The 131,602-nt window shown below is 38.0% G+C and overlaps 4 protein-coding genes across 5 annotated transcripts; 3 read left to right on the top strand and 1 right to left on the bottom strand.

The window, feature by feature from the left end:
- Window positions 1-40,728: 40,728 nt before the first annotated feature.
- LOC136668757 (V-set and immunoglobulin domain-containing protein 10-like 2) lies at window positions 40,729-50,973 on the top strand. Its single transcript, XM_066646443.1, has 12 exons — window positions 40,729-40,817; window positions 40,981-41,081; window positions 41,816-42,169; window positions 42,529-42,804; window positions 42,940-43,215; window positions 44,649-44,909; window positions 45,022-45,321; window positions 47,516-47,803; window positions 48,482-48,604; window positions 48,711-48,735; window positions 49,735-49,844; window positions 50,625-50,973. The coding sequence occupies exons 1-12, from the start codon at window positions 40,729-40,731 to the stop codon at window positions 50,723-50,725; spliced, it is 2,304 nt and encodes a 767-aa protein (XP_066502540.1). The 3' UTR covers window positions 50,726-50,973.
- A 188-nt stretch (window positions 50,974-51,161) lies between these two features.
- chek1 (checkpoint kinase 1) lies at window positions 51,162-56,057 on the bottom strand. Its single transcript, XM_066646051.1, has 13 exons — window positions 55,918-56,057; window positions 55,107-55,174; window positions 54,791-55,014; window positions 54,602-54,666; window positions 54,448-54,517; window positions 54,179-54,367; window positions 53,970-54,074; window positions 53,759-53,854; window positions 52,674-52,755; window positions 52,368-52,536; window positions 51,841-51,972; window positions 51,639-51,740; window positions 51,162-51,512 (listed from the first exon to the last, which is right to left on the bottom strand). The coding sequence occupies exons 2-13, from the start codon at window positions 55,169-55,171 to the stop codon at window positions 51,417-51,419; spliced, it is 1,395 nt and encodes a 464-aa protein (XP_066502148.1). The 5' UTR covers window positions 55,172-55,174; window positions 55,918-56,057; the 3' UTR covers window positions 51,162-51,416.
- A 633-nt stretch (window positions 56,058-56,690) lies between these two features.
- On the top strand, window positions 56,691-63,490 carry cfap53 (cilia and flagella associated protein 53). Its single transcript, XM_066646573.1, has 8 exons — window positions 56,691-56,961; window positions 57,934-58,163; window positions 58,358-58,531; window positions 59,466-59,769; window positions 60,357-60,575; window positions 60,909-61,125; window positions 62,907-63,009; window positions 63,196-63,490. Exons 1-8 carry the CDS (start codon window positions 56,890-56,892, stop codon window positions 63,419-63,421), a joined length of 1,545 nt encoding a protein of 514 aa, XP_066502670.1. The 5' UTR covers window positions 56,691-56,889; the 3' UTR covers window positions 63,422-63,490.
- An 857-nt stretch (window positions 63,491-64,347) lies between these two features.
- On the top strand, window positions 64,348-126,740 carry myo5b (myosin VB). 2 transcript variants are annotated; one of them, XM_066645530.1, is made up of 40 exons: window positions 64,348-64,512; window positions 88,743-88,853; window positions 89,662-89,833; window positions 91,865-92,009; window positions 93,390-93,546; window positions 96,336-96,479; window positions 96,617-96,698; window positions 98,194-98,301; window positions 98,427-98,536; window positions 98,958-99,223; window positions 99,823-99,904; window positions 100,014-100,154; window positions 100,477-100,599; window positions 102,654-102,737; window positions 105,265-105,411; window positions 105,541-105,638; window positions 107,349-107,435; window positions 108,593-108,704; window positions 109,583-109,794; window positions 109,955-110,111; window positions 110,300-110,539; window positions 111,242-111,478; window positions 112,100-112,190; window positions 114,901-115,046; window positions 115,150-115,269; window positions 115,735-115,869; window positions 116,179-116,244; window positions 117,665-117,904; window positions 119,501-119,595; window positions 121,614-121,694; window positions 121,988-122,186; window positions 122,379-122,472; window positions 122,561-122,707; window positions 123,379-123,530; window positions 123,637-123,726; window positions 123,847-123,997; window positions 124,147-124,432; window positions 124,610-124,784; window positions 124,875-124,955; window positions 125,046-126,740. In XM_066645530.1, the coding sequence occupies exons 1-40, from the start codon at window positions 64,483-64,485 to the stop codon at window positions 125,196-125,198; spliced, it is 5,547 nt and encodes a 1,848-aa protein (XP_066501627.1). In that variant the 5' UTR covers window positions 64,348-64,482; the 3' UTR covers window positions 125,199-126,740. The 2 variants fall into 2 exon arrangements, with proteins under 2 accessions (XP_066501627.1, XP_066501626.1); XM_066645529.1 differs by lacking the exons at window positions 64,348-64,512; window positions 121,614-121,694 and adding an exon at window positions 66,615-67,151.
- Window positions 126,741-131,602: the final 4,862 nt, after the last annotated feature.

Here is a 131,602-nt window from a genome sequence, read left to right as displayed (position 1 = left end):
TTTTTTATGCATGTTTATTAATTGTGTGTTCATTTTTACTATATGCCTGTTTACACTATACTACATTTTTAGCAAAAAAACTTCATAGATTTCTCTTGTGTCCATTGATTAAAAATCAAGTACATTAGAGATCAAAAAATATATAAATGCCTCTAAAGTCATCTGTAATTTTTCAAATAATTTCTGAACTTTATTACAGTAACTTGGTTTTCTTAAATTACAATGTTATTGTATTATGCTATGATTTTTTTAACACTTTACATTACGTTCCTGTAAAAATGAACCATCCCAGAAAACCCTGCTATCTCTACTTAAGTAAAATGTGGAAATACTAAAAGCATTATTTCAAATTCCACAATATTAACATGTGATATGGAAGAGTTCACCAAAGGAAACTGTAATCAATGAGTCAAAGCTGGAGTAGGTTGTTTGTTTTATAAAGTCAGTAGCCAATTTCAACGCACCCCTATAAAACCCACCAACATGAGGTCTGTGTAATTTTTAACTTTTTACAAGTTTTAAAAGTTATAAAAGTTTTATATTTTAGATTATTTTTGCTTTTGTTATATCTCTCAAATTCTTATTTTTTATGATTATATATACATATACATACAGGGTGGGCCATTTATATGGATACACCGTAATAAAATGGGAATGGTTGGTGATATTAACTTCCTGTTTGTGGCACATTACTATATGGGAGGGGGGAAAACTTTTCAAGATGGGTGGTGACCATGGTGGCCATTTTGGATCCAACTTTTGTTTTTTCAATGGGAAGAGGGTCATGTAACACATCAGACTTATTGGGAATTTCACAAGAAAAACAATGATGTGCTTTAACGTATAATGGTGTGTTTTAACGTAACTTTATTGTTTCATGAGTTATTTACAAGTTTCTGACCACTTATAAAATGTGTTCAAAGTGCTGCCCATTGTGATGGATTGTCAATGCAACCCTCTTCTTCCACTCTTTACACACTGATAGCAACACTGCAGGAGAAATGCTAGCACAGGCTTCCAGTATCTGTAGTTTCAGGTGCTGCACATTTTGATGATATGGTGTGGTATATGGGGTACATGGGGATAGTGGGGCCGTTCTTCATCAATGGAAACCTCAAGGCCACTGGATATGCAAAATTGCTACATGACGATGTGTTTTCCCCTTTATTCACTGAAGCTGGCACTGAGTTTTTCCAGCAAGATGGTGTACCACCACATTATGGGTGTCAGGTCCGAGCATTCCTAGATGAACAGTTTCCTGGAAAGTGGATTGGTCGTCGTGGGCCAGTTGAATGGCCCCCAAGGTCTCCCGATCTGTCCCCCTTAGACTTTTATCTTTGGGGACATCTGAAGGCAATTGTCTATGCTGTGAAGATATGAGATGTGCAGCACCTGAAACTACGGATACTGGAAGCCTGTGCTAGCATTTCTCCTGTAGTGTTGCTATCAGTGTGTGAAGCGTGGGAGAAGAGGGTTGTATTGACAATCCAACACAATGGGCAGCACTTTGAACACATTTTATAAGTGGTTCTTTCCAAAGTTCTCTTGGGTGAACTCCTCCAGCTGTAGTCAGTGGTTTTATTTATGCGCTTGAGGAGTGTCTTTGAAAAGAGGGCTGAAGGATGTAGGATATTTATTTTTATTTTTTTCTTAAACTAGCTGAACTTGCAGGTTTCTACAAAATGACCTACTCCAGTTTATATTATAACTGCTTTAGAAATAATAGGAAATTGAGACTGTAAACATAAAGTGTATCTGTGTGACTGATGGTTGTGATTGGATCTGTATCTATAGAGTGAAGCTGAAGCTGGGTTAGTGTTACAGAGGTGAATTGGGTCTTAAGCTGTAAAAAGTCACTGCTTACGTTGTGATGTAAATGTAGAATTACTGTGATATGCTGTACTCTATATTAACAGAATTTTAGTGGTGGCTGAGTTGCAAGTAAGTTACTGTTTTCTACAGTGCATCCTCATATACTTTATTACCCTGGATATAGATATAATATTTTGTAATATATCAGACAATTGTAACATTTAAATGCCAGATTTCTCGCATCTTAAAAGAAGATATCATATATCAACTGTAACACCAAAAAGAAGTGTATTAGAAAAATGAGTACTGATCAGAAGCCCACAACTCTATTCTGTTGATGTAGCTGTGTAGAGTGGATATTATATACACACGGATTCTATTTCATTATAATGTTTGTGTTTACTGTAAATTAAAAGAAAACATTTTTTTAAATAAAAGAAAAAAATATTACATCAATCATCTGTCTTTGAGTATCATATCAATCATATGTTATATTGTTGTTTAAGTTGGGACACTGCAAAATGCAATGTACAAATAATTTAAACCTTACACTTGATTGAATATACTACAACAGTCCAAAAGCACACATTGGTAGGTGGGTTGGCTATTTAAAAATGTGAATGTGTGAGTGTGTATAACCCAGTGTGTGTTCCAGCCTTGGGCCCAGTGATTCTGGGTGGGCTCCGGATTCACAAAGCCCACTAGTACACTAGTACAAAGGCCGCATTTCAAACAAATGTTTTGTGTTTTTCATTTTACAATGCAACAATTCTTTTCATGGGGTGAGAGGTCTGGATTAGTTTAGCACTTGGACACTTTTACTATGGAGACATGCTATTGTAATCCAGTGCAGAATGTGGTTTGGCCTTCTCTTAATAAAATAAGCAAGACCATCCCAGAAAGTTGTCTGGATGGAAACATGTATTATTATATTATTATATAATATTATTATATGGAAAATTGTATTATTATATTGTGAATAATGAAGTTCCAAAGTTATTTACTATTTTAAATTGAGATGCGTTATTCTTGAATTATTTCAATATTTGTCTACACAGTGTTTCACAAAATGGTGAAACCCTCTCTATCTTTATATCTTCTACAGCATTAATGCAATTTGAGTCGATGTGAGCTAAGAAGTGCGATTGTCTCTGTTACACAGTGATGTAAAATGAGAATGAATATAGAACTGTCTGGCTTTCCAGATTAATGTTACTTCAAAGTATCTCACATATCAAAGACCTCAATACTGGTTAAGGGTGACCACAGGTAAAACAAGGCCTGAGAGTGAATGGTGTTTACTGTACACTTATGACACACATATAGTTATTCTACACATTCTGTTCTAGAACAGTACAAACGGGACACAGTGTGAGATATGATGGCACAAAAGCCATCCATGCACACAACTTAAATAATGAATGAGAAAGAAGTATCATCATGTCATCCTAAACCCCGTCTCTGCTCTCTACTCAACTGCATTCCTACAGGTGGAGAGGGTGACTAGTGAATAATTCAAGCCAAATCAGTTTACAGAGACTTGATCCCTTCCCACTCAGTTTCTCATTGCCTGTGTTCACTACCTGGACTCGCTGCTTGGGCAGAACACTGAGGTTTTAGGATATTTTTCATTTATTTCTGATCATTTTTGCCTTTGAGGACACGTCAGACACTGAGCGTCATGGTAAAATGAAAAACAGACCTTTAGGATTGCTTGATATCTGTTTAACTGCATTAGTTCTCCCTGTCCTCCTGCAAGGTAAGAGGTAACCTGTGTCAAATGTATAACTTTGCTTTATGCTCTATTACATGGATAATTTTTTTCTTATCCTGAAATTAGAAATCCTTCATAGACAATCTTTCTATGAAGAAAATGAATACTTAAGTATTTTACAGCCTAATACCTATCTGCCACATCTGTAGATTATGGCTGATGGCTATATAGCACTTTCTCTTTTCTGATAATATATCAGTTTCCTTGGTTACTGATTTTATTAGGGTTGTTTTTTCTCGTCCCATATCTGATATATATTTCTGATATCAACCCAATACAGATACATACTTATTTATACAGGAATCCATACTTGAAATACATGTATCCAAATTATAATTTTATAGAAGAAGGCAAAATATTATTAATATTGCATGGAAGTTAATGTAAAAAGAGTTTATTCAAAGTGGTTTTGGTGCACTTCCATTGGTCCATTCATCTTGAACTATCCATAGAGTGTAATGAGCAGCTGAAATGTTAAAACAGTGCAGAAAACTAAAAAACACAAAAATGCAGATACATGCTCATTTATGAAGAGCAGCAATATTCATTAATAAAATAAAACGATGCTTTTCCATGTAAAAAAAATATTTTTTAATTATTTAGGAAAGGATTTTAAGCACACCTACAAATAATGTACTCTGGGCAGGTGATGAATTCCATCAATTAATGTTTAAAATATTATTTTTCTACACTTTTTAGAATTCTTCATATGCATTTACAGAGCTAATAAACTAGTCAGTGAGCTTTCAGTTCTACATTAATTACAGAATAATTGCGGTCAGTTATACAAAACTGTATGATACAGTCTTGTAGAAGAGATATTAGAGTGCTTCAGCAAGAACCCTCTATTAAGCCTATACTTTCCATTCAGGGCTTGAGATCTCAGACCCAGGGCAAGTGGTGTACAAGGAAAGCAGGACCAGTGGTGTGGTGGAACATGAAGTAACCCTGCAATGTGGAACCACCCTCCCTGATGTCTACATATGGAGCTTCACCAAACCAGGCACAGACAAGATTCAAGCTGTGGTGTATAACTTTGGCAAAGGTCCAAAACGACAGCAACTGGCAGAAGATTTGGGTGGTCTGGATGTCATTACCAACAGCTCTTCCCTGTTCGCTAAGAAACTTCTTGTAGCTACAGAGGGTTTGTACACCTGCCAGGCTCTGTACGACACAGCTGAGGGAGCTAAACTGTACTACTACTATGTGCATCTGAGGGTTCTAGGTAAGTGACAATAAGTACCAGAACAATTCTAGTGCTTTATTAGCTGGCTAATGCTGGTTAATGCTGGTTAATGCTGGTCTCTTACTGATTAGGCTGGACATCCAACAAGGTCATGCTGGCTGTGAGCATGCAATTTTCCTGGCTGCAGACCAGCACAGCAGCATCCGAAACACAATATACGCTGGTTTACATACAAGAGTCCATTCTTCATTAGGCAGTGTATTAACAAACTACAGGATTAAAATTTTCTTTTAGTCACTCATTTCAAATTGATCCTTAGTAAAACAAATCCTCTGTAAATAAAAACATTTTAATACGCTAATATTAATTTTTATATGCTTTGCTCTTCTAATTCTGTGTGAAGTTGCATGGTGATTCAAGCAAAATCAAGCCTGGTTTGTGAAACCTTGTTGTCATTCCTCAACATAATTTCTTATTAACTATGTCTTACAGTGCCAGTGACTAAGCCCTACATTCTACTGAGTAACTCTTCAGCAGTGGAGGGGTCATCATTCTGGATGCGCTGTGGTCTGAAGAATGGCACAGAACCCATTAACTACTCGTGGGAGCAGGAGAGCCTCAGTGGACAGGTCACCACACTGGCCGAGAGCAACAGCAGTCTGATCAACATCTGGGTCAGCCGCAACCACACCGGTTGGTACAGGTGCCTAGCCAAGAACGAGGTCAACCAGCAGCTCAGTGACCGTATCTGGTTAGACGTCTTATGTGAGTAATATAAGTGTTTATTTTCCACATGGACTTGAACAAATCCTTTCATACTGTAGAAAATTTTCTGACCATTTTGTTAATGAAAACTAGAATCTTTTAATCTATCGCAAACGAGATTTTTAAGATCATGCCTTCTATTTCTATCATTTTTAAAATAGAGGGGTATGTCAAAGTGTATTTGTAGGTTTTTTTTCCATTTCCATTTTGAACTAACAAATTAAATAACTGTGATTAAAAATAATCATGATAGAGGTGTCCAGTGCCTACTTGTGAGCATGATATAATCAAATACATGAGTAAAAAATGCTATTCCAAAAAGGTTGGATATGTAATGTAAATAAAAACAGAATGCAACGTTGTGCAAATAATTTAAATGAATTTTAATGCAATTGTAATGAAAATAGTACACAGACAATATCATGTAATATAATGTTTCATTTTTTGAAATGTGTTTCTGGCATGAAATTCAAAATGATCAAATATTTTTCAACAAACAATATTTTTTTGTTTCAAAATGTGATATGTTGTATTTGTACTAGTTTCAATTAAATATAGGGTTTATATTATTTGCAATTGATTGAATTCTGTTTTGAGGCACGGTGGCACAGCAGGTAGTGTCGCAGTCACACAGCTCCAGGGACCTGGAGGTTTTGGGTTCGAGTCCTGCTCCGGGTGACTGTCTGTGAGGACAGTGTCCGCGTGGGTTTCCTCCGGGTGCTGCGGTTTCCTCCCACGGTCTAAAAACACACGTTGGTTTGTGGATTGGTGACTCCAAAGTGTCCGTAGGTGTGAGTGTGTGAGTGAATATGTGTGTGTGTGTCTGGGTTGCCCTGTGAAGGACTGGCGCCCCCTCCAGGGTGTATTCCTGCCTTGCGTCCAATGATTCCAGGTAGGCTCTGGACCCACCGCGACCCTGAATTGGATAAGCGGTTACAGATAATGAATGATTTCTGTTTTTATTTACATTTGGCCCAGCAAATGTACTTTTTATGTTAAAATATGTTAATCTGCATATTCTCTGGGTAGACGGTCCAGACTTGCCCCAGGTGGATGTCACAGCGTACTCAGTAACAGAGCAAGGCTACGCAGCCCTCGAAAAAGGATCAGTTTCTTTCAAGTGTCAAGCCTCCTGTAATCCTCCTTGCCAGTATGCTTGGCTATACAACAACATAGAGATCTACAGTGGAGCCCAGCTCAACCTCACCAATGTCCTGCGTCTGCAAGCAGGGTACTATGCCTGTCTGGCCCAGAACACTTACATCGACGCCCAGTCCAAGAAAACCTTCACCCTCATCGTCTACTGTGAGTGCTCCTATCCACCAATGTCATGAGTCCACTTCACTAATACAGTCAGGGATGTAGCCAGGGGAGGACCAAACTGGACAATGGCCTACCCAGTCAGGCATAGCTAATTCCATACATGCTAATTCAAGAATGTGGACACACTCTCATTCCTGGCTGTTTTGTGCACATTTCTGAGAGTTGGTTCAGAGCTGGAGAGCAAGGGGAGGTGAGGGGAGTTGAGGCACACAAATGTGAACTGTATAAAGCCCCAGCAAACCCCCCACTCCACCCGACATCCCCTGGGTGAACTTCTCTGCACTCCTTAGAATGTTAGCATTTGACAAATAATGCTCACTCACCAAAATCTTCCTAAAGGTCAACTTCTGGCTATACACCTAAGTACAGTCATTTCTTTTTCTGTCACAAACCCAGAAGTATAACTTTTCATTGCAATACTGTGTGCAATACAGTGAAATCATTGAATGATATTAAAAAGTGATTAAATCCCATTGTCAAAAGAAATATTTAATGATCTTACTGTGAACAGATGTGTAAAGTAGCCTCTGCCCATAATCAAGGAAAAGTATTATTAATGTGATTAAATAATGACTGAATTATAAATTAAGGTACATTTTTAAAATATTCATAATATTAAATAAAATGTATTTTCTAAAAATAAAAGTGTGAATAAATCTATCATAATTTAAAACACTCAGAATAGTGCTCATTTAATTTGTTACTATCCTGACTTTATACCATTCTGATTCAGTATGAAATACAAAATTCTAGATAGCTTTACTGTGCTCACTATTGCTTAGCTAATTTAGAGCACCAATATGTACTAAGTCCTTTCCTTTTTCTTGTTCCCAAAGATCCACCAAATGGTGCTCCAAGTTGCTCAATTTTTCAAGCAAACAACTACACAGACCTGGCACTTTTATGTTCCTGGGAGGGTGGCTATCCTCCAGCTACCCTTAAGTGGGGTTCATATGTAACTGGAGAAAATCAAAGAGGATTCACAAACTTCACTCAGATCCAGCGAGGCCCTGATACAGCAAACAACTCTGTGTTCACTTGCTATGGTACTCATGTTGCACTAAATTCCACCCAGAGCTGTAGCACCAGGACATGTGAGTATAAGGCAGAAGTATTCAACAGATATCTAAAGCTACTAAAAAAAAAAAAAATTAGGGTGAAGCCTATTCCTGCACCAAACTGCACTGGCAGTAGAAATTCACCATTGCAACTAGTTTTATGTTAGTGTTTATGCTTAAAGACTAAGCAGATGATTTGTCTCAAACATTTAATGTTATGTTTCTTGAAATACTCTTTACATCCCCAATAGATTTCCATAAATAAAATGTTCAGATGATATAAAGAATAAGAATCCTTTTTGTAAGAACCTTACTGTTTCTACAAAATCACCTATTCCAGCTTTAATCTGTATCTTATTAATTGCTCAATATTCATTGTTCCAAGGGCTGCCCTATGGAGAACCCCAATGCTCTGCAAATGTCAGCACTAATAATGAGTACCTAATGCTGTCCTGCTCCTGGGAGGGTGGTTTCCCACGCGCCCTGCTATGGTGGGCTTCCAGTTCAGGGGACGTAGAAGGCAGATTTGAGGAAAACTCCAACACCTTGGTCCTGCGCTCCGGTGCCATCTACGATGGCAAAACATTTGTGTGTCACACCAAACATCCACTGACTAAAGAGAGCAAGACATGTGCTTTAAAACTGGGTAAGAATTATTCATTGTGAAAAAGAAGCAATACATTATAACAACAGCAATAACAATTAACAGTAATTTAAACTAGAAGGAGCAATGTTTTGCCATTTACAGTGCAAAGACTAAATGTTTATACTCATGAGAATAAAATGGCAATTGTTATAGTGCACAGCAAATTCTCCTGGGTTAAATCAACACTATTAGTGTTGACGAATATTACATTTCTACGCTCGGAACACTAATAGTGCTGATTTAAGACTGGTGAAATTGCTGTATGTAAATAATACTGCAAATAAAAAAAATTCTATATCCCATGTTGTTATATACTGCTTTTCCATATATCTCCTTTTTCTAGAGAGACCAGTGTTGATAACTGATAGCAGCGTGGTAATTGTATTTGACAGCAGTGATGCCCAACTCACCTGTGGTTTGAGCAAAACCTTCCCTCCAGCTACAGAGATCACCTGGTACAACAAGTTAAAGCAGAATGTGGCCAACACTCCCAATAAGTTCATAATTCAGCGAGCTGCAACCTGGTCCAACCTTACTGTGAAGGAAACAGACGGCAGGGTTGACGGTGGCTCTTACTGGTGTTCAGCTACCAATGCCATTGGAAGAACAGATTTGCCCATCATACTGGTGGTTATGAGTATGTTGAGTAAAAATAATTCCCAATTTTACAAATTTCCAAAAAAGCACAACAAGCCACATATGTAGGATGGCCCTCCATCATCACCCATCACTTACTACAATGCTAGACAAACATGAACATGTTTTAGTTAAAATAACAAATATGAGTAGTTTGTGTTCTCCTCAAAATGCATTGAACTGTCCAGTGTTAGCATTACTGCCACTTCAAACAGAAGCAATGTCTAGCCTTCACAATCCTAGACTGGTGTCATAGTATGATTGGGGGAGTTGAAGATAATACTATAACGCAACTATGTGTTTGATTCTATATCAAAATGGGATGCTGGAACATTTTATATAAAACTCATAATATGTTCCTTGGAACAATGCCTTTTTCATTCAGGGTCCCCATTGCCTCCAAATGTTACCATCAGCAAGATCGTATACAGCAGTCGTCAGCGGACAGATGTTAATCTGGAATGGATGATCTGGACTGATAACACCCTCACTGGCTTCTTCATTGAACGTCAAAGGCTCTCTGGTCCAGAGGGAAAGAGTGACAATGTCCTGTTCTGGGAGAAAGTGGCAGAGCTGGAGCCCAGCACTCGCAGCTACCAGATTAACAATCTGGATCCTACTATAAAATATGCTTTCCGCATAACAGCTGTGAATCGTCGTACAATTGGAAATCCCTCCGAGATCAAGAGCCCAGGTGAGATCGGAAGTGGTACTATGAATCACATAAAAGCCCCAATTCTAAAAAATGTGGGGCATTGGGTAAAATGCAAAAAAAAAAATGCATGCAGAACACTCTCAAAACGTTGGGACAAAGGCAGGTTTACCACAGTGTATTACATCAGATTTGCTTTTAATTACACTCTTTAATCAGGTATGAGTTTTGCAGTGGAAGTTTTGTCCATTCTGGCTAGATTCAAAGCTTTAGCTGCTCAACAGTTTGCCTGATGTCTGTTTTCGTTGCCTGATTGTCCTGTACATGATCTCTCAAACCTAATGTTCGCTTCCACATCAAAAGAAACTTCGCATATCATCACTGTCCAATTAAAAACATGTATCTCCCAATATAGTAACTTTACAGGAGAAGGACAAAAGATTTATAACTTTCAATGATAGTCATTCATTCACTCATGGTCTATAAGCACTTATCCAGTTCAGGGTCGCAGTGGGTCCAGAGCCTACATGGAATCTATACGGAATCACTGAGCGCAAGGCGGGAACACACCCTGGAGGGGGCACCAGTCCTTCTCAAGGTGACACACACTCACAAACTCACACCTATGGACATTTTGAGTCGCCAATCCACCTACCAACGTGTAGTCAATGTAAAACAATTGTTTCTTAGTTATTTTGGAGCAGTTCTATTGGTCCATTTATCATGAAGTTTTACCACAATGTGAAGGGCTGATGTGTTCAAATAACATAGTAAACCCACAATCCACAAAAATGGAGATACATGTTTTCAATTGGACAGCAATGATATGCAAGTCACCCATGCCATGGTCTCTGATGCAGTCTACATGTCCATTTCATCATTATCATGAAAAATACAAAAGGCTGAATTACTTGATGTAGCTATGGAATGCGTTGTTACAAGGGTTTTCAAAGTGCTCCCTAGCACATTTGGCTATATTTACCACAGTTTCTCAATCTTGCATTCAAATGTTTTCTCTCACTAAGTTTAGCACAAATATTGATACATAACTCATGTTTCCTTGCAAAGAAAGAGACAGTGGTGGAAGTTCCAGAGCTACTCATTTTTTTTTCATTATTTTATGATCATTTAAATTTTATAAACATTTCACTTTTTTTTTTTTTGCCTCTGTCCCGGTTTTTCCAGAGTGTGTTGCATTAAATTCTAAACTGGTTTATATTTACAAAATAAAACCAGTTGGTCAGTGAAAGCACTTGAAGGCTGTTCTTTTTCAGTTACAAAAAGCTTTAAGAGTATTAACACAGATAAAGGTATTTATTGCATTTTACAAAATGTTCTAACTTTTCTGGAAATGGGTTTTGAATATAGAAACCTATGTCAACTGTTATGTATCAGTTATTTTATCAGTATTCTTTATGATCTTACAGTGTCCATGCCAGTCTCCAAACCCTATATTGAGCTGAGTGACCATTTTCCCGTGGAAGGCTCATCAGTGTCAATGCGCTGTGGTCTAGAGACTGGCACAGAGCCCATTACCTTCTTTTGGGAGCAGGAGAGCCTCAATGGGTTGGTCACTACTTTGACTGAAAACAGCAATCTGATCAACATCATGTTGGTCACCTATAATCATACTGGCTGGTACAGGTGCCTGGCCAGAAACGAAGTCAGCCAGCAGCGCAGTGATCGTATCTCGTTAAACGTTACATGTGAGCGTGGGTTATACAGTCTTTGACATTCTTTAAAAGTAATATAAGTTTATGTAGATAAAAACAGTCAATGAAGGATGTGTAATGATAAAGTCCTAGCAAGCCATTCCTATTTTATAAAGCTGATGTATTACCATTCATTTTCATTTTAACTAAACTCTCTAATCCAATGTAATTTATAATGTACATAACTGATTGTTGGCTGTCTGTTTTAGTTGGACCAGAACCACCTCACATAGATGTCAGAGCATACTCAGTTACAGATCAAGGCTACACAGCCTTGGAGAAAGGAAACGTTTCTCTCATGTGTCAAGCCTCCTCTAATCCTCCCAGTCAGTATGTATGGTTCTACAATAACACAGAGATCTACACTGGGGCACAGCTCAGCATCACTAAGATTCTGCGAGGTAATGCAGGGTACTACTCTTGCCTGGCCCACAATACATATCTCAACGCCCGCTCCCAGAAAACCATCACTCTCACCGTCTACTGTGAGTGCTCCCATGCACCACTATCATATGGGTTCATTTATCTCGACATCAACCCGCTGAAAACATCTGATATTCTCTAATCATCTAACATTACATAACAATATAAGGTCATTGTATCTTGTTTGTACATGCTAACTGTACGTTATTTGAGTAAACCATAGGTTCATGATACCAAGTATATGTTACTATAAATCAAAACAGCAGTTTGCTAGTTAGCTAAAAGCTGTTTTAGATATGAAATCCAATTGCAAAGGAATGCACATGACATTGCGTTTAAAACACAGACACATAGTTAACAAGCCAAAATCCATTTACAACAATGGACCATGTCGGTAACACTTAATTACATCCCGCTAATTACTGGGTAAGTACAGAGTATGTACCTGTTAACTAAGCCGTAAGATAAAATAAATACTGAGTAAGTAAAGGATACTAGAAATTTGTGGTTTTTACTGGGTATCTTACAAACATTTTACAAATGAGGCACGTAAATGTGTTCCGAATCCATTGTACTTCTAAGCATAATTATAGATTAGAAGTATGACAGTTTATGCAAGTGACTATTACTGTAATTTTATATAAATAAGAAATGTAGCTACTATTTTGAATTCCCTTTAGTTCTGAATGTAATTATAGATCCTTTAAAATTATTTACAAAAGATGATGATTATGATGATGATAAAATTATTTACAATGCACCTACAGAAAGTCTACAGACATGTTAGCTACTTTCATTATAAGCACTAGCAGAGTTGTGCTTTGTACTCATTAGGTTCAGGACATGTAATTTACCACAATAATCATCATCACATCAGGAAATGATGAAATGAATTGTAAGATACCAGTAATAGCCACATATTTCTAGTATCATACCCTTTACTTACTCAGCATTTATTTTATCTTACGGCTTAGTTAACAGGTACATACTCTGTTCTTACCCAGTAATTAGTGCGCTGTAATTTAGGTGTGAATTCCTCACAGCTTCTTGATAAAATACAGTCATATTTTAGGTTTTGTTTTAGCAAGTTAAAATCGGCACAGTGGAATAGAAAGATGTTGTGCTGATTGCATTTAAACGTGATTCATCTGACACTAATGTGATTCATGTGATTCATCTGACACTAAAGCTGCATCTGAAATGGCTCCCTATTCTCTATTCCACACATTACTCACTATACAGAGCACTATTGCAGGGGACTGAATTCAGTAGGGTACTTTATGCAGGTTTTTATCAAACAGTGCAGTGCATTGTGGGCATCCACTATTCCGCTATTTACATGGGTTGTAAACCACCTTTTGCAGTGCATTGTAAGATTGTGTCTGTAGATGTAAGTGTGAAAATGAATGTGTAAATGTGTGGTGCCCTGTGAAGGACTGGTGGCCCCTCCAGGGTGTGTTCCCACCTTGTGCCTAGTGATTCTGGTTCCGAACCCACCTCAACCCTGAACTGGATAAGGGGTAACAGACAATGAATGTTACATGTCTAAAACACGGTGGAACCTTCAAATAGTGCACTATAAAGTGAATAGGGAACAGTTTTGGATGCATAAGTCATCATTTCTTTTTTTAAATGTAAATCCCCCCACACAACTTAAGATGTCTTGCTCCCTCAGATCCACCAGATGGGGTTCCGACTTGTTCTATCATGCCAGTGAACAACTACACTGACCTGGGTGTAACCTGTTCCTGGAAGGGAGGCTACCCTCCAGCTACACTGACATGGATTCCAAATGCAGATAACAAAACGGGAATTGCTAACATCACTTTGATAAAACCAGGCCCTGACACTGCTAACAACTCTGTCTTCACCTGCTCTGGATCACATATTGCATTAAATATTCCCCAAACCTGTAGCACCAGGACATGTGAGTATAAATTCACAATTATGATGCATTTCTATAGTTCTGGCATACTGATTATGATTTATATTTCATGCATGCATATATCTAGTTCAACCTAGAAACAAATACACAATAAATGAATGCATTTCAGTATACAGTATATTTCATGTTGTTTCTAGGGCTTCCCTATGGAGAGATACAGTGTTCTGCATATGCAACTCATAATAATGAGTACCTGATGTTGTCCTGCTCCTGGGAGGGTGGTTTCCCTCAGGCTATTCTGAGGTGGGCTACAGATTCAGGGGACATACAAGGCACATCTGAAGAGGCCTCCAACATCCTGATTTTGCATTCTAGTGCCAACTACAGTGGCAAAACATTTGTATGCCATGGCAGACATCCATTAGCAAAAGAAAGCAAACAGTGTGTGTTAAAAATGGGTAAGGACTGTTCATTAGCTCTTCATTATAAAAGTGAAAAGATACTTTTTGAAATGTAAGGAATACAAAATTAAACCATGGGCACAACACCTTTTAATTATGTTTATGGCTCTCGTTTGCAGAGACTCCAGTGCTGATGACTCTGCAACGTGAGGTTTCTGTCTTTGAGGGAAATGATGTCCAGCTCACCTGCAATTTTAGTAAGAACTATCCAGCCGCCACAGTGGTCACCTGGTACAACAACTTAAAGCAGAATGTGGATGACTCTCCAAAGAAGTACATTCTTCAGCAAACTGCAGCCTGGTCCAACCTCACAGTGCGAGAAACAGACAGCAGGGTGGACAGTGGTCAGTACTGGTGTTCTGCTATCAACGCTGTCGGAGGAACGGAGATCCCCGTCCAACTGCGGGTAATGAGTAAGTGCTCAGCAAACGTTGAACTGACATACATTTTCATCCTCAGAAATGTATTTCTAGGAGATAATGTGTTTACTATTTATCTGTTTGATCTTACACTGAACATATAATATGATTTTAACTTGATTCAGGGTACCCAATGCCTCCAAACGTCACTATCAGTAAAATCACGTACAGCAGCCAACAGAGGACAGGCGTTATTGTGGAGTGGGGGGTCCAGACGGATGGTGACATCACCGGGTTCTTCATAGAGCTCCAGAGACTCCCTGGTCGTGTTGGGAAAAGTGATACTGCAGCTCTCTGGCAGAAAGTGGCTTCAGATCTGGATCCCAGTGCACGTAGCTACCAGGTCAACAATCTGGACCCTACTGGTAAATACGCATTCCGTGTGACGGCTGTCAATCGCCGAACAACTGGACATCCTTCAGCGCTCAGAAGTCCAGGTGAGTTCAGTAGTAAAATCAAAAATGGCTACAAATCCATAGAAAATGTAAATTTGTAGATAACTGAGACACTACAAATACAGTAAGGCAGTGGTTCCCAATGTGCAAGGTGAGCCCTATTTCAGGGGTGGGGATCATGTTTAAGCATTACTAGCACTGTCTGTTGGAGTGGGGTGTCGGGTGGCTATGACCCTGACCCCCCACCACAACAGACAGTGCTAGCAGTGCTGAAACATGCCCCAACAGCTCATTTGCCCCAATTATTTTGTATAAATGAATCTTCTTCTGTGTATGTTTGTAGGTTGTTTTTATTCATGGATTTTGTTTATTTTTGTGGGTGGCTTTGTATTTAAGTTAACTAAGGCATCTTTTTACTTACTGTTAAATTATCTGGAATCTTTATAAATAACCCATAAAGAACAAAAAATTCTGCATGTAAAAATGTCCAAAATTAAAAATACCACAGTATAAAAGAGTCATTATATAGTTTTTGCATGAAAAATAGACAATGAAAATCATAACAGCAAAAAATAGAAATACCTCTGTTTTCCAGCTCTCCCTGGCTTTACTGCCTACCCTGCTGTTGTTGGAGCAGCCATTGGAGGAATGCTTGTGGCGACAATAGTTACTGTGCTGATCTTTATTTTTGTTGTGAGGAACCGGAACAACATCCCACGTAAGTGATACAGAAAAATGTGATACAGGAAAATTATGTATAAGTTTCATTTGGACAGTTCTTGTGTAATCATTCGAATCTGGAACATTTGTTTCCACAGACCTGCATGACATGATGTTTGGCAGGTAACTATTTTTTTTATATAAGTTTCCATTATAGATTTTTTAATATGCACAGTACAATAATAAAGTTTTCTGTTTGCTCTAAGTTTAAAAAGTGATATATCAATCACTATAGCATCACGTAAAAACGATAGATAGATAGATAGATAGATAGATAGATAGATAGATAGATAGATAGATAGATAGATAGATAGATATCAACCAGTCAAACCGTATTTGTGTAGTGCTTTTTACAAAAGTTTTAAGGTAGATTTACTGAAATCGAGGCAAATAATGAACCCCCTGGTGAACAATGGTAAGGAGAAAGAAGAACCAAGACTCACAAAGGGGAGCCATGCTCCTCTGGTTAAAACACATTTATAAATTATAGATAATGTACCAGAGTACCACAACATAAATTTGTTTATTTGCTCAGGTGTACTGATATATATATGAACAGTAAAAGTAATGAGGCTTAATGGCTATAATAATGAGGCTTAATAATAATAATAGAAGCAATAAGAGGCTTAATAATTAGAGTATGTGTAAACGTCAGTGTAGTTGGTAATGGGAGGTAGGCAACTTGTCCGAGGCGGAGGGAGCAATCTGGAATATTGTCCCAGAACTGTGAGGCTTTATAAGAAGCTCCTTCTGAAGCCTTCCCAATTCACAAACTAGTACAAAGCCAGCACATAAGGATCTAAGCAACTGTTGTGGTTTGTAATAAGAAGTTAAATCTCGCAGGTACTCAGGTTAGGGTCAATGTAAAGCTTTATACGTCAGTAGAAGAATTCTATTATCAATGTGTAATTTAACTGGAAGCCAGATTATAGGACAGGGCTGATATGATTCCTGGAACATTCTGACAAGTATAATAAAGATGTGTACAAAATGTCAAGCAAGGATTAGTCATTTTTTAGCTTGGCAATATTACAGAAATATAGAAAAATGTTCAAGTATTATTACCCATGTGTTCAGCAAATAATAGAGCTGCATCAATTACAACAGCAAATATATTTAGTTGATGAAACAGACAGAAGAGACAAATCAGTGAGATTTAACATTAAGGAGAACGTAAGATTTTGTTACTATTTGGAAGAATTAAGTTGAAGAATGAATCTCTTTCATCAAGTTTGGCAGGGATGTGCAACTGTGTGTGTTTATCTGTAGATATTAATGCTACAGTTGCCTAGAACTTGGCCCAGAATCAATATGTACAATGTGAATAACAGTGGACCTAAGATAGAACTTTGTGGGATTCCATATCTCATTTTCTAATATTAGAATATCACATCCTTTAATTTAACTAATAGCTTAATGTTAGGTAGGATTTTAACCACGATAGGACTATTCCTGAGATTCCAACTGTGTTTTATTTTTAGGAGAGTAGTGTGCCTCTTGTATCAAAAGATCGCGTAACACCCACATGTATGCACAGCCTTCATTAGGGGACAAAATAATTTATTTTATTAATTAGAGCTGTCTCCAGTGCATATCCAGATGGGAACGTTTCATATTTGATTCTTTGCAGTATATACCTCCTTATGCTTACTATTTCTGAAGCAAGTGTATTAATGGGCAGTTGTCCTTCCTTTTTTAGCAGTAACAGCTTCTAATCTTCCAAATAATCTTTCATTAAATTGATCATTTCTGTGAGGACTGGACTAAAGGCCAACCACAGATGTAATAGTGATGCCATAAGTTCACTTTGAATGTTTCATTTTGGATCACAAAAGCCACTCCAAAAGTGCTCCACTACTCTAGAGGGACATAAAGCTCAGTGCCCTGGGGGCATTATATCCCTCTGACCAGCACCTAACACTGAGCAACACCTGAGAGTTACGCTGTACATTTCATTCCATGAATTTCTTTGGAGATTACACAAGCTGTGCATGCACAACTGAAGGGGGTGTCTAGAAACATTTGGAAATATAGTGTAGTTATAAATGTTCTATATGTAGATATATTTGTCATAAAATGTCTATTGTCTCTAAGGCAGAACAGCCAGTCCAGAGAAAACATCAACTTCCCTGAGGATGAGGTTGATGGAAAATCAGAAGGAAATGGAGGTCGACAAGAAGCATGTTCAGGTACCACAGTTACCTTTTGTTTTGGCATTCACAGAAACACATAAATATATATATATATATATAAGTCACTCTTTACTACTCTATTATTAACACAATAATCATAATCTCACTCAGGAACATCTGGAGCACTGCCAGTGTCACCTTAAGTGCCCACAAACCATCCAGAGTCATAATAACATCAATTCCCACAAGCTGGATCTTCACAACACAAAGCAAATCATCATCAATCATCTACTACAGCTCAACGGACACTCAAAACATACAAATGTATTTTATGGCAGACATTTAAATAATGACTTTTCTTTTTATTTTCTGTGTTTAAAGGAGGTAAAAAACATACTCAATCTCCTCTAATAATAATCAGATTATTATCATTTTTGAATAAGTTAGATACAAAATATTGTTTGATTTAATTTAGCAACCCTCCAGCAAGCCACCTTCTGCTTTATTAATGATAGAATAGTTTAAGATTAGAAATGCATTTATGAATGGTACATATTACACATTAACAAGCATACAGTGTACACACACACATGTATATATATATAATTGATATATATATAAATGAATAATTAAATGGTTAAAAATATGTTTTTTGGAATTTTGTTTTTTACAATGTCTGAATATTTTAATATTGGTAAAATTGCACAAAATTAAAAAAACATGTAATCATACGCAAATACTAACCAATGGGATAAATGAATTGTAATTTAATGTTCCTCTTTTTTAGGATTTTTTTTTTAAATTGTACTTCTAATAGTTTGTAAACTTTTTCACATATTTATAATAAAACTATAGTAAGTTTTCTGAAATATATAACTTTGAAAGAATTGCAAAAATACCATCATGGAAATAAAACACAAAAATGGTACGTTATTGATGGAGCATATAGCATCTTTGCAGTGTTACTTAATAAATATTTGTTTAATTGTTATAATTTAAAACCTTGTGGTATATTGTTGTTCATAAGAATAATAAGCAGGACAACAAAACTATATTATCGCTGTCCACAGAAAAACACATGACTCCTTAACTTTAAATGGAAGCGAACCCGGCATCATTGGTCACAGTGCAGGAACAAACCCTGGAGGGGGCAACAGTCCTTTACAGGGCGACACACACACACACACATGCACAAATGGATACTCTTGAGTCACCAATACACCTACCAGCATGTGATTTTGGACCATGGGAGGAAACCGGAGCACCCGGTGGAGAACTCCTTACAGACAGTCACCTGGAGCGGGACTTGACCCCACAACTTCCAGGTCCCTGGAGCTGTGTGACTGCAACACTATCTGCTGCACCACCATGCTGCCCCCTGTACATAATGACTATTTTAAATGGAAATTAAATAAATTAAACTGCTGTTTTGGTCTTTTGCACTGTTCTGTATGCTTTATTGAAACAGATACAACTATCCTGCCCCACTGCACCTTTGCAGAAACACACAAATAATGTGCATATTTTTTCATCCATTCATTCATTCATTCATTCATTTGTTGTCTTAAACCGCTTATCCAATTCAGGGTCGCGGTGGATCCGGAGCCTACCCAGAATCACTGGGCACAAGGCGGGAACACACCCTGGAGGGGGCGCCAGTCACTCACACACTCACAACTACGGACACTTTTGAGTCGCCAATCCACCTACCGACGTGTGTTTTTGGACTGTGGGAGGAAACCGGAGCACCCGGAGGAAACCCATGCGGACACAGGGAGAACACACCAACTCCTCACAGACAGTCACTCGGAGCGGGACCTGAACCCACAACCTCCAGATCCCTGAAGCTGTGTGGTTTTGACACTACCTGCTGTGCCACCATGCTGTTCCCTGTATATTTTTCATTCTTCATTTAAATTAAAGAATGTCTGCAAAGGAAAATGCCTGTCAAGATTATTCCAGGGCACATTTTAAGCCCAGTGTTGGGATAGTGTAAGACATAGGGAATTTTGTACTTTTTGCATAAGATGGAATGATAGCATTGCCATCCAGCCTTCTCTCCTCAATAATTAATGAAGCATCATCATGTCATCCTAAACCCTGGCAGTATTCTAGTGTGCAGAAATGAGAATTAGTTAATAATTTATGCTAATTCACTTGCAAAACACTAGATCAGTTCCCACCTAGCACACACTAGCTGTATGCCTCACTTGGACACATGCTCGGAAAATTCACTTCTATTTGGTGACTTCTATCCATCTCAGACACAGTACTGGACACATAAGTGGTATATCACCATGGTAAACAGGTTGTTAAGGGAGTCTAATTTCTCACTGACTGTTGTTCTGTTACCTCTCCTGCAAGGTAAGCTGTCATAACAGGGGTCTCTGGTTCTTTGGCGTTCAGTTATGTTTTTACACAAATGTGTGATTTTGTTTTTTAAAATTCTTTGTTATTATTAAAAGCTATTCTTTGTTATTACTGTACTTAGCAGAAAAGCAATTAGACTTTAAATATTCCATTGTACACTTCCAGCCATTGTTAACACCCTGGCAATTTACACCATGCTGAAAATAATGCTTGCTGATTAGATGGTTTATTTGGCACACCTGCTTGGTTCGCCTGATCATCAGAGAAAACCAGCAGTCTTTAAGATTTTCATGTGTGTAGACAAGCATGGTGAATTTGGACAAGACTGTAGACCTGCCTATTCAAGTTGTTCATGCTGGTAATTATCTGGTAATAAAAAAACAGATAATTCAAGCTATTTATTCTGGTAGACGAACTTTGTCTAGTTGATAAGTCTGGTCCAAAGATGCAGTCACACCAGGCTGTCACCTGACAATTTTTTTTGTTTTGTTTCCCTAAGCAACAAGAGACAACATGCGGACTGAGCATGTCTCATTTGTGTTAATGAACATTGGTTTGCAAATTGAATGCTCATGCACATTCATGTACAATTGCCATACAATTATCATAACCCATGTCCATGAATGACAAATAACCACCATATATAGGAACCATTGGATTGAAGAACCACAGCCAAAATCCTTCAAAACATCTCATAAATAGTAAAGAAAAACATCTAATGCAAGAATGAACATGTTATTGAATGAAATCCAACCAATGTGACACCTTTTATTTCAAGTGCCCACAGTGGTGTGTCGGCTCTTTAAAAAAATAAATAAAAATTCCAGCTTGACCCCAAATTACACGTGCTATAGGATATAGGATATACACGTAGTCTGGATATCAAGAGGACATGGTTGGACAACGTTTGAATATAAAAATACATGGTCTAACATTATTCAAAGAAGACAATTTCTCAGACAGTAGGAGACCCTATTAGTTAAGCCTTAACAGTGAAATCTCTTGGTCAAGTGATTTGAATCTGGATGAACCTGCAGATTAATCTGAGGCTAAATTTAAACATAAAAGTTATGTTTCATTTTCACACTGCCTAGCAGAAATGATAATGCTGGCTAAGGGTTAGCTCACTACAAAGATATACATACATATGTGCTGTCAAGTGCACACTGAGAAAATAACTATTCCAAGACTATTTTTAGTAATAGTTTGTAAATTTGAAAAATCCCACTTTGCCTAAATTAATAGAACTACAAAATTAACTTGAACTTGAACTTCTTTGCTTGTCCAAACAATTTTATTGAACCAGTCATTCATACTTTTTTTTTTACTTAGCATTTATTACATCTATTTCTCCAACGAACCCACCACAAACAGCATCTTCTTTCCCACAATTACACAGTTCATGCTCTTGGACCAGTTCACCTGCCAAACCAAAGTTCCACTTGTGAATAAAATTGCAGAAACAAGAAAATGTATGAAATAGTGTTGTGCATAAATTATATATTTTTTAAATAAATACTATGCAGGGCGGTAGTGTCGCAGTCACACAGCTCCAGGGACCTGGAGGTTGTGGGTTCGATTCCCGCTCCGGGTGACTGTCTGTGAGGAGTTTGTGTGTTCTCCCCGTGTCCGCGTGGGTTTCCTCCGGGTGCTCCGGTTTCCTCCCACGGTCCAAAAACACACGTTGGTAGGTGGATTGGTGACTCCAAAAGTGTCCGTAGGTGTGAGTGTGTGAGTGAATGTGTGTGTGTATGTCTGTGTTGCCCTGTGGGGTCTGGCGCCCCCTCCAGGGTGTAGTCCCCGCCTTGCGCCCAATGATTCCAGGTAGACTCTGGACCCACTGCGAACCTGAATTGGATAAGCGCTTACAGATAATGAATGAATGAATAAATACTATGCTCATATATATATATATGTAATCCAAAAGTCCAACACAGCCAAATATAAATGTGTATTGCACTGGTTCAAACTGTCTAGGGTGTGTTTGTGTTTTGCTGGATTAGAGGACGCACCATTTCAGAAATGTCCACTTAATTCCAGATGTAACCTCTGCAGCTGGAATTCTCACACAGATGTTTGGCACATTGGGAGGCTGTATGCCATGCTCAGGTGTAAATAGGTAGATGCCCTTTTTCATGTCAATACTGTGCAGGACACAGAAGGTCAGCACTATTACAAATTTTCTTTTGTTTATAAAATAGTGTACCCCTGCTGCATCCAAAAACCTCCAGAAACCTTTTAGAAATCCAGGAGTGCTCTCAAAAACTGACAGGGTTTGGGCATGAGCTTGTAAGTCAGCTCCTGTGGACTTTGAGGACTCACTAGCAGGGTCATAAGTCACAATGTCGGGATAACTGTTGTCTCCTGAGGTGGAGAAAATAAGATAGCTTGATGTATATATGTATAAACCTACAATATTATAGCCCTTATGTTTGCTTCCCAGTGAGCCAGTCATCTTTTACATGTGCCAAACGAGCTACACCGCAGGATGAAACTTTCTGTTTTCTGGCCACCACAATCAGGAGATAACAATTTCACATCACTTATCAAAACTCACAGAATAAATGGTACTTCTTCCTTTTTATAAATACAAACAAATCAAAAGATGGTGACTTTATGTGAACAAGTGCACAGCCTATAGCCCCAATGATATTTGGGAAGTTTGCAAATTATTTGCTTTCCAGCTGAAATAAAGCTAAGCACACACAGCACTTGTACAGATACGGGAATAGCATGGGATCTGTTGGACTCCCTTCTCAAAACTGGCACTAAAATGTTCAAAATGTTCATAAATTCAAAACAATGGACTTCAGTAGATGAAAGTGAGTTAACAGCCAATCATTTCTCTAATAAATCTGTACAATGTCTAAAGACCTGTTCTGCAGAGCTCTGTCTGAAAAATCCAGCAGTGAAAGGTCAGACATTTCCACAGTTGACTGTTAAAGGCCTTACATTGTTTATAGTAAAATAGTCCACATTAATTAACTAATTTGCTACATGTGTAACAAAATTATTTAGTAAACAATTGTTCTGTATAGGGTTTTGTACAGGATTTCTGAATAATAGTCTGTATTTAGAAAAAAAGGTAATGTTTAATTCTTTGGTTAAATACTTGAATCATGTCAAATGACATTGTCAGTGTCTCTCACTTTACACATGGTCATGAGGCAGGTGTAAATTCGACTATTTTGAGACTATGAACAGCATTTTACAGTGTGATTTAGGCACAAAATTGGTCTGCTCACTTTTCATGATTTAGGCCCATCAAATCTAACCATGTCTTAAAAGCTTGAGCTTAGTTGGGCATTGAAAATTAATGTTGGTTGTTTCTGTTTTGTTGATCATTCTTGTGAAATCTCTGTCTGAACTGTGCCTTCAGGACTTGAGATCGCAGACCCAGGGCAAGTGGTGTACAGGGAAAGCAGGACCAGTGGCGTGGTGGAACATGAAGTAACCCTTCAATGTGGCACCTCCCTCCCTGATGTCTACATATGGAGCTTCACCAAACCAGGCACAGACAAGATTCAAGCTGTGGTGTATAACTTTGGAAAGGGTCCAAAGCTGCAGCAACTGGCAGAAGATTTGGGTGACTTGAATGTCATTAATAATGCCTCTTTGTTCATTCCGAAGCTTCCTATAGCTGCAGAGGGTCTGTACACCTGCCAGGCTCTGTATGACACTGCTGTGGGAGCCAGACTGTACTACTACTACGTGTATCTGCAAGTTCTAGGTTAGTGATTATCATTTTGGTCAAATCAACTGTGAGCTTGAATAGCCAACAGCAAGTGTGCCAGTAAAATGTTATGAAATAATACGAGAGTTCTTGTGCTTAATCATTTTCATTGTACACCCTACAGTGCCAGTGACTAAGCCCTACATTCTACTGAGTAACTCTTCAGCAGTGGAGGGGTCATCATTCTGGATGCGCTGTGGTCTGAAGAATGGCACAGAACCCATTAACTACTTGTGGGAGCAGGAGAGCCTCAGTGGACAGGTCACCACACTGGCTGAAAGCAACAGCAGTCTGATCAACATCTGGGTCAGCCGCAACCACACCGGTTGGTACAGGTGCCTAGCCAAGAACGAGGTCAACCAGCAGCTCAGTGACTGTATCTGGTTAGACGTCTTATGTGAGTAGGGGTTTTCATACCTAAAAAGGTTTGTTGCTATATTGGCAATGGGCAATTGAGCTGATAACCAAGTGGCTTTTTTTTCCCTAAACTGAAACTATAGAGGTAGCTTATCATTTAGCTAGAAAATAAAAGACTATTGGAAAATGTCCATTTTGTTTAGTACGCTCACAATTTGAGTTTTACTGAATGACAACCAACATTAGAAACAGATATTTCCTGTCCTAAAATCTAATACATACTTGAAACCACTGTAAAACTCTCAATACATGCACAGATATGACCATCATATAACAACTGAATTTAGTATTAAAGTGCCAAGTCACAATTGTTATGCTTTAAATGGGCTCCTATGTTGCTTGAATGGGCCACAAGGTCTAGTGACAGATGAAGTTAATTCATTCATTCATTCCTTGTCTGTAACTGCTTATCCAGCCTGGATATGACTGGCCGCAAGGCAGAGACACACCCTGGAGGGGGCACAGATGAAGTTGTTTCATATAAATTAGCTGATTTTCAGCTTAACAACTTCGAGGACAAATATCACAGGCAAAGAAATGTCCTTGAACAAAAAAATGACAAATTAACCACAAATTAACATCCATCCTTGTTCATGTTTTGACTCAAATTTAGCATCTCATTTTATATTTTTTCAAAGCTGAATAATGCAGTGGTTGGTGCTAGTTATTTTCATTCATCAACTCAGTAACATTCTTTGCCTGTCACCTTTTTGTTTTAACAGACCTTTGAAATCACATGCTTTTGCAGAATGCTGCAGCATTATACATGTGTTACATTTGTAATATGATTAAAGGGGACATATAAAAATTACTTGTTTCTCTGTATTTTCATATATATTTCTGTAATTCATATTTATTTGATTACCTGGCGCACCCACAAACTGTGAAACAAAACGACTCATTCAGTTGTTTAAGGACTGCCTATGGAAGCCTTTCTGACATCAATTGCTGAGACTTGGGATTTTTCCAACCCATCTTGCTTGTTCCTTGTTGTGTTTTGCCCAAAGTATGTTAAGGACATTTCAATAAGACCCCAAATAACTGTTTTAAATGGGAAAAAAGGGTATACTTGCCCAGTTAATCTGGTTTATAAATAAACTGGCAGAGGGAGACGTATGGCACTTATCCACTGCATGCCATCAACTCCACTTGGCTTTTTTTGCTGTTCCACTAGGTAAAACTGGTACCAGGTCCCTGAAAGCAGGTACTTTTTTGTTCCTGCTCACAACTGGTACCAAGTGAGCCAAGTAAGGAATAAATTTGACGTGTAAACATTGCAGAGCATTGGCAAGAGAGACTTGTTTATATGGCAAAATGCAGACCTAGCAGCACAAACTGTACAATTAAAATGTCCACATTACAGAAGCGATAATATTTTTTTTATCTGACTCTCAACAGCAGCTCGTAAAAATGTGCTGTGGTATTTTGAACACTCCTTACATTGCTGGCTGACTAAAGAAAGCAGCTAGAGCCAGATGCAGCAACAAGGAAAGACAAAAATTCTACTCATGTGTCTGAACTGATGAACAGAGCTGTGTTCAGTCTGAAACAACAGCAAGTGAACACACAATGAGTCAACAACGCTCAATGTTACCGCTGCCGTTGATGTAGTGTCCAAAGACTAGGGAGACAGTGTATTTCCATGTCATCTGCAGGGGTAGGTATTTATATTGGCAAATAAGCATGGACCAAGTGAGTAGAGCTGAGTAGAGTCAGCACCATGCAGTGGAAAAGTGCCACTATAAACACCAAGGTCAGGGGACACTAGCCTATTGTTTCATAAGTTGAAATTCCAAACATGTAAATATCATTCTCTATTTAGTTGGACCAGACCTGCCCAAGGTGGATGTCACAGCATACTCAGTAACAGATCAAGGCTACTCAGCCCTGGAGAAAGAAAATATTTCCCTTCTGTGTCAAGCCTCCTCTCATCCTCCCAGTCAGTATGTCTGGTTCTACAACAACTCTCAGATCTCCACTGGACCACAGCTCACCATCACAAATATCCTGCGAGTGAATGCAGGCAACTACACCTGTCTGGCCCAAAACACTTACCTTAACACTGGCTACAAGAAAACCATCACCCTCACTGTCTACTGTGAGTACTCACATAAATGATGGAGTCAAGGAGCCATTTTCTTTTCCAGGTAGAGCTTTCCCCTGCTCTTTATCCAGGACTACTTCTTGCTTTTGCTTTGGATTAGATTGATGTTGGTTTTTGGGAGGACTTGATAGTATTTAAGCCAAAGATGTTGGATGTTTGATGTTGGATGATTGGTTCAAGATCACAAAACAATACTACAGCTCCCGAAGGTAGTATATAGCACTCTAGCTCTCCAGGTAACATGAGGTTACAAACACTGTGCATGTACAATTCAATTCCTGTGTATGAAATGGGAGCATATTACCAGATAATTCTTTAATTATAAGGGAGTCTATAAACTTTTAAATGTATTTTGTATTTTAATAAGCTCATCATTACATCACTATATTGATTATACCAAGGTCTTTTTTTTCACAGACCCACCAGAGAGTGCTCCGACTTGTTCCATCTTTCCAGCAAACAACTACACTCACCTGGGCTTTATCTGTTCATGGATGGGTGGATATCCTCCTGCTACCCTGAAATGGAGTCCATATACAATTGGAGACAACAGAGAAGGAATCAGTAACTTCACTCTCATCCAGCAAGACCTTGATATTTCTAATAACTCTGTTTTCACATGCTATGGTTCACATGTCGCTCTAAATATCACTCGCAGCTGTAGCACGAGGACATGTGAGTATTTAAAGTTTACTTTAGTTTCATTTTGTTTTTTACTTTGAAATGTATTGCAACATGGGTGTGTTGTACTGAAGCACATACCTGATATAAGTGTTAGAAATTAAATCACATAAGTAGTTTACCAATTCACGGGTATAACAGCATTGACTAGGAAACCTTTGTTATTTTAGCTTAAAATCTTTGGTCATACATCCAAACAGTTTTAGGATGTGCATCCTTGTTTCTACACTCATTGTCCGTTTTATCAGTCCACCAACCAAAAATATCTAGCCAGCGGTGTCCTGTGGGCTCCATCCTGTGACCACTGCTGAAGCACTAGTGTGAGCAGTGAGTGGGCAAGTTGTTTAAAAACTCAGCCCTGAGCCCTGCCGTATCGATCCACTTGTATCTGTGCAACACACACACACACACAGTTCTGAGAATATTCCACTACCCAAATAAACAGGGTGATATTTGCTTGACCCAGTATGCAGAGCAACAGATGGACGACAGTCCGTAACAGCAGAACTACAAAGAGCAACTATAACTAATTTAAGCTAATAATCAGGACAAAGAAATGTCTGTAATGTTATGGCTGATGTATATACAGTACATTTATGGAGTAGTACTGTGTAGTATACAATACTGAAAAAACTAAGACCTGTCTTAATTGCTTAAAAAAAATCCAGTCTTCCATAGATTATATATTTCTTCTAGGGCTTCCCTATGGAGAACCCCAGTGTTCTGCAAACTCCACCATTAATAATGAGTACCTGATGTTGTCCTGCTCCTGGGAGGGTGGACTGCCTCGGGCTCTGCTGTGGTGGGCCTCTAGTTCAGGGGACAGGCAGGGCACACCTGAGGAGACCCTTAATACCCTGATCCTGCGTTCCAGTGCCAACTACAGTGGCCAAACCTTTGTGTGCCACGCCAAACATCCGCTAAAAAAAGAGAGCAAGACATGTGGGATAAAATTTGGTAAGAACTCTTCATTATGTTCAAAAGAATCAGGTTTGACGTTGTCATTGACTTATGCCATTATACTTCTCCTTTCCAGAGGCACCAGTCTTGACAACAGAGCGCAGTGTTGTTTCTGTCTATGAGGGTAATGATGTCCAGCTCACCTGCAATTTGAGTAGACACTACCCAGCAGCCACTGAGGTCACTTGGGACAATAACCTGAAAGAAAGTGTGAATAATAATCCCAAGAAGTACATCATTCAGCGAGCTGCAACCTGGTCCAACTTGACGGTGCGGGAAACAGACAGTATGGTGGATAGTGGTGAATACAGGTGTTCTGCCACCAATGCTGTTGGGAAAACAGTGCTGTCCTTACTTTTGTTAGTAAATAGTGAGTAAAATACAAGCCAATTTTATGTCGCAGTATATAAGTAACTTGAATCATGACATTTCATTTCTTCTAAAAAAAACACTAAACTAAATAAACATTTAGTACATTTCCCTGATCCACTGTTTGTGATTTGAAGCAGCCCTGAATTATTTCTTATTAACTGACAAAATATCTTTTTCAATGCCTGTTTGATGAAGGGTACCCAGTGCCTCCAAATATCACCATCAGTAACATCATATACAGCAGTCGCCAGCGGACAGATGTTACTGTAGAGTGGGTAAACAAGACAGATGGGGACCTCACTGGGTACTTTATAGAGTACCAAAGGCTCCCTGTCCCTGTAGGAAGTGACATTGTCCCAATCTGGCAGGAAGTGGCAGTAGATCTCAAGCCCAGCATCCACAGCTACCAGATCAGAAACCTGGATGCTTTATCACAATATGCTTTCCGCATCACAGCTGTGAATCATCGTACTATTGGAAGTCCCTCAGAGATCAAGAGCCCAGGTGAGAACTGATCCTCACCATTACATTTTACGGAACAGAGACATCCGCTGAGTGTCACTTACTTCATCTGTGTCCTTTACAATTGATCAGTGTCTATGCCAGTGTCCAAACCCTACATTGAGCTGAGCAACCACTCACCTGTGGAAGGCTCATCGGTGTGGATGCACTGTGGTCTGGAAAATGGTACAGAGCCCATTAATTATGTATGGGAGCAGGAGAGCCACAGTGGACTGGTCACCACCCTGGCTGAGAGCAATCGCAGTTTGATCAATGTAACCTTGGTTACTCGCAACCACACTGGCTGGTACAGGTGCCTGGCCAACAATGAGGTCAACCAGCAGAAGAGTGACCGTATCTGGTTGGATGTCATATGTGAGTGTTCTAAATATCGTATACATCACTAATGACAAACGTAATTTAGTAATTGTAGTAATACAAGCATGCTAGTATGTGTAATAATACAGTTCTTTTCTGTTTAGATGGTCCTGAAATCCCTCAGATTGATGTCACATCCTATTCAGTAACAGATGTTGGCTTCACAGCCTTAGAGAAACAGACTGTGTCCCTCACGTGTCAAGCCTACTCTAATCCTCCCAGTCAGTATATCTGGTTCTACAACAACAGCCAGGTTTACACTGGGCCTAAGCTCACCATCACCAGTATTCTGCAAATCCACCAAGGCAACTATTCCTGTCTCGCCCAAAACATGTTCCTCAAGACCCACTCCAAAAAAACAATCTCTCTCACAGTCTACTGTGAGTGCTTCAACACAACACTTGCCTAGATTTGTTTGGCTCAAGTAGCCATATTTCCTCCTTTCATTCGGGAATAGTCAGGCACTAAACTTCTGATTTCTAAACCAAAGTTTATTCTGCAGTAAAATGCACAAAGACTGCCTGTTTAAGCTCTGCCAGTAGCATTTTTGAAGTAAGGTTTCTAGCTATAAATGCAACTGTGGGTTCCATGGGTTTCAAACATGGAATGCAAAAACACTGCATAATCAATGTGTGGGTGCACACACTTCTGGGCAGGGGTTGCCATCACAACGATGTAAAATTCATGCTCAGTGAATGGACTGTTATTTTGCTAAATTCAATGGATAATTACCTCACATTGCAATCTAACATAGAGAGCTGTTACTTACGGCTGCCGCCACTGATTTTCCTGGTCTAGCACCTTTGCATATTGGACAAATCAGTGACCACTGCCCTGCAGGTCTAGTGTAAAAGCTGGCCAATAATTTTTGTACCAAACAGGCAGGTCACTTCCCTTCCACATTAACACAGTCTCATGGCCAGGGATGTTTGTGAAAATTAGGGGTTACTGGTTGGATTTCATTTCATGGTCTGGTATCATACATATAAATGCCAGTTGGTATAGTACTCTGTGTTTTATTTCCCCCAGATCCACCAGATGGTGCTCCATCATGTAACATGTTCCCAATAAACAACTACACCGATCTGGCCCTTGTCTGTTCCTGGTTGGGTGGATATCCCACAGCCACTCTGAAATGGAGTCCATACGTGAATGGTAGCGACAGAGAAGAAATCAGTAATATCACTCGCATTCAGCCAGGCCCAGATACTGCAAACAACTCTGTGTTCACCTGCTTTGGTGCCCATATTGCACTAAATATCAGTCGGAAATGTAGCACCAGAACTTGTGAGTATAAAAACATAATAACCTACAGTGATTGGGATTTTGCTATATAAATTATTAAAAATGCTGATATATATGTAAATATTCAACAAAACTAAATTATACAAATCACTAATAAGTTATGGGCGGCACGGTGGCACAGCAGGTAGTGTCGCAGTCACACAGCACCAGGGGCCTGGAGGTTGTGGGTTCGATACCCGCTCCGGGTGACTGACTGTGAGGAGTTGGTGTGTTCTCCCCGTGTCCGCGTGGGTTTCCTCCGGGTGCTCCGGTTTCCTCCCACGGTCCAAAAACACACGTTGGTAGATGGATTGGCGACTCAAAAGTGTCCGTAGGTGTGAGTGAATGTGTGTGTGTCTGTGTTGCCTTGCGCCCAATGATTCCAGGTAGGCTCTGGACTCACCGCGACCCTGAACTGGATAAGCGGTTACAGATAATGAATGAATGAATGAACTAATAAGTTATATCCTGTTTTCCTTAGGGCTTCCCTATGGAGATCCCCAGTGTTCTGCAAACTCCAGTTATAATAATGAATACCTGACACTGTCCTGCTCATGGGAGGGTGCTTTCCCTCGGGCTCTGCTGTGGTGGGTGTCCAGTTCATGGGACATAGGCAGATCTGAGGAAAACTCCAATATCCTTGTCCTGAGCTCCAGGGCCAACTACAGTGGCAAAACCTTTGCATGCCATGGCAAACATCCTCTGGTTAAAGAAAGTAGGCAGTGTTTGTTGAAGTTGGGTAAGGACTACTCCTTAAGTATAAATAGATGGAATTAATCTAGTATAAATCGTTAAATATAAATAGATGAAAAAATGAAGTAAAATCATTCAACTGACGTTACACACTGTATATGCAGTGGTTTACTAAACTCTCTACAAGTGTCTCTTAATATTCTCCATTTGAATGATATAATTGTACTAATTTGTAACACATGGGACAAGATGACACAGAGCTGAGCACACTTAAAAATAATAATTCTCTAAATAACAGAGAATAATGTCGATAATAATAGAGAATCCATTTTATTTGTGAGTAGATTTGACCTAAATTCTCTCCATATCCCTTTTCCTTTAAGAGGCACCAGTCTTGATGACCCAGCAGAGTTCTGTGTCAGTGTTTGAAGGCCAAAATGTTCAACTGACCTGCAGTCTAAGCAAAAGCTACCCTGCAGTCAAAGAGATTATCTGGTACAGCAACACTCAGCAAAAGGTGGCAGACAAGCCTAATAAATATCTTGTGCAGCAAGCAGCTGGTTGGTCCAACCTGACAGTGCTGGAGACAGATGGCATGATGGACAGTGGTCGATACTGGTGCTCTGCTTCCAATGCTGTTGGAACAGCAGAAATTCTGATCACGCTGCTTGTGATAGGTGAGTCCACTACAAAAATAATACAGATATAGATTAATGATATCTGGTTTAAGGAATACAATTCTGAACAACAATCAGATACAATGATTCGTGTATATAATTTACAGCCAAAACAGCAATTAGTTACACCAAATTACATGTTAGAATACATATAAGATCTTCCACTTGCGTAAGAAAATGGGAAGTCAAAGAAGAACAAGTGAAAAACAGAAGTTTCCTGTAGTAAAAGTACGTTAATAGGCACAGAAGACACATGCACTCCAAAAAACTATGTTAGACCTGTTCATCCACCAAAAATGTCACCATCAGATAAAGAATGCTTTGAAAGGTAGGAAAAAAGAAAGCTCCACTGTCAGAAGACAATTCTATGAGCCTGAATGTATGTGTAGCTGGTAATACGCTGTTGCTATGGAAAGGATACTGCAAGTCAGTCAAAGACATCAGATTAACAGTGCAGTGAATTGTTTAAATATGTTTTCTGCTTTTTTTAAATGAACGTACTTGTATTGAATCCTGGTTTTGACTGGAAATTTAAAAAATTAGTAGTTTCGTATATTAAGTACCTTATATTCCAAAATACATAAGCTGGCACTCACACTAAATACTTGGGGTGTTGATATATTCAGAATAATTTAGCAGTTACTAGTCAGTGTACTGCTGCAGCTTGGAGGATGGGAATATTTAATTTTATAATCCTTACTGTACAGAACAAAGCACAAACCAGCCTCAATCACAAGAAATGTTATGTTAATAGTTGGCTGGCATTATGCTGTAGTAACATTGACTTCCAATCTCATGTGTCTTACAGTGCCTGTTTCCAAACCTTATATTCGGCTGAGCAGCTCTTCTCCAGCAGAGGGCATGTCTGTGTGGATGTTCTGTATTGTGGATAAAGGCACCGGCCCCATCACCTATGTATGGGAGCAGGAGAGCCCGACAGGTTTTGTCACAACACATGCTAAGTGGAACGCCAGTCTTGTCAATGTCACATTAGTCACACGCAACCTGACTGGTTGGTATAGGTGCCTGGCCCGGAACCAAGTCAACCAGCAGCGCAGTGAACGTATCTGGTTAGATGTCTTATGTAAGTAGTAATCTAATGAGATTTTCTCTCCACATTTTTCTTTCAAATGATTTAAAAAATTCCTGATCACATTTCCTTCTTTATGAAGTAATCTACTGTCCAACTATCTATTGCCTATTACTATTACTTTTGACTTTTCTCTCATCTTCACATACATGCATTTCATCTGAACAATAAAAAATTATTTCAAGTATGTGTACATCCATGTATTATTGGTGTCCTCTGTCCAGTTGGTCCAGACTTGCCTCAGGTTGATGTCACAGCTTATTCAGTAACAAATCGAGGCTACGCAGCCCTGGAAAAAGCATCAATTTCTCTCATGTGTCAAGCCTCCTCTAATCCTCCCAGTCAGTATGTATGGTTCTACAATAACATAGAGATCTACACTGGGGCACAGCTCAGCATCACTAAGATTCTGCGAGGTAATGCAGGGTACTACTCTTGCCTGGCCCACAATACATATCTCAACGCCCGCTCCCAGAAAACCATCACTCTCACCGTCTACTGTGAGTGGTTACACAGTCCACTGCCCTCATTCTGCTGGGCTATTATATTTCACTTACACTCTGCCTTCTGTGGAACTCAAGTGCTTACGTCTTTCCAAAACAAGACAATAAACCATATAGGTACGCTTTGTAGTTTAACAGTTATATTGTAGTCCATCTGTTTCTCTGCATACTTTATTAGCCCCATTCACACTGTTCCTTTTAATGTTCCGGACCCTCACAGCACAACAACACAGAACAGGAATGATTTGGTTGGTAGGCCTTTTATGATAGCCATTATTTTTCGGTCAATATATCTTCCAAGAAATAATTGGAAGATAATAATAAAAATAAAAAGATTATTATTTAAGATTATTTTATTCCACTGATACTTAGCAATGAAAATTAATTATCAGACATTAGAATTGGAATATAAAAAATGTATTAACCTAAATAGATAAAATATAATTACATTTAAACCACGGTTTATTAAACAAATCAACATAACAGCTGGGGTTAACAAATTATGTAGAGCAACAGATAAGAGGAGCAGATAGAAAAATCAGCAAGTGTAGAAATATAGGAGAAAGCTTTATTGATGTAAGTGATCAGTGCGTCAACCAATAAAGCATTTGACACTTAGAGCTGTCTCAGTGTTCTATAAACATGCTTACCTAGAATGTGTGAAATCATCTTCCCTTATCATGTTCTTTCTTCCTAGAAAACGCGATCAGATCTGACCTTCTTAGGCTCAAATGAATAGTATCACATTTCTTCAACTAGCTTTACTCAGTCCTAATTGATCTTTTGTCACAGTAATCTTATTCCCACAGATCCACCAGATGGCGCTCCAACTTGTTCCATCTTTGCAATGAACAACTACACTGATCTGGGCCTCTTCTGTTCCTGGGAGGGGGGATATCCTCCAGCTATTCTCAAGTGGAGTCCATATGTGAATGGAGAGAGCCTTCAAGGGATCAGTAATGTGACTCAAATTCAGCCAGGCCCTGATACTGCCAACAACTCTGTGTTCACTTGCTATGGCTCACAAGTTGCATTAAATGCTACCTACAGATGTAGCACCAGGACATGTGAGTAAGGTATCACTGACCTTACACCCTACACTGACTGTTGATTAATTAAACAAGGAATCTTCTGTTATGAGTCTACAGCATCAGTTCTCTGACTTTTAGATCTAAGGCCAGTTTTGTGGATGGTAAATGCCACTGCAGTCTTCACCAAAGCAGTTTTCACTTAATGAAAGCAACGTCTTAGCCTCTTAGCACCACCGTCTTCATCACCAACACCTAACTAATGGTCTACAGTATTAACTTATATTGTAATAAATACATATCCAGTGCCTTTAACAATAAAATATGATTTCCAGGGTTGCCCTATGGAGAACCCCAGTGTTCCACCTATGTAACTCGTAATAACGAGTACCTGATGCTGTCCTGCTCCTGGGAAGGTGGTTTCCCTCAGGCTTTGCTGTGGTGGGCCTCCACATCAGGGGACATTCTTGGTACATCTGAAGAAACCTCCAATATCCTGGTCCTGCGTTCAAGTGCCAACTATAGTGGCAAAGCATTTGTGTGCTACGCAAAACATCCGCTAGTTAAAGGAAGGAAGAGTTGCTCATTAAAACTGGGTAAGACAGTTCATTATAACACACAAATTATAGTGAACACAAAAATGTATGTGTAAAAGTCATTTCACAATGACCTTCAGGGCTAGTACTAATAGACAATTTGACATATTTCTTCAATCCAGATTTACACGTTATCCTACATAAAAACACACATTAAATATAGTGGTTAATGTTTTAATTCGTCTGTCTACCATTTTTCTACAACAATAATAAACTACAAGTATGTAAAATAGTAATAAATCCTTATGTCAACTAAATGAAGTAATTCGTGTGGTAAGACTCCTGTGGCATGCATTGCATCATTTAGAGAATGTTTTTAAAAGTCATTTTTATTCCTCATATTACTGTATATAAATTAAGATTCTATATACTGCTTCCATATGGCTCTCGTTTGCAGAGACTCCAGTGCTGATGACTCTGCAACGTGAGGTTTCTGTCTTTGAGGGAAATGATGTCCAGCTCACCTGCAATTTTAGTAAGAACTATCCAGCTGCCACAGTGGTCACCTGGTACAACAACTTAAAGCAGAATGTGGATGACTCTCCAAAGAAGTACTTTCTTCAGCAAACTGCAGCCTGGTCCAACCTCACAGTACGAGAAACGGACAGCAGGGTGGACAGTGGTCAGTACTGGTGTTCTGCTATCAACGCTGTCGGAGGAACGGAGATCCCCGTCCAACTGCGGGTAATGAGTAAGTGCTCAGCAAACGTTGAACTGACATACATTTTCATCCTCAGAAAAGTATTTCTAGGAGATAATGTGTTTACTATTTATCTGTTTGATCTTACACTGAACATATAATATGATTTTAACTTGATTCAGGGTACCCAATGCCTCCAAACGTCACTATCAGTAAAATCACATACAGCAGCCAACAGAGGACAGGCGTTATTGTGGAGTGGGGGGTCCAGACGGATGGTGACATCACCGGGTTCTTCATAGAGCTCCTGAGACTCCCTGGTCGTGTTGGGAAAAGTGATACTGCACCTCTCTGGCAGAAAGTGGCTTCAGATCTGGATCCCAGTGCACGTAGCTACCAGGTCAACAATCTGGACCCTACTGGTAAATACGCATTCCGTGTGACGGCTGTCAATCGCCGAACAACTGGACATCCTTCAGCGCTCAGAAGTCCAGGTGAGGACTTAATAACAGTAATATAATAGTAAAATAAGAGATGAGTGATCTCAATTAATTTCTTTTAACAGCCTACCCTCAGGAGAACAACATGTCTGAAATTAAACAGTCCTCACTCTAATCCTTTTTTGTAGCTCTCCCACAGTTCAGAGCTTACTCTGCTGTAATTGGAGCAGCGATTGGTGGTATGCTTTTGGCGACAGCAGCTACTATACTGCTCTTCATTTATTTTGTGAGGAACCGCAACAAAATCCCACGTGAGTGTCTTACAGTGATACAACAAAAAAAAGGTCTCTGCATGATTCTATATCATTGAACATTAATCATGCATTAATAAGGCTTTTTCACATGTTTCAACAGGTCTTCATAACATTATATTTGGCAGGTAATTATGACGATTACAGGTATTCCAGGTTTACCTTTTTGAACAAACTTAAATAGATTCAGTTTGTTTTTATTATTAATTTAATTATTTAAGAATTCATCTTCACTGATAATATAAGGTAAATCTATGTGTCCAAATGTTTGAAAAAACCTGCTCATTCAAAGTTTATCCTGAAATCAAGGATGTTTATAAAAAGGCTCAAAACCTTTAGCCACTTAGCACACCACTGCATGCTACATAAAAATCCCATTGAGGAGTAATACATATCTTAATGATTCTTAACTCAGAATGTAGGAGAAGCGTCTGGATACCTTTGAACATAAAATGTTTAAGTGTAGCATACATTGATATATTGTGCCTGAACTATGCTCCCTTGACACAGAAGCCAGTCAAGAGAAAACATCAATTTTCCTGAGGATGAAAATAATGAAGCTGCAGAAGAATGAAGAGGAAGAAGAGCAATGAGCACTTCTATTCCAGGAGTAAGAAGCACATTCCTAAATCTTGATCTAAGAAGTATTGAGATGTCCATTTTCACTCATTGATGAGGTTTTCTTTTCCAGGTATTTCTGTGATAACACCAGGACCCTGAACAATGGCCCTATACTTGTCTTCTTCAGATACTTTCAGATACACACTTTAGTTTTTTTTTTCATTAAGTGATACAAATGATCACAAATGATTACAATGTGAGGATTGATTTATTATTTTAATGAGCAAGGCATTTATAGCTAGTACCTGTAGTTTACAATCTTTAAAACAGGATGTAGCATTACACTAAGTAACTAAGCAAAGAAGCATATCTGTGAATAAACTGCTCGCAATTTATTTAACCATTTTGTAGCCTGACTTAAGTTGCTTATTAAATATTAAATAAAATTATCTGTTGCTATAAAACAGTGTTTTTACAGCTTTCACAAGTGTTCCGAGAGATTTGAGAAGTCAAAAACATCAATTAAAACATGAAAAGAAACCAACTAATTTTAATTTATTTTTATCTGAATACTTGATATACACATATGTTTGATATGTTTGATATACATATATAAACGAATGCAATTTTATTTTCCTAGTATTTCTTCTTGTTGTTTCTGATCATTTTCATCTGGCAGTATGATATATTCTTTGTAAGTGATCTAATATACTTTTATAGTCGTTTGTTGTATCCTATGGTTTGCTAAATAAAAGCATTTAACCCTACAGTGCTGAAGTAATTCTGAAACCACACAATTATTTGTGGCTTGGCATCTGAGGTAGCAGGTCTGTTGTTCAGATAACACCAGTGACCTCTTTTGCTATCTGAAAAATTTGTTTGTATGTTCTTTTCTTCGTAACAACATAAATTTACATTTATGGTACAGTAGCATCTTATCCAGAGTGGCCCACATGTTACAGGGGTAGGCTAATGTCGTTTTAAGAGTCTTGCTCAAGGTTTCTTATTGGTATGGTGTGGTGTCCAATCAAGGAAATCAAAGCCTTGTCTGCAATCTAATGGTCAGGAGTTTCTGCATTTGCAGGTTTAGAAAAGATTTCCTGCTGTATCTGTCACCAGGTTCTTAGCAGCTGTTCCTATAATTCTTGTAAGTTGAGAGGTAGAGCCTCCATTGATCTGGCATTTTTGGCAGCACTTCCCACATATAATGCGGCACGGTGGCACAACAGGTAGCGTCACAGTCACACAGCTCCAGGACCCTGGGTTGTGGGTTCCAATCCCACTGCAGGTGACTCTCTGTGAGGAGTTTGGTGTGTTCTCCCCGTGTCTAATGGGGTTTCCTTCGGGGGCTCTGGTTTTCTCCCACCGTCTAAAACGTGTTGGTAGGTGGATTGGCGACTCAAAAGTGTCCATGTGTGTGAGTGAGTGTGTTTCACCCTACAATGGCGCCCCCTCGAGAGTGTGAGAGTGTGTGGCCCAGCGGATGCCCAACAGTGATTCCGAGTTGGCTCTGGACCCAGCATGACCCTGAACTGGATAAGTGGTTACAGACGATTCCCACATATACCCTATTTAATTGATATCTGGGGATACTGGGTGCCGAATCAGTACCTTGAACAGTTTCATGTGCCATTGCTGAACAAGTTTTGTAGTGTGGCAGGACACACTAACCTGCTGAAAAAGGCCAGTGCCATTAGAGAATACTGTTGTCATGAAGTGGTGTACTTGCTCATGAAGGTCAGGACACAGGTTTTCCTTTTGGTCAAAGGGTTATTTTCACTTTGATTCCCAATCTGTGAAGATAGGTGAGGTGGACTTATTAACTGTGTTCTGTAAACCTGCCCCCCAAAGCACCAGGTCCACATCATCAATGTTTACTCTTCCTCTTGTCATTGAAAATTGGCAACTTTCATTTAAAACAAAAAGGTACCAGCCCCTTTGTTGCATCACGTCACTTCCGCTTTGAAAGCAGAGTAAGAAATTTGAGAAATTTGGCCTTTCTGCCAAGGTCAGCGGCGTTCACACCCACGAGAAACTTCACTGTAATTTCACAAGGTCTCTTCCACCCCAATAGTAGCTCATGCACCACCTGGACCTGTCTCCTTTTCTCACATTCTCACTTCTGACACCAATGTGGTGTTTTTAATTACAAAAGAAGCATGTGTACATGGTTATTTACACCAAAATCCTCCTTTTAATTAACTGAAATTTTAATATATATTTTTGAGATGTAACCCCAAACTGCAACTACTCAACCCCCCTGGAACACAGTCCCCAGGTCAAGCTCTGTAAGGGAGAGGTTTGCCCATTGGCTGTGCTCTATAACTCCACCCCATGCAACCTACCAGCATTTGGAGCAGGTGCAACGCATGACAACTGAGGTGGGGTCCACACAGTGCATGTTACAATATACTAAGGCTAATCTAATTAGCATTTTCAGATATTATAATTTTTTTCAGCACCTCTGTGAAATCACTCTTTAAAATGGCGTGTCTATTTTTGCTTATGAGAGTGTTTCTACTAGTACGTTTGTGAACATCATGCGTAACATGAGAATCTCATCAATGGATATCAGTGGCTCTTAGTTTCCTTTGCCTCCCTGAACACTATAGTGCTGTGACTTGAAACATGACTCTGTTAAAGACATTAATGTAACACTGACTTCATACTGAAAGGAGGATGAGCCCACAAATGAGCAGACTTAGTTATCACCTGTGATTAAAGATCTTTCTTTCATGTGATGAGTGGCCCACACGAAGATCTATTAAAAGTGGAAACCACCCCTTACATTTCATTCATTTTAAGCACACAACTTATATAACCAGCATATAAACAACAAAATGATAATGTACTCACAAGCTTAAAATCATGATGCTCAGTGCAGAGTATTAGCTAAAAGGGTACAAAGTATTTGGCTGTTGAACAGTGGAACTGTGTTTTTTAGATGGAACAGCTTTTTTTAATTCAAAACAAATCATCCAACATAAGTGTGTGACATTACTGATGATCTCATGGTTAAATATCATCAGAGTTTGTAATGTAATTAGCGATTACTTTGAACAATTTTAAACTTGGGCAATTGTGCTAATCTTAAATTAGCATTTTTTTATTTAGTCACAGAATTCAGTTTCTTACTCTTTTCAGGTTTCTTAGTTGAGCTCTGCATTTTTCAACTTGGAATATATTGATGTAATATATTAAATATTGCTCACTAACAGCTAAACACAAAACAGCAATTATGTTCACTATATTTCAATAATTCACTAGGGACAAGATAAAATAGAGATCTGTCATATTTATTTACTTTGCACAGGATTTGTGTTAGGGATTTTCTGGCCTTCTGAGTGTAATGGAATGTTAGAATGGCCATCCATCCTTGCCTGTTAAATAATGCATAGGACAGGGATATCATCGCGTCATCCTAAACCCCGTCTATGCTCTCTACTCTCCTGCATACCTACAGGTGGAGAGGTGGATTGGTAAATAATTCAAGCCAAATCAGTTTACAGAGACTTGATCACCTCCCACTCAGTTTCTCATTGTCCGTGTCACTGCCTGGACTCGCTGCATCGGCATTACGCCGTATGTTTACTGGATATTTTCCCATTTCTTTGTGACTTTTATGGACTTTTTTCCATAAAGGATACGCCACTGGTCACCTGAGCGTCATGGAACCATGGTACACAGAGTGTTAGGTTTGCCTGGTTTCTCCATTATTTTGTCTCTGCTTCCTCTCCTGCATGGTAAGAGATCACACACATAACTGCATATATTTATGTTACAAATATCAATTTCTGCTTTATAGAAATTTGTTTTGTTTTATTTTTTTATATAATGTAGCTTTGTTACATTTGATCTAAATAATGCTTTATTTTACATATGCCAGGTAAATATTTTTTGGAAGTCAGCTAATATAGAAACTTATTTGATAATCAAATAAATCAAATCACACAGAAATATTTTATGCACATGCCGTTCAGATAAATAACTGCAGTTTTAGAAGAAATTCTTAGTTCTGATATTACCTTAGTTTACATGTTCATAAATGGTCAAAAGTAAAACTATAACATCTAAAGTGCAGTCCAGTAGTGGTGTTTTCATTGAACATTTAATACATTTAATTTCTGATATTCTTGAGTTATGTGTGTTTGCAGGCAGCTAAAAGTGTACCCAGGTTGGTAACCTGATAAACAGTAATAATATCCTAGTTCACTGCTACCCTGCGTCACTGAGCTTTGCACATGCATTTATTTGCTGACTGCAAACTGCATCAAAGCCTGTAAGAAAAGATATCTCCAATTAACTTTTTTGCACTTTGGTGAACAGACCAATGGAAATGCTTCAAAATTACTTGGAATAAAATGTTTTTACATTCATATAAACATTAAAATGCAAACTTTTTTGTTTGAAAGCCACACTTTAGTGTTTTGTGTTATAAAAGCAGTAATATATATTGTTTTTTTTTTTTTTTTCTTAGGGCTAGATATTTTGGATCCAGGGCAAGTGGTGTACTTAGAAACCAAGACCAATGGAGTTGTGGACAAAGGAGTGATTCTGGAATGTGGAACCACCCTCCCTGATGTCTACATATGGGGATTCACCAAATCAGGCACAAACACTATTCGAGCTGTGGTTTATAACTTTGGAAAGGGTCCAAAGCTGCAGCAACTGGCCAATGACTTGGGTGGCCTGAATGTCATCACAAACAGTGCATCTCTGTCCATAGAGAAGGTTCCTCTAGCTGCTGAGGGAGTGTACACCTGCCAGGCTCTGTACGACACTGCTGAGGGAGCCAGACTGTACTACTACTATGTGCATCTGAGGGTTCTAGGTCAGTGCTTGAAATTATATCAAGTATACTATTGCTGAATACGTTTCAGACAAAGTTTGCCTTTATGTAAGCTTTTCTTTTTGTGTGAACTACTTGACATGTATTTTATTCATTCATTTTAGACTTTACTCCCTGTGATAATTGCAAATCCAGACCTTGGAGCTAATGCCATACTGGCCAGCCATTTTAAAATCCCTGGATCCAAGGTCTGGATTTGAAGACCTCTCATCTACAGAAAATTCAGGAGCCAAAAATAAATAACATATCCAGTAGCATGATGAGCTTTCTTTGTAAATAATGACGTAAAATCCTTTATTATTTTAATTCAGGGTGAGTTTCAATTCAATTCATTTCTACAGTGCCTGTTTCCAAACCCTATATTGAACTGAGTAATTCATCACCTGTGGAAAGCACATCAGTGTCAATGCGCTGTGGTCTTGAGAATGGCACAGAGCCCATTAACTACATATGGGAGCAGGAGAGTCGCAGTGGGCTGGTAACCACACTGGCCGAGACGAATCACAGTTTGGTAAATGTTACCTTGGTCAACCGCAACCACACCGGCTCGTACACGTGCCTGGCCAGGAATGAAGTCAATCAGCAGAAAAGTGACAGTATCCGGTTAAATGTCATATGTGAGTGTTTTATCTTTTGTCTGGCAACTCGTTTTCCTGTGTACATACAATTCAATATATATGTACACACACACACACACACACACACATTCGTTTTTTATATATAAAGTGAATATCCTTTATTCCTTTATTTAGATGGTCCCGATATTCCTCAGATTGATGTGTCACCTTATTCAGTAATGGAGCGAGGCTACTCCGCCCTGGAGAAAGAGACGGTTTCCCTCATGTGTCAGGCCTCTTCTAATCCTCCCAGTCAGTATGTCTGGTTCTACAACAACTCCCAGGTCTCCACAGGACAACAGTTCACTATCACCAAGATCCTGCGAATGCACACTGGCAGTTATGGCTGCCTGGCTCAGAACACTTATCTCAACACCCGCTCCAAGAAAACCATCACTCTCACTGTCTACTGTGAGTTCTCCCATATGGTATAAGTTCTCCCATGGTATGTCAAGTCATGTCATGGTCCACTTCTCTGTCCATGCAAGCTCTTTGGGTAGACCTCTGGTGTGCTTTCATCTGAGCTCGCATTTGCTTTCTGTCATTCCCACCTTTGCTTCCTCTTATACCTTCTCCTATACACAGACACATGCACACACACAAAAACATTATCACGTCTGCTGCGGCTGACTGGGGATGTGCATCAATACGGCCTACAACAAGCATCTGGAGGAGGTGAAGGCAATTTTCTCACAGATCTGGAAGGCCATAGAAGGTATAAAACTGGTATAAGGTATAAATTGTTCTCTCCGTGTCATGGCGAGCAATGAAATATGTGTCTTGTCAAGACAGATATGCAATAAAGATTAAATAAATGCACTCTAATATCATTTCCTCTTTCCTCCTAAATGTAGCCTAATCCAAATGCACTATGAGAGCATAGGACAGCACTATGCAACAGCTTTTAAGTAGAATATTGAAACATTTAACATTTAAAAAACCATACTGTAATTATGACAATAAAATGCAGCAGCATAGTATGCATTATTGTATATTGCTTTGACACATTTCTCTCAATATTATAATGTTTATGATTATTTTAGTTATACAGTGAACAGCTGCTTGATCTGATCTATCCATGGATTGTCATTTTCCTTAAAGACTTTAATTGCACTTGCCCTTTGTAGGCCACATCCTTGCTATGTTATACAAATGGTTTCTTTCCACAGATCCACCAACTGGTGCTCCATATTGTTCCATCTTCCCAGCTAATAACTACAATGACTTGGCACTCTTCTGTTCATGGGAGGGTGGTTACCCTCCAGCTACCCTCAAATGGAGTCCACTTGTACATGAAGAAAACAACCAGGGAACAAATAATATCACTTGGATACAGCCAGGGCCCGAGACCATTAATAACTCTGTATTCACCTGCTATGGCTCTTATACTGCACTGAATATCACCCAAAGCTGTAACATCAAGACATGTGAGCACTGATTAAACTCATCTTTAACTAGGTTTATTAAACTGGAGTGATACTTTTCTTTTGGTATGAATTGAAAAAAATTGTAAACATTTATTTAGATTCTATGAGACACATGGGGTGGTTTCCCAAACCAGGTTTAAGCCTAGTCCTGGACTATATCCTCCTTCATCTCTATTATAATTCAAAATGCTATATAGTCCAGGACTAGTCTTACTCTTTGTCTGGGAAACCATCCCAGTGTCCAAAAGTATAGCTGTGTAATATATCAACAGAATACCTTTGTATATTTATTTAGTAATGTATTTCCACTCTTACCTTTGTTTAGATGTTTAAAGATCAGCTAGACTTTTAGATAAACCAAAGCAAGTTGTTCATGTTTATATCTAGCATTCTGTACCAATAACCTGTCCTTTCCAGGGCTGCCCTATGGAGAACCCCAGTGTTTTGCATATGCAACTCGTAATAACGAGTACCTGATGCTGTCCTGCTCCTGGGAAGGTGGTGTTCCGCGGGCTTTGCTCTGGTGGGCCTCCAGTTCAGGGGAGGTGCAGGGCACATCTGAGGAGAATGCTAACATCCTTGTTTTGCGCTCCAATGCCACATACAGTGGTAAAGCCTTTGTGTGCCATGCCAAACATCCATTGGTTAAAGAGAGAAAGCAGTGTGTGTTGAAGCTAGGTACACACGCTACACCATGACAAAGTTTGATTGCTGTTTAATGTCATTGATTGGGTGTAATAAATTATATAATGTAGCCATTTGTTTTTCTGTTCACTTTTTACTCTTCCAGAGGCTCCAGTGTTGATGACTCAGCGCAATCTGGTTTCAGTATTCGAGGGCAATGACGTTCAGCTCACCTGCACTCTGAGCAAAAACTACCCCAGAGTGACTGAGATCATGTGGTACAACAATATGAAGCAGAGGGTGGATGAAAGCGGCACAGCCAAGAAGTACATCCTTCAACAAGCAGAAGCATGGTCCAATTTGACAGTACGGGAGACAGATGGCATTTTGGACAGTGGTCAGTACTGGTGTTCAGCGACCAATGCTGTAGGAGGAGCAGAGATCCCTATCACGCTGCTTGTGAAGAGTGAGTACAGATTTTTAATCAGTTAACTGTCTCTCAGATACAATAGATAAGAAGAGCCACAAATGCAATCAAATTAGAATTACACACACGGTATTTATATAGATCCTGCTTATTTAGACACTGATATTCCCTTTGGCACAGTGACAGGACTTTCATGCTTCAGGGAACCTCAGAATTTTAAGATTTTAAATGAACAGATGTCATAGAACAAGGCCACATTAAAAAAGTAAGTTTATAGTTCTTGAACCCCAGGAAAGTTAGGAAAAACAGTAAGATCACACTCCCTGGAGAAAGTCACCCAACACTACCCATGGAAACATGCCTGTGGGTCATGTCTGTTGGCAAGATCCTGGCAACTGTTCCACTCATGTAACCCAGGCTCAGCTAGAAACGGCAATACGGGGTCATTGTATAGCTCATCTTCTTGAACAGTAAGTGGTGGGGATCAGGTGTTATGTCAAATGATAAGGCTTGGACAGTGTTAAACGCAATAGGTACTGACCTTGAGAACATGGAACATACCTTTATGGATTGCTATAAAGGGAACCATAACTACAACTGTTAACAGAGCATGTTCGGTTAAACATCAATAGACACTCGGGTGAAAGAGAGGCTGGGGTGCCATTACTTAAATACTTCTTAGTGACAAGTGGTTTTTGGTGTATGGGTCGAAGGGCAAATGCACAAACCCCATTTCCAAAAGTTGGGAAGCTGTGCAAAATGTAAATAACAAAATGTAATGATCTGCAAATCATTTAATTCCTGTATTTAATTGAAAATAGTACAAACAAAATTTTTTATGTTGAAACTTCATTCATTCATTGTCTGTAACCGCTTATAGAGTACAGGGTCACGGTGGGTCCGGAACCTACCTGGAATCACTTGGCACGATATGGGAGCACACTGTGGAGTGGACGCCATTCCTTCGCAGGGCAACACACACTTACACATTCCCTCACACATTCACATCTATGGACACTTTTGAGTCGCCAATCCACCTACAAACCTATGTTTATGGACCGTGGGAGGAAACCAGGCACTCTGAGGAAACCCACATGGAGACGGAGAGCAAACCAAACTCCTCACAGACATCCGGAGCAGGGCTCAAACCCACAACCCCAGAATCTTGGAACTGTATATGTTGAAACTGAGAAAGTTAATATTTTAAAAATTGTCCGTTTTGAATTCAGTACAAGCAACACGTTCCAAAAAATTTCAGAGAGGGGCATGTTTAGTTGTGTGTTGCATCACCACCCCTATAAACAACATTCTGTTAACATTTGGGAACTGAGGGTTACAACTGCTGTAGTTTTGAAAGTGAAAGGCTTAATCACTGTTGCATTGCAGCATTTTAGATGCTCACCATCTTTAGACCTCTATTATAATGTTTATCATTTCATAATGAACCAATAGTTTTCAAAATGTGACAGGTCTGGATTAGATTAGCACCTGGACTATTTTAAAAGAAGAAGAAGAAGAAGAACAAGGAGAAGAAGAAGAAGAAGAAGAACAAGAAGAACAAGAACAAGATTAAGAAGAAGAAGAAGAAGAAGGAGGAAAGCATTCTATTTTAATTTACATTTTTGCACAGACCACAAAAGTAAAGAAGGGAGAGCCTAATCTTTTTGTGGGGACCATACCACCAGAAGGCTACAGTTAAAGAAGTAAAAGTAAAAAGTTTTAATGAGAAAGCAGTAGAGACTGGCCTTGCAGACTTTAATGTAACCCAAAAATTACAAGGGGCTGTGTGACATATCATGAAATAGAGATAAGACCATGACCAATTTTTATTTGGTCAGGTACAGATTGCTGCAAAGTATACTTTGGATACTGTGGATTGGTGGAAATTTGAGAAACTCCTAAACCAGGTGGAGATGTTCTCCTCTCACTGATGGTGCTTAGAAACCTTCACAGTGATCGTAGGGTGAAAGACATGAGTAGTTGAAAGCATTGGGCAGGTTTGTCATGGATGTTTCACACTCCATTTTGAGCTGAACTAGTAAATTGTTGTTGTGACCATACATTTAAAAAAAAAAAGAAAAAAAAACATTATTTTTTGTTAATTTCTGTTGCTTCTTGTAAAATGTATGTTTTCATGGTTCTTCAGTGAGAAAATGCTTGTGAAACTGAAAAAATAATTTACACAAGTAATAATTAATCTTCCCTAGTGAATCTTGTTTTCTGTCCTATTCAGGCTACCCAATGCCTCCAAACGTGACCATCATTAAGATCATATACAGCAGCCATCGGCGCACAGATGTTACAGTGGAGTGGCTGATTCAGGCGTATGGTGACTTCACTGGGTTCCTAATAGAGCACCAAAGGCTCCCTGCCTCTCTCTGGCAGAAAGTGGCAGTGGATCTGGAGCCCAGCATCCGCAGTTATCAGATTAACAGACTGGATCCCATTAGCAAATACGCTTTCCGCATCACAGCTGTCAATCACCGAACCATCGGACATCCTTCAGAGGTCAAAAGTCCAGGTGGGAATGGATGTGACAGTGCATTCATTTCATAGTTTGCATTGTGTTCAGGAAGGCTTCATTATCTCTCAGAGGAATGGACAGCTGGTACTGTCTCCTCTGTTGCCAAAACAGCAATAGCAAGTCAATCATCGGCAGTGCTAAGCACTGTGCGTCCTCTTCTGAAGCAAACATGTTACCTACAGTCAATTCCAAAGTATTTAGTAGCAGACATGATAGTCAAGGTATCATCTTGTACAACCTTCTAAGTGATTTATTTAGGGCCAGTAAAGACCCCTGATCTTGGGGAGACTGTGGGCTTTAATGTATTATAATGTTAATTTTGCCAGTTAATGAGCAAGCTGTGTGAAACATCTGTTCTCTTTTTGTTTTTGTTGTCCACTCAGGTGAAATGCACAATCACAGTTCAACCACTGGATCACTGCAAAGCTCTATACACTATCTAACCACTGGACTTCAAATATCTATACCAATCAATTCCTTTACTTAACCTACCTATTACCTCCTCTTTGAACCTTTCCTCATATTACTACTGGACTGTTATTTTTACTGTTTTTAAACACTTAATGTGTCTTTGAGAAAAAAAAAAAAAAAACAGTGCCCCTGAAAACACTAGGATGTGTCCTGTAAAAAAAGGAGGCTGTATTCTGAGGCTGACATTTGTCTGCTGTTTTCCAGCTCTCCCTGGTTATAACGCCTATCCTGCTGTTATTGGAGCAGCCATTGGGGGCATGCTCGTGGCCACAATAGCAACAGTGCTGCTCTTCATGTACGTGGTGAGGAACCGTAACAACAACCCACGTGAGTGTCCTACTGTCACAGAGTAAAGCCAGTTTACGGCAGCTATAGGTTTGATAGACTTTATGTATGTCCACACTAATGAATTTCTAAAACGTATTTTTTACAGGACTTCATGATTTGATATTTGGCAGGTATGTATAACAAACAGGGCAACTATTCCTTCTAAATAATTCCATAAACACAACTTTTGTAATACTAGAAATGTATGGAGAGAGATTAGTCTCAAAATACTTTACAAATGCGTAAATGTTAATCCACCAATTAAACACAAGTCACAAATGAATACATCCCAATCTGTGTCTCACGGTCTGTAGTTTGTACAGAGTTAATTTCATAAATACATGTATTTGGACTAAAATACTTTAAAATCATCCCGTGTTTGGACACTAAAAGCCGTGTTGCCGAGGGAGGAGCAGATATCGCACGGCTCCTAAACAGAAAATGTACTGGTGGTCATCACATTTATTTAGCCAATCCGCTGCCAGAATTAGCTGTCATCATTTACTGCGGCAGCCAATGGAATCCCAGTCCCGCCTACAAGGGTTTGTTTTGCTGCGGCCCTGAGAGCAATAGGTCAGTCTTGAAACACTGGGGAAAAACAACAGTGCCACCTAGCGGTGGCTTGTTCGCCTGCTGGCCACATTTGTATTTGGATCGGGTGAAATGCGAAAGGAAATTCTCAAAATCCAAAAACCCTCGAGAAGGAAAAGAAAAAATACACTTCCCGGAAAACTCGTGAGTGACTTGATCCACAAACGCAGATTGAACAATTTACAAATACATTTTAAATTCGAGACTTATGCAATGTAAATTCAAAAAAATGTATTTATTTTCACATAAAAGTATGATATACCTATGAAAAACAAAAACATGTATTTATAAATGTAACTGTATTTGTACAAATTGCAGACTGTGAGACACAGATTGGGATGTATTCATTTGTGAACAGTGAAACATGTGACTTGTGTTTGATTTTTGGATTAACATTTACGCATTTGTAACGTATTTTGGGACTAATTCCATAGAAATTGACCACATGGCACCACAAATACATCCATTTCGAAGGTATAAATAAGGTGCTGTATACAAAAGTATGTAGAGACATAATATTTTTAAAAATATTATTTCAGGCAGATCAGCCAGTCCCGAGAAAATATCAACAACCCCGAGGATGAGGTTGTTGAAGGAGCAGAAGGAGAAGAAGGAGAAAGACCAGAGAGGGGTCCGTCCTCTAGTCCAGGTAGTGCAACACTACCTAATATTTTAAATATGATATTAAAAAAATAAAAGCTGTAGAACCTTTGTTCATTTTTAGAAAATGTACCAACTCTTCTGGAAATGGGGTTTGAGTTTTGAGTATTAGAAAGCTTATTTGCACCAGTGCCTCTGAAATTCTTAAGTACTAAAACTCAAAACAGCTTTTGAGACCTGCATTTTAAGAGGATTGAGGTTTGTTACCAATAATAATGTTCACTGTGAATTCTGTTGCATAATTTTCCTTATGGGCGGCACGGTGGCGCAGCAGGTAGTGTTGCAGTCCCACAGCTCCAGGGACCTGGAGGTTGTGGGTTCGATTCTCGCTCCGGGTGACTGTCTGTGAGGAGTTGGTGTGTTCTCCCTGTGTCTGTGTGGGTTTCCTCCAGGTGCTCCGGTTTCCTCCCACAGTCCAATAAAAAAAACACACATTTGTAGGTGGATTGGTGACTCAAAAGTGTCTGTAGGTGTGAGTGTGTGAGTGAATGTGTGTGTCTGTGTTGCCCTGTGAAAGACTGGCGCCCCCTCCAGGGTGTATTCCCACCTTGCACCCAATGATTCCAGGTAGGCTCTGGACCCACCGTGACCCTGAACTGGATAAGGGTTACAGATAATGAATTAATTAATTTTCCTTATCTTCTGGCCCACACATACCCTACATTAAAATCGTAATAATGTATTAGTCTGAACAGTTTATAGTGACTTTAAGTCACTATAACATGTCTGTGATAAGACACGTAAATGTAAGACAATGTTATTTTTCCAGGACCATCTATGGCACTGCCCCGACCGACAGCATCACCCACAAACCTGCCCCCGGGGGACGAACCAGTTAATGTCACCATCACTGTCATGGCCTCAAGCTAGATCTTCACCTGACTGACCGAGTATTTAATGTAGCAATGGTGTTTTAATGATTTCTGTTCCATTAATAATTGTTCTTCTGACAGAAATATTTGACATTAGCAAATGACCTCAAATAATGTTCATTTCTGAAACCAACATTTGCTACTAACAGTTTTGAAAATGGTTCAAGTCAAACATTACCTGTTTTATTACAATATAAAGAGCAAACACTGTCACTCAATCCGTTTTTCATATGATTGAATGAAATGAATAAGATTGTGATATTTTAGAAAGTTAAGCATTTATAAGCAATAAATATATTTTCTGATTTTCTCTGAGTTTCACCGTTTTTAATTGAGATATGAACCTACAATAGGTCACCTCTATAGTTTCAGTTCATTTTCAGAGTTCCAGTACAGATTTTTTAAAAATGCAGAGGACATTGTTTTTTGGAACTAGATGATTTATTCAGTTTTTCTAACATGACAATGTTTTTAAAAATGTGGGGAAGGAACAAGAGGTTGTCCACACTGTTAATTTTTTCACATTCCTCACTCTTGCTAATGAACACTACAAGTACTGATCATTCTACACATAGTGTAATATGATGCAGAAGCACATAACACATACATAGTACAAACATGTAAAATAAGAACATGAAACAACATAAAATGTGTTTGTGTGTTTCTCTAAACATGGGTGATTCATTATATTATGTAAAAGGAAAAGGAACCTTTTGGTTACTTATGATGTCAGACAGCTTCTGTTTGAGATTCAGGAAAATCTTTTTGAATTCAATGCCATCGCCCTGAAGATTGAAGACATTTTAGAGATTTCAGTATATTTATTGATCCAAGGTATGATATTGTTATAGCAGTCATATTTTATAGATGGTATTGCAACATGTTTATCAAAAAAAAAAAATGTTCCTTACCTTTGACAGTCTGAAGTCTACTAGAATGCGTTCTTCCATTTCCAAGAAATTAACTTTAAAGATCAGCTTGTTATTACGGCGATCCATTGTGGACACTGTTGCCTAAGATTAAGTCAAAAACACAGAACATTGCTAAACATCTTTGTACATTCAATCATTATGGCAGGTCCACAAGTTTATTTCTGAACTATCTCCATGATACCTGGTTAGTGCAACTCTGTTTCCATGTGTAGCCCATGGCAATGCAGGCATCACGAAGGCCAGTGCACGATTTCTCTCCATTCAGAGTTGTGAAGAACCTGGTCATCCTCTTCACCAATCTCTGCCATGGGTTCTATGAAATAAAATTTCTTTCTGAGAAATTCTTACAAAAATAACAGCAATTTTAAGTGTTTCAATAAAAGCCATGACATGAATATGTACAGCTGTATAATTATAAAAAATAACAATAATTTAAAAGAAACCTACAACAGAGATTCTTTACATTTAAAAAGACTCAAAGTGACTCTGTATAATGCGAATTATTGCACTTTTAAAAAAAAACTTTATGGGAACAAACCCAAGTAAAGTGTTTAGGATTTTAAAGTTTATACATTTCTATATTATTACACATACATGTGTAATATATAGACATTAATATATGACAAACATTAAAATCTAACTCAACGTAGGTATGTCTAAAATTTGTCTTAAATAACCTATCACAAATCTACTTGTGAGTACTGGTACCTGGCTGGCGCCTGGTGTGCCCAGCAGCTGACTGCCCAGTAGCATGTGGTCAGGGCATGTAGGCTGTGAAAAGCTGACTTGAACTACTTCAGTGTGTACCACATCCTCCCTGACCTCCCACAAGGACTGTGGCTCTGGTTGAGAGCTGGAGATTTGGACACGGTCATAACTGAAAAGACAGAATACCAATGAGGGAGTGGTCTTCAGGAATTCATCAGGAAGTTTTCTCTAGAATAACCTGTTTTGTTTCATGCCATCAGGTGTTAAAGTTATTCAGTTACGTTAATATTTTGAGAAGCTCCAGACCTGTTTGCCAAATGAAATTTCTCTGAATCAGACCGGAGCATCTTTGTCAATGGCCCATGTGCGTCATTCTGCCGTTTCACACCTGCATCAACAGAAGAGGAGGAAAGGGGGGAAGAATAGAATAATGGAGTCTATTATATTACTATGAAAGAAAAAAAAATCCCAGTGTATTGCAATACAGTGGAACCTCTACTAACGAACGCCTATACTAACGAACTTTCCAAGATACGAACCGGGCATTTGAATATTTTTTGCCTCCACCAACGAACCATGACTCTAGAAACTAACCCGAGCCTCCGCCGAGCCGGCGGCTGGAAATGACCACGGACCACAATAGACGAGTCTCCCAGCGCGCCCAGACTTGAGTGAGCTTTAAGATTAGCAAATTGTAGCTTTAGCAATTTAGCATTAGTGTAAATAGCAGACATCGAAATTCGTGCTAAGTTCCCCACGTCTCCCCACATTCACCCACCAACTCTCCGTTATTCCACCCACCCCCACCTTCCGTCATACAGCCAGTGCCAGTGTTACTCCTCCAGCCAGTCGTCACGTCTTCAAGGTAGCAATGTGTAACCACTTAAAACTTTATTTATTTCTGTTACCACTGCATTTCTCTTTCAGTAATTGCTTTTCCATTATTTTAAATGGGGAAAATTGACTCGAGAAACAAACTTTTCAAGTCCGCAGGTAGAGGTTCCACTGTACATGCAAAAGCCAGCAAAAATGTAAAAACAAATGAGGAATTCACACAGTTTTGTCAAATTCTATAGGTTTCTATAAAGGTTCAAAATTCAGGACTGTTGCTTATGGCTGTATAAATAACGACATAAAACAACTTGGTGATTTTGGTTTGACCTAAACAACTAGAGCTGAGGATATTTACCCAACTGTTATTACAGAATACTCTCTATAAATCTGCAGAAACTGATGTGAATTTTTAAGCAAATAATTTTTGTTTACTTACAAATGCTCAGGACAATGAAAATGAACACAAATGATAAAATAAATGATCACATAATATTCATTTTCTGTTTAAGAGCTTCGACCAAACAAAAGCATGCATTTTCTCAGATGAGACACAGCACCTGATTTGAAGCTCCGACTGAACCAGCGGTGTTTCTTAATGTCAGGAATTGTTATCCTGTCCTCTGGACTTTGTATCAGTATCTTTGTTAACAGACCTATGAATCAAACAAAACGGCAACACATTTACAAAGATCTGGGTAAGAAAACATTTAAAAGAGGTTAAACAAATGATCTATTCATAGAATCTCTCCAAAACATAAAGCAGATTACCCAGAGGCATTGAATCAATTTTCTTCCAAGGTGTGAGGTACATTTTCTGATTTAACCAATCAAAATATTCCTGACAGCTTTCACTTGGCTGGTCCCATGGTAACTCTGTAAAAGGAGATACAATGGTCAGTGACAATTTTTCGCCTTTGCTCCTCTTAAGCTAAATAAATAAATATTTATCTGTCAAAAGCAGCTTGAGTTCTTCTAACCTCCAGCCAGCATCGCAGTGAGCACAATGCCACAGGCCCAGACATCAGCAGGCTGGGCATGGAACTCAGGGCGGGTCATCAGCTCTGGAGCTACATATGGCAGGGTGCCACACAACCGGGTCAACAGTCGCTCACGCCCTCGATGGCGGAACATGGTCGCCAAACCAAAATCTGAGATCTTCAAATTATCTGTGGAAGATGTATGAACAAAAAGTAAATCTCAAATCAATTGTTAGATTTTTTTTGTTGCCCATTAAAACTACAGTCACCTTTGTCATCTAACAGGATATTTTCTGGCTTGATGTCACGATGTGTGATCCCAATACTGTGAAGATATTCCTGGAAGAAGAACACGGTTCAGGAAAAACCGTTCAGAGCAATACAGTTTCATATACTATTCAAAAAACATGACTAGTCACTGACCACTCCTCCTATAAGCTGTTGGAAAAACCTGTGAGCTTCTTTCTCTGGCATCCCAACATCTGGTTCTGTGAACAAAAGCATAATCTTAAATATCTAAAATTTAATTCCAGACTTTTTAGACATTCCACTTCCTTTTAAAGCATGCACACACTAAATACATACAAACAAATGAACGTTTCCTGCTCTCACCAATTCGATCAAAGAGCTCCCCACCGCTACAATACTCCAGGAAGATGTACTGGACCGGACCCTCACTCCTGTGCCCAAAGAATTTCACTATGTTGGAATGCGACAGCATCTTGTGTACACACACCTCTTTTTTCACATTATCCAGACAGTCTTTGGCTCTGGATGTATCAATAACTTTCACAGCCACTGCCTCTTCTGTCTTCCTGTTCACCAGCAGGCGAACCCTCAACAAATAAATACAGGTGTTAATAGACATCAGGGAAGGAGATGAAAGCAGAATACAAAAACAAAACAAACAAAAACACAGAATACTTACTCCCCGTAAGCACCCTCTCCAAGGGTCTGCACCAGATCCCAGTCCTGAACAAAAGGCACAGCCATGATCTGAACAGAGAGAAGCACACAGGGTCAGGGGCTTAGGAACACGATCCACAAAATTCTGGTTTGGAACACTCTTGATCAACAGGTGAATATTTAGGGTTTCAGGTAATCCATAAAAAGTGCATTTGACTTTCAGGTGTCATACAAATTAGATTTATGGCACATTTCTCAGGTTTTTAACTCTAAAAAGGTATTTAATTTGTTTATTCTCTTTCGCACTATTCTTCAGTCGTCAAAGCCTCCCCAGAGCAGGTTTAATTTCAGTGGTGGACCATCCTCAGCATGGACCGTGACATTATGACGGTGTGTTAGTAGGTGTTGTGCTTTTAGGAGCGGATCAGACAGCAGTGACAAACACTATTCACTCTATTAACTCTATAACTGCAAAGTGAGTTGTTAGGTCAGAGGAGCTGAGAGAATGGACAGTGAGTGTAGAAACAATGAGGTGGTCATAATGTTATGGCTGATCGGTGTATGTCTCTTGCATTTGTCTGATGTTCATCTTTATAAAGGAACAAAGACAATATCTTAATGTCGGCAATAAGTTCTTAATTTCGAAAACGTACAATAAGAATTTGCCTCATAATCAATATCATAAACTGAGAAGACCGTTGGCTTTACACAACAAGAGAAGTGGACGAGGCTGAAGTTTGCTGTTTTTCGTATTTTCAGTTCCACCGTAAATAGATCGATGGAATAGGAGTATAAACTTTCACTCTGAGATTTTACACTGAAGACTAACTTACCTTAAACTACTGTTGAATATAAATATGGTCAACTTTTTCGTCCCATCTGATTAAACGTACACACATCTACAGCAAAAACACAACAGACTCTCCACATCTGATCACAGCCATACAAACTTTGGCGCGTTTAGTAGCAACTATATCACATGAAACTAGAGACAAGAATAATACATTTCAAAATAAAAGTCTTCAGAATGAGGCGCACAATATTACTGGCTAAATCTCAAAAGTCCTTCAAATAGTAAATTATTTCTTACAGACATTACTACTGAAATATCAACAAACAAACAAACAAAACAGAAAACGTGTAGTCTGTAATTATAGAACTATATAGATATATAACTATAAAGAAAGTGGAATTGAATTTATTTATTATATAAAACTTGTTTTGCTGTTACTGCCTATGTAGTGCCTATGTATGATAATCATATTACAGATTCTGCATCCAAACAGTGCATAATAATATAATTGTATATATAATAATCATTTATTTATTTATTTATTTATTTATTTATTGTGCTATTTGTGTATAGACGGCGTATGCACTAAATTACATAAGGAGTATGTAGGCCCGAAATTGAATAAATACAAATCACAAACATTTATAACAGAAACAATGCCTTACAGTTAGTTTGACAAATTTCAGGGAATTAGATATTGAATTGCCTTAACCTTGGCTCTTATTTTGAAAAAAACTGCTTAAGAAGCACAGTTTAACCACCCAAACATATAGCGCTGGGAATACGGCGACTGTTAAACTGAATTAAACATTTTTATGGTTATGATTTTAAGCTTTAAGTTTTTTTTAAAGATATGTTTTTTTTAATTGTGTGGTCTGGTTAAAGCGACTGGAGCTCTGATTGGAGACGTCACGGGTCGTTACTATGGCTACAGTAGAAGAGTTCCGTAAACAGAAGTGGTGCAGAAAGTCTCAGATTGAGTTAAAGATACTGAAGTTGTTGAAACATTAAAATGTTGATGAATCACAGAAACAGGACTCAGTGCCGGGAGATTACTGGACCCACACCTCACTCTGTGGCAGTGGTGAGAGCATCTCCTTCTTGAGCTCATTTCAGAGTTTTAGTACCTCATTACTCAATACAGTACAGATATATAGCTATTAGATCAACCCAGAGTCGTAGAGAGAGATCTTCCTACCGCTCTGGGTCAACCAAAAGAATGAAAGCTGATATAATAATAATAATAATAATAATAATAATAATATTAATTATTATTATTATTATTATTATTATAAAGGTGCTATCTGACAGAGTATTGTATTTTACATAAGAAAATATTTCCAATGTTTTTGCTGTTCAAGTTGATTGTGTTTTGTAAAAATGAGCAAATTTAGGATTTGACACCTGTAACACACTCAGAAAATTGGGACAAGGGTCAAATAAATAGAACATATGGGATATTCAAGTTACAGAGTTCTCAAACATTCCACTGAAGCATGCAGGAAAAAGCTCATTTAAAGTGAAGATGTGTTGTAGCTCATAATTTTGTGCCAAGCTTCATGAGAGAACTGTCAAAATGTTCAAAAAGAACATTTAACCTACTTTTGTAGGCAAGGCTGGAAACCACTGCTGATTGTCCATGACTTTCAGGCCTTCAGACAGCTTTGCAGTAGAACCTATCATGCTACTCGAATAAATATAGCCACATGGACTGGGGAGTACCTCTGTCACCCAACATAGTCCACCGCTGTATCAGGAAATACAACCTGAAATTAATTTATGCAACAAGACAGATATATATCAGTTCTAAAGAGAAATGATACTGATAATCTCAGATGATCTGGCAGAAGAAACAACTGGTAGAAAACTAAATATTTAAAAATGATAGTATATTAACTTGTTGAAACTTTGTGTTAAATACAGGCTTCTTTCAATTCTTGTTTTTCTAACAATAAATTAAGGTTTAGCTTTCATTGAGGAGGTCAGTGTGGTATGCTATCATTGCTAATGCTATTTTAGCTGGTTTGGGGTCTTAACTGGTTATTCACATATTTAGAGGGCAAGGTATCCATTATCCAGACCCCCTGATTACCTTATTCTGGAGCGGAGGAAACAGGATAATGTTCGGAATGAAGTGCTGGAGTTTACTAAGGACCAAACTGCATGTGACCTGAGAATGCGCTGGGAACGAAACACAGAGAAGAGGATGGTGTCAGCCACTATTGACAGGCGTGTCCAGGAGGCCATGGGCCAGTATCAGATGACCATTGATGAAAGGAGAGAAAGGTTCACAACTCTTGATTTTAACAGGAATAAATAAATCACAGCCCTTCAGTTATAACATCTGGGCAGTTGCTTACTTACTTTTTCTATTAATTGCCTTATATACAGAATATTTTTTTATTCTAATGAAGAGTCTTATTATCTTCTGGTGATGATTGAGATGTTTTCACTTTTGTCACTTGTTCCTCGTTTTTCAGGCTGCGTGAGATGTTGGAGTCTGAGGAGAAAGAATTTTTGCAAGAGCTGGAGGAGAAGGAAGAGACAGTTCTTGAGAGGCAAACTAAAATGAGAGCGAGAGCAAAGTTTCTGCAGGAGAAAAGGGAGAGTGAGAGGCAAAAAATTGTTGCTGATAAACTTGATCAGCTCTTCAGGTAAAAACATTTTCATCTTTGCTAACATTACTACACAAACACACACAATTGGGCGCAAGGCAGGAATACACCCTGGAGGGGGCGCCAGTCCTTCACAGGGCAACACAGACACACACATTCACACCTATGGACACTTTTGAGTCGCCAATCCACCTACCAACGTGTGTTTTTGGACTGTGGGAGGAAACCGGAGCACCCGGAGGAAACCCACGCGGACACAGGGAGAACACACCAACTCCTCACAGACAGTCACCCGGAGCGGGAATCGAACCCACAACCTCCAGGCCCCTGGAGCTGTGTGACTGCGACACTACGTGCTGCACCACCGTGCCGCCCATAACTTATTAGTGATTTGTATAATTTAGTTTTGTAGAATATTTACATATATATCAGCATTATTAATAATTTATATAGCAAAATCCCAATTAACTTTAGGTTATTATGTTTTTATACTCACAAGTTCTGGTGCTACATTTCCGGCTGATATTTAGTGCAATATGGGAATGTGAATGTGTGTGTGTCTGTGTTGCCCTGTGAAGGACTGGCGCCACCTCCAGGGTGTATTCCCGCCTTGCGCCCAATGATTCCAGGTTGGCTCTGGACTCACCGTGACCCTGAACTGGATAAGCGCTTACAGATAATGAATGAATAAATGAATATCTTAGTTAGTTTCCATTCTGTTGTAATAGCCACTATGGAGCTTGAAGTAATAGACCTGAAATCTGTGAACTTACATATGACTAATATTTTAGAATAGTTTTATATATATTCATGTACAGCTAATTAGTTTCATATAATTGAAAACACTGATTCCATTTTTGCTGTATATTTTCAGTATATTAATTGTTTAAATGGAAAAGTCCCTTTAAGTAGAGAAGACATTATAATAGCTTGTTTTTCCTAGACTTTGTACATAAGAGCACTGCTGTTTCAGAGAGCAATGTGAGGAGCTGAGGGCTGCGCAGACACGCCACAGACAAGATGAGGTCTGCAGGGAGAGAGCTGCGCAGATCCGGACACGGGAGGAAACTCGTCGGCTGCGTCAGGAGGAAGAACTGCTGTTTGCTCAGATGTGGGAGAGTGACCGATTGGCCAAAGAGGAGCGGGAGAACCAGCAGACCCAGCGTCAGAAAGAGAGCAACTTCCAGACCCTGGCTTTTCTACGGGATCAGATGCAGGCTGCAGAGGAACAGAGACAACAGGACAAACAACTCAGAGCAGAAGAGGCCCAATTACTGGTGAAAAATATTTTATATCTTGAGAAAATCACATAAATCAAATAATATTCTCATAATGTACTTACAACGTATGAATTATGGGCATACATTATAGTATAATGCTAAGTCAAATGTAATGGGATGTATGCTTTTGATACCATTTCTTAAATTAAATGAAATTTGTTCCTAAGCCCATTATAGATCAAGAAGTGACATTCCTGAATGGGGTTCATTGTCCTTGGGCAAAACCCCTAATGCTAAATTAGCCTTCCTCTGTAATGTGATAAAAATCTATATTATTTTATTGTGATATATATTTAAAGCATTAGTTTGTATGTATTTCCAAAACAAAAACCTTATTAAGTAAAAATATTTGCTGCTCCCAAGTGGTGTTCAGTATTTAAAAAAGTGAATGGCATCCTTTTAAAAATTAAAAATGTTTTTAAATTGTTTAACGTTATTTTGGCATTAATTAATCATATATTTCTTATTTTGTAAATATTAATTATTCTAAACTGAAATAATAAATAACATAAAGCCTAGTATAGTACTGTTTTTGTACTGTTCAGTAGCAGCTGAAACTGTGATTGTGTGTATTGTTTGTTCAGCGAGAGCAGAGGGAGATGCTGTGTCTTGAGGAAGAGAGAGCTCTCAGGCAGAAGCTCCAGAGTCAGGAAAAACGACGCCGACAGCTGGACCTCTCGCTACGACTAAAGATGAAGAGATTGGCACGAGAGCAGCAGGATGAGCTGGCCCTGGATATGAGCATACTGGAGCAGTTACTGTTACACGAGAGGGATGAGAAAAAGGAAGACGCTCTCAGGAAGGTTAGATATCATCATGCTCTACTAATTCATTGAGGAAGCATGCATGTGTGAAGGGTCAGAGTAAGAGGATGCGTGAAGTTTCATTTCAGGTATACACTGCATGCTATAGAAACCTTTACCAGAGACAGATGTGATATACTCAAAAGTTAGGAAGCACCTAACTTAGGAAGTTTGTAAAAAACTGTAACTCACTCACTCACTTACATACGTACTTGGTTAGACCAAGATTTTCCATAAGGGGGCACCACTTATCTTGTATTCCGTACCAAAACTTATCATCTGATTCCATATTTCTGGCCTGTAGTGTGTAACGTGAATAATTTTGTTGAACAGCTGGAGCTGCGTGAGGAGCAGCAGAAGTATCGTCACTATCTGGCAGAACAGCTGGAGGAGCAGAAACGTCAGGAGGCAGAGACAGAACAGCTGATTGAGGCAGAGCTCCAGCAGACATGGACCCGCAGAACAGAGCAATGGCGTCTGGAGAAAGAGGCCAGAGACAGACTCATGAAGGATGTCCTGGACACTCGCCGCTTACAAATCCAGGAAAAGTGTAAGGAAATGGCTTTAATGCTTCATCCCTCTTCATGTTCTTTTATTTTTGCTATTTACTATTTAACCATGACCGTCGGTAAGAATTGCCAACATTGAAAATAATTTGGTCATGTGGTAGTTTGTTTATGGGCTAATGTATGAACAGATCTTGCAGGAAGAAATGTAGAATCAAACAAATCACAGAATAAAGTAGTATAAATATACACTATAGACAAACGTATTGGGAAACAACCTCCAAATGAGTAAATTCAGGTGTTTCATTCAGTCCCATTGCCACAGGTGAATAAAATCAAGCGCCTAATTGTGCTGTCCACCTTTCATCTGTGAAAAATTGGGTCTTTCTAAAAACAAGCATTTTAAAAATTGGAAAAGGATGTTTTGGATCCACAGTAACTCAGTCACCAAGTGGCAGACCACATAACGTTATAGAGCATGGTTGCTGAGTGCTGAGTCACACAGTGTGTAAAACTCACCAACGCTCTGCTGACTTAATAATTGCAGTGTTCCAAATCTCCTCTGGCATTATTATTAGCACAAAAACTGTGTGCTAGGAAACTGGCTTTCCATGGCCAAGCAGCTGCATGCAAATCCTTACATCAACAAGCAAAATGCTAAGCATTGGTGATATAAAGCTCCACAGCTTTGGAGACATGTTTTGTAGAGTGACAAATCTCACTTCTCTTCCTGGCCGTCTGATGGACATGGCTAGGTTTGGCGAATGCCAGGAGAACATCACCTGCATGACTGCTCTGTTCCAACTGTAAGGCTTCATAGAGGAGTGAGGGATTCATTGTTTGTCCGGTGTTGGATTTGACTTTTTAGTTTCAGTGAAGGAAATGTAATGCTTCAGCATACCAAGATATTGTGGACAATTGTATGTTTCAAATATTGTGTTCCAGTTTGGGAAAGGTCCTTTCAGGTTACAGCATGACTGTGCCCCAGTGCACAAAGCAAGGGTGAATTTGGTGTGGAAGAACTTGACTGGCTAACACAGATCTCTGACTTCAACCCCAACAAACACATTTGAGGTGAAACAGAAAGGAGAATGGAAGCCCTCGCATCCCACATCTGGGTCTGACCTCACAACGAATGGTTTTCTGGGAGAATGGGCAAAAATTCCCAAAGACACACTCCAAAATCTTGGCAGAAGAGTAGAACGTGTTATAGCTACAAAGGGGAACCAACTCTTTATTTTTACCCATGGATTTATAATGGGGGTGGCACGGTGGTGCAGCAGGTAGTGCCGCAGTCACACAGCTCCAGGGACCTGGAGGTTGTGGGTTCGATTCCCGCTCCGGGTGACTGTCTGTGAGGAGTTGGTGTGCTCTCCCCGTGTCCGTGTGGATTTCCTCCGGGTGCTCCGGTTTCCTCCCACAGTCCAAAAACACACGTTGGTAGGTGGATTGGTGACTCGTGAGTGTGTGTGTGTGTTGCCCTGTGAAGGACTGGTGCCCCCTCCAGGGTGTATTCCCACCTTGCGCCAAAGGTAGGCTCTAGACCCCCTGTGACCCTGAACTGGATAAGCGCTTACAGATAATGGATGGATGAATGGATTTATGATGTGACAACGTAAAACTCCTGTTGGATGAATGTCAAAACAAATGCACTTCTAAATTGTTCCTTATTTGTTTTAACTATAAATTATTACATTGGAACAAAATTACAACAGATGACAATTCAGTGCGTTAAAACTGAACTGACGAAAATTATTTCCCGTGTGAAATACTAGTGAAGATCTGAAAATGATAGCTGATTTTTTGTTTGTTTGTTTTTGTTCAGTGGAGCGTAATGCTCAAAAACAGGCTGAACTTGCTTTGGAGAGAGAAGAGCTTAATAGAATCATCCAGGAGAACAAGCTGTTGGATGAACAGGGAAAAAAACGGTGGGTTTGTTGCTCTGAATGGTATATTATTGACAAGAATTTTCAATAAATTTAATTTGTCCATTCATTTGAATATATAACACAATACGAAGGGCAGATAAATTCATAAATTACTGACAAAATTAATGAATAAAAGTTGTCTATCTTTACTGAGATCATAATAATAATGATGAATCTATTCTGCAGCCTGAGGGAGGCCAGTCAGGAATATAAGGCTGATCTTTTGGCCCAGATCTTGCACCAGCAGCAGCTGCGTGATGTGGAGGAGGCTGAGAAAGAGCAGGAGATCCAGAGGGGTCTGATCTTCCAGGAGAAATACAATCAGAAGATACAGGACCTCCTGTCCAGACCTGTGTCCAACACCACAGCTGTTCACCCCTTCAGGAGGAGGGACCGACCCATCTCCAGCTAAACCTGCAATAAGCCTGTTAGCTTACAACACCCTCAGATTGCCCTGTGGAGTAAGAATTAAATAAAGTTTTCTCAGGTACTTCTTGCATTTTCATTGTGTCGACTGGTATTTATTCTTTTTTTTTTTTAAATATGGGTTTAAGCTAAGCTCAGAACAAAAATTCCAGATTCGAATGTCTAAGAAATATTTGTTTACTTTCTGTCCTAAAATACAACTAAAATCGACAAAGTAACATTAAGGTTCTTATGCGAGGAACGAGGCAATTTTGGATGAGGAAGCAGTAGTCTGGATTAAGCAGTAGTCTGGTCATGTCTCTATATTTGCCAAACTCGCTTGACTTGACTGCCTAGATTGCCATAGGTTCAAACTGAATGCCAAAACAATGATCTAAAGAAGTGAAGAATTACACAACAGTAGTCCTCCTTATCTAACCTGCGAGTAAATATGGTAATTTAACTCAAGTCAGGCGTTCCATAGAGACCTTTATGTCCACACGTTAATCCCTGTGGTTTGTGGCATTCAGCTGTTGCTGTGAGACAGGTACATCCCCACAATGCACAGTCATGTAGCAATAGAGAAACAATATGTCTGTTTTGGCTCATTAGTATGTCACGTTAAACTTTAAAGACCAACCGCAGGATTTCAGTGATTGCTGCAATAAATGGACAGTGAGCTGCTGTCCAATAGCTCTCTTGCTCAAATGATTACTGCATATGTTGCACCTTTTGTTTGTGCAGGCAGGACTTTTTCATGACAACTGAAGCATGTTAAAGAGCTCAACACCCCATACCTGATGAAGGAGTGGTTTGGGAGTGGAGCAATTTGCCTGATGTCATTTCTGTCTTCTCCCTCTTTGCCACTCAGGCTGTTGCTTAAATCTGTGTATGAGTCTATAGCGATTAGTTCATTCTCAGCTTTATGTTTGCGACACTTTCAGCTTGGCGCTCCATGTAAATGTTTTTAAAAATGACCTGAGAAGAAAGAAGCTTTAGGAGGCTTGGGATTCAGAGCAATTGTTTTGTGGATATTGCTACAATCTTCAGTTAAAAGGCAAAGAGGAGATGACGTCCGACCTTGAGCTTTATGTCAAGGTAAATTTCCAGCAGGGAACTGTATTGCTCAAATGTGGCTTTTTAATTAAAAAAGGAGACATACCTGTTATAAAGGAGGGCTGGGAGTCTGCAAAACTGGGAAAAATGTATGACCTTATTGAAGTTGTGACTAATCTTCCTAAGTCTTCCCATTTCCATTTTTTGTCTAAGAGAGCTAGAGATATTAAGGAGATTTTTCTTTTCTATAGGTTTGTCTTTAACGTAGGAATATGTTCTGTTCTGTTTTTGTTTCTATCTATAACAAGTGGCACAGAGGTTGTTATATGTTGCTGTTGCTAATAATAACACATTGTGTCTAATCCAATACAATGTAGACACAGTAAAAAGAAGGTTTGTTGAGAGTAAGAGGCTGATTATGGTTTAAGTTAAATTTTTGTTCTTGAAATGAATGCATTGCGTCTGACCTGGAAAATAAGGAGCTTTTAACAAGCTTGTGCTACACCCATGAACTCACACATGCCCTCTGTTCTCTCAGTGCAGTGAAGATAACAGCAAAAAATCTATTAACCTGGGAACAAATATAAATCTTAAAGCCAACATAGGCTTACAGCGGTAAATCTGGTGTGATGTGGCTCAAAATTTGTTAACACCTGTTGTCCCATTATACTTTTCTGGGAGGGCTTCAGACCTAATGTTGGAACATTTCAGCATTGATTTATTTGCTATAGCAAAATATACAAGGAAATGTTGTCTTATGCAATTAACCCCTCTGTGAGAGTACAAACTAGTGCAGTGGGGGCAGTAAGCACATACACACTCAGAGAGGCGGGCAGTCATTCCCAGTGCGCGGGGAAATACCTTTTTTCATGGCCACCTCAGCACTGGATAAAGGGAGAAGGACAGTAATGTTCCTTTACTCCCCCTGCCCTTAATTCTCCTGCTGATCATGGGGATTAAACCCAGACCTTCCAGACCCGAAACCGCTTCGTTAAACATTAGGGCACAGCTGCCCCCATAAATTAGTCCAGTCGACCCAGAAGGGATTTGTGAGGATTTGATGACCTTCAACTACAAAAACAATGCTGGTGTCCGGCACTGAGGTTAGATGATGTGTCACTCCAGTTTATCCCAGAAGCACTAGATAGAGCTCCATCACTTTAGAGCGTGCAGTCCCGTTGGTCCAAACCCATTAGGATCATGGTGATCCTAAGGTTATGACTCTGATATATTAAATTTCATAGATTTGTTATTTATAATCATATTCTTAATATGTAAACAAAATCAGCCTGATATGGCATGATGTGAAATTTTCATTTCAAGAAAAACTGGATTAGTCAGGATTGTTACAAAGGTGGTGACAGGAATCAAAAGTAAAAATGATTAACAACCTCCAAAATCTACTTGGTAGAATGTTGTCCCATGAAATGGTCACTAATATTTATCCTTCCCCCATGAGTTTAATTTTGAAAAAAATGTTTTAGACCAAGTCCTATTCAATCCATAGATATGGACAAAAATACCTGTAATTCTAATAATTCAGCTTATTATGAAGAATATGTATTTTGTAACACATCTATTTGATCATCCAAACATCTGTTCATCCAAAATCTCTTCTGAAATTATGGGTACTGACAGGATGTGTGTATTTCTTTGAAGTTGTGACAGCCTCTTCTATTCTAGAAAAGCTAGATTGAGGAAAATCTGGTAATAATATTGGAATAATATAAATTTTTCTATAACAAAAACACCAAATCACCTTAAAGGTTCTGGAGGACTACTTCAGTGAACACACTTCCAGAGCTCTAATGCACAGTGCTAGTGAATTTTATGTCCCCTTTTCTGACATGTGGCACTGAGCAGGGTGACCTTAGGCTCATTGATGGCTGCTCTACAGTGTTCCATTTATAACATTTGAGCAAAGATCTGCAGTGCCTGTTTCCAGAATTGCATATTAAGAAGTAGCAGAATTCACTGATATTAAGTGATGTCAGTTTGTTTTGTATGAACACATACCTGAACTCTTACATTGATTTACCTGGACGCATAAGAGCAGGACAAAACTAAACTCCAGTTTTTCTAGGTCTGCTGCATAGAAGTGGCACTACACAGGTGCAGTGCTGCCGCGGTCCTGATGGTGTCACTGTTGTTCCTTTTGAGCCGTTGTCTCGATCAGGTGAAACTGTGGTGGCTTCCACACTGAGCTGGAGTCAATGGATACAAGAAGGAAACACAGCAACTTAAATTAACTCTGCTCTCCATTACCTTTCTTGGTTCTTTTATTACTTGTCTACTCAACCGTTTCCATCGAGTCCCGGCAAAACCTACTTGTTTTTTGTTTGTTTTGTAGTAGAAAATTAGGGAAATCTGCGAGCGCTATGGACTGATTATCTGTAATGGTAATGTAATGGGGAAAGAGACACCTGCCGTGAAGAGGCAAGGGTCAGTCACTGAGCGCTAGTCTCTCTCTAACTTATCTCTCTTTCTGTGAGTTCAAAAGTACAAACTCGGGATTACTAACCGCTTCCAGGACGTAGGACACGGACATGTTTTACGTGGATTATAAAACTTGATGGAAATCTTAATTCCCTTCACGTTCTAGCGATAAATATACTCGACGAGCTAATGCTGTAACGTTGGTTATTCTCGGGACCATGTCAGTCAACGAACTGTACACAAAGGTGAGTTTTTCTGCTTTTACCTCTCTGAAGGGGATTATCGCTCACGTAAACCGACTAAAATATTGGTGTATGTTCAGGACTGAACCAAACACTTTTCTTGTAGTTTCCAAGTTTCTCTAGACTTCCTTTACTTTCGTAATGTATGTTTATATCCACATTAATACAACGACGCTGGGGTTTGGTTCTTATTCGTTATTACCATTCCGTCTTAAATAGTGAGATGAAAATGAATGTAACCGACGCACCATTTAAGGTGGAATGGGAAATGCCAATAAAAAAAACAACCCCAGCTTCCTATCAGTATACAAATCAGTATGAAAGCCAGTTACCACACACAGCTAATACAAATTAATAGGTTTATTTTATAATATTTAAAAGGTCATACATTACGTTCATATGTATTTAATCTAGGGATAATTACTCTAAACCCCCCACTAGAGCAGAGCACAGGTACTTTGCTAACACAGGTGAGGTAATGAGGTAGTTTCGGTGTGTCTGAAATTGTAGTTTCGGTGTCTCTCCACAGGCAGTGTGTATCTTAGAGCTGCTGTCTTAACAAATAGCTTCTCGTATGTTTGGGTTGAGCTTTTAAACTGAGGCTACACTGTGTTGATCAACACTGGAAGCTTTTATTGACAAACAGAATTATTCTTAGTGGAGTAACCTGAGGCATTGACTAGGCCTGGTTTTATAATAACAATCAGGGCACACATTTCCTTCCATTCTGGTTGTTATTCAGTTGTGTGTGTGTGTGTGTGTATATATATATATATATATATATATATATATATATATATATATATATATATATATATTTGCTGTTTAATGAACTAGATTTTTTAATATTCATTAATTTTTTTTTTTATAAACCTGGTTGGCATGTCCATGTGATGTTTTTTATGCTAGAACATATATTCTAAGCAAAATAAGCATTCCAAGCTGTGTCTGAGCATTTACATTATTTTCAAAAGATGAAATGGGCAAATTCAAACAGCCAGAGTTTGTGTTATTGACTTAATAAACCTATTCCTTCAACCGTCAGTGGTGGAGGTGTATGTTAATACTAGTTTCATGCTCATCAATCCACAAGTATGGAATTAAGATGAATGTGTGGAGTTAGACCAACTTTAAGGCATTAGAGGATATTTTACTTGAAGTAACTTATAAATAATATATAAATATGTAATTCTGATGAACCATAATGAGTGTTTGAGTGTAATTGATGACTGAAGGGGGACTTAAATTAGTTGTCTCCTCTAAAAACTATGTTGTAATAGTAATGTAATCACATTTTATGTTATGCAGCAGTAATTTGCAAATTGATTACATAATGTTTGAAGCAGACATCTTGCTGGTTTTGATCTTCTATCCCTAATATATGTATGATCATTTTAATCCTTCAGAGTTAACAGATTTGTTTTGTTAGTGTATGGCATCTGCCCATTCACACTGAAATATTAAAGGCACAATAATATAGCATCACATCAATGTCAAAAGCAGAGCACTGACAGGTTTATATTTTTCACTTGGTGCTTTTTGCGCCCTCTACATTTGACATTAATAAGATGCTATATTGTTGTACCTTTTAAGGCTTCAGTGTGATTGGGCAGATGCACTGCTGTAAGTCTCAGCCAGAGATGCTCTACCCATAGATACAAAGGTGAGACTGAGCTCTATATTGAGTTAAACTGGCCACACAGTCAGAATTCTGCCAGTTACACTCTGATTGGAATTCTGTATATATGTTTTTATGTACACCATTACAGCTAAGTTTACTCTTAGTGACCAGATGCACGCGGTGCATCAAGCTTTTTAGAGCAATTACACATACAACTTGAGATGGCAGTGAGACCATGCTGCTGTAGACTAAATATCACATGCAGTGTGAAAAAAGTAAAAAGTAAAATTGAAATGGATTGTATTTTTAATTTTCATTTCCATATTCTCACTGAGGAGGCAATATATAAATGCTGTACTACATCAACCTCAGTGAGAAGACCTTGCAAAATATGGTTTTCCTTTTAAATGGGAAGTTTAAAATTCTTTCTGTGGACTCATCTTGTATAATGTCCTTGACAAATTTTGGGTACCTCACAGCCGAATGGACTTGCTTTAAATTCCCAAACCAAATGGAGTGTGTCACTTTATATTCCATGCCTCTCTGTTTTCTTTATCAGTGTGCCAAATAATGGACTACTGAAAAATGACACTATACATCCATCAAGCCATTTTCTGTTTTCATCAACAGCAAATACATCTTCTCTCCCTTTTAACTTTGGTCCTCCCTTTTTTAATCATTTTTTCAGTTCTACAATATTTCACTCCAGTGTAAATGATATGAGGGATTGAGAACAGGCTTGACTTGCTCATGTTGTTAGACTACTAATCCTACACATTACTCAGCCTTTTCTACCTTCTGCATTCCTTTGCCATGCAGAGTAGATTACTCAGTTTTAAACCACAGTTGTAGTCAAGTGTTTATATAAAGATTCTCATATCTTTAATCTTTTAGGAATTGTCTATGTTATAAATTTAGGGTATTGTACTCCTTACTTTCTCAGTTAGATAATGGTGGATAAGCATTTGTGGCTTAAAGCTGGACGACTAATTTTGGACTTATCATGAACTAGGGCTAGGCAATATGACCAAAAACACATATCTTGATAGGCCAAAAATAATGGTGATATACGATATTATGAAAACCATAATAAAATATAATGTCCAAGTGTTTGTGTTTATTTTTAACACCAAAAAGAACATGCTGCATTATCCAACTGTATGTCTAAGAAATAGTGATGTCCTGATCAAGTTTATTTTGCCCCAATCCCGAAACAAGTTTTAAATATTGAGTATCTCCCGATTCTGTACTGATACTTAGATTTTCCTAGATAGTACTGTTACACAGTACACACTTCAAGTAAACTCGCATTAACAAACAAACTGCCTGCATCCAAGCTGCTGCTTAATTTATTTTTTATAACAAAGTAAACAAATGGTGTCTTCACAAACAGTCCATATACATGATTTAATATTATTTTTATTCTTATTTTCTAATGAGATTTTTATGTATAAAGAATTATTTTGATTCTAAAAGTAAGTCAGTTTTATTGCCATCACAGATGTGTTGAGGGAAAAATTAAATGTAGTTTCTATGAGATACGGTGCTTATTATTTTTTTAAGCACTGACCTGTTTCTTTCAGCGTTGTCACAAAACCGTCAAACCCCTGTAGGCGGGACTGTGACTCCATTGGCTGCAGCACTAAATGATGGACAGCTAAGTCTGGCTGCTGATTGGCTAAATAAAAGTGACAACCAACAAGAAGCACGTTCTCTGTTTAGGAACCATGGAGTATCTGCCCCGCCCTCCTGCTGAGGGAGAGCAGTGTGTCTCAAAATAGTCATGGTCTTTACAACGCACTTCTTTGGAATTAAAGCTCCACCACTTGTTTTTAATTTTTGTCCTTTGTTGATATACTCATAGGTATCGGAGAGTTAGATCTGAGTGTGCACGATAAATGTGCTGAGAACTGCTCCAGCGGAATACATGAACAATAGCAGGACAGTGTGAGCATGAGCTAAAGTCACGTTCACGCGCCTACGTCAGAAGCTCGCGTTTACATTACAGTATTGTAATATGACAAAATACCGTGCTATCGTGAACGATATATAGCCCACCCCTAATATGAGTGTGAATCAATATCATGATTAATTGTTAATTTTACCACGAATACAACTAATGAACGATTATTTTGTTTTTTGTATTTTTGACCCTCATAGTTCAGTGACGAGGCTTGTGCTGTAAATATGCTCCAGTATTAAATGTGGGATAATTTTGTAATGTTGCTGGGAGCTTGTTCCTCTCTTGTTTTTTGAGCACTGTCTTCTGAATTATAGTCAATACACGGCACGTCCAAACCACAGACGCTGTGCTTTTCTTTGGTACTAGCTGCTTGAGTTGCTTGGTCAGCCTCGGGGTTTAGGTTGCTTCCATGTGGCAGATAGGGGCAGAATCACATGACTAAAACTTGGTAGTGTGGTTTTAAAGAGACAGTACATGAACACACAGTGGGGACTTAACAGAATAAAAATAATTGATATATAGACAAGATTATGTCCATTAGACGTTTTGAATGTTGATTTCGATTAATTTTTCGATTTAATTTTAATTTATCAATGAATTCCCAGCCCTATCATGAACTAATACTGTAAGTATTATCAAATATAAAAAATATAATCAAATATTTAGACTTAAAGTAATTATCATAATGTAAATTCAGTAACTGTAATGAAATGTATATTAAGAAGATTCAGAAACATTAGCTTTAAATATGGCAGATCTAATTTTGAGTCTAGTGAAGGCAGTACAAAGTAAATCACCTCCCCTTTAGTCCTTCTGCTTCTCCACTACTTAATTCAGACTAACAAATTGCTTGATAAGCTAATCCCAACTAGAGGTAAAGAGGCAAATCCTGAAATTCCATCTGTTTTGTTTTGGATGACTCAACCAGCCGGCTGCTGTCATCACACACATGCACTCAGTCGAATGTACTGCTGTAAATACTAAACAAACTGTATTAAATTAAATTTTGAACACTACTTTAATCAGACATTTTTGTATTTGCCAATAATCTATTGTGTGGTTGTATGGAGTCTTATTAAAATGCCTTTTAAATGTCTTTGTTTGCCATTTCAACTAGGATTAGACTCAGGCACAGCATGTACCCCTGCCCCCGCAATATTTCCATGGAGAGACCCCATAACAAATCCTTGAATATAGCCTCGGTAAAAGATCCTTAATAAACACACAACACAGACAAACAAAGGTTCTATACTGAATCGTTACAAGACTCATAAATTAATTTATATTTTTTAAACACAACAGATTTAAAAAGATATGTAACTCCATAGTTAATTTTCTCATCATTAAACATTTTTAAAATGTATCCTTCACCTTCTAATACATATAAATCACACATGAAAATTGACAAACGGAACTGACTATTTCCTAAAAGATAATGCCCAGAAAGAGTGTCCGTCTTATGAGAAATGTACTGATGTATGGCACATGTTTCAGTGTTATTAAATTAACCCCCAAAAGGGTGGTTAAAATGATCCCAGTGCAAATCCAGGTTACAGATGAGCAGGTAAACAAGTAAGTCCAGGTGGAGTGAGGCTTAGAAATGTGTGTGTCTCCCTCCCCCATGTGTGGCTAGTGTTACCAGGCTCAGGTGATTCAGTGCCATTCAAGGCTTGAGGCAATAAAACAACAGATGTTTTAATCAGCACTTCCTATTAATCAGTAAATATGTTTTGCTTCCATTTCCCATTTTTATATCTAGATAGCTAGTTTATTTTTTTAAACCTAGTGTTTACACACTGCAGTCTTACCATTACTATTAGTATAAAGGCTCTACCAAAATTGAGAGGAAACTCAATAACCGCTGCTGAAACACAGAATGAGGGAAGGTGCCTCGAACACCTGGGAATTGTAAATGTTCCATTGTAGTGCTATAGGACGTGCCCCTAATTGATAACTGTGCTGTTACACAAATTTGAGATTTGATTCTATAAACAAGATTCAGACAAATATTTTATTATTTTATAGGGTTTTTTTTTTTTTTTTTTAATTAAGGCTACCACTGTCAGTATGTTTACTAATTGTGTAATCTAGCATTAGTATTGAAGATTGTGTAATCAGAATTTATATATATATATATATATATATATATTTTTTTTTTTTAAATTCCCCTTTTTTGGCACATTTTTAGCCCAAATATCAATTGTTGCTGACCCAGTCCTCCCTTAACTTTTTGAACTGCTGTCAAATCAAGGCAAGTTTATTTATAGGGCACCTTTCATACAAAAGCAATTCAAAATGCTTTACAGAAGAGACAGTTAAATTAAAAGCAAGGATAAAAGTCCAATAAAACAATTAAAATATTGCAGTAAAAAGAAATAGAAATTAAAAAAAAAGGAATAAAAAGAGTACAATTATTAAAAATGATTAAAACCATTTAAAAATATACAATAAAAGAAAAGATCTAAAGTGCTGTTACTGAATAAAAGTGCAGAGTATTTTAGACTGAGCTGTAGCTGCTCAAACAGGAATGTTTTATGTCTTGATTTAAAAGTGTCTATAGTCGGTGCTCTTCTAATATTCTCAATCAGCTGGTTTCATTTAAGAGCGGCGTAGTAGCTAAACACTGTTTCTCCATGTTTAGTTTTCACCTGAGGCAGGACTAACTGACCAGTACCTAAAGATCTGAGATCTCTGCTCGGCTGTATATCTCTGTAGTAGATATGATAAATATGCTGGTCCTACCCCATTAAGACATTTATAGACCAGTAATAACACCATAAAGTCTATTCTGTAACAGACTGGTATCCAGTGTAAGGATTTGAGGATGGGGGTGGTGTGATCTCTTCTTTTGCTCAGAGTGAGAACACTGGCAGCTGCATTTTGAATCAGCTGAAGCTGTTTAATGGTCTGTTTTGGAAGTCCAGTTAAGAGACCATTAAAGTAACTAATCCTGCTAGAAATAAAGGCATGGATAAGTTTCTCCAGGTCTGGTTTTGTCAGAAAATCTCTAATCTTACTGATGTTTTTAAGATGGAAAAATGCTAATCTAGTAACCGCTTTAATATGAGACTAAAGCTGATATCTAAGTCCATTAATACATTAATAAGGTTGCGAGACAGTTCTTTAGATTTGAGGGCTCTCACGTCCAGATACGTCTCTCATTGCTGTTCCCAAATATTATAATCTCAGTTTTATCTTTATTCCGCTGCAGAAAAATTGTGTTCCATCCAGTTAATGATTAGTTCAAGGCACTTGCTTAATGAGTCAACTGGACCAGAGTCGTTTGGGGAGAGGGCCATGTAAATCTGAGTATCATCTGCATAGCTGTGATAGGACAGCCCATAGTCCTGTAGAATCTAGCCAAGAGAAAGCATGTATAAATTAAATAAAAGTGGACCAAGAATAGAATCCTGGGGGAAACTGAAATATTATTTTCTATTTCTACAAAGTAGTTCCTGCCTTCCAGGTAAGAAACAAACCACTTCAGGACTGTTCCTGAGAGTCCAACCTTGCGAGTCTATCTATAAGAATCTTATGGTCAATAGTATCAAAGGCAGCACTAAGGTCAAGAAGTAATAGAAGAGATACCTTTCCAGCCTCTGTATTTAAGCGAATGCCATTAATTACCTTGATTAGAGCAGTCTCAGTGCTGTGATTAGACCGGAACCTGTACTGGAATTTGTCTAGGCTACTGTTTATGGACAAGAAGCTAGTGATTTGCTTGAAAACTATTTTCTCAATGATTTTGCCAAGGAAAGGTAAAGAATTTGTTTGGTAGTGTGTCAAGACTGCAAATGGATGGTTTGAGATGACTGTGTTAATTAAAATTTCACTGTTTATAGTACTGAACTCTGACATTTTAACTAAGGAGTCTTTATGAGGTGATGTAGAGTGTACAGACTCATTGTTTGATATAGATGTACTAATCACTTCTCTGATATTCTGGATTTTAGTGTTAAAAAAGAATGCAAATCTCATTACATCTCTTAGTTGGTAATAATTCAGGGACCATCAGTGTGGGTGAGTTAGTAAGTCTGTCGACCACGGCCAAGAGGGTTTTGCTGTTGTTGTTGTTGATGATGCTAGAGAAATAGGATTGTCATGTTTTGCATATTATCGTGTTGTATTCACGTAGCCTGTCTTTGTAGATTTCTTTGAATATGAAGACTCATTTTACGCCATCTGTGTTCTGCCTTGCGACATTCCCTCTTTTGGATTTGAACTACAGAAGCCTTTCTCCATGGCGCTTTCTGTTTGCAAGACATAGCCTTCACTTTAAGTGGCGCAATTAAATAATGAAAACTATTCAGCAGATCATCAACAGAGATTGTTCACATGGTGTAGTGCACATTTTACTCATGAAAAGTGTAGCTGTGCAGTCCTTTTATAATCCTTTTCTTGACACAAACTCCTGCCAGTGATGACTGGTGAGGCCCACATATCAAAGAACACACAGTAGTGATCTGACAACGCGACATCCTTCACAGTCGCTGATATGCTGAGACTCTTTGAGATAATAACATCCAACGTGTGACCATGACAATGTGTACTCTCTGTAACATGCTGAGAAAAAAATATGTCGTGGAGTTCCTTGGCAAAACAGTCCTTGGGATTGTTGATATTTTAAAATCACCAGCAATAACAAAATGGTCAAAGTCGATAGAAATAAAAGGCAGCATCTCTGTAAATTCATCAATAAATTTAGCACTGTGCTTCGGAGGCCTGTAGACAGTTGCTAGTAATATCTGTGGTGTCACTTTCAGATCTACATAGAGGTACTCAAATGTTGTGAAATCACCAAATGATAACTGCTTGCACTGAAAAGAAACATGGAACAGAGCAGCTAGACCTCCACCTTTTCTACTGACGCGAGATACATTTACAAAATGAAAATCTGGAGGAACCGACTCCATTAAAACAGTTGCAGGACTACATTCATTTAGCCAAGTCTCAGTTAAAAGTATAAAATCAAGCCCATGTGCTGTAATAAAATCATTAATTAAGTTTGATTTGTTTGTGAGAGATATATTTATAAGAGCTAGCTTAGTAACTCATGCACTTTGCCACAGAATCTTTGTATAATTTTATATGCTGTAGATTGGCTACATTGACAGAATCTGACCTAAACTCCCTGTTCTTTATCTGATAAGTACTGGAATGGGAGAGATTACAGGCACCAAGGGTCCAAGTTTGTTTTGAAAGCATGTACTGCTGACATCATCACTGCAGCAGCCAGGACCAGAAAAACATCATTTTTCCTCGCCCTTATCAGTTGACGAAGCTTTGTGGAGCTTCTGCTGGCGATGGGGCCGTGAGCGAAGCTGCCTTTCTGGGGTCAAGGAGCTTGTCTCTTCCTTTGAGGTGCTCTAGGTGGTGATGGAGCGTGATTTTCCATAGGGGACAGTCTGGGGGACTGCAGTTGGGAAGTGGCAGTAAATGCTGGGATGGTTCTTCTCTGCTCCTGAGGGCTGGCTGACAGAGGATGTGATAGCCTTGTCCCAGCTGATACCAGCTTCTCCATGGCTGCTGGGAGGTTCAGGTGGGGTGATGTGGGGGGTGGGGAAATAGAGGACATGGTGACTTCCTCTTGGGGTTTTGGTGTCTCTGACAGCTGATAGAATTGGTCATTGCCACTCAATGTCCAGTGTCTGCTGCTCCCTCAGGTCGTCCTCAGTGTGGGGAGGATGTTTTGGCTCTGACATGGTGTCATCAGCTTGTACAGCAGAGTTCCTGGATGTTGGTGCTGATGTGGCACCACCAAGAGAAGTGGATAGATTGCACACTGAGAAAACGAGGTTGTCTATCAGAAGTTTAACAACCCTCTTGTTTGTGTGCCGTCCATCTCTCCTATAAAGTTAAAGTTGTCAATGAAGTTCAGTCCATTTGACCTACAGCTGTTCTGTAGCCAGGTGTTTAATCCCAGTAACCTTGAGAACATATTGGTTCCTCCTGCAGGTAGAGGTCCACTGATGAAAAATTGTTGAACTTGCTGAGTGTGTTAACGAGGTCATTAAAGTCTCTTTTTAAAACTTCAGACTGCTGCTTGACTGTTTCTTTCCAACGTGTAAAATAATCAGCTTCACAGCCATGTACTCAGCCAGTACAGCTGGAAGCTTTGCATTAAGTTCAGGGACTGTGATGTTTACCTTACATCGCACTATAAGTTTTGGGTTTGTTACCCCATTAACAGTGTTATCTCCAAAGATCAGGGTGTCTGCTGTAGGTTTGACATTTCTGGCACTTTCTGTTCACTGTGTTTGTGATTCTCACAAAGGGCATGCAGTGTTTCAAATCTGTTTTTCAGCTGAAGTGAACAAAACAGATATTCTGGTCTGGATCTGTGCTGTGATCTCTCAGCAGCAGTGTTAGGTTTAGCAGCTGAAATTCCTGGAGTAGCGGTGTTACCAGGAGTAGAAGAAAAGACTACAGAGCTATACAAAGCACAGCGTTTGTGTCCAGCTTCAATCTGCACCCATTGCCCATCTCTAGCTGTACTCATGGCAGTGTTGCCATCCGCACAATCCTCTGGTCTGGATCTGTGTCCCTCCACTGTCCGCTACTCTGTTAAGTCCTCAGCCCGCTGTCTGCTGCCCATACTCCCACTCACTGTTACTCCTCGCACATCTCCGAAATGCCAGTCCTTAAACTCTGAGAGCAGGTTCAGAAAATCCCTTTCCAAAGCTGACATTCTCTGTAGACTTCCGTAAGCAGCAAAGCGTCTGAACGGCAAGGAAGCAGGAAGCAGCCACAAAACTGCTTAACACGCCTGAGAACAACAACTGCCCAGACCTGTCACATCAGCACGTGACATGTAGGCTTGTTTCAGCTAGCTCTGTGAGTATGAGGGGAGAGGAGGCTCTATCTTATCCACTCAGAGAGCAAAGTTGGCCTCGGATGGCTGAGACCTCACTAGGGCTCACGCTTGCAGTCTCTTGATCATAGGGCTGTCTTTTAGACTGCTGTGCAACTCAGGAGCCCAGGCCAGCAATGACAAACCATGCACAGATGTTCAAAGACTCAAAATATACACATACACAAATAAACATGGAAGCCCATGAAAATAGATAAATATTAAAATATTATATGGTAAAAATGTATACATTTAAATGTACTCAAGTCTTTGTTTTGAACTGTAAGAAGGTCAGTAAGAACAAGTAAAGGACCTGTATCATAATTTTATTAAAAAAAAAAAAATTTGTACATGTAATAATTTAAGTTTGTATGGGCCATATGGACATTACACAGCATAAGCACTGTACTATATTCCTGGTTTCTCTGATCTCATGAGAATAAACTCTCATACCATTGTCTATTCATTGAACAGCAGGTTAGCTTTGTCCATCAACCTCTTCTAGGATGATGCATTGAGAGGAATTGATGATCCTTTTTATTTTTTAAATAAAATTGTAATGCCAAACCCTTATTTTCATACATTTATTAAAAGGACTTCAGAGTGGAGGGAAATCCAAAAAAATATGGGCTATGGATGTGTTATAATTTACATTATTACTCAAGGTTGAAAAGCATTCAGTAAGTGGTCACTTTACCAGGAAATCATGCACGCGTGTCTACTCTGTCAGGCTGCTGTATCAAGTTTCAACACAGCTTGTCGTTCCTAGATAGTGGAAAGGCTGAAGATCACAGGTAGAAATAGCAGCACTTCCTGTAGGACACACCCAGTCTTGCTGAACCTGAACTTATTGTCATTGCACTGATACACAGTGCTGGGTGTGGCCTGCAGAGAAACACACCAGCGTGGAAACAATTAGTCTCTGGCCTTTCACTCCAAACATGACTTATTTGTAAATAAGACAATTCTGCTAAACAAATGAAACCTGAGAACTTTAAATAATGTATTCCTTCCTCGTATTGTTTCCTCATTTTACATCGCAATACATTGTTGACTTATTTAGAGATTCCTAATTTTATTGTACTTACAGTTTCTAAAGATATTCCTGTGATTATTTTATAGTTCTGCTGTGATTAAATACGGTGGATATGGTATATATTTGATTTTTATGTGGTAGATTTTTTTTTTTTGCCCTCTACAATGGTGTATACAGAATGAGGAGTGGTTTGTGGTATCTGTTATGGCTTGCAATGTTATCTCAGTATTTTTATTGTTTTATCACTGAGGAAGGATAAAATGGACATTGAAAAGCTACCATAGTGCAGATTTTGCCTCTGCCTACAGTTAAATACAATGAAACTACAGTGAAATTGAGGCACACAGTAATTATTCAGTTCTTTAATTAGTGGTCTTCATTCTTGTTTTGCAAACCTGTAATCATATTTGACATTGTTGTAATGTAGATCTTGTAAAGAGAAAGAAATAAACCTACCACTGTCATCTTAATAGCGGTTTAGTTAGGTTTTTGCTCGGTTTTTCACTATATTTTAGTCATAGTTTAAACAACACTTTTCCATGTTACCCAATGCTTGCTTGTGAAGTTTTTTTTAATAATTTCACATTTTTTAAAATTATTAATTTAGTTCTGCTCTACAATTTACAGAATTCTATATTCAATTTTCTTCCCTGCAGAAGGTTTTCTTAGTGACACATTGTTACTTTAAAAAATTTAACCAAACATACAGTTTGACCAGGGAAGTGTAAACACTTTTCATATTTAGAAAGTGGAAGATTTCACCATCAGTCAGTGTAATTTTAAGGCAACTCCCTGGCAGCTCTTCTCAGAATCAGAGTAAATCCAATTTCCTGAAAAATTGGGACATTTCTTAGAATGCAAAAGAACCCATGAAACACCCACTGTTTTGTTAACTCTCTTGGAAGGTTATTTAAAGATTTCCAATGTTTTCAATGACCAACAAAATCCCAGTGGTAAACATGCTACTTATAACTGTGTTGTAGGCATCAATTAAAAAGCTTTGTCATTGAAAACACTGATTATATTTTCAGTGTCTTTTTGTATATTAAAATAAGGAGTAAGAGTGAACAAATTTTTATTGCGTATATAGAAAGTGTCCCAAATTGTTATGAACACAGTTTAAATTTCTGAGTTCAAACTTTGGAGAATTTGTAGTTGAGTTACTGTCACCACTGATTTTCATAAATTAGCCTAATTAGTCTATTTGAGGCTTTTACACGAAACCCGCAGTTGTTTACTTCCTAAACAAATATTTAATTATGAATTAAAAAGACCCAAAATATTCTTTTGCACAGCCTTCATACTAATGCATCTGTTTATTCAACATCCAGAACACACATTAAAAATAGTATTCATGGTTTTCTTTTCTTTTTTTTATTGTTTGTGTATGTTAATATTAATTTTTATATTTTTCACAGAGAAATAATTCTTAATATTTGAGGGATGTTGAAAGGGTGTAGATGTCCTTCATCCTTCTGAATCTTAAAAATCATTTCACTTTGTCCTCTGTGTGAGGTTGGTGTCAGTTGAACACTATTTAAACTGTTAAGAAGTGTGAAATATGAAGCTGAGGGTTTATAATAAATCTAGGGATGCGTTTGGTCTTTCATCAGAGGCTGTCCTTCAATTAATTCCATAATAATTACAGGACCTGCTCAGTGCTGCCACACTGAGTATAAGCTATCTGTAAAAGAGGCTTAATTAGACTAGAGGTTTGATCAGGCTCATCAGCATGAGTCTCATCAGTTCATTGTAAACCATCAGAGACATTTAGAGAGAAGTGAATACTGAATCTACAGTAGTTCATTTTCAGAAAACAGGTTGGCAAGATAAAAAAAAATTGCCTTTGTAACTTTACAATAAACATGACAATTTACATTTAACTTTAAGCAATTGCTAGGTATTTAATCCTGCACTCATTGTTTCTGTTCATCTTTAGTTTTAGATTTGGTTAATCAGCACTGATAAATGAAGTTCTGGCATTTAGGGACTCTTCTAACACTGTTCTTCTAACATCTGTCCCTGCATTTCACAAAACGTTGTCTGTCAGCATTTTATCCAAGCGCAAAGGGCACTGCTGTGTTGTTAGATCTTGTTGATGTCCTACAAAGTCAGCCCGGGTCCCAAGGATAGTACACAAACCGGTATAACAAATAATGTTTCTTGAAGATGGATGTAGATGGTTCAACCAAATGCTTTTGCCTCTGTAGATAAAAATTGTATAAAATATTTAAGGGTATAGATGATGTCACCTGCAGTGTTTAGTTTCAGTGTTGTTTCTTATAGACATTAACATCGACCTGTTTAATTTACAGTGGACTTATTATTAAAAAGTTTTTTTTTTCTTTTTTTTTTTTTTTTTGCCTGTCGGTAAACATGGATTAAACAAGTTTTCTGATTTTGTTCTGCTTCTTACATAGAGTGCTGCTACTTTAGGATTGTCCCGCCTTCCTCGTCAGAGTCTCTCCAATCAATGTGCTTGAACTGAGTTTATATGGGATGCTAAGATGCGGTTAAAATGAGCAAAACAATCACAATGAACATGGAGAAAAAAGTACTGTGTAAGGTTTCAATTAGTTAATCAAAAATAGATTAACTGGTTTACACAGCTGTTCAAGTTTTTGAAATCACTATTTTCACTCAAATTAACAAGTTCTGTTATTAGTCAATATATAAAATGATTCTAGTATGATGCAGCTAGTTAACACTTATTTAACAATATTTGTTATCTTCTCTGTGTGTGCAGAATGACACCATGTGTATTATTTGCCTGGGTATTCACAGCTTGAGTAGCTTTGTATACGTGGTCACCAAACATCACAATATGCAGAAGCCTGAATATTTCATTGATATGAGTTACGCTCATCTATAAACAGAACACTCATAGCAGTGGTTTTTAGTGATGCCAATAATTAGGATAGGTTCAGGTTGTCCTCTCCTGATAAGAAATAGGAAAGCTAGACTCGTATGTCCTGTCTGGTTAAATTAAGCCCATATAGGAATGCTGCCTTGGTTGGGCATTCTTTTGGCATGAAATTTTGTTGCTATTGTTAAGCTAATTGCTTATGAGGGAGCCATTTGTTCATTCACTGTATGGCTAAATGTAGGGCAAGTTCTCAGTTCAGACAGTGCCTTACGAATTATTTTTTTTGTCTTTCAAGAAGGGCTGTGGAATTAATTGCAGTGATTTTTTTGGAATATGAATTCATCCAACAAAGATAGTCATCCAAAAGCTAAGACACAGCACTGTAAACCTGTTTTTAGTTCTACACAGAAATGTGCCTTCTGTGACTGCACTGACCAGCCTCATTACTGCATATGTTCAGTGATTTGACAAATGACTGGTCTTAATTTGACCTGACAAATCAGTCCCTGAGTAAACATCATTTAATACTTCCAGTCACACTATAGCTCAGTATAATCATGAATATGATTCTTGTTAAAGGCCTGAAGCCCTACATTGGAGCATTGGGCAAATTAAATTCATTTTTTTTCTCCCAGCAAGCAGAACCTCCTCAAAGCTTCATGTTTTATTAACATAATAATGAATATTCCCTGTCCTTTCTCCTGTCCTAATTACCATCACAGCATGTTCCGTAGTAAAAAAAAAAGACAAACAAACAAAAAACAGATTTTACACTCACTAAACTAGAAAAATAAAAAACATTCTGTGGGAGTCGATGTAAGGAATTTCCTCACCCAAAACTTTCCACATAATAGGCCATATGTGATTATCTCAGTATATCGGCTGTATTGCCTATGCATGGAAAGACGACAATACACCAATCCTCCAGTTTAATATTAACATTAACAATAAAATAGCAACTGTTTCCCAACCTTGTTTTCTTTATATGTGTTACCTAATTTGGAGTAAACAGAAATAATGCCATTGCACACAGCAAATCAATGACTTATCATACTGACGTGTCTGATACTTCCCAGTACTAAATTTGCAGATAAAGTAACTGTTCTGAATAGTAGGTGTGATTTATTGCTCATTCAGCAGTAGATCTTGCAGAGTTGCTGTAATGCCACACAGCGTTGCCACGTGGAAATAGAAGAATTGATTATGACTTAAACTTTGACAGTGTTTTTCAACACCTCAAGCTTCTGTCATTACCACTGGGCTTTTCCTCATCTGGACTTTCACAAAAGGACTTGGGCAGAAAGTGTATTAAAGGATGTTCTGTCTCTACTTGAATATATAAATGTGTAGGTTTTGGCAGTATTTAGTTCTTCATTTTCCCCATTTGATGATGCACTGGCAAAAATAACTGACAAAACCTTAAATTAACATCAGTGTTTAAAACGGACATATAAAAATAAGTAACTTGCAACAAAGAAATATATATGAGAAATTTTGTGATAATACTGGTAGAAATGTTTCATGCCCTTTATATAAAATATTGCTATCACTAAAGCATTCCATCTGTTAATTAGGCTTTATTTTCCAATGTAAATGTACACAGTGATTAAAAAAAAACACTGATACAGTTTTTTCAGTGGGGCTCAATTATTTTCCAACATAATGTTCTATTTATTAACACCAGTGTTTAAACCTAAGCATGGATTATTTTGGAAATTTTGTTATATTTGTTTTGTTTTTTGGCTTATTTTTCAAATCACTATCTCCAGTGAAAGGGCCAAACACTTGTACAACTCTGAAACCACAACCTTATTATTTTTATGTTAGATAACAGAAGGAATGTGTTAAAACTTTGAAATGTTTTTATCTGACATTGTAGCAAAGCTTTCCCTTATATCTATACTGTATATAGTATAGGAAACTAAACTTGTGCACCTGAAAAAATAACAGTTCTTAAAAGGAATCGCAATGAAGATGCACATAATCCAGCATTAGTTGAATGGCAAGTTGTGCATATTTTGCAAAGATAATTAAAAATGTTTCCTCTTACAGTTACTTATCTTCATTCTGTGTTTGATTTGCAGTATTTCAAAGCAAAAATAGGTCCCAGAATTACTTGGTGCATATTGGAACATGTGACCTGTGGGTAAAACATTACTGTAGCTTTCATGGTGCCCATGTAAAGTAAATGTCCGAACATAGGTTTTACAAATCAAATGAGGTGATGCTGTCATTGTGGACAATTTGCATGTGACATGGGTTTCTGTGCAGACACAACAGTGTTAGTGTTGTAGTGTATTGCTCTTTGTGAGGGCAGGCTGTTGAGCTTAGATCCCAGATTGGAATAACTGCAGTGGCTCTCAGCTCAGTGCTTAATATTACAACCATAAGGTGTTACAAGTGCTCCTATATTTATATATAGGAGTAAAATCTACATAACATCTGTATTGTAGAGTATAACATGTGTCCATGACCTGCTGTAAGTTAAAAATACAGTAAATCTACCAGCATTTCAATGTTCTACGGTTCCCACAGTTCCAGATTTTACGTGATACTTCTGGGTACTCATTTGATTATCTCACTGGTCTTAGTTTCCTTTTGCTATTGTAGGATTCCTAAAATGAACTTGATTGATATCTACATCTCCATCTGCATTGTTTCTGGAGCATGTGTTTGCTGGTCAGTTACACTAACTGCAATAAGAAGCAACACTTCCTGAAGTAGAGATTCAAGCATGCAGATGAGTTGTATACCTTTTATTTTGTAAAAGTATATATTGTTTGAGAAAATGTTCCCAGGTTGCTTCATTTTTACTTTCCCATTCCTTACCTTTTCATATTTATAATCTTCTCAGAATGCACTATACCAATGTGTCTTCTGAGATCCAGGGAATATTTAGGGATTTTGCTTTGACAGTCTCTGTTCATTTAGAAAAGCTTTAAGGAACATTCATTTGAAGATTTGATTGGATTTAGCATGTAAACATCAGAGCCATCAGGTGTAACCGTTGGTTGATATGTTCAGCCGCTCAAACTCATCCCAAATTAATTAAATATCAGTCTACCCAAGTATTAAGATTTTAAAAACTTCATCTAATAAATTTTGCCACAGAGAACTCTGGAATAGGTTTCCACAGTTAGGCCTGATCACACACTGGCAGCGGTGAGAGTAACTTTTGTGAAGGCTGTGCATGTGACCAGACAAGGCTTGATGGTCAAGAGAACAAAATAATAATTTGCATTTCTCATCTCATTTTTTTGTGTTGAGGTAAGTGTCTATAGAAGGTTAACCACGCAGAGCTTGTTCACCAACATGGCACTGATAGATTACACTTTTCCATTGTACTGTTTTCATCTGAACACTCAATGTCTTCAGTGATTAACATTAAACTTAACAGTGCAATTGACATATTTAACTGCACTTTAAAGGAAAGGTGCCCTTGATGTGGTGCTGCATAGCCTAATGCCTGCTTGACAAGTTAATTGTCCAAATCTCATTTACCCTGTAATAAGAATGCTGAGATTCATTGAACCATGAGCGTGGAAACTCCAGACCGTTGAGAATGCATTTAGGCAGCAGTACATTTATCAGTGAATTGCATGCTCTTTTAAAAGTGCAAAGCCAAAGGGGTAATCCTTTGTGTGAGTGTATGGTTTTTACAGTACATGTTATGCTCTCCGTCCTCCATCTTAAAACTTAAAGCCCTGATGATGTCTCCTGCAGGACCAACTCCATCAAGATCAAAGTTTAATTACTCCTATGGCTGAGGACCTCTGTGCTATTTATGCAATAGCTGTGTTGTTTTTCCCTTTTGGATAAAATGAAACAATCTTTCCCTCTGTGGAGTTCCGGTGCAGAATCTGCCTCTCTGAATCGTGTCCTCAACATGCCAGTTCTCATTATTATAAAAGCTCAAGGTGAACTGCTGTCTTCTTGGAACAGTGACCATGAATAACTGAGCTGCAGTTCATTTTGAGCCAGGTTTAATCAGTACAGACATTTGTGTTCATTTCAATAGCTGGTTATTTTTATTAACGTTTTCTTACTATTTTCAGTGTCTTTATTTCATTTTATTTATTTTATTTATTTGCTTACTTACATACTTAATTATTTATTTAACATTTTCATGAGTGCGAAGGAGCTTTATCAAGTTTTAAAAACTTCCACAAAATGAAAAGATTACATTTAGATTTAAGATGTTTCTATAATCAAAGCCCAAATATGAGTAGTCACTATTTGAGCTTTACAGTATGTTATTAATGAGTTTTGTCTTTTATGTGTTAGTTTGATATGTAGTTACAATTTCCTTCAGGAAAAGGAAACATGATTTTTGAACTTTACTGTAGATGTTTTTGTCGTCTACTTTTTACGTTTTGCAGTGATTTTGTCCTGCAGTGAAATATGTAATATTTTTTAAACAAACTGTTGAAACAAAAAGACACATGACCATGAGGTACATTTGCACAATTGGGTTCCTAGGCATCACTAAGTTGCCTTCAGTGTTTGCTTCCCTACATCTATTCTGTGAGAATCACAGGCACCAGCTTTTCTCTCTTAAAATGTAGTGTAGAGGACATTATACAAGGCTGGTCCTTGATGCGCATGTGAATCTTTAGGTCCTTTAAACTTTAGTCATTGATTTTCTTTGGAAAGTCCTGTTTATATGGGTCTATCTCACATGAAGGATAGATGTTTCTTCATGTGTAAGGATGAAAATACTCACACTGCTATTATAAGACAGAAAATTGAGATTTTCTTTCTATTGGTTTAATTCTGAAGTAACTTACCTAATGTGTCTTTGGCAGTTATTTATGTCTCATTTACTCAATGAGCATGTGGTGTTGGGACTTTGTGTGCTACTCTGTTATATAAAAAAGAAACATGATATTGCCTTTTTTGTTGAATGCACACAATAGCTTCAGAACAGACAACAGCGTATTATTATTATTATCATCATCATTTTACGCTTCATTGTAAAGTATATTCTATGTATTTACAGTAGATAATTGATGTCATCTCACATATCTCATGTTAGTTTTTGGGTGATGGCTAGCACAGGGTTCCTCAGAGACATGAAGCCAGCCAGTGCTTCTTTTTTTACTGGCAGCAAAGCATTATAGGCTTCGGATTTCTTTGGCATCATGAGTCAGTGAAGTTAGTGTCTCAGTAATGGTGCAAAACAGAGCTGTTTGAGTGTTCAGCTATTTAACTATTTAGTTTATAGATTTTCACTTGATTTAACACATTTGGGAATAAATTAAATTGCCATAGATTTTTTAGTTTTTTGAGTTTTAGAAATATTCTGCATATTTTGCACATCTCAGTTTACAATATTCTTTTTTTGGCCTCATTATTTGAAAGATTTTTCAGGGGATCAAAATTGGGTCCTTTGTTGCTTAAGGAAACTTTTTAGTTTTCCCAATGAGTACCTGCTATTTGTGAGATTTTCTTTCCCCTAGGCAAGTGGTAAAGCAGTAAAGCCTGGAGGCATAAGGATAGCTGATAAGCACAAATTTATTCTCCCTGGGTCTCCTGCAATGGGTTTCTGTTTTTATTTTTTTTATTTTTTTTTATTTTTTTAAATCTCTGTTCTTTGCCTTTTATCTCCCTCATTGTCTCTGCAGTATGCCGAATAAACGTCATGAGGAAATTTTGCTGATTTTCTGGATCTTCTCCGATGAGTCAGAGAGACAGAGAGAGACTACATTTATGGATTACACTCTTAAAAAAAAAAAAGGCACTACAAAATATTCTTTGAGCGATGCCATATTAGAACCAGTTTTGCTTTTCAAGTGATGCATTTTTAAACTTTTAAAAGGTTCTTCACACTCACACATCTCTAAAACAAACATAGTTCTTTATGGAACCAAAATTAGTTGTTCTATATCATCGTTGAAGGAACACCTTGTAGCACCATTATATTTAAGGGTGTAGTGATGGGATATTTTTCCCTGTTTCTCTGTGAAGCCCCTGCCATATGTAGCCCATCTGCATGATTTATTAGTGTCTCCAAGTGGCAGGAGCTTTGAAAAAGTCTGCAGATGGCAATGAAGATTACAATGTATCAAAAGCATTAAAAATTCTTGTGAAGTTGTGGTCTACTGCTGTACTGTTCTGTGTTCTCATTAAGGTTTAAAAATCATTCTCTTTTCCTTCTATGTGAAGATGTGTGCCTCAATGAATGTGGTGTGTAATCTGTGTGATGTAGAATTAATTATACCATAGATTATCAAGTGACCCTTGGGTAACTCTTGTAGGTGCAGTTTTCAATATTATAGCTGGTATAAATGATGTAAGAAATAAGGCCTGAATATCTTATGATATTTTGTTTTTAAATCACATTTCAAAGAAACACTTTTAGTGATTTCAGGTATTCTAGTGCTGAAACATCGGAGGAAAATATGTAATTGCAAATTCTATTTATGAAATTGGGAGTATGAATTAAATTGCAACATTTTTCTACATATTAAAGTCCAGGAATAAAAATAAATGAATAAATTATGATAACTAAAGGGTGCTGACTGTAATTTTTAACGTCTGACAGACAGTTGGGGTTGTTGTCTTGTAACCTACATAGCATAGTATATGGTGGCATTTGATTGGTCTAACCCTGTTATACACACACACACACACACACATATATATATATATATATATATATATATATATATACATTTAAATCTGATAATATTCGCTGCAGTTAAAATTTCAGCTTATTGAACATCAGGTTTGCTAATAAAACATTTATTTTGCAGCCCCAGCATTCTATCAGAGAAAAGTGGGCACAAATTATTTAAGCACACACATTCAAATATTTAGGCTTATAAATCATGAGGCAATTTTGAGGCTTATTCTGTTACTGCATGTTATGGCTGACTTTTCATTGTATTTCTCAGTCTAGTTTATTTTATTCTTGTTGGCTGTCCATGAAAAACAGATACAGTGATGTTTTAATTAGTCTGTGGGGCTGCTCCTCTCTGATGTTCCATTAACTTCTGTTTCCTGAATTGAGCTGCAGCAGGGTATGAGCTCAAATTGAAATATGTCAGTGTGAAAATGCATGTGATTACTAAACTAAAACCCAACAATGTGTCATATTTTGCTTTTGTCTAGACTATAAACATGACTTCTGTAAGAAATATAGGCATATAGATATAATTTTATACTAAATCAAATAATCACTTGATTAATTTCAAATTTTTTAATCTATTGTGTGTGTCTGTGTGTGTCTGTGTGTGTCTGTGTGTGTCTGTACCAGTACACACGGGTTTGGATCCCTGATCCAGAGGAGGTGTGGAAGCCGGCAGAAATTATCAAGGACTACAAAGAGGGAGAGTCAGTACTGCACTTAAAGCTTGAAGATGAATCGGTAAGCAGTCCTTCCCCTTCTCAGACTATTCTTAAAAGTTACTGCTGTAAAATTGAATCACTTTTTTTTCTATTATTATCTTACTTTTTTTTTTTTTTCAACGCCCTGGCCCTAAAGCTCCGTCGTACTTTCACAGAGTGGTGAACCCCTCCACCCCTCCACAAGACACCCTGAGTCTTTTTAAACCCATTCATGTCATTGACCTTTTGCTAATTAACCTAATTAGGGTTTTTTTTTTTGCTTGTTTGATTTTGGTAGCATTACACAATTTACCATTCTTCTGTTGTCAGGATCCCACTTTTTTTTGTAACATATAACTGGCATCAAATTGTTAGTTTCAACATTTAAAAGGCTGTCTTTTTACAATTCTCAATTAAGTATAGCATTATAACATTAAATTATTGCATTCTGTTTTTATTTAGATGTTTCATAGAGTCCTAAATTTTGTCCTAAGGTTTGTATTAAATTATGTGATTGTTAATTCACAGAAACCCTCTGATCCCTCTGATCTAAAATTGTCCACAGTATTCAGCGTTGTTGACATTTAACATTTAACTCAGTTTAGCAGTTCAAAGTGTTTCTCCAAGCTTTACTTACAGATGTATGCTTTTGTAGCAGCAGTTATGATCATGGACAGGCTAAACTGGTCATTGGCAAATAAACAAACCAAAGAAAGAACGTAAAAAAACACAATCAAGCTAAAGAGAGTTTTTGGAGCTTTTGAATTGCTATTTAATCTCCCACTTAAATAAAATTATATTTACCACACGTATATTACTCTTAAAGCACTTTCACTTTGTTGTCTCAGACGTTCGAATATTCAATAGGTCCCAAAGACAACCCTCTTCCATTTCTTCGGAATCCTGATATTCTGGTGGGAGAAAATGACCTTACAGCACTCAGCTACCTGCATGAACCTGCAGTGCTCCATAACCTCAAAGTCCGCTTCCTGGAGTCCAACGCCATTTACACATACTGTGGTAAGTTTAAAGTGTCTGAAATATTGGAAATGGTATACTTTCTTTTCCAGACCACAGCAGGCACCCTCTCATACCTTGTAAGTCAGCTTTGAACTTCTACAGGCTTAAGTAGATAAGTGAAACATTACATATTTTCAGCTTTAATACAAATCCTGTATCTGACTTGTACTACCAAGATTGATGTCATTTCAATTAAATGTATAAAATTAGTAGTCTTTGTAGGTAATCCTTATGATGAAAGAAATTAATGAAGTGCACCCATAATAGACACAGATGATCTGTTGTGCATGCACCTAAACAAATTCCACTAAAAAATGAAATAAAATCTGTAGCAGATTTGTGTTAAAGGGAACATGTTATACCACAGTAACCCAAGTTATCACAGTTCCCTGGGGTCTTAATGAGTTTTCTGTGGCATGCTTTGGTCAAAATGCCACAAGGATTAAACAACACAATGTTTTTCTTTATCCTGTCTAAACAGCCTTTTTCAAAATGAGTTGGACAGGTGTTTGTGATTCAGAACTAACTGCCCAACATTTTTAAATGCTTTTTGGGGGTGGGGGGTCTATTGACTTTCATCAATGTCATAGCTCTTGCTGAACAGTCTACTTTATACTGACCCTGAGAGTCTTCACATGCCGCCTTCATTTTCTTGTTTCCATAGCAGTAGCTGGTACTATGTGATTTGGAATTCACGGCCAGCAGGGTTTAGTAGAGTTGAACATAGAGGGTGTCTCTTCTGGTCATTATATTGTGCAGTTTTATTGGGTTGTCCATTGCCATGGCAATGGGCCGGCATTTGTTACAGAACAGCTTTTCATTGTTGGGAGGACTCAGTTTTATTGTTTATATGTTCAGTCTGTGAGATACTTCCCATTTATAACAATTCCCCTATTACTTGAATTGTTACTTGTTATTGTTATTGTTGCTGTTCACAGTATATTCTATTTCCATTTTTCTGTATTTGCACCCATCAGTTGATATTTACACTTCATTAAACTGTCTTTGCCTATAAAGTCACTTCATTGGACATATTCTTTTTGACTATGACAACATTAAAATAATTGCAAAGTTAAGACATGTCTAAATGTTTTCCCAGTATGTAGACTTACTGTCATTTGAAACATGGCTCTCGTGCTGTCAAGATCAGGAGAGGTAGAGTGGGCTATCTCTGCTGCGTGGCTCTGCCACAGCCTGAGAATTAATGTGGAGGAGCAAAATGCTTAACACATCAGCAGAATCAGACATCTCTGCATCTACTGTGGTTCAAAATCTAGAGCAATCTTTCTGTAACGTGTTTCTTGTATTCCTGTTCCTGTTTGACTGGTTTGTAAAGACCAAAAACTTCCAGTGTATTATTACTGGTAACGACGAAGCATAAAAATGCAGGTGACTTGTTCTTCCTTTTTCAACTGTTCCTATTCTGAATGGATTTAACAAAGGAAGTCATCCGTTGATTTATTTTTTCCCCTGCTGTACAAGAATAGTGATGTGTTGTCATGCTTCTTCCTGTTGTCATCCTTCATATGTCATGCATGGTCATGGTGAACAGGTCAAAGCACCAGAGACGAATGACTAAGTATTCACTAATGAGACTTCACAGCTTTTATTAACAATCCAGTAACAGTGTTATTTATTTCTCCCTTTTTTAATAGATAATAGCATTTTTTAACATTAAAATATGGTCTACTAAAGAGAGTGTGAAGATTGCTTTAATAATTACTGTTTTATGCATAACTTTGTCCTTAGTATCATGTAGTAGCTCAGCACAAGAATAATTTGTTAACGGAAACCAGCAGAAGGCTTTCAGGAAGATTAATGTCTTGGTGATGTCCTCTTATAGTCTTCTTTAATTAGTAGTTACTCGTTGTTACACACTCCAGAAGAAGCGCTTTTTTTTTTATTTGCGATGTTCTGCACATGGTGCAGAGAGAAATATTTTTTTGTACATTTACTCCAATTAATGATCATTTAAAATGAACTAAAAAATCTGACTAAAACCCACAATGTTGTAACTTCTTACCTTCTTAGGTATTGTACTGGTGGCAATTAATCCATACGAGCAACTCCAGATCTATGGCGAAGAGGTCATCAATGCCTACAATGGGCAAAATATGGGGGACATGGACCCTCATATATTTGCTGTGGCAGAAGAGGCTTATAAGCAAATGGCAAGGTACGTGTGATGTTGCACTTGTCCTTTCTCCCTTAGAAATCTGTGCATTCAAATGCACTGCTCATTGATTGTGAATATTACTGCAGTAACACTTTTTAGTGGTTACAGAAGCATTACATTACATCTACCATGCTCATTTTTATGTAGCTTTATATGAATTAGCTGCATTGCATAAGGAAGTGTGAGAGCTATTCTTTATACTGCATGCAATCAACAGATTACCTCATTTGATTCAGTAGTTGGACCTTGAGTGTGAGAGCCTTGAATAAGTTCAGCCTGGTGGCTCAGTAATGGATGGAGTGGGTGTATAATTATAGTGCATGCATCCTCATTCCCCTGAAGCCTTCACCTTTTTTTCCCTGTGGAAAACAAAAGACAAATCCATGTACACATCAGATTCACATTCAGTCCAAACAGCCCCCACAGAGGCTTGGTGACTCCTCTGTGATGTGTCAGAGTCACAACAACAAATGAACTGAGGGGGAGAGAAAAAATGCCATTAGAAGTTTATGTAGCCATTATGTTCCAAGCAGAACTGTCATCCACTTGTCTTTATATTATTAAGATGCTGAGTTTACTTATCTCTTATTTAAGATGTCAAAGCCCTCTCCATTTTTTGCTTTTTTTTAAACATTAGAGTATATGTGTGTTTTCATGCATTTTTAGGACGACTGTATCCTTGCTGCGTAGAGGAAGCACAGTAAAAACGGGACTAACGTACAATATGGTTCTGACTTTAAAAATGTTTGCAAACGCTTCCCATTTAATTTTTTGAGAACCAAAGTGCTAATTTACTTGAGCGTGCTAAGGTTTGGCCTCACAGGGCCAAATCCCAAATGATATCTTAGGAAAAATATGGGTGGGAAGGTTTTATACATTATGGAATTATCAGTTATTAGAGAACTTTTTGAACCAGGCCACACATTTCTCACATGGGTTGGTCCAACATCATTTGAACACAGAAGCTGTCCTTTACATTATGTGAAATCTGAATGATGAATGTGCCAAGAAAATGCTTTGAATACAATATCTTTCCATAAATCTGCAGTAATGGGTATTTTTTGTCTTGGGAAAATGGCTATTTTTAAATTGTGACAATGATAATGTAGGGAATATTTTAACTCTTTATGTACAATGTCCTGATGTCGTTTAAAAATTAAGCTGTATGTACTTCAGGGTTCTATTAGAGAATAACTTGGGAATAAACCAATCCTAGTTGTGATCTTGTGTGTCACAGGAAAGATATTCGCTGTCAGACTAAAGCAGATTTGACAAAGTGTGAAAACAACGGTTAGATAAGGGCATGGCTCTCTGCTAAGTGAAGTGTTATGCAACTTTTCCTTCAGGAAAAAATGTTCATTTTGCATTCATCCCCTGCAGAGATGAGAAGAATCAGTCCATCATTGTGAGTGGAGAGTCAGGAGCGGGCAAAACTGTGTCTGCAAAATACGCCATGCGCTACTTCGCTACTGTTGGAGGATCAGCCAGTGACACTAATGTAGAGGAGAAAGTTTTGGCTTCTAGTCCCATTATGGAGGTACAGTATTTGTGTAATGTTTGGATACTTACACGTTTGAGATTGTTTTTGAGCTGACTGAGAACAGTGAATCTAAATAATACATTATGACAATATGAATAACCTGAATGAATTTTTTTTACCTGTGAGTGGATTTCTAAACATGAATAAGCCTTGAATAGATGTTCTAAAAACAAAACATGGGCAGTTTTCAGTATCTATAAGATGTCTTTAAATGGCTTTGAAGTTGTATATTCATGAGGGCACATATTTGCAGTCACAACAAAAGCTTGTGTTTCCATTTTTTATGTTATTAATTTCTTACAATATTTGGAAATTCCAGCACCTATATGCATCATGTCAAAATGAAAATTAATGTGCTGTTAAATTAGCTTATATTGATATTTAAATGTTGTTTTCCATCACCTCTCAAGATACTTTATTGAAGATACTGACAGTAACTTTATACTAAACTGATAAACATTTGTTTTATTTATATCAGTGATATTAAAGTGTAATGTAGTATTGAGCTCTCTGTTTTTCTGCAATATTTGAATGATAATATAATTCAAATCTACCCATAATTTTTCATTTGCTTATTTATGTTACACTGTGTTTATGTGTATTGCATTCTGGATTTTGGCAAATTTTAGTAAAATAACATATCTAATATTGTTTTAATTGATTTAAGCACTGTAATACTATTTTAATCATATCACTCAAAACTCGAAAATTCATTAGGCCTAGGTTATGTTTTGAGGCTCTATCGCAGTAATAATTGTCATAAAGGTTCCTAGTGTCCATATACAATATTAAAAGGCTACTTTGCATGGTTATCTAACTAAGTGATAACTGTTCTAACAAACAAGTAAATGTTTCTAGTGCTATTCCATTCTACTACCTTATTGCATTGCAGCCGCTCTTTTGCTGCAAGATTAAAGAAGCGCTCTGCTGTGTGTTTGAACTGATAAGAGCATGCTTGTCTCAGTCTGCCCTTCAGGAAGCAAATATGACTTCCAAGTAGAGCGCCTAAATATCTCACTCAATTAGTGATATAATTTCGTTCCAGATGACTTGATAGAACAAAGCTCCCAATGCACAGAGAAACATTCGTTTTTGCAGTGACTTTATAATATAAAACAGAATGCTAAAATGAACGGTTCGGTTTTGCATTATTTGGGCAATGCATCAAAACTTTATACCATGTTCCATCTACAAAAATGAAAAAGCTGTGTATGTGGGAAGATCTGTAAAACTATGCCGTGTTTGGAAATTCACTGGTGAGGCACAGTGGGAACTAGGCCTAGAGGAAAATTATCAAGTGGCTGACAAGGTATCACATTGGAATCAGCTAAACAATGTAATAGATCAGATATCCTACAAGATCTCTCCAAAACTCCTGGCGACAACAAATTGTGAGTTTTTGAAAATGTCTGTATACCAAAGAAGGAGAATTTCAAGCAGAGAAATCAATTCTGTGTCAGCTCCCTGCTGAAGGTCAAAGCCAAGATCCCCTTCAGTGTCATTTCCAATTGTCTTTTGGCCACTTCTGGTGCATGAGGTATCAGTGTTGTAGAGGAAGCTTCAAGCTCAGCAGACTATATGGGCACAGCCACAAACTGCAACTGCCCCTCAGATGTTTGGAAGAGGATTTCAAGGCGATAAAGTCCATGGAATTGCTGTACTGATAATCAATGCATGGTGTGTCAAAAGTCGTAGGACACACTTTATCTGAATAACTCAGCAAGGAATGAGTGAGGGGACCTGTCTGGAACATGGCCTCCATCCTGAAACCTGCCATTTTGGGTCATGGGCAAGTTTTTCCAATGGGAAGGTGGTCATGAAGCATATCAAATAAATAAAAGGGTGTCCTGTGAGTTTTGACTCACCCTGTATATCTCAAAGTGGTCAAAGGGGTACTGAAGCACATGGAGGAGGTTGGTACAAAAGGGGCTATGGCAAGGCCTTGAAGACCATTGCAGAATCCATCAGTGCTGGAGATGAACAGGCAAAGAAGACATCCTTCTCAGAAAAAGCAGTTGGTTTCATCAAAGCCAGGGAACAGACACGACTTGTGGAACAAGAGAAAATATACTGGCCGCTGCTTGGGATTGGCCACCGACATGGCAGAGAGGTCTATAAAGAGAGAGAGTATCCTTGGGTGCAAAGTAACTAGTTTACCGTTTGGACACAAGCTTGTGTCTGATCAGCCCAGGCTGTTTAACCTGGAGGAGGGTGTATGCTGTTTCAAGATCCAAAACAACTAATGAGTCCAGGAATATCAATGATGTGTACGTGTCCAGTAGTTTTAGAAAGATATATGTGCACAACTACAGGACTTATCCTCCTATTTTTTATTATTATTATATTTTTAAAATAAATATGCAGGTATGTTTTGCCATACCTCCAAAGTTTAGATTTAAAATGTTGCTTGCATTTTCGGCTTCTCTCAATCAGGGATGTGCTCTAGGCTCAGTTTATCTCTGAGCTCTGCAGTGTCTTTCTTTAATTTGCAAATTCTCAAGCAGTTCATCTCAAAGCCCTTGTAACCATTGGCTGTTTCACCTGAAAATGAAATACATGAAGGGTGATCTTTTAACATTTGTACAGAATAAATTTTAAATTATTTTGGCATCTCTCAAAAAGCTACAAGACAAGTTTGCATGGCTTAGTGACTTTAAAACCAGATATTGCATGTTTCTCCTCCCTTCTCACTAATCTCATAGGGTGTAATTTAGCTTAATCTTCTGATTGAAACTGTCAGCATTGCAGGGATTCTTTCTCACACACATTTACTTTTTCTTTCGCAGGCTATTGGGAATGCCAAGACAACACGCAATGACAACAGCAGCCGCTTTGGGAAGTACATCCAGATTGGCTTTGATAAGAGGTATCATATCATTGGTGCCAACATGCGAACTTATTTGCTGGAGAAGTCCAGAGTAGTATTTCAGGTAAGTCTGGTGTGGGAGGAAAGGTTTTAACCTTAATTGCTTCTCTAACAAGAGCCTGTCAGTTCATTAGTGTCCCTGGTGAATAAGGTGTTTTACAGAGTGGTTACTTTAGTGCTGAAGGCATTATGTTTCTGCAGGCAGAGGACGAGAGAAACTATCACATATTCTATCAGCTCTGTGCTTCAGCCAGCCTGCCGGAGTTCAAAGATTTAGCCCTGAGTGAGTAGCCAGTCACCTTACAATTTTGACAAGTGCTATTTTCATGTTTTGCAACAACTTTCTCATATGCAATAATTCCAATATCTATTAGACACTCCTTAAAATGAGTGACTGTACTTCTTTAAGGTTTAAGTTTTGTGCTATATTTACTGTCAAGCATCAGCTGGAAGGATGTAAAGCACCCCAGCATTGGGCCTGAGCTGTGGAACTGCACTCTTTTGAGTGACTGAGCACCATTCATTAAATTTGGGATGAGTTAAAATTTATTTTTTTTAAATCCAAATTTATTGTGACTGAATGTCACTAAATTCTCACGGTAATGTTTCAACATCTAATGAAAGGCCTACTCCATAATAGAAGCTGTTACTGCAACAAGTAGGAGACAGACTTCTTTGTAATGCCCTTCATTTGAGAAGAAAATCTGGTTGAACCAGAGTCTACTTTTGGCCATAGAGTGTAATTCTAGTCAGTACAGCTCAAAAAGTGTGGACATTCCAAAAAAAAAAAAGACACCATGGCAAAATTGTATTTCCTAGATCACTCTGAAACACTTAATACACCATTTGACCTCAGTGATTCAAACACTAAAACACCACTCATTTTGTTTGGCTTAGTGAGAAACACAATCCCCAGTTAAAATGTTGCACAGTATCATGTTTCATCAGTTTATTTTTGATGCTTGCTTGTTCATGAAATCACTTCAGTTTACACTAGGGCAAATGTTGTGGTGACAAAGCACAAACATTTCCTCAACCCATTGTATAAGAAACACTAGTGTGTAATATTACGGCACTGTATTATTTTTCTCCCCACTATTTTTGGACAGGACAATACAATAAACTCCATTTCTGTTACACATTACAAATTTGAACTGCTCTGAGGGAAAACTGCACCAAATAAACAAAAAGTCAAGATATGACAACTGTGTTGTATTTGGGGTTCACTAAATATATATCCTTTACACCAATAACACCCAAGAAGTGTATTAGCAGCATCTGAGACTTGGTTAGAATGCTTAAACCCCACAATAAACATATAATGATTTATTGTTTGTTTATTTCATTATTTATTTATATTTATATTAGTTATAATTATCTGCATTTTGCATACTTCTGTAGTATGAATTTATGGGTTAGGACATGACTGGCTACGTTGGGCAGCACAGTTGTGTGTGTTATTGTCATAGTGCGTAAAACCCTTATAGAACTGAGCATGGATTAACAGTACCAGTGGGGCTGGGTACAGCCTTAGTCACCAGGGAGGTCAGTTTGGGTCTATGCTTAGAGCTGCAGCGTGGATTTGAAACAGCAGCAAGGGGAGGAGGCCATCTGATGACTCCTGTGAAGAGCATGGGATGTTGTGTTGACTGGTAGGCTGAGCTCTTTTTGAAGCTCTAGTGGATTGGCATCAGCTATTTGCATCTTACCCTGTGTAAAATGAGAGTTGTGGAGCCCTATTTGATTCTATATAAGTCTAAAACACTACTACTTTACAGCCAGTGCAGAAGATTTCACTTATACTTCTCTTGGTGAGAACATCTTCATTGAGGGGGTGAATGATGCTGAAGACCTGGAGAAAACAAGGGAAGCGCTCACATTACTCGGTGAGGGTCATGTATTTCACTTCATACATTTAACAATAGCTTTGTATATAATCAAGGCCTTAAAATGAATGAAATATCAGGTTCTTTGTTTATGCACATATTTAAACTCATGTATGATCATACAGGTGTTAAGGAAAGCCACCAAATGGGCGTCTTCAAGATTATTGGCTCCATTTTGCACCTTGGGAATGTAGAGATTGTTTCTGAGAGAGATGGGGAGTCTTGCCACATTTCTGTAAGTGCTCACTCAAAGACCTTATCATTTTTCTCATGTTTTATAGGTCAAGCAATACCGCACTATAATTTGCAGTACTGCACCAAAGTTAAAGGGTACCCTTCAGTTTCAGGCTGAACAGTCATTAGTTAAAATTTTTTTAGGAGCTATTCATAAGATGAAATGTAAGATGATCCACTTGCATAAGAAAGTAAAAAGTCAAGGGAAAAGAGGTGAAAAGGTTTCAAAATTAAAACAAAAAAGAAAAAAACTGTACACATACTAACAAAGTTAATATAATACTCAATGCCTTTTTCCTGGTCCTCAATGATCAGGTGCTACCAGTGGGTCAACAATTTATTTCTAGCTTTAATAAGGCTGGGAATTTCAGGGGTTACATATCTTCAGAAGCATGGTTAATTTCTTGTTTTCTGCTATGCAGAGAAATGACAATCATCTACATAATTTCTGCCAACTGCTGGGAGTGGAGCTGGAGCAGATGGAGCATTGGCTCTGCCACAGGAAGCTGGTCACCACAGCTGAGACCTATGTGAAGAACATGTCCCGGGCCCAGGCGGCTAATGCTCGAGACGCCCTTGCCAAACATATTTATGCCCATCTTTTCGACTGGATAGTAGAGCACATCAACAAAGCCCTGCACACGTCTTCCAAACAGCACTCTTTTATTGGAGTGCTGGATATTTATGGGTAATTTTACTGGGATAGATTAACCTTTACAAGACCAGAATTATTCTTTTTATCAGCTTGTTAGGTGTGTTTCATTGCATTGGATAGCACTGAGCAAATTAGAAGAAATACCTAATTGCAATTTTTAAATCAATATTGTAATGGCTATTTAAGCTTTTATTTTCTATAACAATACTTTCCAGACCTATCTTTTTGGCTAAGGAAACAATAACCTGCACTGAAAACTGAGCTTATGGTAACAGATTGCTAGTTAGTTCTGGTTGTAATATCGTGACATATGAGTGTTTGGTTGTTTCTTATTGGTTTAACTCTTGTCTTTGAGTTAAATTTAATCACTCAAAAATTCTTAAGTATAAATTGTAGTTTTGTCAAACTGAAAATTGTACTTGCTTATAGATTGCTATTTAAATATATCCAGCTAATATTTAAGCCCTACTTTTTAGTGTAATGTAATGGCTCTCAGAATTAGATCCTTTAAACATTGGGCTTGGAGAGGAGAAAATATTTCAGCATCTTAACAGTCAGGCTCTTCTTAGAGTGTTTTCTGCGAGGTAGAATAAATATTTTGTCTTAACAAAAAAAATAAATTGTCTTAACAGCTTTGAAACATTTGAGATTAACAGCTTTGAGCAGTTCTGCATCAACTATGCCAACGAGAAGCTTCAGCAGCAGTTTAACTCTGTGAGTAATGGGGATGAAAATTTGTTTTGTTTTTTCACGATCTCTTAAATATGCATGAGTGTATTTAGTCAAAGATGACACATGCCTAAAACTGTCATAATTCTTGCAGCACGTTTTTAAATTGGAGCAAGAGGAGTACATGAAGGAGATGATCCCATGGACACTTATTGACTTCTATGACAATCAGCCTTGTATTGACCTTATCGAGGCAAAGCTTGGTATTCTGGACCTGCTGGATGAGGAGTGCAAGGTTAGTCAACTTCATAGTGATTATAGCGAGTTTATTTCTTTAAAAAATGAATAATGAAAGCAAAGCATTTCTATGAAACTCTAGTCTCATGTCTGCGTGAGCCTCATATCCACCTTTTAATGGCTCATACACTTTTAAAGACTTTTGAAAATGAATAGATTATTTATTCATTTTCCCCATCCGGTCTAGCCTGGAAAAATCTTTTGAAGTTATTGGGCATAATTTGGAACAACCTCAAATGAGCCCTGTGAAAGGTAACCCACATAGAATCAGTTGTTGGTATTCTGGCCTTTACTCACTCACCGTGTTTTTTTTTTTGCAGGTTCCTAAAGGAACGGATCAAAACTGGGCTCAGAAGCTTTACAGCAAGCACCTGAGCAGTGAACACTTTGAGAAACCCAGGATGTCCAATACTTCCTTTATTGTGGTCCATTTTGCAGATAAGGTGGGTAATGTTTGTATTAGAATTGTAGATTAACCTAGTCTAAATTACAACATGTACTGTGTCATTTCCACCACACTCAGCACTGATAGAATGAGGGCAGTAAATTGGTCTCTGAGGTTATACAGAATAAAAGGTGGATCAATGCGCCTTCTCGATTCACTTAATTTAGAAAAGTGCTACTGGAGCATTGTAATGTCCAGAGGCATTTGTGTATGGGTAATGAATTCCAGTGCTCCACTTTAAGCAGAGTACTAGAATATTTTATAGATTTTTAATGCATTTTCTGATGCATATTTTGTGATTTATGCTGTTGAGCAGCCAGAATACACAACTGTCCAAAAGTATGTAATCAATGTTATTTGTAATATAAATCAAGTTGTCTTGTCTTAAAGATTTTTCCTGAGAAGAGAAACATTAACATCACAAATCTCTCCCTAGTCCAGTGTATGATGTGTCTGACAAAGAGACATTTGGGATTCAATTATTTGTACACAGCTTCACACTGGAGTGCTGTAATTGGGTGAATAAGCTAATATTTTATCGTCCAGGTCAGTGTTCGATGTAGGCAGAAATTTGCAACACAACCTGAGAAACGGATTAGCTGGCAATTAGCTTAACAAATGAGGCTTAAAAAGATGTGTTAATGCAATGAACATGCTCTCTGTACGTTTAAAATTTCCTCACAGTCATGTTTCAAGAAGAGGTGGTGGTTTACATTTTAGGTTACGAGCTGTATGCAATATGAAACACATAGCTGACAAAATATAAGGGAAAATTCTGTGTGTGTATATATATATATATATATATATATATATATATATATATATATATATATATAATTTTTTTTTTTTTTTGTTAATATATAGCCCTCCCACCAACTCAGAATTCAACTTTATTTGGCTTGACATTAGATGTCAGATGTTGCAGTAATTTACTATAGTGAAACATAAGCTATTCTATATGGCATTATAAATTCAAATTGAGTGCCACCTAAAATAACCATCAGCAGAAGTAAACACAGCAAAAACAGGCCAAACGGAGGTAAAATGTAGACAATCACAGTTTCTCAGTGTTTCTCTGCTAATGAAGGAGTCTATAGATCTGTTGTTTTATTCACTTTGCTGTGCATAGTATGAAATTCCTGCTAGTGTAACATTTTGAGTAAGGGGACATTGTGATTGCTACACCTTATATCACTATGGAGCAACTTCAAATGTGCCTTATGGCCACATGCTCAGTGCGAATTGCAGATAAATCCCCCTAGCATTGGTCAGAGTAACTGCATTTTATAGGTATAAGTATGCAGATTTTGTGACTAGAAACATCTATAAGTAATTCAACCTATACCTGACTTTAATGTGCTTTTGTGATTTAATGGCATGAAATCCTCAAAATAATCTTCCAGTACATAAGATAAAGCCTTCTCAGAATAGCAGTAACTGTTATTATGTATAAAATAACAATGTTATTATTGCAACTGATTTCATAGTTTTTAACTTTTAAACTATAGAGTACGTCTGAAAAACTTTACAATCATAATTACCATCATTCGTTGTTTCAAAGAATATGCAGGATAACATTGCTACACCGTGTGCAGTAATTAATTAATGTAAGCCACGGTAAACCTGGACTAATGAGCTAATCTACTCAAAGCCGTTCTGACATACAGTCTGTAAATATAACTCATCACCTCTTAAAATGTAATTAGCTCTTGACAAAAAAATGTAGAATGACTGTTTGCTACAATCATTTCTCATGAGGTGTGTTACACACAGATTGCCCTCTGGTGCTTTATGTACTTTTACTCCCCTTAACAAAGCAAGGACTCTGAAATCTGACCTGTGTCAGAGTGTATAGGGTCCTATAACACATCACTAAAGAGCTATTGACAGACAAAAGTAAATGCATTTGAGACAGATTTATTTTTCTTGTGCTAGAATTCTTTTTTTTTTTTTTTCTTCCAAGGTTTTCAAGATTTATGATAATTCTCTGGTGGGAGGTGTATATTTCTGCTTTTTAATGTAAATAACCCAACTGTGTATTTCTTCGCTCAGGTTGAGTATCAGTGCGATGGCTTTCTGGAAAAGAATAGAGACACTGTTTATGAGGAGCAAATCAACATCTTAAAGGCCAGCAAGGTGAGAATGAAGAGAGATGCTATTCCGCTCTTCATTTATGTTTTAACAAATTCTCACGCGCTCCTTTAAAGAATGTATTGGACATTTTATTTGGGCTGTAATTATTATACATTTACACTGACATTACGGCCATGTTCACACAGCAGGTAAAAGCCCAGTGCTGATCTGTTTCTTCATATGTGACACAGATGTGTAATTAATTTTGCAGTGAACAACAAAAGTTGCATTGAATCTGACTTTTTAAATACGTGACAGTGCAACTCTGTCTAAACAGTCATATAAGAATTCATGTCACTCTTACATCACTCCGACAGTTGAGAATAATCTGAGGTTTTAATTTGAGGTGTTTAAGACATGGAAACGGTTTGTCAGAGCATTTTCGTTTTTGTAAAAAAATATTGGAGAAAGAAATGTGTGGAACCTCCTGTCTCTCATTTATCTTTTTACCAATTTATGAAATTTATCAATTTACAAACACCAAAAGACTTCTTTTTTAGTAGTTAATTTTTTTTAATCAGTTTCATATTGTTTATGTCAGTATAAAGACTGTTTAAATGTGGATCAGGGAAATATTAAGCTCATTATATCACTGTTGTCCTCTTTGGAGACATGTATGTGAGAGAACTGGCAACATCAATTCATGTTTCTTTTAAGACATTAATTTATACCCTGGTTTTCACACTCATTTGAAATAAAGAAAAGGGTGGTTTTGTGAGCGTTTCACAGTAAAACACCAGTCCTCCTGTTCCATTCCATTCAAAAACAAAAGTGCTTTTAATGGAACAGCCATTTCCTTCTGGTCAGAGCCAGGAGAATTGTCCTAATGTGTATGCTGGTTAGTTTAGGAGCATGACTAATGTTTAGACTAATGTCAGATATAGGTCACGCTACGTAGACAATTTGAAAAGCAGATCATGAAATCAGATTTGGGCCACTTTTGCCTGCTGTTTGAATGTACTCTAGGATAAATGCCGCACATTTTCATACACCTTATTCATACCTTTGCTGTATCTGCCCCTGTAGAGCCCTGCTATTTGTAATTGTCAGCTCAATTGAGCATATGTTAAAGTGGTTAAGAGTTTTAAATGGTTAAGTGTTTTATAATGTATCTGTGCCCTGCAAACACTGTATAGACCATCAAGATATAAGAAATACAGCCATATGCATCACATCTCTTAAACAGAGAAAATGTATTTATTCTAGGTCAACACACACCTCGTTTCTTTGTGTTTGGTCCTGGGGCTTCCTGGCAACAGTGTTTAAAAGAAGACTAGATAAGTTGACTTGTATGAGCGTAAACAGAAAACTGCTCCAGATTTCAGCTTGCAGTAATAATACAGAAAAACAGATTTTTCAAAACCTGGAATTAGCTCAGAGCATAGCGAATGGATCTGTAGCTGAGGTGTTTGAAATTTATGGAAAAAGTAGCATCAACTGTTTAGGTGCAGTACATTTTTAAATATTTTTGAGCGTTTCCCTGAGAGTTTGAGTTTTTCTTGTTTACATAATATTTTTACCTCTATCCCTTTGAGATGTTTCTTTAACATTCTGTTGGCTATAGAATTGATGTTCTGGCTAACGATACCAATACAGATGACCAATTACTACTTACTTTCCAGTACTTATATTAAAACTTGAATATCAGCTGAAATAAAACCAAAATATCTACTTTAAAAATAAGTAGATTAGGCTAATATACTGAAACTGCATGAACCCACTACTGATCGTGTGTGTGTGTGTGTGTGTGTGTGTGTGTGTGTTCATGCTTCACCAATACAGTGGACATAGACCATTACATTTCTTTGTTTTTAAATTCTGCATTTTATTCAGAACTACTGTTTGTGTCCCGTTCCGTCTGACTTATCAGTGAAAGGAAAATAATAGAGCCATCCATTTTCCCCCTGAGACAACAGAAATATAGCTATCAATTCCTCTGGTGTGTTATGAGCTATATTTTGTGGTGCATTGTAAACATCGAAATGCATCGTGTTTAATAACAGATATAGAACATTTACGCTTTTAATGCGTATTGGTTTATTTTTATTACAATTAATTACATACATCTAGAGAATAAATGTTTTATTCCAGGTTTTGAGTGGAGTGAAAAGTGTTACAGATTGATCTAACCAGCCACTTTATTTTTTTTGGAGTACATGTGGAAGTATAGAACAGGTCTAATGGCTGTTGTTTTCAGTTATGATCAACAGATACCAATCAATATTTAAATAGAGATTAAATATTTAAAAAATTATAAAAGACATAGCGCCCAAATTTATTTTGGGGGGAAATATAAACTAGGAAGCTTTATAAAATCAAACATTTTGTGAAAATTACTGAGCAGAATTAAAATGATGCCTTATTAAATTGCTCATTAGTTGTTGCCAAATTATTGGGATGTTAATTTTATTATTTTTTTTTTATTTTTATCAAGTTTAATAAAGCCCTTGCTTATTTTTACCTCGTTGAGTAATAAGATCCTTAGCTGTTCAGGATTGTTCTGATACTTGTGGTGGTTTTCTTTCCTCAGTTCCAGCTGGTGGCAGATCTCTTCCAGGATGGAAAAGATGGTCCAGTTCCTCTGCCGCCTGGCAAAGCCTCCAGAATCAATGTCCGCCCAGCAAAGCCTGTGATCAAAGGCCACAACCGTGAGCACCGCAAAACTGTTGGCCACCAGGTGAGATCCCTAGCTGTATATAATAAGAAAGAGTTCTTGTAGGAAATTAGAGACTTAGGAGTTCATGGTTTGTATTTTGTCTTAATATGTAAACAGAAATTTACTGAATGCTATTTTTCCCATGTCTAGTTTCGGAATTCCTTACATCTTCTGATGGAGACACTAAACGCTACTACCCCTCATTATGTGCGCTGCATTAAACCCAATGACAGCAAAGAGGCCTTTATGTAAGTTTTGTTTAAACATGACATGCAGGACCTAGAGTTCAAATTTATGAATGGCTACACTAACTAAATTATCAATATTTTTATTATGTTGTCTGTACTGGCATACCTGGTATATCATTTTACATTTTAAGTTAGCTATCTGCCATGTGTATTTTTTTATTAGTTTTTAAACAACTATTCATGGTACCTTGTAAAATATAAAATGTAAAATATTTGAATTTTGAACTTTAAATGTAATTTCTAATTAGCTTACACTGTTATTACTGTAAAGCCAAACAAACAAACAAAACCAACAGGAACAGAGGATAAAACATACAACACAAAACATTCTGATCACACTAGGCTTGTTATATTAGGATTTTTTTTAGTTTGGTGTTGCAGTCTTGAACATAACTTTAATTGTACTAAACCAATTCTGTGTTTAGAAAATTCTGTTGAGAAGAAAGGTTTTTCCACCGACACTGACGCAGGTCAATTTGGAGCAGGATTTCTCAGAGAGATCTTGATATGTTGTGCTTTCTTTCTGCAGATTTGACTGATTATATTGTAGTGCTGGGGTGGGGGGCATTGTTGTTTAGGAGTGTATTGTTTCATTGGTTCTTCATTTGCATGGCCCCAGGGGCAGTTGAGAGCTGGTGTCTGCTGTTAGGTAATCTCTCTGGGTGTGTAGTTAGTTTGGACTCTTCGGTCTGTGTTCTGCGTTCTTGATCATATGGGGAGTTTTACTGAGTGTAAACTGTAGTTCACTTAACATTTAAGTGAAAAATCATACATGGAATGTTTAATTTACATAAACCTTGATCTAGCAGTTATTTAAACTAGTAGAAGTTGTTTAAACCTAGCTGAAATGTTTGAGTACAAATGGGGTAAGGAAATTAAATGTGTGTTACGTCATATGTCAAGGTATGAATTTGTCACTTGTACTTTCAGTTTTACAGTTTGGCAAAGGACACAATTTAAACATGTTTTTATTTCATATGTTGTAATATTGTAAAGCAAGAACTACAACATGCTGACTATTTTTATATGCTGTTTTTATTGGCAGAGTGCATATGTAGTTGGTTGTTATTTGTAAAATAATTGTCATTTTTTTCATTTGCATACAAATTAATGCAGATCGTCCTTAGATGATCTCACATTTATGCTAGAAAGAAAGGTTTTATTGTGTCTCTGACGTACAACACAGTGGGGTTTACCTGAATAAACCAAACAAAAATACCAGTAAATGAACTGTATATCTGCTCACATTGTTCCTTTGTCATAACATCCAGATCATGATATTTTCCTCATGAAATATGGTGCATTTATAGCTCTGGTTTCCAAAAAGTGGCCTGTTTTGTGTTTTCTGCACATTCCAGAAAACAAAGGCCTCTTCATGAGAATAAATTAAGAGAAGCTTCTATGTCACATGCTCAGTGATGGTGTTAGCAGTTCGCAGAGAGTTGTGTACAGAGCTCAGAGTTGAGCTCGGAGTCAAGTTCAGAGCCTCCGTGTCCCTGAGTGGACAGCAGCCTCCCAAATGCCTTTCACGCGAGAAATGTGTACGATCCTTAAGAAAAAGATAAGGTAGGGGTTGCTGAATTGTCCAGATATTTTAAGGTTGTGTTTTGGTCTAGGGCAATCCTCTTTATTGTCTGTAAATACGTTTTGGAGTGAATGTCATATACTTAGGGTGATGTGTTTTGTGAATTGTGTTAATTCTCCACATAGGTTTGACTCAAGAAGAGCTGTTCAACAACTACGAGCATGTGGAGTTCTGGAAACCATTCGCATCAGTGCTGCAGGATATCCATCCAGGTAAAGACTGTGAATGTTAAGGGGTTTGTCTACAGACATATGAAGTTTAGATTTCTGTTCACTTCCTCATGTTTCTTGAGGTTTTTGTGTTCATTTAAAATGTATAGCATTTGTGAGACTTATTCAGAGCAAAGTATAAATGTTAATAACGTTAGAGTTGTAGGTGATTGTTCTGTAAGGAGTCACACCCAAGGACTTCCAGTGGTATAGTGTGGTGTTCCTGCCCAAGCTGGGAATTGAAGCTTTGTCTGCTGCATTGAGGGCATCGTTGTTACCCACTACACTATACCAACTGTTCAGTCCTGTATTGCCATGATTTAATTAATCAAGGCTTGACTCATATTGAATTCCTCAGTGGCACAGCCAAGTGTTTGGCCATTCTGTAATTATCGCATGACTCAGTGATGTTGAGGCTACAAAAATCAGTTAGTGCGTGCTTAGCCAGTATCGACAAAACCTTGGGCTGTCAGTATAAGACCATTTATCAATTGGTCCGAATGCAGTTTTTTTTAATCAGTTTTATATGCCATATATATTAGCATGAATTAGGAATGAAAAATTCCACCTTGACTTTTGTGTTAATAAAACGGGGTTTTGAGACAGTAGTTTTATATTGTCTGGATACATTCTTAAATAAAGTTCTCATGTTCAGAATTTTCTCAAAAAGGTCTGAAACAAATAAAGGTTTAAAGATGACTCCACAGAGCACTGATGCTCTTTGACGTCTGTACCCTGTGTATCTATATCCTGGGTGACAGTCTGGAATGTGATATTTAAATGTATGTTAATAATTATGCAGGTCTCTTCAAGCTGTATTTGTTAAAGCATAGTTTTAGGGTTATTTTGAATATATTGAAAAAGTATGAATAAAATAGAAAAACTAACTTCCAGTACTTGTTAGGTACACATTATAGCGCAAATTTCAACATCAATACCAGACCTGTCTAATTTTGTGGAATAATGCAATCAAATCCTTACAGAAATGTTCCAACATTTAGAAGCGTAGAAACTCTTAGTGCACCAAACAGGGACAGAACACATATTAGTACCTTAGTTTCAGAAAAAAACATGCAACAAGCAGATGTTTGGTCATATGGGGCATCAACTCTCTGCTATGTGCCATGACACACACTAACATCTAATACACATGTTTTCAGGTGGACATACTCAGATTTCTATAACAGATATCGTATGCTTATGAAAAAGAAAGACATGACTGGTGGGGATAAGAAGCAAGTCTGCAGAAACCTGTTGGAAACCTTGATCAAGGTAACAGTTCATCACATTCTATTATACAGACACTGACCAGGTTGCACAAAAATATTTGGTAGCTCCAACAACTGAAAATCTTGTGTGTGTTTGGGGGGGGGGGACAGTAATTCAAGGCAGATTTCAATTAATCCATGATCATGTAAAACACATCACAGGTTCCTGCGTTTTGAGCTGTATGCTAGCTGCATCTCATTTTTTGTGTTGTTCAGCCTTTGGCCTTTTGAAAACATCATCCCTCGTCTCTATCATCTCAATAAATTTTAGTTTGAGAATTTAGCTTCACCTCTCTCCAGAGTATTCACTAATGGCTTCAGCTTTCTTAGTTCAGCATTTCTACACTCTCCAAATTCCTAAAGCTGGAGGCCAGGCCCGATGGAAAACTGTCTAATACGTGTAGTAAGTGTAATGTGAGGATGCAGGAGTGGAAGATGTTATGCTCCGATATGGCTGTGTTTACTCCTCTAATACATGTTGTTTATGTCTTTTATTAGCTGTTACAGGCTAATAAACTCTTTATGAAATTGTGAAGAAGAGGGAGAAATTCAGATTTAGTATGAAATTGAAGTTGATTTCGTGTGATGATTTTTATTCATATTATGAAACAGCTGTTGCGTTGACACTTGTAGGGCAGAATGTGTCAGACTATATCTGAAATCTATTTTAATAATGGCTACTGTCATGTGGGTTATTACACAGTGGAGCATAATTTGCTTCATAAAGGGACTAGAAAGCAATCTGTTTATTCATCTAATGGGAACTGGTGCAAATAGAAAAATACTAATCAGAAATATGGCTACTTTGTCGGGTAGAAATGACTTCTTGTTCCTTTAAATGAATTACTATTGCTTGATCATCTCCTCATTGATGTTTTTTAGGATCCTGACAAGTTCCAGTTTGGAAAAACAAAGATCTTCTTTAGAGCAGGTCAGGTAGCGTATCTGGAGAAGCTCCGGGCAGATAAGTTCCGCTATGCGTGCATCAAGATCCAGAAAACAGTGCGTGGATGGCTGCAGAGGAGGCGCTACCTTAAAATCCGCAAGTCTGCCATCACATTACAGAGATATGGACGTGGCTATTTGGCACGCAGGTACATTTCAGTTAGATAGAGCCTGCTTTGCATCGATTTACTGTAGTCACTCACTTAACCGAGCACTTTGTCTCTTCAGTATCAGTATATTCTCTTCTGTTGTATCTTTGTGACTCTTTCTTGTTCTCACTCTCTCTCTCTCTCTCTCTCTCTCTTTCAGGTATGCAGAGTTCTTGCGTCTCTCCAGAGCAGCTCTTATCTGTCAGAAGCAGTATCGGATGGTGCGAGTACGGCGTGCGTATCTCACTGTTCGTCAGGCAGTCATCACCATCCAGGCCTTCACTCGTGGAATGTTCATACGTAAACTTTACCAGGAGGTACACTGCACTACACTGCCAAACACAATTTCATTTACTTTCTTTTCTTTCTGTCTTCCATTATCTTTTTATTCTCTGTATCTCCTGCTCTAATTTTCTTGGTTTATTTTAATTTTTGTTCTTTCTTATCATCAAACTTATTTGGAACAAGAAAAACTCTCTCTCTCTGTTCCTCTCAATCCATTTAGTTCCTTCTTCACCACAAAGCAATTATCATCCAGAAAACAGTACGTGGCTGGTTAGAGAGAAAGAAGTTCCACCATGCCCGAAGTGCAGCGATTGTGATCCAGTGTGCCTACCGCCGGGTCCTCGCCAAACGGCAGCTCAAACAGCTTAAAATTGAGGCCCGCTCTGCTGAGCGCTTGAAGAAACTCAATGTTGGCATGGAGAACAAGATTGTCCAGCTTCAAAGGAAGATGGATGATCAGGTACATGTGGCGTGTGCTGATAAACCAGATGAATTTGATGTAAACCATTCATTATTAATTATTAGTGACAGCTATAAGCCTTTCTCTGCCCTTTTTATTTTTGTATTGAAGAGGAACTTTGATTAAATGAAACTACAAGAAAAGGGCATGGTCCACATGAAATATAAATGATATTTTTAAGTCTTGTTCAGGGATAGCACGTGAAATTATGATGACAGCATTTAACATCCTGTCTCAGAAAAAAAAAGAAATTTATTAATTCTGGTGTAGGTATTCTGGTGTGCTCTTAGTCAGTTTTAACTTCAAATCAGGAGCATCTGTTCTTTTTGGCAAAAACCATACTATAGAGCCCTGCTTTAGTAAGAACAGCACAACAGTGGTGGTGACAGTACTAGTAATGAGTAACAGAAATGGAAGTCAGTGCCCACAGGAGATTTACAAAGATATAAACAAGCAAACAAAAATGGAGGTCTACAGTTCAACACTAGAAACAAGATGTACCTTAGCAGTATAAGTATGGGAGATAATACGCCTATTATCATGCAAGTAATATTTTTTCATTTTATTATTTTTGATGACAAATAGAATGTTCACCCTAGTGAGATTAGGCAAATTCATGTGAACTCACGTTCAAACTGTAACTGAACATTTGATGAATTATTTAAATCATAACAAAGCCTTCATCTCTGTGTATTTCCACAGTCAAAGGAATATAAATCTCAGAATGAGCAACTGTCTGTTACCAATGCTGCTTTGGGCTCAGAAGTCAACAAGCTGCAAAAGGAACTGGAGACCATCCGCAGTCGTCAAGGAGACAACACCCAGCTGACCTCACTACAGGAGGAGCTTGAGAAGTTACGGGCGGCACTTCAGGAGGCTCACGCCCAGAGGAAGAGGATGGAAGATGAGCACAGCAGTGAGAAGCTTGAACTGAAAGAGGTGAGGGTGTGAATAAGCAGGCTTTTGTAAAATAAAAAAAAATAAGAAGTAGAAGTTATCTATGTTCACTTTTGAAATTGGCTTTGTTTTTAATTTATAGTTACTATATAAAAATAATAAAGTGCTTAAATAAAAGTTAGAAATAAGTATAAATACCAACTGGATATAGATGTACATTCCTCAAGATGCATGAGAAGGTCATACATTATGCAACTAATGCTTGTCCTTTACCATGTAATCATTTGAAACCAAAAGTTTAGAAGTCCACTGCAACCGGTTTAACCTGAAGCGACTGGATTTTAATGTTAATAATGCCAGTTGTTTTATTTTATAGCGTCTTAAGACTTCATGGGTCTTATTCCTGGACTGAATGTCTGTATTGTTGAATAAATTACAGATCTTCTTTGTGTGTATCTCTAAAGTTATTCATAGATCTGTTATGTATTAGGATGTGATTATTTTCACAGATCATGTAACCGTTCCCTCATTATTAAAAACATGCTTACAGGATCCATTTTACAAAATTATGAAAAGCTGATCAACATTAAATAGGATCTTTGTCAGCTGTTGAGCTGTTGTAGATCAGAGTGCTGATGAAAACTATCGTTCTGTCCTTATTAGAGGGTGGATGAGCTAGAGAAAGAAAACTCAATGTTGAAAGCTGAGAAAGAGGAAATGAATCAGAGAATTCGGCGCTCCAAAAGTTTGGAAGGTGAGTTTCATACTTCACTGCACCTGGGTCTCATGTCGTGCTCTCACACACTGGTTGAGTACTTTGTGTCTGAAGCTGAAGTAAATCTGAGCCTCCTAAAAGGCAGGGCTTGGTTTTGTTTCTCCACACAAGAGAGGTCTCTGTGCATAAGTAGGGCACAAGAAAGGGAGAGAGGCTCACAGAAACTGCATTGGATTTCAGTGCAGGAATGCAAGATTACCTGTATACCTGCTGGTTTTTGGGGGCTCAGCTTTGTTCTCACATCTAAACTAAAGTAGAATGGTACTGAACCAAGTTTGTCTGTTAAATCTAAGTGTTAGTAATAAAGTTAGTGAATTTATATAATTTTCTATATTTTTCTGTATCATTTCACTTAAACTCCTAGGGAACCCATTTTGAAATTTTGTGTGTGTGTGTGTGGGGGGGGGTTGTTGTATAATACTAAATGTGTGTTGTTTGAAACGTTCAGCAAAGTTTCAATAAAAAACACAAAACAAGAATATGATGAATCTCTGTGATGAAACCAATACTGCTGTCCTCTTGGTGTAGAATGGGCAATCCTAAAAGTGGGTAATGCTTATGTCACTATTACCCTGACCAATCCTAAGGCTACTCTAGCCAAGCCTTCTCTCTAAGTCGAAGAGACTAGTGAGCAAAAGCTTAGGAGTCATTAGTAAATGAGTTAGCTAGCTATCAAGATATTCACCAAGTTATGGGTTATGGGAGTGAAAGACATAAACAGAGCAAACAGAACACAAAACAATACTGAACAAACCTGAATGGAGTACACTAGAAAGAGCAACAACACTTGGTTGGTGTGTTTAACAGCATGTCATCTGAGATAGCCCCACTGGACTGGCGTCTAGGACAAAATCTCAGGACTTTGACTTGGCCATTCCATATGTTTTTAAATTTATTTTTCTTTAACTAATCTTTGATACATGGTTATTGTCTTTCTGCATGAACAGCATTCTCTTGAGATTCAGCTCATAGACTGATGTCCTGAAGTATTTTATCTTATTTTTTTAGACTTTGCTAGTATAGAGCACAATTCATTGTTTCATTAATGATGGTAAGCTGTCCTGGCCTAGACGCAGCAAAACAGGCCCGAACCATGATGATGCCACCACCATGTTTTCACTGCTGGAATGCAGTGTTTTACTTTCTCTAAATATAACACTTACAACCCTGCCATAAAACACCACTGTTGTTCAGCGTTTTCCTTATGTGGACTCATGAACATGAACATTAACATTTAACCAATATGAGAAAGGCTTTTAGTTGCTTATAAATTCCCTTGGGTTCAATTTTTTTGCTAATTCTTAAGGTTCTCCTACTTATGTCTCATTTATTTGATTTAGTTTTTGATTTTTTTTTTTAACCCAGGTTCAATTGTTCCAGGCTGTCTCCTTTTATCCTTTGATAATTTTGTAGATAAAGAGACTGTAACCCAAAACTCTGAATGATGATCTTGTGCCTGCCACATTGGCTATTGGATGCATTATATTTATTCTAAGACAATGATGTTGCTTTGTGCTTAATAAAAAGGAACCTATTTCACTTATTGCATTGCCCAAAATGTCACTGCTTCTGGCTACTCTAACCTTAGTAGGAGATGTTCCATTGAGATAAAAGGGGACTTTGTTTGCACTTAATGTTTTGCTGCAAGCCAGCAAATAGAACACAGAATGTTTTGTTGTGTATGGGCCATGACAGCTTGAGTTATACTAGTGTCCTTACATAACATGGCCATATTATCATGTCTTTGTCACAGGGAAACTGTGGAAAACATGATAAAACTGGGAGTAATAGCAGAGAAAGAGCTGAATTCTAACATTTATTTCTTCAGCAGCCTGTTCATTATGCAATCCAGTTTTTGTGATGTCAGTCGGTGTAAATAAGGGTTCAAAGTGAGCTAATAAACTTACAACTCCTAGTACCTTGCTTCCTGTCATAAAATAAAAACATTAAAAAGTCAATCAGTGTCAGGTAAAGACCTTAAATATTGTTGTTGTAAGTAAAATGATTACATTAAAAACATTTAATAAGCAGCACAGTACAGTCCATTTAGTTGTATCATGTTTTATTGTGTTTTTGTCTTAAAGTACGCAAGTGCATTAACTCAAAAAGAACTAATTCTACATTATTATGACAAGCTTTTTACAATTCTGCTAAGAGTGGAATGTGTGGAAAACCATATAAGACACATTCTGTTCCTACAAGATGCTGAGAAATTTATATTCTCCGAACTGTCAGATTAGACACCCGTGATGTGTTACTGACTGGCTTTTTGCTGGCTAGTTTTGAATGCATCAGCCCATGAACCCCTAATGCCAAATTCCCATATACTTGTGCTAATATAAACAGAACATCAGAAGTGAAATAAGAGAAGCAGAAATGCTTGTTCTGTTATATTATTTTGTCTTTGGTCTTATCATTCACTGCAAGCCATTGACTGAATAAGACCTGATTAATATTCTCAAATATTCTCTGCATCTTGTTCACGTTGGTCATGTTTTATAGATGTTTTAAATCCAGATGGAAATTTTCTTTTTAGGTCAGCATGTGCCTTTAAGTATTGTGTTTTCTTTTCTCCTGTTTGTAAATGTGGTCATATATTCATTTGTCTTGTTATTGTACTGTTCATATTCCATTCTTTTTATTATCTTTTAATTTTTTTTAAACATTTGGGTGTCTGTGCATGTTACAGATCAGGAGAGCAATGTGTCTCAGAAAGAGACCCGTCTACAGACTGAGCTTGATGAAGAGAGACTGCGCTATCAGAATCTGCTGAAGGAATATTCCAGACTGGAGCAGAGATATGACAACTTGCAGGAGGAGGCCAATTACGCTAAGGTACTACATACCTTAAATAATCTAAAGAGGGCATCAGTAATTCAAAAATAGGAGCAGAAATACTTACTCTAGAATATGACCTCATGTTTTTTTAATATTACAGTTTGCTCCCGGCCATCGGAGGAGCCCTTCCAACCAGAGCAGCATAGGTTCTGAGTCGCCTTTCCCCTCCATCACTATGTCTGAGGTGGGAGACACTGAGGACACCATTCAGCAAATAGAGGTATGACTGTATATCTGTTTAGGTTTACTCTCTACTACATTCATGCCTGTGTTACAATGATCCTATTTATTATATATCTGCATTACATTCCGTCTGTTAAGTTTTGATTGGGTACATAGTAATATATTTGCATATAAAATGGTACTGGTCTATGGTGCTATTGTGGTCCAATTAAAATCCATAACAGTATTGTTATAAAGAAAAATAATACACCCAAGCTTCCTGAACAGTGTGGTTTTTAACACACATTCAAATAAACTGCATGTTTAAGTGTCTGAATTATGGCAGAAGCTCTTAATTTCCCATTAGCTTGAATGGGTTGTTGGTAGTATTGTCCAAATTTGCTAAAATACATCTTAGTAGGCTGATCGTGGAAAGGCTAGATTATGTTTATACCTGATGTAACACATGATGTAAAATTTTTTGATTTGCCAAGTTGACCTCTATTTTCCTTTGCCTCTGTAGGAGATGGGCCTGGGGAACGCAGCCACAGACCTGAGTGTGTTTATGAAGCTGCAGAAGCGAGTGAGAGAGCTGGAGCAGGAGAGGAAGAGGCTTCAGACCACCCTGGAGAAGATGGAGGAGCTGAGCAAACGCAAAGTTAGTTTTATACACAATGTGTTGCTCTCATTGAATTCCTACAAAATGATCATTTTTTCTGAAAAAGGTTGTTCAACAGTCTTTGCTGAAAACATTTAGACTGTGTGTTTGAGTGGATGTGGGTAGAAAATGTGGAACATGGATATACAATGGCACAATACAATGTGGAAGTACTTTATTATACCGTGGAGGTGTTCTTTATCTTTGAACTCACCTCTGTTCCTGCTCATGATGATAAATGGTTATCATATCAATACATTTTGTTATAGAACCGATATCTTATCAAAACATTATTCCTTGATCTCTCAGGCAATTGATCCAAAGAGCCCCATGTCAGAGGACGCAAATGCAGACCTGGCCTACAACAGTCTGAAGGTTTATGCTTACACACACACACACACACACAAACACACATTGCTCTTGCTTACCGTCACCAGCAGCATGTCATGTCTCTTCTTCTGTACATCGATTTGTGCTGCACGTTTGCTGGTCTCATGCTGCTTGTACTGCTGCCTGTTAGACTGTGGGTGAGTGGGACGACAGCAGACCAAAGAGGTAGACTTAGAAAACTGAATTTTTGTCAGTATTTTCATTTTAATCTGAAAGACTTAATGGTACCTGTGAAGCCACATGGTTATTTCCATTTTATACAAGTTTATTTGCTTACATTTGTGCCAGAGCTTCACAATATGTTTCTGTTTTGACCACCGCCACAAGGCATCACAGGGTTACACTCTCACGAAGAGTGAAAAAATGCTTCAAATTGTCTCTGCGTTAATTTATTTTAGTCATGAATGTTTTGTCTTCTCTGGCAAAATGACCATTTTGGACATATATGGGGTTATGCTTAGCCAGTGTTAATAAATCACTCCACTGCTGTATTTGTTTGTTAGTTTGCATTAAGGTTTGAGAAAAAATATCTTTAATATAGTGCCATAGCTTGCAGGAATGTCAAACTTGTCAGTCATTCAGGTTTACTGCCAGGAATTAACTAATTAAATATAGAAAGCACTGCTCAAAGTACAAGGCCAGCCACTTTAAAGCCTTTTGCAATGCTTATTATGCCTTTATCAAAGCTAGAAATATTAAGTAATTAACAGTTTGATAACACAGAAAAATTAATGTGTTGAAATCGCAGGGTTATATAACTGTCTAAGGCACTGTGCTGCAGTATGCTCCTGCTCTTCTTGTCTTGGATAAAGACAGGGTCTAGGCTGAGACTTGGGTCATTGGCATTGTTTCAGAAATTGAACTTGATTTTTCCTCTGTGTATCTTTGTATGCCATCTTACATTCCTAATACACACACACACACACACTTGGTCTATTTCTGCTGCTTTTTTTAATTCTAATTTCTCTCTCATTCCCTCTCCTCCTTTCTTGCTCATCATCTTTTTCTCAGCAGATGCCCTCTGTGCAACTGCTCCATTTTCAAAACTGGCAAATATACGCAGGAGTTTGAATGTAGCATTCAGCAGAAACTTACATAACATCAGTTTTCTTCAGCAAATGCAAATGGATTTTGAAAACCATTTTATTTCTTATATACCTAATTTTGCCAGGCTAGAGAAATACATTTGACACAGCACATTACCTGTTTACTTTAGGCCCATTACAAACCCTTTGTTGTTGTTGTGATCTCTCTCTCTCTCTCTCTCTCTCTCTCTCTCTCACACACACACACAACACAAATACAAACTTTCACTGCTCTGTATGTGCTGAATAGCAAAATCAGAAACTTGCTTTTCTAGTTCATTGAGTCAAATTGGCAACTGTCTCTTCTTCTAAATTTTCAGAGGCAGGAGCTGGAATCTGAGAACAAGAAGCTCAAGAATGACTTGAACGAACTTCGAAAGGCATTGGCCGACCGGGCCACAGAGAGTTGCTCTTCCAATGAACGGCAAGAGAGCTACAACCTGCTGCTGAGTCAACTCAAAGCAGCCAATGAGGAACTGGATGTACGCAAGGAGGAGGTTCTTATGCTGAAAACCCAGATTGTCAGCAATACAAAGCCAGCAGAGGACACCAATCACATTGTGAGTCACAATCACATTTTCTGAAAAAAGTCCTATTGTTGTAAAATGAGTTCATTTGATACAGTGCTTCAGAGCTTTTCTGAGTCATTGCTTGAAGTGCTTCTTTATATTTTCCTATTAGGATAGCAGCTGAATTATTTTTCTCTCAGATGCTTCAATGCGTCTGGTGCTGGTATCAGCCAAGCCGGGTCATCATCAAAGTAGAGTAAATTAAATGAATATAATATTTGTATAATTTAATGTATCTATTTTTGACCACATTTTAAATGCAACAATGGAAGTGAAATAGATGGAAAGAAAGACGCAAGTGTTTCAGTCCAAACTCAAAATACTGGAGAAAGTTGTCTACCCCCTTCTCTTTCTCTTTCTTATTTGAATTTTCTGGTCCACCTTAAATAGGCAGCTATGCAAGATTGAAGATAGTGTTTGAAACACAACCCATATTCCTCACTTTCTTCAGTTCAAACATACAAACCTCTGGGCTTACACCTTTTTAGAAGGATGCAGAGGCTTTGTAGATCTGATCTAACATTATCTCGGTTCACATGCTTGTTTTCATAGTTGCAGCACACTGTGGCATACCTGACATGGGTGTGGAAATAGAAATGGGGATAGGGCAGTTGGCGAGACTACAGACCAAAACAGAGTTCCACTCCACTCCATAACGGACACTCCTCAAAGTAGAACATTCTGACTGTGGCACTGCTGTCAAAGATGTTAGAGCTTTAAGTTAACTTTAATTTTTTTTTTGCTTGTTGAAGTCAGAAAATCTTATATTGTGACATTTGTATGAAGCTTGATAATCAGTTCATCACAACAAAGTGCAATGACTGCTTCAGTCTTTCAGAGATTCAGTCAACATCAGGACTGTTGGCTTTTCATATGATTACTCAGTCCATTAGCCTGCCGTCAAAAACTCTATAATGAAGGTCTCTCATTTAGTAGCACGAAAGTGTGGCAGACAGTGCAGCTTAACGGGGAAGAGGGAGCAGAGTAAGTGAAGCAGTCTCTGAGAGCTACAGCAAAACTCACTTAGATGTCTGTCTTTCTGCCCACTGAAATAGTATGACATGTCAGATTTCATTATATGTCGACTGATTTAAGAACTTGGTGTGCACTTTCTTTCTTCCTGCGTCTCACGCTTTCTGTTTCTGTCATATATTTCTCCTTTTTCATCCTCTTTTGCTGTTTCCCTCTTTTCTACACTCTCCCCCTCTCTCTCTCTCTCTCTCTCTCTCTCTCTCTCTCTCTCTCTCTCATATATGCTGATTCAGGTTAGTACAGGAGCTCTCAGACTGTGATGGATTGGGTTAAGCTTGTCATTCAGGGGTGTGTTGTCCTGCTATGAGACTGGGGCTTTTTCCTAAATTGGCTTTCACCTATTTTGTGTCAGCACCTAACTTTGTACTCCTTTATAGGTTTCAATTCCTTACATTTGTCCTATGTTGTTGAGACATTGGTGCAACCTTATAATATGAGCTTTGTTTTAGAATAGTGGTAGCATTAAAGACACATCCTTTTTAATTAGTTATAGTGTTCTTATAATAAAAACGTATGCGACATTCACTCTGTATTTTGTGTTTTTATGTCTAATAGAACTCCAATGATGTCGTAGATTGGGCCAACAATAAAAAGCCAATAGACAAGGAGGAGGCTCTACAAGCATACCAGGGACTCAGCGAGTCAAAAAGGTAAAAAAAAATAAATAACATTAATTTTCATTTTCAGCCTTTTTTTTATTCATTGTTAATATACAATTTAGTAGGACGAACAACATAGTATCTATTTTTAGTATTGGTACATATTAAAAATTGCATCTCAGTTTTTCCACAACAGCTACTCAAGCAGCGCTAGCAAGGATTTTTCTTTTGAAATACTGACGGTTTCAAATATTGACATTAAGACAGCAACATTTTCTGTTATTGTATTTTTGCAGTACCAAATAAACACACAGCTCTGACAGTGGGGTGACTTTTATTCCAAATATGTATATTTTTAAGTATATACAATATAGGACAATGAAAATCCTGTACCTGTAGCTGAAAAAACAGAGTTACACAGGGAAATATGGAGGGGAGTGTTTCTGTATAAATACAGAAAAGTAACAGTTATCAACTCAGTTGCTTTTCTGAAGAAAGTGCAGTATGTTTTATTGGTGTTTATAAATGTTGCTGGCCAGTGGCTGTAGTATCCGAGGTGGTGCTTGAGTTGTCGCTAGCCAGTTGTTCTGGTATCACAGGTGGTTGCTAATGTGTTGCTAGTCTGTTGTTATGATATGCCAGGTGGTTGACATCATATATCTATTTTTTTTTCTTTGGTTTCCCATGTGCCTGTTAGGATATTGCTAGGCAGTTACCATAAAATCAGGTTTTGCTAAGGTATCCCAGGCAGTTACTACGCTGCTGCCATGTGGTAAATAGAAAATCTTTACAATCATACAATCAAAAAAGCAGTGTACAAGCACGCATTGCACATTATGACTGAGCAATTTGGAATTGAAAAAGTGTCCATATCTAAAATTACAAACTAAAATTGCAAGAAATATGTGGAACATTTTTTTTTTTTTTTTTCTCCATTTTTTTCTTCTTAATTTTTCTGGTTTGAATTGTATCCCAAGTGGTGGCTAGGGCAGTGTCTATGGTGTTTCTCTTAGTTGGTATGGCGTCCCTTCTGGATATCTAAGGTGTTGCTCGATGGCTGCTGTGGTGTTGCTAAAGCATTACATGCTGGCTCATCTGATGTTCTAGGTTGTTGCTATGGTATTTTAGATGGTTGCTAAGGTGTTACTAGGCCATTAATATGGAGGGTGGTTGCTTAGGTTTGCTGTACATTTTAGAAATAAATTCTTGATAGATTATTTCAGGATAAAGTGTTTGGCATTTGCCATGGTATCCATGGTTGTTGCTAGGCGATTGCATGCTGATGTTTTAATATCCTAGTTTGTTGCTAAGATGTAGCTAGGCTGTAGCCATAAAATTCTTGTGGGTGGATAAGGTGTTGCAAGGTAGTTGATCTTGTATGCTGGGTGATTCCTAAAATGCTGTTAGGCTGTTCTTATGGTATCCCAGGTGGTTGCTAAGGTATTGATTACATTTGATGTGATATTGCAGCATGTAAAATAACCTAGTAGAACAATATTACAGCAGAAAACAATAATAGACAATAAAAATAACAGTGGAAAAGGATATTTGAAAATACAGAAAGCCACAAGTAATTTGGTATAGCTTTTATCCTAGGTAATTTGAATTTTTTTTATTATTATTTTCTCTATATTTTACTGCCTCCAGTTGACCGTATAGATTCACTGGATGTTTTTGTTCATGAGCATCTGTCACGAGTCCAAGTAGGGAAACAGGCTTCCATACTATGATCTAAAAGTGTCTATGATCTAATGCTTTTATCTGTAATCATGCTTCTATAAGCATGAAGGTGGTGGTTGTTAAGATGTTCATGTAGTTGCTCAGGTATCCCAAGTGGTTGCTAAGGTGTTTATATATCATTGCTAAGGTGTCCAAGTTTGAACATCATCTAAAGGACTTCTCACAATGCTGTCATAGTTCCAGTGCTCCATACCAGCCCTGCTATTTCAGACTGCTCTGCCTAACTAACAGCTTTCTCCGGCCTGACTAACTGCTCTCTTCTCTTTCCTCTCCTCTGCTTTCTGATTTCATTTTTGTGCCGCTGCCTCTCTTTCTCTCTGCTTGGACAGCAGTAAAACACAGGACTGGTGTTATTTGAATGAAGACGGAGAGCTTGGCCTGGCCTATCAGGGGCTAAAGCAAGTAGCCAGGTTGTGCCTTTGTGCTTCCATGTTCTTCTGACTTTTTGCTCCTTAATTTAATCTCAGCTGACTGCAAGTCAAATATTTATGGCTATGTTTTATGAGAACTTCTCTCTGTTGCTATCATGAAAGATGACTTGGATATTGGATGCTTGCCTTTCCTTTCACTACTTTTGTCTACATTTTGTTTTGAAATTAATTCACTGTTATGTATCTGTGTGCTACTTCAGTGCTTGGAGCTTTTATTCAGTATGCAGGAAAAGATTTTTTGCTAAGTGGTGCAAATCTGGCTTGTGTGCTAGGCTGCTAGAGGCACAGCTACAGTCCCAGTCCCGAAAGCATCAGGATGAACTGGAGGCTCTACACACCCAGATCGAAGTGCTGAAGGAAGACTTGGAGAAGAAGCAGGAAGTGCTGAATCATTTCAGCACCTTACCACCGGAAGCACTGGTGGAGTACAGCGTCCAGCAGGAGATCACTCGCCTCACTAATGAAAATCTGGTGAGACTCTACATTCACACATGCACAAAAAATGACATTGGACTAGAATTCATTTTCCAGCTTGGAAGTACACCAGACTATACCTGTGCCGCATTATGTAATTGTAATTACAGTAGCCATGAGTGTAGAATGTCAATTTGAAACCACACAACTTGTGATCCTCAACGTATTAATCAAGACATTCTGTTCCAGGATCTCAAAGAGATCATGGAGAAACTGGAGAAGAATGAGAGAAAGCTCAGAAAGCAGCTTAAAATCTACAGCAAGAAAGTTCAGGAGCTTGAAGGTTTGATTAATAATATTTTTCTTATTACTACAGCACAGTAATGTCTTACCTTTCTTCTTTACTAATGCAATATTGGGCTTTGGTACAGTGTCCCAGGCAGCAGCCATCCAGGCTAACAGGGCCAGGCCAGAGCTGATCCGACAGGTCACGGTACAGAGGAAAGAGAAGGACTTTGAGGGCATGTTTGAGTACAACAAAGAAGATGAGGCATTGCTAATCAAGACTCTAATCACTGGTAAGTACGTGTAGGATTGCTGGTCTTAAAATGGTCTTACAACTGTGTTGTAGGGCTGTCATTAGTGCTCTAAGTGGCACCATATAGTCACAAGTTAGCAAGCCTAGCTTGATCATTCTTACACAGGGGATCAGACACAGCAGTGCTGCATGAATTTTTAAACACTATGCCTGCTTATGGTCCATTCTTTTAGACAATACTACCTTGCTAGTCTTTGTAGATGTAAAATTGGAGACCGTAGCTAGTCCTGACCATTGGAAAAACAAATGCAGATCAACAGTGGACTACAGCCTTTAATCGTAGAACTACAAAGTGTTTCTGTTTGATCAATGGAGCTTAGAGAATGGACAGTAAGCCTAGAAACATTGAGGTGTTGATTGGTTGATATGGTTGTTATGGTTGATTGGTGTATATAATTACTGAAAGTGATCCCCCACCCCCCAAGTGGCAGAGAAATAATTTCAGAGTATATTAATAGCTTACTCACAGAATAGAGTTATGTATGGCCTATTAATTGACAGATAATTAGCAAATTTAAGAAGCAAAGTTGTCCTCTGTCCTTTATTGCAGCATGTATCCTGCCAGTGCTGCTCTTATCATTGACTGTCTTAAACAAGCTATTGTTTTTAAACTTAATTAAAAATCTATTTAATTTGTCTTTATGTTCTCAGACATAAAGCCCCATGTTGTATCAGCCACAGTGCCTTGTCTCCCAGCCTATATCCTCTTCATGTGTATACGCCATGCTGACTACATCAACGATGACCAAAAAGTGCACTCCCTACTCACCTCCACCATTAACGCTGTCAAGAAAGTTCTCAAGGTTGGTCTGTTTTCATCCTAAATTAATCTTCACCTGTATAAAGAGCTCATGAGTTGTTGATATGCATTCAGACATTGCCATTACCACTGCTGTTGTTACTCTGCAGAAAAATAATGAACACTTTGAGATGACCTCTTTCTGGCTGGCTAACACTAGCCGACTCCTGCACTGTCTAAAGCAATACAGTGGAGATGAGGTGAGAAGCAAATCCCATCCAAGCACGTTTGCTTCATTACAACACCAATAAAAGCCTTCAGTGGTGTCTCAGTCAAAGCTATGTGTGCATCATACCTTTTGTGTGACTTTTATTACACAGGCATTCATGACTCAGAACACAACCAAGCAGAACGAGCACTGCTTGAAGAACTTTGACCTGGCAGAGTACCGACAAGTCCTCAGTGATCTGTCCATCCAGATCTACCAACAGCTTATTAAAATCGCAGAGTCCATTCTGCAGCCCATGATTGGTCAGTATTTTGTTTTTGTTTTTATTTCTTTTTTGTATTACAGTAATAAAGAATGTTATTCTTTAGCTAAATCTGTGACACTGTATGCCATGCATTATTATTATTATTATTATTTTAATTTTATTCAATCTAATTTCTCACTATGGTAGTGTCTGCTATGCTGGAGAGTGGAAGCCTGACAGGGGTCAAACCTATGGGCTACAGGCACCGTTCCTCGAGTATGGACTGTGAGACTGGAGGCCCAGGTGGCTACAGTCTAGAGGGTCTGATCAGACAGCTGAGTCAGTTCAACACCATCATGGGAGAGCATGGTTTGGACCCTGAAATTGTCCAGCAGGTCATCCGACAGCTTTTCTACAGCATCAACGCTGTCACACTCAACAACCTGCTGCTGCGTAAAGATGTCTGCTCATGGAGCACCGGCATGCAGCTGAGGTACTTCAGCACAGGCTAAGAGCTGACAACAAGCAATGCATACATCTTGTCCACCATTGTAATACATTTTTATATGTGTGTGTGAAACAAATTTAGGCATTGTTTTATTTGTCTTGCAGTTCTATTACCATGTTGAGCTCCTGTAGGTTTGATATGGTGTCTGTGTTGTGGATTCAGGTATAACATCAGTCAGATAGAGGAGTGGCTGAGGGGAAAGAACCTGCACCAGAGTGGTTCCGTGGGCACTCTAGAGCCTCTTATCCAGGCTGCACAGTTGCTGCAGCTCAGGAAGAAGACTTCTCAGGATGCGGAGGCCATCTGCAATTCATGCAGTGTACTCACCACACAACAAGTAAGTTCTCATGCAGCTGCTATAATTCTGATATTTAATCAGATGTTGTAACACTGAATAATTGATCTTGCACTAATTTTTGTCCATCAGATTGTGAAGATTCTCAACCTTTACACACCTCTGAACGAGTTTGAAGAGAGGGTCACTGTGTCTTTCATCCGAGACATACAGGTAAGGTTCAGGCTGTGGGTTTATTTCTGAGAAAGTATGTAAATGCAAATGAGAATGACTAAAATTATTGCGGTTCTTTAACTTTTTTAGAATCGTCTTAAAGGCAAAGTAGAAACCAATCAACTCCTGGTAGACACAAAGCACACGTTCCCTGTGCTGTTCCCCTACACACCTTCAGCCCTGAGTCTGGAGACCATACACATCCCTGCGTCTCTCAACCTGGACTTCCTCTCACGAGTCTGATCTCTCTGCCTCTTTTTCTCATTTGCGTTGTCATGGAGATCCACTGAAGCAGCCCTGCAGTACAGCCGCGCTAACCAGCGTACTAACACTCTGTATACAACAGGAAGGGATGCATCCGCAGCCACTTTTCAATTCTGAGGCACATTACTTTGTGTTTTGTGTGAAGATATATATCCAAACATGTTTAAGGCAGAACACGTGTGGCTTGGGAGATCCTGCCATTATAAAACAACCGTAACAGCAATGACAGGTATTTATTTTCTAAATCAGCTCACTCTTTTCTGTTAACTATTAAAGGTCGATTTAGTTCGCAATCACATTGGGATGCATCCCCATACTTTCCAGTCCAGTTTACAAACCAACGCACTACTTTGTAATGTTTTCTTATGTGTGGCTTAAGCACTAGCACAATTAGTCTTTCAGCTGCTGCCAACCAAAGCGGGAGATACCTCTGCATTGCAGTGGCTGCTGTCCGTGACTCACTGTCCAAGCAAAGCCCACACTTTTTTCTTTTTTCCTGCCTGGAATAATGCCGTGCTGTGCCTGCAGTCAATTCTTATTTCTGGGAAGACCAGGCAGCATCTGAGCAGATTTCTGAATAGAGGCTTGGCTGTACCGTTTTCATAAAGCATGCACTGAGCAGAAGAGATGGAGACTAAAGTCGAATGGTGGAGCAGAGAAGTGGTCTGTTGCAGGAGGTGAAAATTGGAGCTAATACTGGTTCTGAACAATAATAATTTTATGGTCAGAGTTATAGGGGGAAACTTGTAAGTGTTGAAAGGAAGGCATTTGAAGGTGGTGCGCACAAATGTGGAGGAGGCACTTCAGTTAGCATTATGAAAGAAGATTAACAGTACAGTTCTTTTTTTGCCTACAGATGGAAGTAGGTTATTAAAATCCCACAGCAATAACTGCACAACTGTTTTCTAACAAATAATATTTTACAGGACTTTTATCTTCACACACTTCTATATCTATAACATGCCAACAATTACCAGGCTGACGGTTCCATGTACATTAATCTGTTCTATGACATCTACACTGCATTCTCTGTCTCATTACCACCAACCAATTTGTCTCGAGGATTTTGTGAACTTTATACCACTTTCATTGCCAATAAAAAAACAACAAACAAATGTGTTGTGTTTATATGTGGAAAAAATATTTTCATTGTCAGTTTGATTTTTTTCTTACCCCCTGATGACTATTTCTCTCCCAATCTGTATTCTATTTCTATATTTATTAACCTACACAATCATATATTTCTAAAGATTTTATTTGATCCTTTTGGGAATTTGTACTGCCCTCTGCTGGTTAAGTGGTGCTTCCACAGCTCAGTGATCAATTATATCAGGGCTTAATATAAAACTTTTAATAGTAGGAGTGCTGATTAAGATCAAATCTTATTTAGGCTTATGATTTTTATTGTTGTTTTTTGGCGTTAAACCGGAGCAGGTTCTAGATCAGCATTTCCTCACTGTTAATCCTCATAACCATAGACTCTGATCACCAGGAAAAGTCTTTTTTTTTTTTTTTTTTTTTTTTTTTTTTTTTAAATAAAAATGCTAATGTTGCAACTGTGTACTTATTACATTTAACACTATAAGAATGTGCAGTTTGGATTTTAATTGCAAGTGCCATAGGAATTTGTCTTTCTATGTCTTTGCACTCCATTATGTACGGTAACACCTCCACATTACTCTTTACGCAGCCAGAGGGCAGTAATAGTTCTCTACTGTACAACTCCATCAGAGATTGACTCTGATGTCCATTACCAAATTCTTCAAAACATTCAGACACTTGCTTTCACTAAGTGTGAGATTGATTGTGATCTGTTTGTGAACTGATTGTGAGTTGTACACTTTCTGACTAATCCCAAACACAAAAATGTTGTCCACAGATGAGAATTCTATTATCTGGGAAATTGTTTGTATATTTAAAGAAATATATTTTCGGTGTATCCTTCCTTGCATCCTTTTGTTTTCTGACTTCTGTCATGAAGTGTAAAATAAGATTATATTGTGTAATGTCTGAAAGAAATCTGGAGAGCTGTATGAATTTTCATGCAAATTATGTCTCATACAAAATAAACCTGACTTACCTTATGCTGGACTAGTATTTATGCTGATCTGTATATTTCCTGTCTCCATTTCCCTTAAAGTTGCAGCTCAGCATTTACCAAAGACCAGTTTCCTTTAAGACAGGTAGTCTCTTCATCTTTAATATGTAGATTACTAACTGCAGTTTGCTTGTCTAATCACAGCAGTCATGTCTACAAGACCAGATTTTGGGTAGTCGCTGAATACAAAAGTAGCTCGTAACAAGTTACTAATAATTTCTTCTAAACCATAATGAAAAAGTTACCTTTACTTATTACTTATTGGAAAAATTCATCTTTTTTCTGTGACCAACATGTTTCCCTAAATTAGTGCTTCACTGTTGAGTGAAGCACTGTATAGTTCACTAAGTACTTCTGAACTTCTGCTGTTCACTGCTCAGTAGCAAAAAAAAAAAAAAAACGTATGCAGAGGAACAGTTGGGCTACACTAATTGTAGAACTACACAGTTCTGTCATCCTCTCACACACACACACTGAACGATTACTGGATTAGGAACAACTACCTTGTATCTACAATCATTGTCCATTTTATCAGACCACACAGGAGAACTTTGCAGTGTTTTTTTTTTCCCACAGATGAGGTATGCTTTGGATGTTGGATCAATCTCAGTGCTGCAGTGACCCTGACGTGGTGCTGGTGGTGGTGTTAGTATGTGTTGCACTGCTACACGTGGGTGGATCAGACACAGCAGTGCTGTTTGAGTTTTTTAAACACTGTATGATGACAGTTACCGCGACCCTGAAATGGAGAAGCGGAGAAGAAAATGATGATGATGATGACAGTTTGTTTTGTGAATTCAATTTGTGCTACATGTTAAATATCACCCTCAACCTTTAAAAGAACATCAGTTACTACCAGTGATGTAAATGATTAGGTTTTGGTGAATTTTAGATTATTCTGGGGGTTTTATGATAATGTCTGCTATTTTGGGCAAGTATTACCCCATTTTCAGAATTATAAACGAACTTAGAGTTGAAGATACGTTATACAAAACTGCATATCATTTTAAAAAAACGTTAAGCTGTTTGCTGTAAGAACATGTGGTAGTAGTTTTTGCAGCGTTTTTGCAGTAGTTTGATTTGAAAAAGTGAAAGTATCACACTTGTGTACATTTTTAACTAGAAAATGACATCAGTGTCTACCAGTGGTGTGGTTTTACTGGTGAAATGCTTGGTTTTCTTCTGTGGAAACATTTGGTTTTACTGGTATTTCTGCAATTCTGGGTATCTTTCGGCTATCCACTTTTTCAGTATTACAGTGTTTAATACAAATATGTTATAAAACAAAACACGTATCAGAATGTCAAGCTGGTTTAAGCTGTTTGCTATAAGAGCATGACTGTACGTTTTACTGTATCTCAGCTGAAATGGGACAAATTGTACTGCAATAAGTGATCTGCTTCCACTGCTTAAGTTTAACAGGCTTTTACATAAAACATTTATGAATATGACGCCTGAAGCCTGGGACATCAAACTAATGTGCATAAATATCCTTAAAAAGATGTAAACTAGAAAGAAACATAACCTGCTCCAAAAGTTACCCTTGCCACATACCATGACATATCAGAGCGGATAAATGCTTGGTTTCTGTTTCAATTTGTTTCTCTGGTACTCTCCCAACGTTATTGGAAGTGGGCTTTGCACATGAAGGGCTTGCTGCATGCACAGTCTTAGACGACATATATAGGTCGACTAATTGATTTTGGTATGAGATAAAGTGGAGACATTTGTATTTGTCACCACCCCTCGTTTTCTAAAGAAATAATTTACAATAAAACACTTCAAATCATTTACAATGTGAACACTACACACTCACATTCGTCTGCTTCTGGTTTGTGCAGTGCATATGAATGGACGAACCCTGCAGCATCAATCACCATGCTGGAATATATACACTGCCTAAACCTCTGTCTGTTTCCCTCTCTCTCACTCCCTTCACACTTTCTCTCTCTCTTTTGTGGCTTTTTCACTGAGGTCTTGAGAATGTAGCTCAAAGCTCCTTCCCATCCATGAACACACAAACTGGCAACTGTCACAGAGTGAGTTAAAACACACTCTGGCTTCTGGCTTGTGTTTGCTTTGGTTTGTGGTAACTAATTAACAGGAAGTTATCAGTCATGTAGCTGTGCAGAATCTTTCAAAAGTGACTGAGTAAACAAAACCTACAATGTTGCAAGCAACAATACCTGCTCTTAATGTTGTTGTCTGCAGAGCCCTGTACGTTCTATTTGTATCACACAATGGTTTTAGTGACAGAAGGGTGTTGAATGACTGAAGTAAGTCTGTGTGTGGTGTGAGACGTGATGTGACCATTTCCTGTCCTACTACATTTCACTTTTCCTGGTGTTCTCCTATGAGCAACTTAATAGCTAATGTTGATACAGAGAGACTAATCTCTTCTCGGCCCATCCGGGTTTCACCTACATTCAGTTCTGGGATCTCACTTCCTTGTATTTATTTACAAATGTTCATATTGCATAGTAATGTCTTGAACTCTTAGATGTTTCTCACTGGAGAATGTTTGGGATATTTAACTGAATTCTGTAAAGTGAAACGAGACAAGGCTAGGTTTCAGCTAGGTATCAGTACATTGATATACACTGCATACACAGTTATTATACACGTGATTATTCTCAACTTATCATTGTTTCTATTGACCATTTTTTAACCCCCAGCTTTATAAATATGAATGTTTTTAGAGTTATGTAATTACAAATTTTTGGGAGTTGGAGCGTGCCCAAAATCCTCCTCTCAGCCCTAGAGACCCATTTTAGAGTGGATATCATGGTTATGTCACTGGCAGTTGCGTGCACATTGTAGTGGTGTGAAAGGACTGAGAACGAAGCAATAATTATTTATTTTTTTTGTGCTGTTGGATACAAGAAGCAGAATTGAAAATTTAATTAAATCAATTTTTTAAAATAGACCATTGTGGGAGATTCGCTTAGAGGCAAAAACAGACATTTATGGTTATGGTTGTTCCTGTTTTAAACTTAATCAAGCCATTTTAAAAGCCACAATATTGTAACATCTTTTACATCTTGTCATCTCTGTGTATCGTCGCTGTAAAATAGCAACTTTACATGAGAAAGAAAAAAAAAAAACCTTTTTAACTTTCAATAAAAGTCTGTGTTAATAGATTTATACCAAGTGTGAAGGACCGCTGCTGTGGTCAAAAGACGTATTAAACTAATAATCCACAAAAACAGAGATATATGTTCTTCAGTGCACAGCAACTCAAGCTCATGACCTAGTATAGGCAAAGACTGATAATATACCCACGCACACCCACACACACAGAGGCCAATAGACTGTCTACAGGTGCCGCCATTTCTGCAGTTCATGTGGTGTTCATATGATTGTTTGTTTCGTAAATATTTACAACGACTTCATTACTTTCTTATTGACTATTTAGCTATTCCTTCTTATGTTGAAAATGCGTGCAAATTATTACGTGATTATTATCTTTTTAGACAGTTATCATTATCTTGCAGGATTTTTCTGCATGTTTATCTCCTGCTCCTGGAATCATTGGATTGGTTACCTGTCTGTGGGAATACCGACCTGTCCTTCACACTGTGTGAAATTTCCTGATGAACGGACCAATAAAATTGCTCCAAAGTTACTGGGAATAAAATTTTATTTTTACTGGATTTTTTTGTCCAATAAAGTTATTAATTTGAAGATGCATGTTTTTGGATAGCGATGATATCTGAATTCAACTCCCTGTTTCGACCTTCACAAACATAGCAAGCTGTAAACGTATTCGGGTGATGTGTTTGTGTAATGAGGGAGGCTGTGGACTAAAGAGACTACCTCATATAAAAGTAACATTCTCGATATAGCTAAACCGTTTCCTACCATGCTCCAAAAGTTACATACTCTACGTAGTGCAGTTCAGGTAGTGATTAGAAATCACAGAGGCTCTATTCTCCCTATTAATGTAATAAGTAACTAATCAATTACATTTGGAGAAACTGGGAGCTTTGTATTTGTTTCAATAACAAAATTAATATGTGATGCTTAATATTTAACCTTATTTTTGAGTTCTGACTCTTGTTGCTCGAACTGAACCCCTGACCTCTAATAGTCATGTTTCGCAATGTATGCAGATTGTTGATGGCTGCACAGGCCCTTAAGAGAGAGTGCTCATCTTTTACTCATAGCAGGTTGTACCCACATGGATGCAGGCAGAGCTCAAAGGATGTGGACCACAACGAGAGTTAAGAGAAGAGAAGAAAAACATCACAAGGTTCACACATGGCTGCTACAGAGGAGTGCTATG

This window comes from Hoplias malabaricus, chromosome 15 (genome assembly GCF_029633855.1).
Source record: "Hoplias malabaricus isolate fHopMal1 chromosome 15, fHopMal1.hap1, whole genome shotgun sequence".
In the NCBI taxonomy this organism is placed as follows: domain Eukaryota; kingdom Metazoa; phylum Chordata; class Actinopteri; order Characiformes; family Erythrinidae; genus Hoplias; species Hoplias malabaricus.
The sequence above is the reverse complement of the archived record's forward strand: the minus strand, read 5'-3'. Positions and strand labels throughout refer to the sequence as shown.

Coding starts and splice junctions, on each gene's coding strand:
- LOC136668757 (XM_066646443.1), top strand. CDS start 40,729: ATGCATAGGACAGGGATATCATCGCGTCATCCTAAACCCCGTCTATGC. Junction 44,910..45,021: donor GCAGTGTGTGTTGAAGCTAG/GTACACACGCTA, acceptor TTACTCTTCCAG/AGGCTCCAGTGTTGATGACT. Junction 48,736..49,734: donor CATGATTTGATATTTGGCAG/GTATGTATAACA, acceptor ATATTATTTCAG/GCAGATCAGCCAGTCCCGAG.
- myo5b (XM_066645530.1), top strand. CDS start 64,483: ATGACGTCCGACCTTGAGCTTTATGTCAAG. Junction 64,513..88,742: donor ACCTTGAGCTTTATGTCAAG/GTAAATTTCCAG, acceptor TGTCTGTACCAG/TACACACGGGTTTGGATCCC. Junction 124,433..124,609: donor AGCACCGGCATGCAGCTGAG/GTACTTCAGCAC, acceptor TTGTGGATTCAG/GTATAACATCAGTCAGATAG.
- cfap53 (XM_066646573.1), top strand. CDS start 56,890: ATGTTGATGAATCACAGAAACAGGACTCAGTGCCGGGAGATTACTGGA. Junction 61,126..62,906: donor CTTACAAATCCAGGAAAAGT/GTAAGGAAATGG, acceptor GTTTTTGTTCAG/TGGAGCGTAATGCTCAAAAA. Junction 63,010..63,195: donor GATGAACAGGGAAAAAAACG/GTGGGTTTGTTG, acceptor TCTATTCTGCAG/CCTGAGGGAGGCCAGTCAGG.
- chek1 (XM_066646051.1), bottom strand. CDS start 55,171: ATGGCTGTGCCTTTTGTTCAGGACTGGGATCTGGTGCAGACCCTTGGA. Junction 54,075..54,178: donor CACTGCGATGCTGGCTGGAG/GTTAGAAGAACT, acceptor CTCCTTTTACAG/AGTTACCATGGGACCAGCCA. Junction 52,537..52,673: donor AAATTTCATTTGGCAAACAG/GTCTGGAGCTTC, acceptor CTGTCTTTTCAG/TTATGACCGTGTCCAAATCT.